The sequence below is a fragment of the Pipistrellus kuhlii genome, unplaced genomic scaffold, assembly GCF_014108245.1.
Source record: "Pipistrellus kuhlii isolate mPipKuh1 unplaced genomic scaffold, mPipKuh1.p scaffold_m20_p_5, whole genome shotgun sequence".
Classification (NCBI taxonomy): Eukaryota; Metazoa; Chordata; class Mammalia; order Chiroptera; family Vespertilionidae; genus Pipistrellus; species Pipistrellus kuhlii.
The window spans coordinates 6,989,213-7,132,052 of NW_023425551.1; the positions used below are offsets into that span (position 1 = coordinate 6,989,213).

The following is a 142,840-nucleotide window of genomic DNA, read 5'->3' on the forward strand; positions in this document are numbered from 1 at the left end:
TCTACTTCAATTGATCCTGACTTTCTAGAAAATCTAGATGATTTTGAAATTAGAGATGATGATGTCTTCATAATTACATATCCCAAATCTGGTAAGTTTGAGGAGTGAACTCCCTGTTACCAGTTTTCACTCTGGTTTGGTAATACGTGTGTACAAATGGGTCCTTTTCCAGATGTTAACAGTAGCCCAGCCTATATTTAGAGCACCCTTACGATTTTTAATAAATCTCAAAATTTTCACATATAAGATCAATTAAAATGCATATATCGTTATTTTTTAAAGCACCTATGAAGAAACCAAATACTGAGCCAAAGCAGATACTAGGTCAATGCTGACCTGTTGTTCTTTCTGTGAGAATGGAAGAAAATATATTAAAAAAAAGACACAGAGGATTTTGGTTAGCATCATCTCTCAGTCAGAATTAATTTTCATTATGCTTTTCCATTACACTAATTGCTTTTATTTCCCTATCATAATGAAATAATTTTGAACTAATGCAAATTGTTCTCAAATCTTACAATTCCCTAAAAAGCTTATTTTTTATATGTGCTTCTTAGAACACAGGGTGTTTGGTGTTCTTGAATCAATGTTGTACAAAGTGGTTAATATTGCCCAAAAATACACTGGAGTCAAAGTCAATACAAAAAATAATCATTCCTGATTTTCATGAAAATGCTCCATTCCCTTCCTTTTACTATTGACATTGAAATTCAGGATTATGTTTACTTTCCCCAAATTAGTAACACAATGCCTTTTCCCTGGATTTTTCTACTCAGCAGAATGTGTTGGCACATTTGATATCAGGTGTTTTTTATTTTCCTCCATTTGATGTTGGTGTTCCTCATTTTGCTTAGTTTTAGGTTAAGCAGCCCATAAGAATTTTTCCTTTGCCCTTAACCCAGCCTAAGTATTTGGCACACCACACACCAGCCCTTAGTCCAACCTGCTGGGGTCTTACTCATCTTACAGGGGAGGTGAATGACTCTCCAGGGTTCACCATAAATTTTATCAAACCTATTGTATCTATTAAATCTACTCAATTGAGTAGCAATGATTGGAAGATTATTGACACCTCACATTCTTTTAGAACATTGATTATATATTCATAAACATAGGTGCAAAAATCCTACACCAAATAAACATAAGCAAAACAAATCTAGCAATGTAAAATAGATAAATAAATAAATAGATAAATAAATAAATAAATAAATCCTACTGTAACCAAGGTGGCTTTATTTCAAGATTGGCTTAAAAATATATTAATGCAGCTCTAACCTATTTTGCCCAGTGGATAGAGCATTGACCTGTGGACTGAAAGGTCGCAGGTTCAATTCTGGTCAAGGGCATGTACCTTGGTGGTGGGCACATCCCCATTGGGGAGTGTGCAGGAGGCAGCTGAATCAATGTTTCTTTCTCATCAATGTTTCTAACTCTCTATCCCTCTCCTTTCCTCTCTGTAAAAAATCAATAAAATATATTTAAAAACATATATATTAATGCAGTTCACACACATTATTAAAGTATAGAAGAAAGCCTGAATTATCATCTCAACAGGTGCAGAACAAGCATTTAATAAATTCAGTGTACATTCCTAAGGCAGACTATTAGCAAACTAGGAAGAAAGTGAACTTCTTTAACCTCATGAATAGAATCTACCAAAAACTACCACAGACATCAAATGCAATGGTGAAACATTTAAAAACAAGTATGAGACAAGAATGCCTATCAGTACTTTCACTTAGCACTGTATTGGGAGACCTACTATACAACGTTAACAAGAAAAGTTGAAAGGGGTGTTGAGTTCTTAAACTGTCTATATTCCCAAAAGGTAAAGTTTTAAGCAAGATTAAGGAAGGCGGAACAGAGAGAGCCACAGAAAATCACATGAATTACAGGGAAGAACCGAGCTGAAGGGTTGAACTAATCACTACCGTCACAACTCTTTTTTAGTAAAAAGCGAACTTAGAACACCTTATTTTATCTTTACTAGTTTGAATGTAAAATACATAGAAAATAAGTTGGGCCCATTTCCTTGGCATATTTAGAGTGGTTAAAAAGAAAGAAAAAGCTCCAAATAGTTTTGCAATAGGTGGCATAATTATTGACATTGTTAATAAAAAATTAATTCAGTGTTGAAAATGAAATTATTTGTTTTTACAGGAACCATCTGGACTCAGCAGATACTAAGCTTGATTTATTTTGAGGGACATCGTAATAGAACTGAAAATTTGTCAACACTAGATAGAGTCCCCTTCTTGGAATACAATGTACGCAAAACAGACTTTCTCAAGAGACCATCTCCTCGCCTATTCTGTTCCCACCTCCCGTATTATTTAGTACCCAAAGGTCTAAAGCGCAAGAAAGCTAAAGTAAGTCATATAAAGTGCTTATGGACCTTTAGCACAAACAAAAATACTGTCTTCAAATATTTTCCTCTCGCCCCACTCATTCATAGTCTTTCAAATGTGATAATTATAATATTTTATACTGTTTGACACCTTAATATATATGGAATTATAAGTGTACATATAAATTGGGTCATCACACACATTGCTTGTAGTGTGATCATATAGTATATAACAACATTTCTTTGATGACAGCACATAAAATTCTATTCTTTTTTTAATGGTTTAGTAGGATTTTTGTATGGCTCTACAATGTTTAGTGTATTGATAGACAGGTTAGTTGCAGCAAATGTGTATATTATATCGCAATACACATTCTTTTTTCTTCTTTATAATCCTCATCTGAGGATATTTTCCATTGATTTTTAGGGAGAGTGGAAGAGAGAGGGAAGACATAGAGAGATACTGATGTGATAGAAACACATGGATTGGTTGCCTCCTGCATGAGTCTGCATTAGGGTCCAGGCCTGGAGGGGCCTGCAACCTAGGTACTCGCCTTGACCAGAATCAAACCTGGGTTCCTTTGGTCCACATTCTCATGCTTTATCCATTGATCTAAACAGACTATGGCCAAACTTTTTAGTTTTTAATATCAATTATAATATGATATCTCAAGCTATTATATCTAGTAATAATTAATGTCGTTTTCTAATACTTTTTTAAATCTAATTTATTTAAACAATACAACAAAATTTAATCAACAATATAGTTGCCATTGTTTTCTACTACTTGTGCCCAACTCTCAGGAAGCATTTTAATCCCTCTGTTGTAAAATTCTTGTGATTTTGATGCAAAAAAGTCGGTCAATGCATTTTTGAGGCATTCTTCATTATTAAATTTTTTTTCCAAGAAGAAAGTTTTGCAAAGAACGAAACAAATGGTAATCGGAAGGGGCAATATCAGGAAAATATGCAGGTTGAGGGAGAACTTCCCATTCCAACTGGCGCAGTTTTTCAGCAGTGATTCTTGCAGTATGCGGTCGTGCGTTATCGTGGTGAAGAATTACGCCCTTCCGATTAATCAGCGCGGGTTCTTTTTCTCTTAAAGCTTGGGTTAACCTTTCCAATTGGGCACTATACACTGCACTTGTAATGGTTTGGTTAGATGGTAAAAGTTCATAATGAAGAATTCCTTTAAAATTCCACCAAACACACAACATCACTTTTTTCGCATGCAAGTCAGGTTTTGGCGTGGGCTGCGGAGCCTCATTTTTGTCCAACCATTGAGGCCGCCTTTTCAAATTAACATACAGCACCCATTCTTCATTTCCAGTAACAATTTGCTCTAAAAACGGCAAACGGTTTTGACGAGAGAGGAGCGAACTACAAATTGTGACTCTTTGATTACGGTTGTTGTCTGTCAACTCATGAGGAACCCATTTTCCAAACTTTTGGACTTTTCCAAGTGCACGCAATTGATTGGAAATTGTTTTCTGTGAACAATTTAAAGTTGTCGCAAGCTCTTGTTGGGTAATTTGAGGATTTTGCACCAAAAGATCTTGAAGAGCTTCTTGATCAAAATTGGACACACGGCCTCGACCACTCTTGTCATCTAATGAAAAATTTCCTTTGCGAAACTTCTCAAACCAACGCTGGCATTTTCTGGCGCTAACTGCATCTTGACCAAGAGCACTACAGATGTTTTTTGCAGCCTCACTTGCTTTTCTTCCTAATTGGAACTCGTAAAGCATGCAGTGCCGAATATGCTCTTCATCCGCCATCTTCTTAACCCTAGTTTTGCAACAAAAACCAAACCACACACAAACTTTTTCAAGCAAAACTTGTTAATTGCACTTCACACGTTCTGTAGATACCACGTGTTTAAAGGTTATGTCAATACAAGTCAACACCAAGCAAGATTTTAAACGAATGTTTTAAAATGACATTAATTATTACTAGACCCGATAATCTGAGTTTGCATTTTCCTAATCAGTAATGAGATTAAGCACTTTTTGATATGTTTATTGGCCATAGTTATTTCTTATTTTGTGACATTATGATTTTTGACCAATTTTTAAATTTCATTGTCTTTTTCTTAATGATTTGTTTTATACATATTCTGGATTCTATTAAATTATTGGTTATTTGTGTTGCTTTTCTCATACGTTGTTGCTTTTTTAACCTCATGCTATGTATTTTGATTTATAGCATTCATTAAAACTTAATATAATTTGCCGAGACTGGTTTGGCTCAATGGATAGAGCGTCGGCTTGGGGACTGAGGGACCCGGGTCCGATTCCGGTCAAGGGCATGTACCTTGGCTGCGGGCATATCCCCGGTAGGGGGTGTGCAAGAGGCAGCTGATCGATGACTCTCTCTCATCGGTGTTTCTGGCTCTCTGTCTCTCTCCCTTCTACTCTGTACAAGATCAATAAAATATATTTGAAGAAAAGAAAAAAAAATTAAAACTTAATATAATTTAATTAATCAATTTTTATTTTACCAAAATTTTTTTCTTTTTTTCTTCTTTTTTTTTAATAAGTTTTTATTGTTCATATTATTACAAATGTTCCTTTTTCCCCCCCCCCCACCATTGCTCTCCTCCACCAGGTTCCCACCCCACCCTCTGCCCTTTCCCCTCTCCCCATTGTCCTCATCCATAGATGCACAGTTTATGTTCAGTCTCTTCCCATGCCCCCCTCTCCCCTTTTCCCCAAGAATCGTCAGTTCACTCCCCTTCCATACCTCTGATTCTATTATATTCAACAGTTAATATTGTTAATCAGATTTTTTTTAATTTTCTTGGTTTTTAGATTCACTTGTTGATAGTTACATATTTGTTGTTCATAATTTTTACCTTTGTTTACTTTCTCTTCTGAAAGAACCCCCTTCAGCAATTCATATAATTCTGGTTTGGCGGTGATGAACTCCTTTAGCTTTTTTTTTTATTAGTGAAGCTCTTTATCTGGCCTTTGATTCTGAGTGATAGCTTTGCTGGGTAGATTATTTTTGGCTGTAGGTTCTTGCTATTCATCACCTTGAATATTTCTTGCCATTCCCTTCTGGCCTGCATGGTTTCTGTTGAGAAGTCAGCTGACAATCGTATAGGTGCTCCTTTATAGGTTACTACCTTCTTTGCTCTTGCTTCTTTTAATATTCTCTCTTTGTCTTTTGCTCTTGGAATTTTAATAATGATGTGTCTCGGTGTGGTCCTCTTTGGATTCCTTTTGTTTGGAGTTCTGTGTGCTTCCTGGACTTGTAAGTCTAATTCTTTCACCAGGTGGGGGAAGTTTTCTGTCACTATTTCTTTCAGTATGTTTTCGATATCTTGCTCTCTCTCATCTTCTGGGACCCCCATAATTCTGATGTTGGTTCGCTTGAAGTTGTCCCAGAGGTTTCTTACATTATCTTCAATTTTCTGGATTCTCTTGCCTTCTAGCTTCTGTGGAGGAGTGTCTTCTGGCTCTTTATGTTCCAAATCTTTGACTTGATTCTTACGATCTTCCCTTCTGTTTTTAGGACTCTGTAAAATATTTTTTATTTCAGACAATGTATTCTTTATTTCTTGTTGATCCCTTATCATTTCTTGTTGATCCCTTATCATTTCTTGTTGACTCCTTATTAATTCTAGTTGATCTCTTTTCATGTCCTCATAGGTCTTATCCATCTTTTCCAGGAAATTCTTGAAAAACCTTATAAGCGTAGATTTGAACTCTATATCCAGACGCTTTTTGTCCTCCATTTCTTTCGTTTGTGATCTATTTTGTTGTTGCATTTCGCAGTTACAGATGGGATGGGGTTTCAGGGTGGAGCCTGCAGCTTTGGCTTCCGTCAGCCCCGCCCCATGCGGGTCCTTCAGTGCTCGCTGCCGGTGCCTCTGAGAGAAAGGTGCCCTCGATTTTCGCCTGCTGCCAAACAGTCTATGGCTATGCTCTCCCACAATGAGCCCGGTATTGGGGTTCAGTTCAGTTGGTAGTGGGATTGGAGGTGGCGTTCAGAGCAGTCTGGAGCCCCAGTCTCCTTCCCATCAGGGCAATCCCGCGGCACAGCCGGCCGGCCCTTCTCTGCGCTCAGTGTGCGCGCCGCTGGGACCTCCTTTCACCGCTCCCCGGGGTTCCACCTTACAGCCCGGCTCCCTATGGCTGAGCTCGAGTCCCCGGGGTCTGGCCTAGAACTGGGGTTCAGAGCAGTCGGGGGCCCAGCATAGTCGGAGTTTTATCTCCTTTCCGCTTGGGAACGACCGCCAGGCACTCGGCCTCCACCTCCTCTCCAGCTCCGTCCTCTCCGTGCGCCGTGTCTCCGTACCTTGGACTTTTCGAGCTCCTCCGCGCCTCCTTCTGGTTTTCTCCTTGCTTCTCGCTGTAGAATTTCCAGTCAGTCAACCTTCCTGTAGTTCTGGGCAATGTCCATTTTATATTTTAGTTGTATTTTATTGAAATTGTTGTGTGCGGCTGCGGCTAGGTGTTCACCTGGGCGCAGCCATCTTGGATCTCTATCTATTTTACCAAAATTTTTTTCTGTTTAGGAAATATTTTTTTCTCTGAAACCAGAAATATATTTTTTATTTTTAAAATGTCAAAAATGCTTTCATATTTAAATACTTAATCCATTTGTAAATGATTTTTTTTTTTTTTTTGGTCTGCTATGAGGTATGAAGTAGAATTTCAGTTTTATACTATATGGACAACTTTTTGTTTCAATATCATCTCTTAAGTAGTTTTTCCTTTTAGAAATGCTCTCCAGTGTTTTCTGGTTTTTGTTTTTGTTTTAATCAAATGTCACTTAACGCTTACAGAGGGTGCATTGAAACAGTTTCTATGCAGGGTAATTTGTAGTATTAACCAACTTTACAAATAAATAATTTTATTTTTGGATGTTATTCCCATATGCTTGTACATGTGAAATGTCCTATGAATAAAGTTGATTACTTCAACAGTCTTTGTAATAGCAAAAAAATGGCTATAACCTAAATTTCCATGACAAGTAGGCTGGATGAAACAAATTATTATGCATTGACATAGTGAAATATGTTGAGCAACAAAAAAGGAGCAACAAAAATAACAACGACCTGTAAGGACAACCAACAATTGTTAAAATTATTTTATTTTACTATCCCCCCTGCAGATTGTTTATGTCTACAGAAACCCAAAAGATGTTATGACTTCATACTTTCATTTCTCAAATGTGGTGGTCACACTTGAAGCTGGGAATGATATGGAATATTTTATGAAAAGGTTTCTAGATGGGAATGGTAACTATGAATTTATGCATTCAACTTGTTCATAAGGTCATGATGCCATCTAGCCAAATTCTCAAACTTGGGGAACATATTTGAAGGAAATAAAGACGAGGAATGATAGAAGCTGGACGCACACAAGTGGCTACTACACTGTTAACTTAATTTGCCACCCAATGGCTTTTCGGTTCTCACCAGAACCACTTTGGGAACTGTTATGGTTGCAAAGGCATATTGTTTAAGAAAGAGTTTGAACAGATCATAAAAGAACCCCAATGGTGCACCAATTGAAAGTGGATGCAGTGTTTGTGTTCTGTTGTGGACCTGTGGTAGGCCTTACATGGCAGCGGTGGAATATTCATTTCAACACTGAGGAGGATAGATTGATGTCAGAGGCTTGTGGGATGTGGAATTGGGGCTCTCACTTATTTAGATAATAAAAGGAGAAATAAAGACAGCTTTTCAGGTGGGAGAAGTAAGAAAGTAAGGAGCTCACCCTAAATCTTCACAATCAGTTGTTTGGGCTTCTTATTTTCTTCACTACTGCTTTTCCTACAGACATAGGAAAGGCAGGCTTCCACTGAAATCAGATGATTGTTTCCCAAAGCACCATTTTACCAGGTAACACAGATGTCTAGTGGTGGGGGCTCTCCTTTTCTTCCGGAGGATGCCAGAAGAGAAAAGAAAGACTCTATTTGCTGTGTGGTAAGTGCACCATCTTTCCATTGTCATTGACTGATTTCCCCCCAGTGGTTGGAAGCCGTTGGTTTGATCACGTCAGAGGCTGGTATGAGCACAGACATGACTTCAATATTCTGTTCATGATGTATGAGGAAATGAAAAAGGTAAGAAGCAAAGGTTATTTTTTAAAATTATTTCTTTGAACCCCTTTTTTATTTTAGTTTTAATGAAACACATTTTCCTCATTTTCTTGGGACCTACCTATTTCTCATGCTTTTTCAGAGATTTCTAACTGCCTGCCTCTCCCTTAATTATTGGCTTCCTCAGGGCTCTCCTCTCACTGTACAAAATCATCTCCTGTGGTTCCTTTCCATGCCCCCATCTGTGTCAATAAGGGCAAACTCACAAGACTAGTGATTGCAAAAAGGGTAAAGGCACTTTGAAATGCTGGGACCAAGCCTGGCCGGTGTGACTAGTTGGTTAGGTGTCTTCCTATGCACTGAAGGGTTGCTGGTTCTATTCCCAGGAGGGCCTGGGTTGCAGACTTGATCCCTGGTAGGAGACACGATAGAAGGCTCTAACAAAGTTGACAACCAGAGCACTCATTTTCATAGAAGGAATAGGAAAGTAATATATCTTTGTCAAAGTTTAGACTTACAGCTAGTCCAGTCATCTTCAGTTTTCCAAAATGTGATCAAGATGTTGCGATATAACTCATGCATTCTTTGTAAGCTGAATAGTTTCTCATACCCACAATTCTTTCAGGATCTCAGAAGTTCTGTGCTTAAAATCAGCCGTTTTCTTGAGAAAGAACTGAGTGAAGCAGATGTGGAAGCTACTGTGAAACAGGCTACATTTCAGAACATGAAGTCTGATCCAAAAGCAAATTATGATGAGATTCTAAAACATGAAGTTGGGACAAGAACAGATGAGGGACGTTTTCTGCGCAAAGGTGATGCTCAAGGGGTTTTAGAAGCAAAAGTGTTGAGAGTTCCGCGATTGGTTGGTCCCTACACTAATTAAGGGGTGTTTACCAATCTTTCTAAGTACTGCCATTGGGACCTGGAGAGAATCAAAGATCTTAACTGCAAATGGCCCTGAGAAGTATCCCAGGACACTAACAATTTTGTAGTACAAGTCTAACACTCGAACCTAATTAATCAATATTACATTCCTTCCTTTTAGCCTACATGTCCCTACTCTTAAATATTGGTTAGCAACTGCCAAAACCAGTTTGGCTCAGTGGATAGAGCTTCAGCCTGTGGACTGGAAGGTCCCAGATTCGATTTCAGTCAAGGGTCTGTGCCTTGGTTGGGGGCACATCCCCAGTAGATGTGCAGGAGGCAGCTGATAGATATTTCTCTCTCATTGATGTTTCTAGCTCCCTATCCCTCTTGCTTCCTCTCTGTAAAAAATCAATAAGATGTATTTTTTTTTTTAAAAAAGGCGAGATATTTAATAAATAAATAAATAAATACATACATACATACATACATACATACATAAATAAAGTTGGTTAGCAAGTCTTACCTGAAGTTGATGTATAAATGTGACCAAGACAGCTCCAATTATTGGTTTTCTTTTTTTCTCCTAGAACATTCCAGAAGTAAACCCAACATGTATTTTATTGTGGGAATGGGAATTTGAGTTAATAGTTATTTCCTCATGTATCAGATTTCTGCAGTGTAAAAAGTAGGTTAATACTTCATGAAACCCATATGCTATGAATTCAAGTACTTAATAACAACATGCAATTAATTTTTATTGTGCTTTTATAACATGCCAGGAATTAAGAATGAATGTTTTTCCCCCCTGATACTTCATAATTTCAATTAAAAAATTTTTTGATCTTTTAAAATACATTTTTCTAGAACATAATTTGTACTTGTTTTATTCATATTTTATTCACTAATTTATCCACAACCTAGCATTTTGATGATGGATATTTATTCTTAATTAATGAAGATCTTGAAATTCCTCTTGATATTGCTATTTTTAAAAAAGTGTTTCTTTTGTCCCATTTACTATCAGCTTTTAAGTCTCATTGTTTGATTATATAAAATACAAAGTAATTCTCATGCTCATAAATAGCTTGCTAACAGTTCCAAATGCCAATGATAATCTTACCTAATAATAGAGAAACATGTAAATAGACTACCTTTGCTATGCCCACAGCCAATCAGAGTGAACATGCAAATTAACCACATAAAGATGGCAGTTAATTTGCATAATCCCAGCCTGCCAGCAGGTAGAGGCTTTAGGCTTGGGGAGGTGTTGGAGGGGAATCCCTTCCCAAGCCTAAAGCCTGGGGTGGAGGTATTAGGTTTGGGAAGGGGCTGAGCTTGGGATCAAAGGGAAGGGAAAAATCTCAATGGAAACAAATTCTCAGGTGAGGATAAAAAGAAAAATAAAGAAACAAATGTCATATCCTATAAAAGACACATCTTGAAAATACTTAAAGAAAGTTGTCATTTTTTTATGGTGAAGGGACTAGACTCCATGTTGATGAAAATACCTTGGTAGCTTCAGTGACTGGCAGTGGCTGCAGCAGCAGGGTAATGGAGCTGGCACCTTCCCCTGATCAGCCTGATAACCTCTGGCAAAGGGAGGCCAGACTGTGGCTTAGGTCTGCTCCCAATGGGAAGCGGGCTTAAGCCATCCATAGGATATCCCCTGAGGGCTCCCAGTAAGTGACAGGGGGCAGGCTGGGCTGAGGAACCCCTCCCCCAGTGCACAGATTTCCTGTACCGGGCACCTAATGTTTAAAAAAGAAAATCTGATAGTGGAAGATACCCAATAATCTTCATTAAAAAATTGGCTTAATGACAGTTTCTAACCTCCTTCAAGTAAAACTGAAGCAATGATAGCTCTGAACACCCTCTGTGACCTTGATTTCATTACTTGAAAATCTTTGGGTTTCATTTTTTTTTTTAATTTTAAGAATGTTTTTATTGATTTCACAGAGGAGGAGAGATGGAGGGAGAGATAGAAACATTAATGATGAGAGAGAGTCATTGGTTGGTTGCCTCCTGCACACCACACACTGGGGAGTCAGATTGTGACCTGACCAGGAATCAAACTGTGACCTGCTGGTTCTTAGGTCAACACTCAACAACTGAGTCCTGCTGGCTGGTCTTTTTTTTTCAATTTCATTTATTTTATCTTTAGCTTTTTATTTCTTTATTTTTACTTTTTAAATTATAGTTGAGATTCAGGATTATTTTATATTAGTTTCAGCTATGCAGCATAGCAGTTAGACATTTATATAATTTATGAAGTGTTTCCCCCAATAATTAGAGTACCCACTTGGCACAATCCATAGTTATTACAATATTATTGTCCATATTCCCTATACTATATTTTACATCCCATGACTATTTTGTAATTACCAGGCTATACTTCTTAATCCCTTCAGTATATTCAATTTTAAAAATGAAGAAATGCTTATATTGTGGAGTTGTGTTAAGAATTATATTAGATGATACAAATTGTTTGTCAAGTATGGTTCCCAGCATTTATTTTCTTTTTATTTTATTCTTTCCCCATCCCCATTTATCTCTCCTATCCCATCTTTCACCTCTAGCCATCTCTCTCCCTCCCACAATCACCACACTGTTGTCCATGTCCATGAGTTCTTTCTGTTTTCCCCCCTCCATCTCTGCACCCCACACTCCAAATAGTTACCCCATACCAGAGTTGTCTGATTGCTCTCTAGGAATTTATTTTGCATGTTAGTTCAGTTTGTTCATTAAATTCCACATATGAGTGAAATGATATGGTACTTGTATTTCTTTGGTGCCTGGTTTTCAGTAAAATATATTAAGAATCTCTAGTCTAGTCATCTATTTTACTCTTGTTATACCATCGCAATAAAGGCTATAATTGAATGGTAGTGGTTGGTGAAAGCATAGTAGCTGAGGAGAGTGAACTTTATAAGTGTTTTTAAGTTTGTTTCTTAGTTCATTTCTGTGTAAGGAAACATGAAGTATCAAACCCATGGAGAACGGACAGGTACTTAGTGTGGCTGGCAGAGGAGATTGAAGTGGGTGGGAAGAAACTCCTGTCCGGATAGTGCCACTTATTCACCCAGGTGCCATCGTGTGTTCATTTCTAGGTACTGTTGGAGACTGGAAACATCACTTCACAGTGGAGCAAAATGAGAGATTTGACAAAATATTCCAAAGGAACATGAAAGATTTTCCTTTGAAGATCATCTGGGATTTAAATGAGGAGTAAAGTCATGTAAAAGAATTCCAAAAAAATCTACTAACTAGAGAGGCTATTTTAATAGACACATTAATTTGTGCTTCTTATAAAAATGTTAACTATAAAACTTTAGTAATGAAAAATGAGTAAACTGCGCTTAGATTAGTGGCCAGGAGTTGGATAAACATTTGAAATTAAATGATTTAGGAGATAGTCTACATTGATATCCTGTATTATAAATTGAAAAACAGGAAGCACTTAATAGGAATTATAAATGTTCTGAGTTTTCAGTAGTGTGTATTTTTTCTTTATCTACAATTAAATTTAGTATTAATGAAACATTAAAATGTATTTTATTATTATAATTAAATATTAATTCTTTGATTTATAATAATTGTGAATGTTGAAATAGAGAACTCTTATGAAAGCACATGGATCTATTTAATACTTTACCAGATCACTAAAATTTCTTTTATATATTGATTTTGAGAGTATAAGGGACTGTCTAAAAATAAAAGTTGACTCAAAGAACAAGGAATCGTCTGCAAATAGCAGAGAATTTTAAACAGTAATTTTACAAACTAGAGACCCACATGATTTCCATATTCTCAGGTGAATTTCATAGAGTATTCTCTATGCTTATGTATAAACTAAAGGATTTGTTTCCTAGAAGCCACCTCCTAGCACTGATTCAAATTCAAGCCGAGGTTTTAACTATACTGTCTTAATTCTCTTACTATCCAGTAAAAGGATGATATTAATGCTCAGCAGTTTGCGGGTGAAAAGATTATTTTCTATTATCTATAAACAATCTCATCTTATTCTCAAATCCTCCTTCTTATCATAAAAATAATTTAAGCCTGTAAATTAAAGATCACATGTCTCTTGCAATTACACTTCAAGAATATTAAGTGATAGTTATATTAAAAAAAATAATGTTGAAGTAAATACGATTTTCCTTCTTTTTCTCATTCCATATTTTTATATGCAAAATTAAGCATATGCCCAAAGCTTGTGTTGTGGCTGTGAATGGAAGAAATGAGATTTATATGAATTTTATTCTGAATTACCATATAATACAAATACATTTTTTCCATTTAATAAGAATTTTTTGTTCCTATGGAGTTAGTCTATTTTGCTAAAGACAGGGTATATTTCATAGATTGCTTTTTCTAATGAGTCATATATAATAAAAGGCCAATATGCAAATCAATTTGCAGAATGACCAGTCACTATGATGTGCACTGACCACCGGGGGCAGATGCTCAATGCAGGATCTGCCCCTTGGTGGTCAGTGCACTCCCACAGGGGAGTGCCACTCACACAAAGCCTAGCTCACAGCTGGCAAGCACAGTAGTGGTGATGGGAGCTTCTTCTGCCTCCATGGCATCACTAAGGACTCTGGGGTATGTCTGCCTGCTGGCTTACCAGGGAGGGGGCCTAAGCTGGCAGTCAGACATCCCTCCAGGACTCTCACCCTTTGAGGGTGTGCAAGGCAGGCTGAAGGCCCACCCTCAGTGCATGAATATCGTATACCAGGCCTCTAGTAACTAAGTAGTATTAAATTTCTATACCTCTTTTAATCATGAAAAGGACACTATTGCCATTTTATCAACAGAATTCAGTAAATTGTCTTTAAAATGTACTTACGACTGCCATCTAGTGGTTACATACTCTATTGCATTTTTAGCTGCCACATGTTCTGTAGCTGAGCCCAACTCCAGAGACAAAGAGGGCAAAAGAAAACAAACAAAACAGAAAAACTCACCTCCCATCCTGGCCACCGCCTCCAATTTTGTCTCCCCTCTACAAACGCCTGCCTTTGTTTACTCTTGGTGTCAGCTAGTTGTGGGGTTGCTTGTTGTTGTTTTCATGTTGATCCAGACTTTCTAGATGTTTCCAAAAATGCCAGGACTTCAGTGCCAGAGTTTGGATTTTGCTGTGGCAGGCAGCAGAATCTGGATTTTCAGTTACAATTTCTGGCAACTCTTCTGGGACCATGTGGACCTTGGTAGGCCCGAGGATCTGGGCTGAGGGTCCAGCGGCTCCTCAGCGGCTCCTCCATGACAGGGACTACAGTGATTTCCCAGCAGCAGTTGAGAGTTGTTTATCTCAGTGCTCTCCCTGCTCTTCCTCTCAAGGCATCAGGGGCCTGGAACACTTAGCTGGTGGAAGGGAACAAGTCCCTGTGGAGTCTGTGGACTCCAAGTCTGACTGGAAGTCAAACTGGGGTACACAGGAGGGGTCTTCTATCACCGCTGTCTGGTCTTTTTGGCCATCTAGGACACAGCAAAGAGTCACCTGAGGTCACGTTTTGGCAGGGGAGCAGACTCTATGACTGAAGCCCAGTTCCTCCGGGGGAGGGCAGCAAGCTGCTGTCTGAGAAATCTGGCTTGTCTGGTCTAAGTGCTCTCTGAGAGCCCTCACCTGTCTGAAATGAAACTTTGGTTACACTTGTTCTTTGTTTGTTTTCTTCTCTTTTGGGGACTTGCTTTGATCATTGCTGTTTTGTAACTCATCTGTTTTGAGCTTGTCTTTCTTTGCATTTTTTTTTTTTCTTTTCTATTTTGAAATAAGAGATTTGGTCTTGGTTCCATCAGAGAGCCCATTAGGTTGAATTTTAGCTAACTGGTCGATTCAAGTCAATGACAAATCAGTATTGTTTTGCCAAAGGTCTGGTACATTGGCTAAGATCTCTTATGTGTAGGATTTCATATTGTTCCATGATGAAAATTCTACTATGAAGGAATCTACATTGATGGTTCAAAGAGTTGTGTGGAAAGGTCTCACTTCCAATCCACAACAGTAAAACTCAAAATCATTAAAATAAAGAATTAAATGGTGGTTTCTGTGGGTCTGGGAAGTGGAGAAAATGGGGAGATGTTGGTCAAGGGGTACAAACTTTCAGTTATGCAAGGGGAAGTTCTGACTATTTATTACACAGCATGGTTACTATAGCTAATACTGTATTGTATACTTGAAATTTGCTAAGAAAGTATATCTTAAGTCTTCTCACCATAAAACAAGAAAGTCTTCTCACCATAACACATATGCAGGGGGAAAAACAGTTAATAAAAACTGACCCAGTACCTATTAAAAATACATTGGAAGGTCTCCAGAGAAAATTTGATCTGGCAGAAGAAATCATTAGGGAATGTATAGGTAACTTAATCAAGATAACGCAGTCTTAAGAAAAGAAAGACAGAAGAATAAATAAAAGAAAAAAGAAAAACTGAACATATCTTCAAAGACCTGTGGGAAAAGGAGAAATACTCTACTTCTAGCAGAACAGAATCTAGACAAGTTCCAATACCCAGGTTTCAACAAAATGTGCCAAATGCCAAGAAACAGTGTCTGAGTTTATCCAGAGACAGTTTCTGTTAACTGCTCTGTTTTTGGCATGTCACACTCCCCTGTTCCTCCTGCTTTGCTTTGCTGTGTTTAATTGTTTGTTTCAGTGAGTTCCTAGAATTAATTATATGGAAGAGTCTGTTTTCCCAGATACATGCAGTCTTTGGCATCTCCACTAAGTTTTGTGTTTTTTTTGTTTTGTTTTGTTTTTAGTTTTATATTTAAGTGTGAGCCACCATAGCTCAGTGGTTCAGTCAATTATAGGACTAATATTTATATGCTTAAGTATTTTAAGTGGATAAATTTTCTACATTTTCTCTGTTTACAGTTGACATAAAATTTAAAAGTTCAACAACCGTAAGTTTCCATTTACTTTCCTCAAGCTATTTATTTTCATTATTGACTCACATTATTATTTTTTTAATCTTCAATATTTTTCTATTGATTGTATGGTGAGTGGAAGAGAGAGGGAAAGGAAAGAGAGAGAAATGTCAATGTGAGAGAAATACATCAATTGGTTCTGCCTGCATGTGCTGTGACCAGGGCCCAGGCCAGGGAGAAGCCTGCAAGGGAGGTACTGCCCTTGACAGGATCTGAACCCTCAATCCTTCAGTCCACAGGCCTACACTCTATCCACTGAGCAAAACAGGCTAGAGCCTCACATCATTCTTTATAATCATTAACATACTGTGTCTTCATTAAATGGGCTCTTTCTTTATTTGACATTTATAAATCACTGTGAGAAAAAGGCAGTCTGAATACTTGCAAGGTCATATTTCTGTCACATTGAACCCTTATTTTTTCAGCAGTAAACCTTTCTCCAATTAAAGAGATTGAAGTCTTCTTTTGGGTCAAATGTTTATTCAGTGAAAAGTGACAATAGAAAAGATGAAACTATAAACTCCAAGCTACTAACTGCAGTTCTAAGAAATACGAGCTGACTTTGCCTGGTGTAGTGCCTGCAGAATAGGGGTGAGGGAACCTGTGCTAGGAAGAACTTGAGTTGTGTTCCAGATCAGATAGTGTGTCTCCTATCATGTCAACAGAGGCAAAAGAGTCATTATTTATCTTAGGATATGCCAAGAAATACTTGTTATTCAGGAATCTGTAACAGAAGAGGAGCAGCAGTTAAGGTCAACAAGCCAAGTGAATAAGAGGGTATTTGAACAGTTTATAGGATATTCATCTTTTGCGGTCATTCTATTTAGAAGACAAACTGACTGGATAGATTGTTTGCCTATGAAAAAGATGACACACTACCTCAGGGATATAGTGGCATAGAGACCTTTCCAGCATTTGCCCAATGAGGGTTATAATGGCTGATACGTGGTGATTGGCAGTTAAATGGGTATTACATTTGTGTCAAGAATATTGTAGAATTTGGGAAAACACCTAATCCTTCAAAGTTAATCCATTTACTATTTACAGATATGGCCTTTTCTGCTCATCTTCTCAGTTCTTCACACTACATTTTCTCTCAATTCTGTTTCATAAGAAACAACACAAAAATCTAAAGGCCCCAAGAGTAGTGCTATTGAAGTAAAAACAGCTCAGTTCATTGTAATGATGACGTGTGGGCATAAGAGAGTCATGAGTGGGACAACAGTAAGCAGAAACATCTGTTTTCTGGAGTTATTCCAAAGCAAGAACTTTGAACCCTAACCGGCAACCCTGAGTATCTTTGAACCATTTATTAGTTGTGGTCAACCAGTCTATTGTGAGGCCATTATGTTAGCCGAACCCCTCCTCTTGGGAGAATTATTGATTCTGAGAGCACTGCTAATTGGTTAACCATTAATGTTGACTAGTTAGGCTTTACCTGTATCTTTCTCCATTGGTAGCAACACCAAGCACATCAGACTCCCAGCTGGCAGGCCACATGCTTTGTTAGCCTGGAGTTTGACATGTTTGACTTACTCATGTTCAGAGCCAAGTTCAAATGGGAAACTTCCAGTCAGGGATGTAGGGCAAGTATGATGACACTCTGGGTGTTTTGCATTTCATCTATTGGGATTTATAAATTGTTTTCAATGTTTAATACACCATCTGCAATAAGCCATGTGCACATGTTTCCCTTTATATACAAACTAGAGGCCCCATGCAGGAAATTTGTACAAGGGGCTTGGCCCTCTTAGCCCCTGGCTTCATCTGGAAGGTCGTCCAAATGGTTGTTCTGCTGTTTGGTCTAATTAGCATATTAGCTCTTCATTATATAGGATTGTTTCTTATACTAAAAGGTTGCTATCTCAGAATGTCATATCCTATTGGAAAGCAAAAATTTTATCAACTGCATTTTAAGCAAATCCATAAGCATACCACTTTTGAATTTTGTCATATTAGACAGCCATTGCTTTACTCTAAATTGCAGGCTGCTAACCAGGTCATATCTTTGAAATAAAGAGGGTTCATAGATGCCAAAACCGGTTTGGCTCAGTGGATAGAGTGTCAGCCTGGGGACTGAAAGGTCCCGGGTTCAATTCTGGTCAAGGGCATGTACCTTGACCAGTAGGGGGTGTCCAAGAGCAATTGATCAATGATTCTCTCTCGTTGATGTTTCTAACTCTCTATCCCTCTCTCTTCCTCTCTGTAAAAAAAAAATAAATAAAAATAAATAAAAATATATATATATTAAAATAAAATAAAATAATAAAATAAAATAAAAGAGTGTTTGTAGAACTTCAGGGAATTATTAATTAGAACTAATAACAAAAATGTAAAATAGAAGGTGGTACCCCTTCCCAGCATACCTACGTGAAAGCTTAAGAAAGGGAAATTGAAAAACCTCAAGTCAGGTTTAATATGAGCATGCTGTCTCTCTATGAGAGATCAAATATTGAATGAGGATTTGGAAGACCTCAATGTATTTGTCAGGGTGTTTGGAGAACTTTTCTAAAATTACTTTTAATTAGTCTTATATCCCAGGGTGAGAAGAGGATCTGGGGTAAAGTATGACCAGATCCTATATCTACCTCAGGGCAGGCTAAGGTCTGCTCAGGCCTGGGCGAGGATGTGGCCTCCACCTGTTCCTCTGGTGGATCCTGAGTTGTTATTGCCAGGAGCAAGGGATTGACTTTACAGATCCTGCCTGTCTTTGGCTTGTCCTCTGGAGTAAAGGAAGTCTGGGCATATGGGACTGATAACCATTTTTCTTCCTTCCTGTAGAAAAGATCCAATTGTAGAACGGAGTTATACTTGAGGCTTCCTTCTGAGCGCAACTCCCCTTGTATTGAGGCCAAACCCAAGGGGGGGGGGGGGGGGGGAAGCAGGCACTATTTTGTTGTTGTTTAGGTTTGTGGGTCAGAATTATTCCAATTTTTTAAAAAGATATATATATATTTCATTGATTTTTTTACAGAGAAGAAGGGAAAGAGATAGAGAGTTAGAAACATCGATGACAGAAAAACATTGATCAGCTGCCTCCTGCACACTCCCTACTGGGGATGTGCCTGCAACCAAGGTACATGCCCTTGACTTGAATCAAACCCAGGATCTTTTGGTCTGCAGGCTGACTCTCTATCCACTGAGCCAAACCGGTTTTGGTTATTCCAATTTTTATGTAGTGTGGCTGATGCACTATGCACCTGAAAGGAAAAAAAATGCACAAGGATGTCTCCTTTTCCCCTTGTCCTTCACCCTGTATCCACTGTGACTATCCTGGGCAGTGGGGCGTCCCCTCACCTGGCCAAAGCTGGAGGGAGTCCACACTTTCACACGAGGAGTGAGGGTTACCTTGCCCACGTATGGTCATAAATGAGGCTGCCGGGTGGACTAACCACACTTACCACCACGGAGATGACCCGAGTTCACGCAGAAGCCGCCTCTGGCCTCCCTAACCTGTGGGGGAGGCGTGCATAACCTGTGTCTGCTCTCAGGCTCTGTGTCTGTGATTAAAAGTGCCTGAGGCACCCATTAGTGTGTTTGAAGTACTCACTGAACTGGCTGGTGAAGAACCTACTGAACTTAATTCCAATTCCCGAGGGGCTTGCTCTAGGATGTGGACAGAAGAGAGTTCACACAGCACCTGGAACTCTGGTTCGGCCAGTGTCCAGGGAGCCGAGGAGAGTACAAACAGCCCTGTTCCCACCCCTTGTATGCCCTTGGCGTGAAGGGTTCATTCTCACCTCCCAATCCCTGAGAAACCACTTTACAATTCTAGGACACTTATGTAATACCTTAATCAATAAAGAAAAGAAAAAAATATATATATACACACACCCACACACACACACATATCTATATCTATATCTATATCTATATCTATATCTATATCTATATCTATATCGAGAGAGAGAGAGAGAGAGAGAGAGAAAATATGCAAATTATCCAGGATGCCATATTGTCATGACCACTCAGGAGGGCTGAGAGTCCAGGTGGGCAGAAGGAGGCTGTGTTTGAGGTGAGGCAAGCCACAGATGCCACAGCGGCTTGAGCAGGCCCAGAGCGAAGACAGGCTGGGGGGCCTGCCAGCCACCATGCACCAGCAGTCCCACCTCTGTGTGTGAGCTGCAGAAGAAACACCTTTCCTGACCACTCACTGGCTAAGCTCCTGGTATCCCATTCACAGTGTTCTTGGTAACTCAGGTAATAAGAATCCAAGAAGGTGATCCAGGGTTTTCCCACCTCACTCCTGGAGGAAAAAACGAAGGTCCACTGCTGAAGGTGCTAAGAAATGTCATATCTTGCCCTAGCCAGTTTTGCTCAGTGGATAGAGCCTTGGCCTGTGAACTGCAGGGTCTGGGTTCGATTCTGACCAAGGGCATGTACCTAGGCTGCAGGCTCCTCCCTGGCCTGGGCCCACGTCAGGGCTCATGCAGGAGGCAACCAATCAAAGTGTCCCTCTCACATTGATGTTTCTCTCTGTCTTTCCCTCTCTCTTCCATGCTCTCTAAAACTAAAAAAAAAAATAAAAAAAAAATATTTACGTAATAAAGTATTATGTAATTTATTTATTCAAACTTGACTCCCTAGAGCACTAATCATTGGCCAAAATACACTTATAGGGAGTATTTATTTCTCAGCAGCACACATTTCCCTGTCATCCGTGCAGTTATCTCAGAGGTGGATTTTGCTTCATCAGTTGACGTGCAACAGTGAGTAGTGAAAACGTAGACATAGAGCCTCTTTCAAGTCTTACCCTCTCTTCAGCATACAATGACTTTATTTCTTTCTCCTCAAATTTCTGTTTTTCTTCCTTTTGTTTTGGACTCGGGGCAAGAATAAGGAAAACACATGACATTTTTTTCTTTGTACAAATACTTTCTCCCATATTCATTAAGGAGATACAAACAATACATGACTCACCAGTCCCAAGATCCTATATAAAAATGCATCTCACACTCTACTCTTTCCTCCTGGTTTCTGTGACAAAACAGCTTGTTCTCTCTTAAGACTGTGCAAGACATACTAAATGTAATAAGTAGTTAAAAGGAGTGATTTTAGAATGTTTTTGTGAACTGCCTGACACTCTCTCCTCTTTTCTCTGAATTAAGAATTCCTGCAATTGGTGCTTTCTGTTGTGTGTATCCATGTCATAGAGTATAAATTCTTCCTCACCACACTCCAGTGGTTAAGTTATCCATGTTTTTGTTTTTGTTTTTTCTGGAAAATTCCATAACAGCACAGTCAGAACAGCACTCCATCTATCTCTTGAAAGCATTCTTTGTGATTTATCAGCCAGTCTCCTCAGTCTTCCCTTCTCAGTAGTTGAGGTTGCCTGGACTTCACCTTGAGTCAGGAAAGCTCTAGTAACTTAGTATGGACTTAATAAGACCTTTTCATTGGAGATCAAATATCGCACAAAGCCTTCTCTGGAGGTTGGGATAAACATTCATTTGAAACAGTATTTTGGTTCCCCCAACTCCTATTTTTTTTTTGAAGTATGATCCGAAGGATTAAAACCTATATTTCTAGAAACTATAATCCTACCAGTCTGTTAAAAGGCTTAGAATATGAACATTTACCAAAACCCAGGTAATTCTAATGCAAGTGATGTTTCTACTCTTACTCAGCAAAATTCTAACCTCTGACCTTCCTCTATCAGTCAGATGATTTAGATTGTAAAAGAATTAAATGTTGTTTTTTGCCATGCAATTTAAACAAAGCCATATTTACAACTATAACAAATTCATTTTCAAGGTGTATACAGAATTTCTTTTAAAAGTACACAGCTAACATATGTGTTGGCTCTACACCTAGTGTTATTAGTACTTCTGGGATTTCCTCATCTATTTAACATTCAAGAGTAGATTTCTCACCCAGTTGGGTGGCTCAGTGTTTGAGCGTCAATCTATGAACCAGGGATCAGTTTGATTACTGGTCAGGGAACATGCCTGGATAGTGGGCTCAATTCCCAGAAGGGGGAGAGCAGAAGGCAGCTGATCAATGATTCTCTTCATCATTGATGTTTCTTTCTCTCTTACTTCTAATTTCTCTTTGAAATCAATCTATATATTGGAGTTAATAAACAAATGCCTAGCTGGCCTAATTTTTGAACATGTAATTCTTTAGACTGTGTGCCATATATATATATATATATATATATATATATATATATATATATATATAGACTTTCTTATATTTAGATTTATTTAGGATATCTGATAAAAGTTCAATTGGAAAATGTAATAAAAGCCATACAATATCTTGCAACTATATGAGGGTGACATTTCCAACGTAAAACAGTTGGTGTTACTCACACAGAGTAAATTCCACAATTTATTTGAAATGGCAGACAGATCCCAAAGCCTCAGAAGCTTCTTTCAGGGGCAACAGATTATTTCTGTTCAAAAAAAGCACATTATTTTGGAGATTTTCTTATTTCTATAATAATAAAAATATGAAATACTAAGAAATTGTATTAGTAAAGTGATTGAAGGCATGGGCTTTGTGGTCAAACAGTCTGACATCAAATCCTGCCAGGTCTGCCAGGTGGGCAAACTTAGACCTCCTTTTCCTTATTTTCCTAGGTTCTATGTTTGGAATCATGATAATACCTCCCTCCTGGGGTTTTAGGAAAAGCTGTTTATCCTTTTAGTATCATAGTTTCTTCCTCTTTAAAATAGTGATAAAACCTCTAGGAATGTTTGGTTGCTGTTAAGAGTAAATTTTTATATATGCACTAGAGCAGTGATCGGCAAACTGTGGCTCTCGAGCCGCATGCAGCTCTTTGGCCCCTTGAGTGTGTCTTTTCCACAAAAACCACAGCCTTGGCAAGTCTATTTTGAAGCAGTGACGTTAGAAGAAGTTTAAGTTTTAAAAATGTGGCTCTCAAAAGAAATTACAATCGTACTGTTGATATTTGGCTCTGTTGACTAATAATTTTGCCAACCACTGCACTAGAGGCCTGGTGCACAGATTGGTGCACTGAGAGAGGGGGGTAGAGGGTCCTCAGCCTGGCCTTCACCCTCTCCTCTCCCAGTCTGGGACTCTTCAGGGATCTCTGCCTGCCAGGGCGATCAGGCCTAAGGTGGCAGGCAGACATCCCTCTCGCAGGGGCTCTCACAGTCTAGGACCCCTCACTCCGCACCACCCACCTGTGGTGGAGGCAGGAGAGGCTCCTGCCATCGCTGCTGCACTCACCAGCGTTGAACCCACTTTTTGCTGAGCAGAGCTCTCCCAGTGGGAGACCCTGACCCCCAGGGAGCAGCTCCTGCATGAGCATCTGCCCCTTTGTGGTCATTTCGCATCATAGTGACCTGTGCTTTTGTAGTTCAGTTTATGTGCATATTAGGGTGTTATCATATAGGGGTGAGACACATGACATTTAAGTGGTGCTTGGCATATATTGAACACTCAGCAAGTGTTAGTAATTACTATAAAATACTAAGAGATTGAAAAGAATTTTATTTGTTTTTACTTGTAGGTGAATAAGTATGGAGAAAGACACATATTTGCTGAACTATAAAGGCTATAATTTTGAATCTCCCTTAGTTGATGTTGACATCCTAGAAAATCTAGATGATTTTGAAATTAGAGATGATGATGTCTTCCTAATTACATATCCAAAATCTGGTAAGTTTGAGGAGTGGACTCCCTGTTACCAGTTTTCACTCTGGTTTGGTAATACGTGTGTACAAATGGGTCCTTTTCCAGACGTTAACATAGGGGTGTCGAACTCAATCAGAGAAGGGGCCAAAATCTAAAATCCAGCCTAAATCGCGGGCCAAATGGTTTACTGAACAGTCATAAACTGTCATTGTGATGGAAACGCAGCAGAGTGCAGTGATGACAGCGCGGTGCGGGCCACATTGCAAGGCCTGGTGGGACGGATTTGGCCCGCGGGCCTTGTGTTTGACACATGTGCATTAACAGTAGCCCAGCCTACATTTAGAGCACCACTTACTATTTTTAATAAAGTTAAATAAACCTCAAAATGTTCATATATAAGATCTCTTAAAATGCATATATCGTCATTTTTTAAAGCACCTATGAAGAAACCAAATACTGAGCCAATGCAGATACTAGGTCAATGCTGACCTGATGGCTTTCTCTGATAATGGAAGAAAATATATTTAAAAACAACAACAACACAGCAGGATTTTGGTTAGTGGCATCTCTCAGTCAGAACTAATTCCTAACATGCTTTTCAATTACTCTAATTTTTTTTATTTCCCTATCATAATTAAATAATTTTAAACTAAAATAAGTTGTCCGAAAATCTTACATTCCCCTTAAAAGCTAATTTAAAATATATATATATAAAGTTAAATAAATATATTATTGATTTTGTACAGAGAGGAAGGGAGAGAGATAGAAAGCTAGAAACACCGATGAGAGAGAGTCATCGATCAGCTGCCTCTTGCACACCCCCTACTGGGGATATGCCCACAACCAACGTACATGCCCTTGACAGGAATCGAACCCCGGTCCTGTCAGTCCCCAAGCCGATGCTCTATCCACTGAGCCAAACCGGTCTCGGCAAAAGCTAATTTTTTATATGTGTTTCTTAGAACACAGGGTGATTGGTGTTCTTGAATCAATGTTGTACAAAGTGGTTAATATTGCCCAAAAATACATTGGAGTCAAAAATCAATACAAAAACAATCATTCCTGATTTTCATGAAAATGCTCCAGTCACTCTCTTTTGCCACTGATTGAAATTCAAAACTCTGTTTACTTTCCCCAAATTAGTAACACAATGCCTTTTCCCTGGATTTTTCTACTCTGCAGAATGTGTCGGCACATTTGATATCAGATGTTTTTTTTATTTTCCTCCCTTAGCTGTTGGTGTTCCTCAGTTTGCTTAGTTTTAGGTTAAGCAGCCCATAAGAATTTTCCTTTGCCCTTAACCCAGCCTAAGTATTTGGTACAGCACACACCAGCCCTTAGTCCAACCTGCTGGGGTCTTACTCATCTTACAGGGGAGGTGAATGATTCACCATAAATTTAATCAAACCTACTGTATCTATTAAATCTACTCAATTGAGTAGCAATGATTGGAAGATTATTGACACCTCACATTCTTTTAGAACATTGATGATATATTCATGAACATATGTGCAAAACTCCTAAACCAAATAAACATAAGCAAAACAAATATAGCAATGTAAAAAAAGAAAAAAGAAAAGAAAGAAACCACTGTGACCAAGGTGGCTTTATTTCAATGTGGTTAAAAAATATATTAATGCAGTTCAGCCACATTACTAGAATATAGAAGAAAGCCTGAATTATCATCTCAACAGGTGCAGAACAAGCATTTAATAAATTCAGTGTACATTCCTAAGGCAGACTATTAGCAAACTAGGGAGAAAGCGAACTACTTTAACCCCATGAATAGAATCTACCAAAAACTACCACAGACATCAAATGCAATAGTGAGGCATTGAAAATCAGGTATGAGACAAGAATGCCTATCAGTACTTTCACTTAGCACTGTATTGGGAGACCTACTATACAACGTTAACAAGAAAAGTTGAAATGTGTCTTGAGCTCTCAAATTGTCTATATTTTCAAAAGGTAAAGCTTTAAGCAAGACTAAGGAAGGAGGAACAGAGAGAGCCACAGAAAATCACATGAGCAGAACACACATGAATTACAGGGAACAACCAAGTTGAAGGATTGAACTAATCACTAAGGTCACAACTCTTTTTCAGTAAAAAGGAAACTTAGAACACCTAATTTTATCTTTACTAGTTTTAATGTAAAATACATAGAAAAAAAGTTGAACATATTTCCTTGGCATATTTAGAGTGGTTAAAAAGAAAGAAAAAGCTCTAAATAGTTTTTCAATAGATGGCATAATTATTGGCATTGTTAATAAAAAATTAATTCAGTGTCAAAAATGAAGTTATTTATTTTTACAGGAACCATCTGGACTCAGCAGATACTAAGCTTGATTTATTTTGAGGGACATCGTAATAGAACTGATGACTTGGCAACGATTGATAGAGTCCCCTTCTTGGAATACAATATACGCAAAATCGACTTTCTCAAGAGACCATCTCCTCGTTTCTTCTCTTCCCACCTCCCGTATTATTTAGTACCCAAAGGTCTCAAGCGCAAGAAAGCTAAAGTAAGTCATATAATATTTGATGCTGTTTGACACCTTAAATAATGTGGAATTATAAGTATATACATAAATTGGGTCATCCCACACATTGCGTGTAGTGTATTTATAGCATTCAGCAACATTTCTTTGATGACAGCACATGAAATTCTATTCTTTTTAATAGTTTAGTAGAGTTCATTGTATGGCTCTGCAATGTTTAGTGTATTGATGGACAGGTAAGTTGCAGCAAATGTATATATTATATCGCAATATACATTCTTTTTTTTGAATCCTCACCTGAGGATATTTTCTATTGATTTTTAGGGAGAGTGGAAGGGAGAGGGAAGACAGAGAAAATAACAATGTGAGAAAAATGCATTGATTGGTTGCCTCCTGCATGGGCCCCCACCAAGGTCCAGGCCAGGATGAGCTTGCAGCCTAGGTACCTGCCCTTGACCAGAATGGAACCTGGGACCCTTTGGTCCACACTCCCATGATCTATCCACTGAGCCAATCCCGCTATGGCCAAACATTTTAGTTTATATGTAAATTATAAAATGATATCTCAAACTAATCTGAGTATGCATTTTCCTAGTCAACAATGAGATTAAGCACTTTTTGATATGTTTATTGGTTGGTCAGCCTCTGGTTGTTACTGGTCAATTATTTGTTTCAACATCACTTGTTAAGTAGGTTTTCCTTTTTTAGCTTAGATTTTTATCAAATGTCACTTAACACTTACAGATGGTACAATGCAACAGTTCCTTAATATATATATATATATATATATATTTTTTTTTTTTTTTTTTTACAGAGAGAAAGGGAGAGGCACAGTTAGAAACCGATCAGCTGCCTCCTGCACAACCCCTACTGGGGATGTGCCTGCAACCAAGGTACATGACTTTGACCGGAATCAAACCCGGGACCCTTCAGTCTGCAGGCTGATGCTCTCTACACTGAGCCAAACTACTTAGGGCTGAAATAGTTTCCATGCAGAGTAATTTGTAATATTAACCAACCTTACAAGTAAATAATTTTACTTTTAGAAATTATTCCTATATGCTTGCGCATATGAAATATTATGTGAGTAAAGTTGATTACTTCAACAGGCTTTGTAATAGCAAAAAAAAAAAAAAATGAATATAACCTAAATTTCCATGGGTAGTAGGCTGGATGAAAAAAAAATTATTATGCATTCATATAGTAACATATGTAGGTGTGAAAAAAACAACAACAAAAATAACAGCAACCTCTAAGGACAACCAAGAATTGTTAAAATTGTTTTATTATCCCCCCTGCAGATTGTTTACGTTTACAGAAACCCCAAGGATGTTATGACTTCATACTTCCATTTCTCAAATATCCTGGTCACACTTGAAGCTGGTAATAATATGGAACACTTCATGGAAAGGTTTCTAGATGGAAAAGGTAACTATGAATTTATGCATTCAACTTCTTCATGACACCATGTTGCCAATAGCCAAATTCTCCAATATGGGGGACATATTTGAAGGAAATAAAGAAGAGTAATGATGGAAGCTGGATGCACACAAGTGGCTACTACTCTGGTAACTTAATTTGCCACCCAATGGCTTTTCTGTTCTCATCAGCACCACTTTGGGAACTGTTATGGTTGCAAAGGCATATTGTTTGAGAAATACTTTAACCAGATCATAAAAGAACCACAATGGTTACCAGTTCAAAGTGGATGCAGTGTTTGTGTTCTGTCATGGACCTGTGGTAGGCCTTATATGGCAGCGGTGGAATATTCATTTCAACACTGAGGAGGATAGATTGATGTCAGAGGCTTGTGGGATGTGGAATTGGGGCTCGCACTTAATAGAAGATTAGATTCAGGTTCTGTCCTATAGATATCTGAAGTTGCTACCCAGAGATCTTAAAAATAGATAATAAAAAGAGAAATAAAGAACATTTTTTTCAGATGGGAGAAGTAAGAAAGTAAGGAGCTCACCCTAAATCTTCACAATCAGTTGTTTGGGCTTCTTATTTTCTTCACTGCTGCTTTTCCTACAGACATAGGAAAGGCAGGCTTCCACTGAAATCAGGTGATTGTTTCCCAAAGCACCATTTTACCAGGTAACACAGATGTCTAGTGCTGGGGGCTTTCCTTTCCTTCCGGAGGATGCCAGAACAGAAAAGAAAGATTCTATTTGCTGTTTGGGAAGTGCACCATTGTCACTGACTGATTTTCCCCCAGTGGTCGGAAGCCGTTGGTTTGATCACGTCAGAGGCTGGTATGAGCACAGACATGACTTCAATATTCTGTTCATGATGTTTGAGGAAATGAAAAAGGTAAGAGGCAAAGGTTATTTTTAACAATTATTTCTTTGAACCCCTTTTAATTTTGGTTTTAATGAAACACATTTTCCTAGTTTTCTTGGGACTTACCTATTTCTCATGCTTTTTCAGGGATTTCTAACTGCCTGCCCCTCCCTTAATTATTGGCTTCCTTAGGGCTCTCCTCTCACTGTACACAGTCATCTCCTGTGGTTCCTTTCCATGCCCCCATCTGTGTCAATATGGCAAACTCACAAGACTAGTGATTGAAAAAAGAGCAAAGGCACTTTGAAATGCTGGGGCCAGCCCTGGCCAGTGTGACTAGTTGGTTAGGTGTCTTCCTGTGTACTGAAGGGTTGATTATTCTATTCCCAGGCAGGAATATAGCAAATGATAGGATTAGTATCTTTAGAATGTAATTCCCTCTAAAGAGTTTAAAAGTGATAATAATGGAGGGGGGGGCAATGGTAAGATATGTACACAGATAAGAATTTAATTTTAAAAATTAAAAAAATAAAATAAAAGTGATAATAATAAAAACAGGCAAACTAGTTAGAGACCAATTTGCTAAACCACTGTTCATTGTTAGTGTAAATAAATGCAAATGATTTGGGGAATGCTGGTTTTGTATCCTACCTACAACTTCACTGAGTTTGATTAATAGTTCCAACACGGATTTTTTTTTTTTTTTTTTTTTTTTTTTTTTGTAGATCTTTAGTGTTTTCTATGTATTGGGTCGGCAACTAAGTACTTGCGGAATTTTTAAAGAAAATCAAAGACAATTTTTTCATGGAACTAAATAACTTTATTCTGTAATGTATTGCCCATTTTGATCAATGACCTTTTACCATCTTTCAGGCAGCATCGTAATTCCACGTTCAAAAAACTTCTGGTTTTTATTAGCAAAAAACTGAATCAGGTACGATTTGACATCATCATCATTATTGAAATTTTTACCATTCAAGGAGTTTTGTAAAGATCGAAACAAAAAGTAATCAGATGGTGCAAGGTCAGGACTATATGGTGGATGTGGCAAAACATCCCAACCAAGCTCCATTCATTTTTGCCGAGTGACCAAAGATGTGTGTGGCCTTGCATTGTCATGATGGAATACAACACCTTTTCGATTTGTCAATTCGGGCCGCTTTTCTTCAACTGCATTGTTTAATTTCGTTAGTTGTTCAATGTAGACATCAGAATTGATCGTTCGGTTGGGTGGTAAGTGTTCAAAGTAGACAATTCCTTTGTAATCCCACCAAACTGATAACAAAACCTTCTTTTGATGAATATCAGCTTTTGATGTTGTTTGAGTTGGTTCACCTGGCCTGCTCCACGATCTTTTCCGCTTGATATTGTTGTAAACAACCCATTTTTCATAGCCAGTTATCAGTCGTTTTAAAAATGGATCATTTTCATTACGTTTCTTTAGCAAATCGCAGCTGCTAATGCGTTGCGTTAACTGTGATTCTTTCAGTTCGTGAGGAACCCATGTATTGAGTTTTTGAACATAGCCAAGTCGTTTTAAGTGATTTTCAATGCATGTATGTGATACATGAAGCTTCTCTGCAATCTCACGTGTTGTACTGTGACAGTCGAATTGATTATTGCTTTGATTAGGGCGTCATCAACTTCAACTGGACGACCAGAGCGTTTTTCATCTTTGCGTGAAAAATCACCAGAACGAAATTTGGCAAACCAATTTTGACACTGCCGTTCTTTTAAGGCTTCGTCACCATAAACAGCACATAACTTTTTATGAGCTTGCGATGCGTTTTTCCCTTGTGGAAATAAAAAAGCAAAATATGACGAAAATGTTCCTTTTGATTTTCCATTTTTCAACGAACGCCAAACGAAAACTACAAAACAGATCAAAAAACTTTTTTCACTGATTAACAGCTGAATAGCCAACTACCAAATAACAAAATGTGTTTTACATTTGTACTACGTCTGCAAACCTAAAAATTCAACTGAAGCCATATGTGTGTGAAACCCGCAATTACTTAGCTGCCGACCCAATATATAATAATGTCATATGTGAACATATAATTTTATATCTTTCTTTAAATTTGGATGCCTTTTTCTTGTCTGTTTACTCTGGCTAGGACTTCCAGTAGTAGGCTGAATATAAATGGTGAGAACTGTCATCCTTGCCTTGCTCCTTATCTTTTGTTGTTGTTGTAGTTGTTAGTCCTCACTGGAAGATATTTTTCCATTGGCTTTTAGGGAGAGTGAAAGACAGAGAAAGGAAAAGACAGAGAGAAATACTGATGTAAGAAATATTGATTGGTTATCTACTGCATGTCCCCAGACTAGGGCCGGGGTCGGGGAGGGTCCTGTAATCATGGTACATGCCCTTGACTGGAATCAAACCTGGACCTTTCAGTCTGTATGTAGGCTGAGGCTCTATCCACTGAGCCAAACCAACTAGGGCTGTTCATCTTTGCATTCCAGGAGTAAATCACACTTGTTCGTAGTGGATAGTCCTTTTAATACATTACTGAATTTGTTTTGCTAGTAATTTGTTGTGGGTTTTTGTATTGGTTTTTATTTTTATTTTCTTGTAGTGTTCTCATTTGGCTTTGGTATCAGGGTGATGCTGATCTTATAGAATGAGTTTGGGAGTATTTCCTCCTCTTTGATTTTTGTTTGAAGAGCTTGAGGATTGGTGTTAATTCTTCTTTAATTTGTGTTTGGTAGAAATAACCAGTGAAACCACCAAACTTGGACTTTCTTTTTTTGTAGCCATTGTATTTCATTCCTTGCTTTACTCTTTCTCTCATGAAACTGTAAACTCTTAATAAGCACGAATAAGCATATCATTATTCCCTTAAACTTCTCCAGCACTTATCACAGTTTCTGAAACACAAGATTCCTAAAAGTGCTAGTTGAATGAGTGAATGGGTGAATGAAGGTGAGCTGTCCTTATAAAATCACACAGTAGAAAGCTCTAACAAAGCTGACAACCAGAGCACTCATTTTCATAGAAGGAATAGGAAAGTCAAACTTTAGACTTACAGTAAGTCCAATCATCTTCAGTTTTCCAAAATGTGATCAAAATGTTGGGATGCAACTCATGCATTCTTTGTAAGCTGAATAGTTTCTCATACCCACAATTCTTTCAGGATCTCAGAAGTTCTGTGCTTAAAATCAGCCGTTTTCTTGAGAAAGAACTGAGTGAAGCGGATGTGGAAGCTATTGTGAAACAGGCTACATTTCAGAACATGAAGTCTGATCCAAAAGCAAATTATGAAGATATTATAAAACATGAAATTGGGAGAAGAACAGATGAGGGACGTTTTCTGCGCAAAGGTGATGCTCAAGGGGTTTTAGAAGCAAGTGTTGAGAGTTCCGTGATTGGTTGGGCCCTACACTAATTAAGGGGTGTTTACCGATCTTTCTAAGTACTGCCATTGGGACCTGGAGAGGATCAAAGACCTTAACTGCAAATGGCCCCGAAAAGTATCCCAGGACACTAACAATTTTGTAGTACATAGTCTAACACTCGAACCTAATTAATCAATATTACATTCCTTTCTTTTAGTCTCCATGTCCCTACTCTTTAAAATTGGTTAGCAAGTCTTACCTGAAGATGATGTATAAATGAGACCAGAACAGCTCCAATTATTGGTTTCCTTTATTTCTCTTAGAACATTCTAGAAGTAAACCCAACAGGTATTTTGTTGTGGGAATGGGAATTTGAGTTAATAGTTATTTCCTCATGTATCAGATTTCTTCAGTGTAAAAAATAGTTTAATACTTCATGAAACCAATATGCTATGAATTCAAGTATTCAATAACAGCATGCAATTAACTTTTAAAAAATATATTTTTTTGATTTTTTACAGAGAGTAAGGGAGAGAGATAGAGAGTTAGAAACATCAATGAGAGAGAAACATCGATCAGCTGCCTCCTGCATATCTCCCACTGAGGATGTAGCCTTGACCAGAATCGAACCTGGGACTTTTCAGTCCACAGGCCAATGCTCTATCCACTGAGCCAAACTGGTTTTGGCTGCAATTAATTTTTATTGTGCTTCTATGACATGTCAGGAATTAAGAATCAATATGTCTTCCCCCTGGTACTTCTTAATTTCAATTAGAATTTTTTTGATCTCTTAATGTACATTTTTCTAGAACATGATTTGTACTTTTTTAATTCATATTTTATCCACTAATTTATCCATAACTTAGCATTTTGATGATGGATATTTATTCTTAATTAATGAAGATCTTGAAATTGCTCTTGATGTTGCTATTTTTTTAAAAGTGTTTCTTTTTTGTTTCATTTATTTTAAGCTTTTAAGTCTCATTGCTTAACTAGGTCGAATACAAAGTAATTCTCATGCCCATAAATAGCTTGCTAACTGTTCCAAATGCCAATAATAATGTTGAAATAAGAAAATTTGATAGTGGAAAATGTCCAATAATCTTCATTAAAAAATTGGCTTAATGACAGTTTCTAACTTCCATCAAGTAAAGCTGAAGCAATGACAGCTCTGAACACCCTCTGTGACCTTGATTTCATTACTTGAAAATCTTTGGGTTTCTTTTTTTTTTATTTTAAAGTATATTTTTATTGATTTCAGAGAAGAAAGGAGATGGAGGGAGAGATAGAAACATCAATGATGAGAGAGAATCATTGCTTGGTTTCCTTCTGCACATCTCACACTGGGGAGTCAGCCCACATATGACCTGACCAGGAATCAAACTGTGACCTCTTGGTTTATATGTGGACACTCAACCACTGAGCCCTGCTGGTCGGGCCCTCTTTTCAATTTTATTTATTTTATCTTTAGCTTTTTATTTCTTTATTTTTACTTTTTAAATTATAGTAAATATAAGATTATTTTATATTAGTTTCAGCTATGTAGCATAGCAGTTAGACATTTATATAATTTATGAAGTGATCCCCCAATAATTAGAGTACCCACCTGGCACCATCCATAGTTGTTACAACATTATTGACCATATTCCCTATATTGTATTTTATATCCCATGAGTATTTTGTAATTACAGCTTATACTTCTTAATCCCTTCAGTTTTTTCAATTTTAAAAATGAAATGCTGATATTGTGGAGTTGTGTTATGAATTATATTAGATGACAGTTATAGTTTGTCAAGTATGGTGCCCGGCATTTATTTTTTATTTATTTTTAGATATATATTGTCTCTTTATTTTATTCTTTCCCCATCCACAATTATCTCCCCTATCCCATCTTTCACTTCTAGCCATCTCTCTCCCTCGCACAATCACCACACTGTTGTCCATGTCCAGAGTTCTTTCTGATTTTTGTTTTTTTCCCCCTCGATCTCTGCACCCCACACTCCCAATAGTTACCTCATACCAGAGTTGTCTGATTGCTGTCTAGCAATCTATTTTGCTTGTTAGTTCAGTTTGTTCATTAAATTCCACATATGAGTGAAATGATATGGTACTTGTATTTCTTTGCTGCCTGGTATTCAGTAAAATATATGAAAAATCTCTAACCTAGTCATCTATTTTACTCTTGTTATACCATCGCAATAAAGGCTATAATTGAATGGTAGTGGTTGATGACAGCATGCTAGCTGAGGAGAGTGAACTTTATAAGTGTTTTTAAGTTTGTTTCTTAGTTCATTTCTGTGTAAGGAAACATGAAGTATCAAACCCATGGAGAACGAACAGGTACTTAGTGTGGCTGGCAGCGGAGATTGAAGTGGGTGGGAAGAAACTCCTGCCCGGATAGTGCCACTTACTCACCCAGGTGCCATCGTGTGCTCATTTCTAGGTACCGTTGGAGACTGGAAACATCACTTCACAGTGGAGCAAAATGAGAGATTTGACAAAATATTCCAAAGGAACATGAAAGATTTGCCTTTGAAGTTCATCTGGGATTTAAATGAGGAGTAAAGTCATGTAAAAGAATCCCAAAAAATCTACTAACTAGAGAGGCTATTTTACAATAATATACACATTAATTTGTGCTTCTTATACAAATGTTAACTATAAAACTTTAGTAATGAAAAATGAGTAAACTGTGCTTAGATTAGTGGCCAGGAGTTTGATAAACACTTGGAAATTTCAAAAATTAAAATGATTTAGGAGATAATCTGCATTGATATCCTGTATTATAAATTGAAAAACAGGAGGCATGTCCTACAATTAAGTTTAGTATTAATGAGACATTAAAAAGTATTTTATTATTGTAATTAAATATTATTTCTTTGATTTAAAATAATTGTGAATGTTGAAATAGAGAACTCTTATGAAAGCACATGGATCTATTTAATATTTTAACAGATCACTAAAATTTCTTTTAATATATTGATTTTGAGAGAGAGACAGAGACAGAGAGAGAAACATGGATTTGTTGTTCCACTTTTTTATGCATTCATTTGTTGATTCTTGTGTGTGCCCTGATGGAGATATCACCCACAGCCTTCGCGTATCGGGAGACTTTTGAGAGATGTTAGGGAGAAGAGACTTCACATTATAAAATACTGTATTAATAAAGTAATATATAATTTAAATTTAAATACTTGTAGGGAGAATTATCTTGTTTTATTTTTACATTCTGTAGTAAAGTTATCTAAGAAACATTCAGTTTACTAAAAGCAACGGGCTCACTGCTAGGCTCTTTGTAGGTAAGAAAATTTTGAAGAAATAGTTACTTCCACAGAGAAGTTTATGTTCTAGTTTGGATAGCAAGATAATACCAAATACAAGAGAATACATTCACAACATAGAACTTGCTGGTTGAATTTAAAACACACACCTAAATTAGGTTAAATTTAATTAAGTGGCATAATGACTATAGTTAGGTGATACATTTAAAGATGAATTGTGTTCTACTAAAAAGTGTTAACCTAAAAAAAACCATTCAAACCTGTAAAGAATTTTTTGTGAGTTTATTTGAGCCAACTATCAACATTTGCCAGGAAGCAGAACCTCAACAAAGTGAGATAATGCAGGGTCATCTCTATTTTTATACATTGCAATCAATGGAGGGACAGGTGGGTTACATGAAATCCATTGGTGATAGACTAGAGAGGCAGGAGAAAGCAAAGCAGGAAAACCTCTAGGATTGTAGGAAAGGTAAAATGCTAGTCACATACTTAGGTGGATGCAGGAACAATGAACTTGATAACAATGAAGAATTTGTGGTATCTGTCCTGGTGCCCAGGCACATTAGTTGTGCCCCAAGGGGTCTAGAAAAAGGGAAGTTACAAGTTACCCAGACATTTCAAGGGTATGCTATCATAGGTTCAAAAAGACAGATGGGCTCAGTTCAGGTAAAGGTTGACCTTGTCAGTGAAGATACCGGCCTAGGATGTAATTATGCACCACAACTGCTTTCAGTTAAAGTTTAATTTCAGACCATCCTTTGTAGTGACTTTAGGTCTCTGAGTTTGCAAGACCGCCATGCAGGCCTTCCCTGAGCTTGTCAAGTCAGCATGTGCCTCTTTCATCCACAGAAGGAACAGATTAGTACGACGTAATTAGCACAGAAAAGGGAAAAATCATACATTTGTTTGGTGAAGAATCAGGAAGCAGAGGCTGTAGCTCGGCTCCAAACTCTAATAGGTGTTGAGAGAGAATATAGAGGTTTCCAATCAACCTGCCATTGAGTAGAAACCCCTTCTGCAATAGCCTGACAGAAGACCTGCTTCTGAACTAGCCCTAGTATTGCAAAGGGTACCCCCCCCACCCCCCCGAAAGGCATCCAGTTCAATGTCCAGGTGGTACAACTTGCAGGAGAGCTGTTATCTATACAACAAGCCTCAAAGTTTCTTGGAGGGCAACTGCTATAAGCAAGGCAGCTTGCATTCTTAATTCAGTAAGCATTCACAGTCTTACACAGTGCATGTCACAATGTCCATTTTATAGAAGGAATTAGTGAAATAGCAATTTTTAGGGGTGAAATAGGCGGGTTTAGGGCATTTTTAAAATTAAGGGGATCCACAAAAACACACACAGGGTTACAGAGTTGCAAAAGGTTACATTTCCATGAGACAGGGGAGTTGGAAGAGGCAGCAGTTACACTTCCATAAGACAAGGGAACTGGGAGTAGCTAAATGTCCATATTTACAAAATGAAGAAGGAGGAAGAAAGCCCAGAGGGAATAGGAGAATAGTGAGGGAGGAGGGCCTCACAGTCGAATGTGAGGTTTGACCTTTGAGCTCAGGAGTTTCTACAGTAACTCAATCAAAGAGGAATACCCACCAACCAGAGAGGATATGGAGGCACAAAAAAATAAAAATAAAAATAAAAACAAAACTAAAAATAAAAAATAACACAAAAAACCTGCAGCCTTTATAAACCATGGAAACAGGAACTAGGTGGGACTCTTTCCCCTCCCCACTGGGAGTCTGTGCTTGTTCTTCACTTCCTGCCTTTGCCATCCCATCTTCTGCCTGTGGTTTCATTCTTGGACTCGGATGGACAAAGAGCCCCAGGAAACCACCATGTCCAGGGAAACATGGCCTGTTCCAGTCCCCAAACCCCAGACCAGAAGCAGAGCCAGGATCTCACTCAGGTTTGCTTCCATTGGAGGCTGATCAGATTAGCTACAGGTGCTTCACGTTAGAGTAACAGAAGAGGATTTAGACCAGAATGATGTGATTATGAACTTTCAGAGGAAATGGAAATCCTATGAAATGGAATGAAATCTAATAAATCCAATCTAATCTATTCCATCTAAATTTAACCATCAAAAAGTCTGGGAATTAACTAGAAGCGGCCTAAGAATGTAACAAATAGGACCAATAGGATTGGTCATCAAACTAAAGGATTGCATGATAAAAGAGGGATCCCATAAAAAACAAGCTGTCTCCAGAAGCAGTGATCAGACTCTCAAACCTCAGAGGGAAGGTAGGGGAGGGTGGGTGTAAAGGGCAGAAATCAACCAAAGGACTTGTGTGCATGCATATGGGCCTAGCCAGTGGTTACAGACAACAGGGCGGTGAGGGCATACGTGGGGAGGGGTTTGGGATGGGAAGGGGGGGATGAGGACAATTACGTGATTCCATAATCAATAAATCTATAAAAAAATCATAAAAAAAGAAAGGCATTGGACAGGTCTCTAAAACAAAACAAAACAAAACAAAACAAAACAAAACAAAACAAAAACAAGCTATCTCCCATCAGGAGTTAATGAGGGGTGGGGGGGAAGGAGTAGGAGAATGAGTTGCTGAGAAAATCCCCCGCGTGGTCCCAGAGCCGTTGGGGGCCGGGTGGCGGTGTGTGTCAGCTGGGACCCAGACACCTCTGCCCGCTGTGCGGCTGCGGGCTCCCACCCGCTCTGTGGGCCATGGTGCCCGCTCGCCCCAACGTGCCTGCTGCTGGGACCCCCAGAAGCAAAGTGAAATACTCAGCGCTCCCCAGCTCTGAGGATGGGCGCGTGGACCCTCAGGAGGAAACGCCACCGGCTGAAGGTTGCTGTCCACCCCAAAGATGCCCAGGTGCTGCGGGACCGCGGTGGATGGAGTTGCAGGAAAGCCCTGCCAAGGCCCCTTACAGGGCGCTGGCCTGCTTCACGCTGCAGTTTCTGGTGGGCGCTTTCCTGGCCACCGCCGGCTGCCTGCTGCTGGCCGGCTACCTCAGCCCCGTAGGGCCCCGCCGGGCCGTGGCCGTGCTCATCGTGGGCATCCTGGTGCTGCTGCCCGGGCTCTACCACCTGCTCTTCGCTTGCAAAGCCCACCGAGGCTGCCAGGGCTACTCCTACCGGGACCTTCCCGACTGCGGGGACTAGCGGAGCTGGAATCCATGGCGAAGGATTAAGGAGTTCTCCCATTTTGCAGCTGCTGGCAGAACGATGGCCAGATTTTGTAAATACCTACCCAGAATGTTGATGAATTTATAATGAGATAAACATGAGGCCAGGGGTGCTCTATGTTTATTTTCCTGGCCCGGGCTAACACCCCTGACAGAGTTTTCCTGTGAACATGAATCTTAGTTTTATGGGAAAGTAAGAAGAAGTTGTACTGTGGGACAAAATGTTTCCTCCAACACCCTATGGAGAGCTGCAGTAGACCCAGTATGTTCTCAGTCAGTCATATACTATGTGATTGCATTTATTTAACATTCTTGAAATAAAATTGAAGAGATAGAGAACAGATTACTAGTTGCCAGAATTGCGGTTGTGATTACTATATACGGTATGTGATAAAATTTGCATTAACTACACACACACACACACACACACACACACACACACACATGAGTGCTTGTAAAACTGGTGAAGTCTGAATAAGCTCTGGGAACTGAATCAATGTCACCTTCCTGATATGGATTATGTATTGTAGTTACCCAAAATGTTACCTTGAGGAAGGGAGAGGGAGAGAGAAACATCAATGATGAGAGAGAATCATCTGTTGGCTGCCTCCTACTGAGGATTGATCCTGGAACCTAGGCATGTGCCCTGAGTGGGAATTGAACCATGAACTCCTGGTTCATAGGTCAATCAATGCTCAGCCACTGAACCACACAGGCCGGGCTAGTGCAAGGATTTTTAAGAATATTCTCAGTTCCCCTCTTTTGTCTCTTATTACATTACTGTCATCATTTAACGTCATCATAAGCTACATTCATCCAATACATTGTAATTCTAGTTTATCTTTTGTTTTTTGAAGAATTTTAAGAGTTCTAATCTGGGCAATCTGACTTCAGCAGACATAACATGCAACATCTTGCCTGTATGCACCCATGTGTATTTTGGGTAAAGGTCCACAGTTTTTATGAATTATTGAAGGGTTCTGTGCTTCTCACACTCAGTTGGGTGTGAGGGGAGATAAGTAGTATATTCTTCCATGAAGTTAGAATTTATGACCAACATGCTGCTAATTGGAAATCATATCAACGTAGTATCAAATACCAAGTGTTAATTGGTTTATTTTTTTAAATGAGATACAGTACAAATTAACATTAGAGTATTTAATTCATTGACAGTTTATAGTCAACACCAGATATGATCCAATCCTATGTACCTTCTTCATGTTGGAGTTTGAATAACATGAGTTCATAGCCATAGTCATGACCTTAAATATTGCAAAATTATGAGTTCACATTTATATTCTAAATAAGGATTATACTACCAAATGTAGCATTAAGGTTAATTTGGATTTCCATTATGACAAAACAGGTAACCCATGAACGTTCTTATTTATAGAGGGTCACCTTCTGCATTGCCTTCTCCTTGAAGGTAACATCTGCCTATTCATCTGCAGATTCCATATGAAGGGAAAGAGCAAAAGTGAGATTTCTTTGTTTTTTCTCCAAAAATTTTCCTGGGCTTGGTTGTTTGGTTCGCACGATGAGACACCTTTGCCTTCTAAGTGTTAGTCTTCGGCTCTCCTGATCTGTACACTGGAGTCTCACAGTCACCTGCCCCTCAAGATTCTCTCTCTTGCCAAAACCGGTTTGGCTCAGTGGTAGAGCGTCAGTCTGCGGACTGAAAGGTCCCAGGTTCGATTACCGTCAAGGACATGTACCTTGGTTGCGGGCACATCCCCAGTAGGGAGTGTGCAAGAGGCAGCTGGTCGATGTTTCTCTCTCATTGACGTTTCTAGCTCTCTATCACTCTCTCCTCCTCTCTGTAAAAACTCAATAATATATATATATATATTTAAAAAAAAGATTCTCTCTCTTTCTCTCTCTCTTTCCCTCTCTCTCTCTTTCTTCCTCTCTCTTCTTCCTTTCTCTCTCTTTCTCCCTCTTTCTTCTTCCTTTCTCTCTCTCTCTCTCTCTCTCTCTCTCTCTCTCTCTCTCTCTCACACACACACACACACACACACACACGCTCTGTAAAGCTCTGTAAATGCATTGTCCCTCTACTAAGGAACAACTCGCCCCTCTCTGCGCTCCTGGAATCAATCTGTCAGATTTAAAGGAAATCCTCTGCGCTGGGTCGTGCCTCCCCCTCCTCCGTGCTCAGGGCCCTGTCTCGGGTTTCCAACCGCAACTGGGTCGACTGCAGGTCGGATTGGCTGAGCGAGGAAGAGGAGCAGAGGCTCCGCCAAATCACAGATCGAGGATTTCCACCTTCCTTGATCCATTCCCCAGAATCATGGCAACAGGTGCGCTCCATTGCTTTCCCCCCCCCCCCGCGGAACCCCGCCCGGGGTTGCTATGGAGACAGGACGCTGCAACTTGCAGAGCCAGCAGGACTCAGAAATCGCTCCGCAGACCTCAGCAAAGCAACAGTACTGTGCTGACTCCTTCCACATCCGCACAATCCCTTTCAGCCAGAAGTTATTTGTTTGTTTATTTGTTTGTTTTTTTCTTGATTCCTTCTATGGAAGACTCCACTGCCCTGGAGCAAGAAGAAGAAAACCAGGAATCTGGGGAAGAAGGGAGGCCATGGGACGACAGGACAGCAGCTTCTGCCCAAGATCCTCTGCCTGGATTATCTGAATCCCCGGAGTCAGAGCGGGGGCCTGACCCTGGACCCCAGCCCGGGAGCAGCCCACCTCGGAGCCCGCCTGTGGGTGACCTCGCGGGCCCAGGTGCACCTCCGCCTCCGCCTCCTCCGGAGCCCTCCTCCCCTCCTCCGGCTCTGGCGGGACCGCACCTCGCTGCACCAGGGCAGTCAGACCAGACCTCCAGTGGGATTCCGGAAGCCGGGACACCTCGCCCTGAGCACTTGCAACAACAATCATCTGATAAAGGAGCATCAACTCCTCATCAAACGTGCCCGTCCAAGGGGAACGCCTTTCAACAGTTTCAGCAAACCCCGGGGCACCTGTGTGAGCCCAGGGGCGCGAACGGTGACACCTCTAAACAAGGCCCGAGGGCTAGCATTTTCCGGGAGGAGGACTCAGAGAGCAAACACCAGCTGGATGGGGCCGAGCCTGAGCTACCCTCTGAGCCCGAAGCGGCCCCCAGCATGCTGGAGATGGCCGTTCAGAGTGCCAAGGCTTACCTACTGAAGACCAGCAGCGCGTCAGGCTTAAATCTGTAAGTCCTGGAGGGAAAAAGAGAGATAGGTACGGCCAAGTAAAGGGGGCATGAGTATCTCTGGGTGGCAGTGTGTTTCTACGGGGAAATATATTTGAAGAGTCTGTATCAGTATGAGTTAATGGCTTCATAACTCTTTGCATCACAGGGCTCAATCAAAATAGGTCACTGGTGGGGATTCTTCTAGCTTCTTCAAAGACCCTAGCACGGAGAAACAAAACCTAGGCACTGTGGAATCCTGGGTTTGAAAGAGACCAAAGAGATAGCGAAGACCCAGCGTCTCCCCAGAAGCTTGTAGAAGTAGCTTTCTGCCGTGATCGGGAGCACCTGAGTGCTCCACGGCCGGCTTTGAGTTCTCACCAGGCCAGACCTCGGTGACCAGTTATCTGTTTTTCTGGAATTATCCTGATGTGAGCGCTAAAAGCTCTGCTTTTTAAGAAACTCCTATTCTGGGCAAACGGGGGGACTTAGTCACCATAATTTTAAGGTCAAAAGAATAAAAAGCGTTAATATTTAATGTGTGCAATCTTTCACAAAACTCAAATTGGCAGTTTAAAATGTTATGTACAAATTACTGTCTTAAACTATAATTTGCTTAAGCTTTAGGGATGTGATCTGCTGCTCAGTAGTGGATTCTACTTGAATCTCTCACATAAACTGTCATCATAATGCCCTGGGTTAAATAACAAGCAGACTTGGTTAAAAGTCCAAAAGAGCTCATTCTACTCGAGATCTCACTAACTATTTAAAACCTAATGCAAAAACGCAAAAATGGGGAAGCTTTCTTTCCTGTTTTGTTGTTGTTGTTGTTTGTTTGTTTGTTTTTATAGTGGCCATTGCTTAAGAATCTATAATAACTTTTATTTCATTTTCAAATGTTCAGTCTCTCAAGGTAATAAATGAATATCTTAATATTCATTGTTTTCTTCTAAGCACTTGAGAGCCAGTCGTTAAAAACTCCTCCCTAAAAATAAACTCCCTCTCCTGTATGCAGACCCTATTTGACCTATATTGAGATAACAACAAACAAAAACAAAGCCCTAATTTTTGACGATGTAAGAACCAAACGCAGTTGCTGAATGGGAATTCTGTCATTTACACAAACACACAGCAGCGTATCTGTGATCTCAGAAAGGCCCACCCTACACTGAGGAAGAATGGTTTTCAGGGCGACCTGAAGACAAAGTGGTTGCAAAAAATTTCTTGAAAGAAATGATACAAATGGGACACAGCAAGCAAAGGCTGTCTGGGAGGACTTAGCATTATATTGAAGTGATCTGAAGTAGATTTACCTCCCTGGGGCAGAAATTATCATTGAAGAAATTATTAGAAATGAAATAGGAGAGATAAATGCTTAAGTGTCAGAGAGAAATTTTATGCAAGTTTCCTTATTGGTCAGAGGAGTTTCTATCTAACTTGAGAGCACATTGACAGACAATTCAGGTTTAAATTCACATTGTAACTCTGGGATTTGAAAAGACACACTTTCACCATTTTGTATAAAATGTAATGAATTAATGGGAGGTTAGAGGCAGCTTCACTAATACAATTATGAAATAAAAAGCTAGGACAGTGTTTTTAATAGAAGAAAAATACTGTATTAGGTGTGTTACATTTTAATAAAGGTGAATAATATTTTATGACACTTCCCTTTCAGTTGCATTTGGGCAGGGGTTGCAATATGAAATGTATTTATAATAGGTTTACAGTACACTGAAGAAGATAATTGGCTTAGGAAATGAAACAGAAGAGAACATATCTTTTTAAGAAAGCAAATAGGATTTAAAAATCAAATTGGATTTGGCAAGGATGGGGAAAGGGATAGAAAAGACGTTAAGGTAAAAAAAAAATATTGATCACTTTAAAACATCTAAGAGATTTCTGTTGTGGGGTGGAACCCTGGGTTCAAAATAAGATCACTGGAGGCTGATGATTTATTAAAATAAAATAAAAAGCAGGCAAGAATTTATTGAAATATCTGGCCAGGGCAGCCGCAAGAGCACCACACGCAGGCGGACTCCAAACAACTGCGAGGCTTTAGGGGCAGGTAGTTCTTTTTAAAGGTTCTGAGAAGAAAAATCCCCATTCCAAACAACAAACTGTTGTTTGGAATTTTCTGCTGTTCTTCCCAGATAAAATCTTGCTTTCTAGTCTGCTTTAGCCTGTTTGAAGAATAATGAAGATAAACTTAGCTGTCTGACCTTGTAGGCCAGAGACCAGATATGCCCACAATCTCAATATCATGCCAGGTGCATTTTCTTTTTTCTTTTTATTGGATAGAACTGTATTGTTTTCGAGGCTAGCATCGAGATAATCACTAAGTGTACATAGGGCTGGCTCTTTAATAAGAAAAGAAAGTTCTGCCTGTAACCTTGCCCAGAACCCGAACTCATCCTCCCTAAGCCCATCACGCGATGAACAAAGCAAGTCTCTTCAAATTCTCCCCCTGCAAATTCTCCCCCTGCACCATCCAACTGCTTGAGAACTCTGCAACAGTTCAAACCACAGGAATTTTCCTTTGTTCTGAATTCTAAATCCTAAAGACTATATTCTAAAAACTGGGGTCAGCACGCAGGGTCGTTTCCAGTCACATCCTGCTGGACATTGGAATGTGGCCCTATCTTGCAGACGCAGAACTCTGTAGTTAATCTCCAAAGGTTATGATCCTAGGCACAGGAAAATTGCCTTAGCAGGTTTTAAAAATTCAAACAGCAGTTTTTACCTGAGTTGTATATTCTTAATTTCTTATTTCAATCTCAAAATGTGCAATGTTCCTGATATAAAACATGCATTTTTCTATAATATGTTTTTCTTTAATATTTTAAATAAATATTCATATCATATTGGAGGTATTTTTTAAGGAAAATTCTAGAGCAGGTTTTTCTGGCAGTGGAAGTTACCATGTTTATTCACTTAAAATTTCTGAAGGTTTTGAACTGTTGAAGTTTCCTAAACACCAGCTCCCTGAGTCTGCACGAAATGCTTCTTCAAACGCTTTTGATGTGGGTAATACCTACAATTTTCTCTTTTCGGATGGATATGACTATCTTTCTTATATGCTTTTGATGTGGGTAATACCTGGGATTTTCTCTTTTCGGATAGATATGACCATCTTTCTAACATGCTGACCAGAATCTTAGATGAGCGCCCTGAAAATGCTGTGGACATCATTGAAAATATTAGCCAGGATGTGAAGATGGCACATTTTAGTAAAAAATTAGATACACTCCAGAACGAGAATGAGATGCTTCCCACATATGAAATAGCAGAGAAGCAAAAGGCTCTTTTTCTCCAGGGAAATTTGGAAGGAGCTGACCAAGAACTGGAAGACGAAATGGTAAGTCACTATTTTCCGGCGTATAAGACGACCCCCTAATTTTACAGTTAAAACGTAGGTTTAGGCCTATATTCGCTGTATAAGACTACCCCCCACTTCAAAGGAAAGACTTACTTTGCCGTCAAGATCTGCAGGTAATTTTTGTGCAATTTTGGTCTTTTGCCCCCGATTTTTGGTTGACTTTTTTTCGGTTCAAAAGTCGTCTTATACGCCGGAAAATACGGGTACTGTAAATCGGAATAGTTCAAACCTAAGGTTTGATTTGAGGTGAGTGGGTGTGGCTTTAAATTCACATCAATAGTCTCTTCTGGCTAGCTAAATAGCATTTTCAACCTCATTTCACATCACTCATTTCCTCCTTTAGAGTTTATTTTTTTCACACTTGTGGTTTAGTATTTCACAGGCTTAGCTATTACATATTTGTGGGGCTGAGGTATTCATGTCAGAGAAAATAGTTTCTTCATCTTTTAAATTCCAAAGTGCCCGGTACGGACTTGGGCCTACAGCTGTTTCTTATTAACTACTTGTTGAATGAATGAATTACTGTGAGATCATTTAAAATTAGGCTTTATATCAATATGCACATTTCTCTTTTGCTTATTAGAAAAAGTGGAAATACTTCTAATGTCATTTTCATTCTCTTCAAGGCAACTTCCTCATATTATGCTAATGAGCTATAATATAAGAGGAGAAAGATAAAATGTCTTTTAACCCCCAGAGACCAATTGTTGAAAATATTTACAGAGAAGGTTGGTGACAGAGTTAAAACACTATCATTAGAGAATAAAATCTGTTATATCACAGAAATTCTAGCTGCAAATATTTCAAAAGAGTATCCAGCATAGTGTTTCCTAAATGCCTACATGACTGTAACTTATACCACCAAGTCATTTATACACTCACTGAGCTTTCGTGTCTTGTTACCACTAGACTATTTAAAAGCCTGTCTATATATTTGCAAATTAGATGTGTAGAGTGAGAGAATTTCAGAAAAGGACAAAGAGTTTGATTAGGGAAAAGATAGGAGGGTTGAGAATCTGGACCCAGGTTGCTTGGCAACCTTGGTGGGGAGACCCAACTTGACACAGTGGGCCCAGGGTACCCAGAGGGAACAAGTGATAGGTGTTAAGGAACTGACATCAGCTCTTCTTTCCTGAAAATATCTTACGCCAACCATTTATGGCCACATCCAGAGAAGACAAGTCTAGAGGCAAACATTATTTAGGGATCAAGCAGAAGGCAGATACTATCATGGAGGGATTTATCAAAGGTCAGACTCCAGTATAAGAATGGGACATTAGGGTATTTATAGGCACAGCACTGTCAATTAGGGATCTGCATCCTAAATTAGGATAAGGAGCTGTTTGATTCTGGAACCTGAGCCTCTTTTCAGATTCCATAAATTCTTCCTCAATTATGTCTTCAAATGTAGTCATGTTTGAGTACTTCAAAATTCCTTTTATTTACCCTATATATTACTATATACACACTGAGTGGCCTGATTATTATGATCTCTGAATGCATAATAATCTCTCCACTCAGTGTATATCCTATAGAATAAAAGGCTAATATGCAAATTGTCCCCTTGACCAGGAGTACAACCAGCAGGCAGGCCAGCCAACTGCCCATGTCCTCTCCCCCTGGCCAGGCTGGCTGGACTCTACCTACTCATGAATTCATGCACTGGGCCTCTAATATATAGAGATATCATAATAATCTGGCCATTCAGTGTATATACATATATATATATGTGTGTGTGTGTGTATTTTATAAACAATAAATAATTATTATATACATATGATAATATATGGAGTAAATAAAAATCAATATAGTACCATATGGTTTTTTAAAAAATTTATTCCATATATTATCATATGTATATAATAATTATTTGTTGTTTATAAAATATATTTAGAGGCTCAGTGCACAACATTTGTGCATGGGGAGGGATGTGTGTGTCTCTCAGCCCAGCCTTCACCCTCTCCAATTTGGGACCCTTCTCAAAATCCAGGATTACTGGCTCCCAACTACTCACCTGCCTGCCTGCCTGATTTTCCCTAACCACTTCTGCCTGCCAGCCTGATCAACGCCTAAACACTCCCCTGCCAGCCTGATTGATACCTAACTGCTCCCCTGCTGGCCCAATTGCCCCTATCTGCCCTCCCCTGCTGACCTGGTTGCCTCCAATTGTCCTCTCCTGCACATCTGGTCCCCCCAACTGCCCTCCCCTGCAGGCTATCTTGTGTTGGAGTGATGGTCAATTTGCATAGTACTCTTTTATTAAATAGGATGGTAATATATAAAAACATATACAGTATACCTCAGAGATATTGTAGGTTTGGTTCCAGACCACTGCAATAAAGTTATTATTGCAATAAAGCAAATCACACAAATCTTCTGTTTTCTCTTTGCTCATAAAAGTTATGTTTACACTATACTATACTCCATTAAAAGTACAATAGCATTATATCCAAAACACAATGTACAATAGTAACATCAAGAAGCGCTGATCACCATCTATCCTATATAATTAAAGCGTAGTATGAAAATTATCCCCTCGATCAGGAGTTTGTGTGGGAGTTTGACCAGGGGACAGAGCTGGCTGGGGGAAGTTTTCGAATTTCATGCACTGGGACTCTAGAATATATATAAAAGGCTAATATGCTGTGTCTGACCAGTTGCAATGATGCGCACTGAACACCAGGGGGCAGATGCTCACTCAGTGTAGGAGCTGTGGTGACGTGCACTGGCCATTTACAAAGAAATGGCACCACAAACCTGGTGCTCACAAAGCAATACTCGGCTTCCCCCAGGTGGGACACAGGCCCTGTACCACTCCCGAGCAATAGCCCACCAAATCGCAGGTGATGCTGCCAAGACCCCATGGCACAAAATGTGAGCCCACAGCCCAGCCCAGCCCAGAGGTGGTGGCTGTGAGTGTGGGGTAATGGTGTCACAGAGCAATGCTCGGATTCCTCTTCCTAGTGACTAGCCTTCTTGCAGTTTCTTCAGTCCAGGAACATGACTTGCTTTATAGTCAGATGCAAACATTTAACCAAATGTCTGTGAAGCTTTTCCCTGTGCCTCATCCCATTTGATCCTCACTGAAGTCCAGGAGTAGGTAGATAGGAGACTCGGTGGAATCCTATTGTCTTTTAATTAGCTGGAAAATGGAGATTTAGAAAGCTTAGAAACTTGGCCCAACTGAAAAGAATTGATGGACCTCGAAAATGACTTAAGGTTTTGTCACTGCACAGAATATACTAAAACAGTGCTGCAGTTAAATATTTACCCTTTATTCTCCCCGTGTGATTTACAGTAATAATTTGCTTTGTGTTAATATTAACTGCTGTGTTGTTGACAATTACCTTAAGTTGGGGTGCTTCACTGGGCTGGAAAGAGTTTAGCTAAATCAAAAAGCAGGTCTAATTAAGCACATTTATTCTATATCTATAAAAGAATAAGTTGACTGGCACATGCGCGATACATATAAAGCTCTTGCTGGCACCAATCGCATGCATTTTGCTCTGTCATTGCCGATTGTGAATTTGGTTGACACTTCTATTATAGAGAAAGGGTGAATAATGATATTAAAATATTTCTCCTAATTAATTTCCTTTCAATGTGCACAAATTTGTGTACCAGGCCACTAGTAAAAATATAATAATGAAAAAGTTTGGCCGAAACTTGTTTGGCTCAGTGGTAGAGCGTCGGTCTGCAGACTGAAGGGTCCCAGGTTCAATTCCGGTCAAGGGCATGTACCTTGGTTGCGGGCACATCCCCGGTAGGGGGTGTACAAGAGGCAGCTGGTCGATGTTACTCTCTCATCGACGTTTTTAGCTCTCTATCTCTCTCCCTTCCTCTCTGTAAAAAATCAATAAAATATATATTAAAAAAAAGAAAAAGTTTGAATATTGTTAGAATTACCAAAATATGACAGAGAGATGAACTGAGCAACAGCTGTTGATTAGTAAAATATGCGGTATCTACAGAGCACAATAAAGCAAAGCACAATAAAATGAGATATACCTGTATAAATATATACATTTGCATAGGTAAACATTTTCTAAAAACATGTGTGTAGATTGGTTATAGTATATTTTACTATTTCAAGAGAGTAAAGGGGCCACTTAAACATTTTTTATAAACAGGGGATGTTGAATATTTATTTTTTCATAATGATCATTAAATTTTCTCTGCCTAAGATATATACATGCAATAAGATTATTATAACGATGAGTGTAAAACACAATGGCAGAAGCTAATTTATATGTGAGATGAATGAAATTTGCAAATTAATGAAGTGATCTAAATCTTGAAAGACATGTCAAAGACATGGTGTAGACAGAGAGTAGAGCTGATATCAAGATGTTTAAGAGGGAAACAGGAAGCAAGCAGGTCTCTTACAGATAACACGTTAACCACAGCATTCGTATTCCCAGGCAGAGCCCTCTCTCCCAAATGTGATGGAGTCAGCATTTTATTTCGAACAAGCTGGAGTTGGTTTGGGCTCAGATGAGATTTATCGAATCTTTCTTGCCCTCAAGCAGCTTACGGACACCCACCCAATCCAAAGATGCCGTTTCTGGGGCAAGATCTTGGGTCGGGAGATGAATTACATTGTAGCTGAAGTGGAGTTTCACGAGGGAGAAGATGAAGAGGTGGAAGAGGAAGACGTAACCGAAGAGAAGGACAATGGAGAGAGTGAAGGTGAAGAAGATGACGAGGAGGAATTACCCAGGTCCCTTTACAAGGCCCCACAGCCCATACCAAGAGAAGAAAGCAGAACAGGTGCCAACAAATATGTTTATTTTGTTTGCAACGAGCCAGGAAGACCATGGGTGAAGTTGCCATCAGTTACACCTGCACAGATTGTTGCCGCAAGAAAAATCAAGAAGTTTTTCACTGGGCGATTGGATTCTCCCATCATAAGCTACCCACCTTTCCCAGGAAATGAGAGTAATTACCTGAGAGCACAGATTGCCAGAATTTCAGCAGGGACTCACGTCAGCCCTTTAGGATTCTATCAGTTTGGTGAAGAGGAAGGAGAGGAGGAGGAAGAAGTAGAAAGTGGGCGAGATAACTTTGAAGAAAACCCTGATTTTGAAGGCATCCAAGTGGTTGATCTAGTGGAATCCCTATCCAATTGGGTTCATCATGTACAACATATTCTCCCTCAGGTAGGGGCTTTGCAGTTCTTAATTTATCAGCCAATCAGCACATATTTATTAAATTCAGTTTATAATGCATACATGTATTCAGGCTCTAGACAAAGAGGCCATTAAAAATCAAGCAAAAGCAGGAAGTACTTAATAATTGCCATGTGATATAGAACTGGGATCTTCAAACAGATTTTTATTTCCAAGCAGAAATAAGATAATTATTTCTATGGAGTACTGGACAAGTGTTTTAAGGATTAAGGCTTATGTATGTTGTGAAACTAATTTTGGGAACTGCTTTTTAAAAATTCTATTTTTATAATACATGGAGATTTTATGCTAAGAACAATAAAAAATATAATAAAAATAAAAACAAGCCAACAGTGCCAAATTGCAATTATATAGCATATATTCTGCTAGGTGCTCTTAATAGCTTTTTATATGCATTACCTCATTTCATAATCATAACTGTATAAAAAGTATCAGACAATAGTGGGGTGAAGACCTGAGGGTGGGTGTGGAGTGGCAGGGATCAATAGGAATAAAAGGGGGACATCTGTAATACTTTCCACAATAAAGATAAATTTAAAAAAATAATATTGTCCTTATTATACAGATGAGGAAATTGAGGCAGAATTTAGGAAATATAAAAGAATATGGCTAATAAGCAACAGGGTCAGATATGAGTAGGCATAATGGATCCATAGTCTAGCCTTTTAATTACTCTGCTATACTATTAATACCTCATCTGCAGGTAGAAAATCTTTTATACTTGGACCCACATATGAGATATTTTTATATCTATAGATAAGAGTTAATGAGATCAGAAATTATAACCCCAAACCTTCATACCTAATCTTATGTAATTTTTATTATTATACTATCTCTTTCTTATATGTTGTTTATTACAAATAAGTAAATGCACTATTGCTTTTTTTTTTTTAAACTAAGGCACTGCTAATTTTAAAATATACCTGTTCTGTAACTTCAAGTAATTGGCAGAATCTTGAAATATATATTATAGTACAATCTTTTGCTTGAAAAAAATCCTAGATCATAATAGCACTTGTTGAATGAATGAATGATTAAATTCCCACACAGTGAAACCTTATGCAGATACTTTCACCAATCCAAATGAATACTCTGGCATTTTAAGATCCTCATTTTGCAATATTCATACTCAGGGTCGCTGTAATTGGTTTAACCCCATACAAAAAAGGGAAGAGGAAGAGGAAGATGATGACGAAGAAAAAGAAGAAAAAGAAGAGTCTGACTACATAGAACAGGAAGTGGGGCCACCTCTCTTGACACCAATCTCTGAAGATTTAGGTAATTTTATATAAACTTTGCTGTTACTATGTATATTATACTATATACTCGAGGCCTGATGCACGAAATTTGTACAAGGGTAGGCCTTCCTACCCGGCACCTGGCACCCAGGCTTCCCTTTGGCTGCCGGCATATATATATTATACATATGCTATATGTGTAATACTATATGTACGTACACTATGTAATATTGTATTACCAGTATAGATAGTATTATACTAGAACATAGTATATATAGTGTACTATATGTTTTATATATAGTATATGTGTATATATCCTATCTATACTAATAGCCTAGGTGGTTGTCATTCCCTGACGCTGTAATGACCTCACACCATCACAAGATGGCTGTGGGTGCAGTGGAGGCCTGTCCCAGCATCTCTGCCTCCTCGCAAGGAGGAGGCGAGTCCTAGTGTCTGCTCTGCATGGCTTCTGCCTGGGTTCCCACAGCCCTACATGCACGGAGAGGCAGAGAGGCGGACCCCTGGCTCTCGCCTACCTCTTTGGGACAATCCATTGAGGAACCCCAGATAGGAGGGTGCGGCCTACATCATTTGGGCAATCGATCACAGGGCTCCAGCACTGTGAGAGGGCACAGGTCAGGCTTGCAAATTTCGTGCACTGGGCCACTAGTGTGTATATAATATACTGTATCTACATGTCTACACACACACACACACATACACTATAGTATATGTGTGGAATAAAGAATGTAGCTGGCCAAACCACCAACGTTCTCTGACAGAAATTGAAGAAGTGCCACCCAGGGAGGAAATAAGTTGGCTGTAGCTCTTACTGAAATGCTGAGTTATCTTATGTATTTTTCTTGTCTTGCATTCTGCACACCATAGACAGATGACCATAAGCACTTGACATTATTATATAGTGTATAAATACTCAAATTTCATTGTTCCACAATGTTCATAAAATTCCCTCCTGGTTTTATGTTAAGTTGCTGATGTTTAACTTCTCTTTCTATGTCAAATGTGTTTGTGTTTTGTGATTTACAAAAGTAGCTTCTCTGTTATACAGTATATCCTTGTCTATGTGGGCATTAAGCTTTTGATTTTCTCATTGACTTACAGAGATCCAGGATACACCACCTTGGACAACACGACTATCTTCAAATCTCATTCCTCAGTATGCTATTGCTGTTCTCAGATCCAACCTTTGGCTAGGAGCATATGCCTTTTGCAATGGCAAGTAAGTGTCTGACAACTTTCCAAGTTATTTATTGTAAATTCTGGAAAGTATAAGTTACCCCATGGAATCTTAGGCTATTATAATTTTAACTAATTTTTAGCAAGATCTATTCAAACTTCTGTATTATACAGTAAAGCATCAAATTTAGATTAATCTAGACTTCTGCCTTTTCTGAATTATTTAATGAAGCTAAAATATGCCTTTTCTTCTATAATTATTAGATAATTGAGATTCACTTAATTGAAATCGTTCTAAGCAGTGTTTAAATTAGTTTAAATCTATCATTTTTTTGTTGAGTACCTTGATAAAAGATACTTAAAAATATGTATTAGTTAGGCTATCATTTTCAAGAGAATTAGGATGAAGAGGATACTAAATTAGTACCTCACTTCCTTGTGTGTTATGCTTCCATTTCTTACCCAATAATCCAGTGTTAAATGCTGAGCTGGAGAGCTGAGCTGCTAAAAGTCAGATAGTTGTTAACGTAACAACCCAAAAATGAAAAAGAGAGGAAGCACTCTGACAGTATAAGAGAAAGCACTGGTTTCCTCCCCCACCTCCAGCCTCTGTTCCATTTTCCCCCACAGAATGGCACACTGGTGGAAGGTGAGGTGGGACAACACAGATGTGGGTGTCATCTCATTGCCAGGGGAGTTCCTGCCATACAGCTCTTGCAGCTTTATGGATGAGGGGGCCAAGGGGAAGTGGGGGAGAGCTAGGGAAAAGTAGTGGATACTGAGAGTGGGGAAAAGTGTTTTTAAGGGTTTCCCCTTCTCTCCCCTAATATCCCCCCCGCCCCCACCCCGCAAGGAGGCCTTAGCAGAGGTATCCTTAGAGCTCTACTGAAGGTCTTTATAGAGACCTAGGAGTGACAGCATCTGAGCTAGGAATGGAAATATGTGAAGAGCATGACAGGCTAGAGGGGCCAGAGTCCTTGGCTGCCAGTCCCGAGACTGCGCTGACTGCACCAAATCTGGAGCAGAGAGAGCAACTGTCCCGTGAGGCACGCCGGGAAAAGCCTTTGTGCTTGCCCATGATTGGGCGGGGAAATCACATTAGGTCTTCAAATACAATCTCACTCCTCCCCTAGCCAAGTGTTTGCTAGGTTGGGAACTTTTTATTTATTTTTTAAAATATATTTTATTGATATTTTTACAGAGAGGAAGAGAAGGATAGAGAGTTAGAAACATTGATCAGCTGCCTCCTGCACACCCCCTACTGGGGATGTGCCCGCAACCAAGGCACATGCCCTTGATCAGAATTGAACTTGGGACCTTTTGGTCCGCAGGCCGAAGCTCTATCCACAGAGCCAAACTCGTTTTGGCTAGGTTGGAAACTTAAAAAAAAAAAAGTATTTTCTTTTATTGATTTCATAGAGGAAGAGAGAGAGAGAAACATCAATAAGAGGGAATCATTGATCAGCTGCCTCCTGCACGCCCCCTACTGGGGACCAAGCCCACAACCAGTGCATGTGCCTTGACCAGACTAGGTTGGAAACTTTTAAATTCTTCCTAACTCTATGAAAGTGGTAACTTCCCTGCCCCCCCCCCCCCCCCAAATAATTAAATGATCAAAGGCTGTGGTTTGGGTGTAGGGTACCTTCTGACAGGGTCAGGCCCCATGGTTTTCTTAACCAGCTTAACCAGTTCGGAGCATAGAAATGCCTTGTGCTGGAAGAATCATAGGGGTAATTCATCTCTAATGCATTTTAAATATATTGTTTTGAAATTGTGGGACCATGACATTTTAAGTACTTTATCATTACAGGAGAGGAAGGTCAACTTCTCTTACTTAAAAAAAAAAAAAAAAAAAAAAAAAAAAAAGAATGACCATCTACATTTTTTTTTAACTTATAGAAAGTTTGAAAATCTCTACATAGGCTGGGGTCATAAATATAGTCCAGACAGCTATGCACCTCCAGTCCCACCACCAGTTAGTCAAGAATACCCCAGCGGACCAGACATTACGGAATCGGATGACCCCAGCGTGGAAGAGGAGAAGGCCTTCAGGGAAGCACAGGAAGCCGCTGCGCTTGCAGCCGAGGAAAACGAAGAAAGCGAGGAAGATGAAGATGATTATGACTAACGAAAATAAAACTGGGTGCTCACTTCAGCAGCATACATGCTAAATAAAACGGACCCCATTTTATGAGGCTGATGCATATATACTACTTATGTGGTTCTAATTATATATATTCATGTGCAAAATGCCATTCCCTGAAATTATCAAATTTGGAATTTTATGTTTGGAATTATTATTATGAACTTATAGAAAGATGCTCAGTGGATTCTGCAGAGGCTAAATGACATGTTCTACATCACTGTTCTGATAGCCACAACCAATGGAATATGTGCTGCTTTTATTTTTTTTCAAATCTCAGGTTTAATTTCTAATATGGCAAACAAGAAAATATATAACCCACAAAAGCTTCTTGGGCTCTTCAATATATTTTTGGGCATCAAGGGAAAAAATATTAAGTTTATAATCCCATCACTTGCTCAAAGCCTCTGGGAACTCAAATTTTAACCTTTTTACCTGTTACTTTTTTTTTTTTGGTTTAAAGTATTACCTGTCTCCTTCTTCCCCCAATTAACCCCACCACCACTCCACTTCCCCCTAGGATACTTGTTACTTCATAAAGAACTTGCTCAGTGTTTTTCATCTAATAGAAATTGGTTTGCAGAGATGGCTTGCTGGGAGATTCAGAGTCGTCAGAGTAATGCTTTCTATCACTTCTCTCAAACTGTGTTTTCATTCACTAAAAATGTATTTTTAAGTCCTGTATGTGCTAGGCACCGTGAGGCTACTGACTGGCAGTCTGCATATTACTGAGCTATAGACACTGCTTATCAAATACTTCGAAGGTGCATTTATTCAGACTTGTGCAGTTCAGGAAGCACTTCCAAGAGGTGGAGAACAAAGGTAGGACGGTCCTAGGCAGCACCAACTATATTTTGGTGAAGGACTCGGGCTAAAAGGAGTGGTACTTGGAGAGTGGTGAGAGATGAGCCTGGAGAAGCAAGCAGGGTCCAGGTTACCAATGTGTCCTAGTTACCAATGGATTCTGTGAGCTTCTCCGACCATCTCTCAATGGATTTCCTTCTGCTTCAGTTGGCCAGAGTAGGATTCTTAAGTAAAATTACAATTTTGAATTTAAGAAATTAGAAAGAAACGTTTTAAAATCCAAGCCATAAAAAAATTAAATTCCAGATAAAGACTTAAAATTTTCTCCTCTGCAGTAAGAAGGCCCTCTACAGCCACTATCTGTACTGCTTATGCTTTAAATTTCCCACAAATTTAAACAAAATTTTGTGGGATGTTCGGATTTTGTACAGGAACAGGGAAAAGGACCCAACTAGAAGTGACAGAATCGTAGCTGTAAGGAACATTTGGCTTCTGTGTAGATGGATGACAGAGACTCAAGGGAGTCCAGTTAGCAGGTTATCTAGGTAAGAAGTAATGATGGCATGAAAAAGAATACCTGCATAGGGATATGAGGGAGAAACCTGATCACTAGTCTGAAGGACAAAAATATTAGAAAGGGTTATTTCTAGATATTTTTGGCAATATTATTCATTCTTGGAATGCAACTTTTAGTATTCAGTGGTGTAGTGAATATTTATAAAACTTCATCAAGTAGATTCTTGTTCATTTTTCATGGTATGACAGGCAGTTGTTGTTTAATATCCATTTCCTCAACTACCCCGATTTCCTTTTGAGAAAATTGCCTCTGTCCAAGGCACACACCATGGCATCAGATTCCTCTTGGGAATCTGAATTGTGAGCAGAGACATTCTACCTCGGCTCTTGCTATGAATCAGACCACAGTCGAGGAGTTGCCTTGGTTCCAGCAAAGTGCCCTAGTTACCAATGGATTCTGTGAGCTTCTCCGACCATCTCTCAATGGATTTCCTTCTGCTTCAGTTGGCCAGAGTAGGATTCTTTTCTGCAACCTTACACAGCACAGCCAACGTGAATCTGAAAGTTTCTTTCCTACAGGACACATTACACACAAGACTCTAAATCTCAGTTGTATAGGTACGAGTGTGAATATCGAACAAAAGCAAATCCCTCTTTTCAGAGTGACACCTGTTAAATATTAAGTTATTTCTAGGAGGTAAGGAGGAAATTTCATTAAATGTTTTACAACAGGAGAAAATAATGCTTTTAATTAAATTTATTGGGGTGACACTGATTAATATGATATAGATTTCAAGTGCAATTTCTATGATATTATACATGATCTGTATATTACATTGTGTGCCCAATACCCAAACATTGGTAAGAATTTGAAAGTGAGACAGCCTGAGATTATGAAAAATTTCCAGGCAAATTACTAATCTTGCAGTTTCAATTTCCTCACACACTAATAATAACACTTGTCTCACAGAACTAGTTTGAAGATTAAACTAATTAATACATGGAAAATACTAAGCACACTTAACATAAGAACCTAATAAATACTAAATATGACTATAATACAAAATCAGTTTCTGAAACACAGGTAAGAAATACAAAACCCACAATGCAAACAAGATATTTTTCTAAATAATTTCTAAACAGTGAATCACTAATGATATATTTAGACATTTTAGAAACTAAAAGTTGAGTATTTAGAGAATTCACAGATTGATAAGTTGCATTAAGGATTTAATATCTGAATTTGGGACATTAAGTTCCACACTCACTGAAATGCTTAATTCTTCAAGGAATCTTCTCGGCTGTAAACACTTGAGATGCTTGTCTCCTGGCCTTGAAACAAAATTTTTAAAAAATTGTTAATTGTAAGCAGAAATCAATTAGTCAGACTACATATTCTGATATTTTAAAAGATCTAAAAATAATTTTAAGATAATGAAAATTTCTTTTTTTAAAAATATATTTTATTGATTTTGTACAGAGAGGAAGGGAGAGAGATAGAGAGTTAGAAACATCAATGAGAGAGAGTCATCGATCAGCTGCCTCTTGCACACCCCCTACTGGGGATATGCCTGCAACCAAGGTACATGCCCTTGACCGGAATCGAACCCGGGACCCTTCAGTCCCCAAGCCGACGCTCTATCCATTGAGCCAAACCAGTCTCGGCTGAAAATTTCTTAAGTAAAATTACAATTTTGAATTTAAGAAATTAGAAAGAAACGTTTTAAAATCCAAGCCATAAAAAAATTAAATTCCAGATAAAGACTTACAATTTTCTCCTCTGCAGTTAGAAGGCCCTCTACAGCCACTATCTGGTACTGCTTATGCTTTAAATTTCCCACAAATTTCCTAAGTTGCTTGAGACTGTTAGCCTCCATGTCTTGCTTCAATAGTTTCTGCATTTCTCGAGAAGGACATCCAGGATCAAATATTAGTAAACACAACGTTCGGTTTTTTCTTTCTTCAATTCCAACAACTGTTCGACTATGACCTATCAAAAAATAAAATAACAGCTATATGTGTAGGATTTACTTAAAGCCATACGTATAGATATAAGTAACTATGTAGATATACACACACTGAATACTCTTTCTGAGTATATGGAGTGTGTGCAAGGGTGTTTTGACTATAAATATAGTTAATCCCTCTGACATAGAGTTATCTGACCTCTCTCATTCCTAAGACACAAGCATTCGGTTCTACTTCCCAGCTTTCAGGTCACCTTTGTTTAATTTTCGTTCTCTAAGGCTTCATTATAAACAATTTTCTACTGCGTCACACATTTTAGTTTTTCTTTCCAAATCCCTTGATCGTTCCTATTCAAAGGTCTCATTGAAAGGATTTGAAAATTACCTACCATAAAACAAAACTTTAGTGGTTCTAAAAGGTAAACAAAAATAAATGTATACTATATACTAGAATTTCAAAAGTTAAGCTGTAAAGCTTGTATTCCTAATCGACGAAATTCCTAACAGTTACTTTTCCTCATTCCTGTCCATCTAGACCACCCATTCAACATTTGTCAAACAGGCCTGTGGCAGGCACTAGTCCAGGAATCAGTGATACAGAGCGAGCAAATCAAACATTCCTGCCTTTAGGAACTCACATTACAATAGGAAGAAATACTCCATAAGCAAGATAAGAAAGGAAAGTATCTATTATACTATATCTAAAAAAATAAAGCAGGAAAAGGAGTAAGAAATGCCTTGGTGGGTTCCTGGAATAATGAGATGAACTTTTAGAGAAGGTGGTTAGGGAAGGCCTCGCTGAAGTGACACGTGGGTAGAGACCTGAAAAGAATAAGGGGTAAACAATAAAGGAAGAGTGATCCAGCAGCCCTGAAGATACCAGGGGTCTCATCTTTCTTTACCCAGGAATAGACGGAAATGAAGATGTAGCTATGAAAATCAGACAAGCTACTGTCACCATACTCCCCACAACCAGACTTTTAACCTGTCCTAAAGCAAAAGCTAACTCTCTGTCGTATAAAGATATGCCTGTAAGTTCGAGTTAGGATCTCTGAGTTGCACTAACCTTGATGTTGCAGATAGATGGGAGGTTTAGAGGTACACACTACTTTTGGACCCCCTTCCCTCTCGGTAGAGTAATAGTTCAGTATCCATTCAAACAGGCGGGGGTGCGTACCCAAAGGCCCGGTTGACTTGTGAAAATCCACAATGCGGCACCTAGAAAAAATGGACGGAAGAAATTATTTAGAGAATATTCTAAAAATCATTTTCATCAGTGGAGTTAATAATACAAAATCATTCTTAGTTTAAAACTAATCCTATCTTATTCTCCTAAGAAGTAAACAAATGCAAATTTTATTGTTTATATAAAAAACTCACTTTATGAGGAAATAAATAACTTCATAATAAAGTTGATGACTGATAATTAAAGTTAAAAAGATTTTCTGATATGTAAAATCTCCATGAATAAATGGGATTTTTAAAAATCACCTACATAAAACCTGAGACACAGCTTTTATTCTAAAGCCTCTGAGCCTCATAATCAATTGGAAGCAAACTTTTAATTTTAATTCCTCGACAACCATTCACATTTATCAAAAATATTCATTCACATTTATAAAAAATATCCTGAGTATTTTCCTGTCAGCTCTCTCAAATTCCAATAATAAATAAGAGAAGAATACCTGTAAAAGTCAGAAAAACCTGTGTACCCCATCTATACACCTATCTATCGATCTCCTATTGGGCACCAGACTCCAGTTGTGGTATTGGCTCCTCAAGAGAAAGTCAACCTTGAATAAACAAAATTATTTTAACTAGTGTGTACACTTTCCAACTATTTTAAAAAGTCAGGTATAAACAAAAGCACTTTATATACTTTATTTTTATTTTAAAGTATAGCATAGATATCCTGTCCTTGTGTCTGTTGGCAATAAAATTTCCAAACTGTAATGGTTGTCATTTTAACTTCAGGTGGTTAGAGAAGGCCTCACTGAAGTGACTCGTGGGTAGAGACCTGAAAAGAATAAGGGTTAAACAATAAAGGAAGAGTGAACCAGCAGCCCTGTTATCTGACCTCTCTCATTCCTAGGACATAAGCGTTCAGTTCTACTTCCTAACTTTTCAGTTCTCCTTTGTTCAGTTTTAGTTCTCCAAAGGCTTAATTACAAAGTTTCATATTGGTAACTTTCAAACTGATTAGTACTGAGTTTTAAATGTTGAAATCAAGTTTTGGATAGTTGTTAAAAAGTAGAAACGACTTTTGGGTTAGCAGTTGACTGCATGTTTATATTTAAGAATGTAAATAGAACCCAACAGAGTATAATTCATGGAGTGCAAAAGGAAGAAGTTTAAATAACTAGCAAATAAATCCAGGCTCATTAATAAAAAGGTTTTATTCAAAGAAAGACTAAACTATTTCAGGTACCAAGAAAAAGTTGGATATACCATGTATTTTAGATGAAAAATTTTTTCTTAAAACTTTTATAAAAGCTCAAACATGATGTAGTACATGTAATATGAATGTGTGAACAGGTTGGCATAAAGAAAAAAAGAGAAAATTTAGAGGATAAAACTAGTCCCTTCAATTTAAATCACTTAAGTTATACACACATTCGTTATTTAAAAATTTTTAAATATTTTTAGCAATAAATCTACCAACTAATAAGGTAGAAATAGTGTAAAACACTTGATAAATTACCTAGGAACAAACATAAAAGAAACTATGGAGTCATGAAGCTTAAGGCAAATTTTCCATTAAAGATGATCAAAGGCACTTATCTGTTTCCTCTTGAAAGCCCAACAACAAAATACTGAAGAAGAAAATGACTTAAACACCCAAGGACAGAGAGAATGGGAACAGGTAAGAACCGGTCACATAATTCTGAAAAATGGAAAACTGAAAGCTTAGAGGCCAAGGTATTGGGGAGAGTAGTAATGGGGACGACAATATGAGATTAATTGGAAGTTTGCATAAAGAAGGCAAATCACTTTTCACTTCCCCCAACACATACACACACACACACACACACACACACAGGAGCTGTAGCAGAAAAGTGGAGGACTCTTCTCTGAATGGCCTCTGAGAAAAGATGTTGCTCTATACTGATATTTAAGAGTTCCCCAACCAAATAGCAAGTTTCCACCTAAGACTCCTTAAATGAAGTTTGTTACTATGCAAACCTCATGCAATCCCACAAAACCTCATTCCTTACTCTAGGAATAGACAGTTAAGTATTTACAAACGGTAGAATGTCTTCAAAATGGAAAAGACTAAAATAAATAGATATGGAAAAAAATTAACATGGAGGAAACAAAAGTTTAAGGAACAGAAAGATACAAAGTGTTGGGGGGGAAAAATTTGCAACCATATAAGAATAGTATGAGTCTATGAAACTTTATCCCTTAGAATTAAAAACATGATTGCTAAAGTAACATTTCAATAGAGTATTTGGGAGATAAAGTTGAGTGAATCTAAACAGTGAAACAGCCCTAACTGGTTTGGCTCAGTGGATAGAGCGTCGGCCTGTGGACTGAAGGGTCCTGGGTTTGATTCCGGTCAAGGCATGTACTTGGGTTGCAGGCACATCCCCAGTAGGAGATGTGCAGGAGGCAGCTGATCAATGTTTCTCTCTCATCGATGTTTCTAACTCTCTATCCCTCTCCCTTCCTTTCTGTAAAAAAATAAAAATATATTAAAAAAATAAACAGTAAAACAAAAAGCAAATATTAAAAGAAAAAATACACGACCAATAAACTTCCAGTTAACCTCTGAGCTCTTACTACATTCCAATAACAGTTCCAAGCACTTTATTATTATCTCATTTAATTATCACTATAACTCCATAAAGGAGTTACTATTTATATGTCCCTTTATCAATGGTAGAACTAGGATAGAAATACTCTGTAAATAAGATAAATAAGGGGGCAGACAAATGAAATCACAGAGCAGATAGATAGGAAAGCTGGAAGCAATTACAGGCATCTGACTCCAAAGTCCAAGCTTTTAAACACCATACTGAGATCTTACAATTCACCATAACAGATTAGAAAGGAAAAACAAATCTCCACACAATGTATCCAAATCCCACAGTCCAGGTGAAATCTCATAATATCAGGGCTAACACAAGATGCAAAAAACTTCCAAATAAAATAAAATCAGCAATATAATATAGTCTTAATGTAAACTCTAACTTTAACTTAATAAAAGCTGAGATTTAACCATGTTAGAAGGATTGAGAGTGAACAGGTGGGAAATGTAAGGGGAATGCGGTAGACAATGTCTAAAACTGAAAAAAAGCCACGAAAGCATATTATTTAAAAATGGGAATGACAGCTGCTTCCAATAAAGACTAGATAATAGAAAGGAGCATGAGATAGGAAATGAATTTAATATTTCATATAAACCTTTTAGTGCTACTTAAATTTTAATTTTTAACTACTGCTTTGATAGAAAAACAAAAAACAACTCAGAAAAAGTAAGACCTCCCAGATGTGACAATAATATCAACTTGGCTTTTTAGGTACATACTTTACCCTGAGGGAGGTCAGAAGTGTATATATTTCACATGCTCCGATCCAGGCCTTTGTTCCCTGGAGCCTGTCATTCAGTTGAGTGGCACCCTGAGGATCGAAACCTTCTCTCCACGCATCTTCAATCAGAGACTGGATTTTTGGAATACAAGGAACTGCTACACCTAAAATCGACAAGCAAACCTGTTCCATGGCAGTTACTAAAGCGCGGAATAATATCATTTAGCAGTACACCACTTACTCTAGAGGAGTCTAAGACAGTTATTGCTGACATCTTTTATTTATCAGTTTCGCTTCCTCCAACCAGAATTCAGGTTTTTAATGTAAATATCCCAAAGTATTTCTTCCTCAAAGCCATTAAGTGTCCCTACTATACATTATTTCATGTGCAGCGTGTACTCCAGAGGAGCCTACAGCAGTTTCTAAGAGGGTTATTCTTGACATTTTCTATTGTATCAGTTTCTCTAAATGTAAATATCCAAAATACTTCTTCATTAAAGCTATTAACTTTGCCCACTGTATTTTAATTCATCCCGTATCCTATAAGATGACGAATTCAAAGTACTGTACTTCACCTACCTTTCAAGCAATCGTGGTAAGGATCATTTTGTAATAATGACGACAGTAGCATTTGGAAATTTCTGTACCCACAGCCCCAGCCTTTGTCACCGGAAGAGGAGTGAAAGTGGTCCACTGCTGCGGAGAGCCACACCTGCCGGACCTCCGGGGCAGCATTCTGGTAATGCTGGTGGAGGGCTTCCATAATCCCTACGGCAGGAGAGAGGTTGAGAAGGTTTAGAAGAATCAGTTACTTCCTATGGCTGCCCAATATATTTCTATTATCAATCTGTCCCTCAAGCGCCACATCTACATTTTGTCAATCCACCTCTTTTTTTCTTTAACCTTAGTTATATAACCTTAGTTCATGTCCTGCTTTGCCATTAAATCAATCACTTCTAAACTTCAAGACAGCTTATCAAAAGGACATAGTACATTTTAGGGTTGTGTTCTGTAATCTTTTACATTTATATTTATTTTAAATTACATATAAATTAGTGGTTCTTTAGTAACTTAAATATATGAACACTTAGAAATTAAAGAATGACACAAATGAAAAAATAGACGTTTTTAATATTTTCTTACTGTATATCCAATGAGTCATATTACATATTTCCTAGGATCTCCTACTTCACATAGAAACCTTTTTACATGGAGACCCTTACAGAGAAGTATAAGGAAAGAAAGTACAGATTCATCAAATGGTACTAAGATAATAAGCAAAAGGAAATTAAAGTATTGTTATAAAGGGAAAATATTTGATCCATACCTTTTCTTTCTCTTCTCCCTTTTTCTCTCTCACATACACATATGTACAAATAAATTCCAAGTGGATTAAAATAAAAATATGAAAAGCAATTTTTCATGAAATATATAAATAAATAAAAAACATGATCTCAAAGACGGGGGAGTTTCTTAAAAATGACTCTTTTATTTTGAAAGGATATATGTAAGATATGGAAGCAACGCAAGTGCCCATCAACAGATCAGTGGATAAAAAGATGTGGTACAAATATGCAATGGAGTATTATGCAGCCATAAAAAAAGAATGAAATCTTACTACTTGTGATAACATGAATGGGCCTGGAGGGTATTATGCTAAGTGAAATAAGTCAGTCAGAGAAAGACAAATACCGTGTGATTTCACTTGTATGTGGAATCTAAAGAGCAAAATAAATGAACAAAATTGACACAAACCCATGGATATAGAGAACAGACTAATGATAGAGCGAAAAGGAGTTAGACTCAGTGAAAAGTTGAAGGGATTGAGAAGTACAAATTTTAGTTATAAAACAGTCATGGGAATGTAAAGTACATCATAGTGAATATATCAGTAGTCAATAATATTAGAATAGGTAGATACTTCAAATATTTGGAAGACCACTTTGTAAAGTATGATTGTCTGTCCGCTATGCTATAAAGTTAAAACTAATACAAAGTAACATTAAGTATAAACTGTAACTGAAAAAGAAAATTTAAAAAATAAACATACCACATATGAAATTTAAAGGTAAAATTATAGACTTGAAGAAGACATTTCTACCTCATAAAATCAACAAAGAATTAGAATCCTGATGTGCTTGAAGGACTTGCACAAATAAGAAAAACAATCCAACAGAGAAAAGGATAAATGAATGAAATAGGTTATTTCTTGAAGAAACTACTTCAGGAATAAACAAAGAAATGCAAATTATATCATTTCATGCCCTAAAGGCCAAAATTTTATAGTGCTACCATACAAAGTGTGAGTGAGAATACAGATGTAAATGTGGATTTTGACCACTTTGGCAAACAATTCCATAATAACTGTATCAAAATTAAAAAGTTCATTTTCCAAAAAGAGTAAATTAACACAATATAAAAGTGAATTATTTTAGGTGAACTATTTACTGTAAGAACAGAAGTTTAGAAATTTTAAAACAACACATTTAAAAAAATTATTTGAACACAGTCTCACCTAAACCTATATAAATTGTGGATTATGAAAATGAGGCAAAATTCAAGAAATTTTGATTATTACTTCGGTGATACATAGAATATTAAAACCATGATTTTGATGTTTAAGAACTCACCAGAAGTTTTTGTTTTCCCATCATCAATACCAATAGCTAGTGATTCCATCATATCAGCTTTTCTTCTGTGAAATTCAGATGGATGCATTCTTCCACTATTTACTTCTCTCTCCATACTTCGTAGTAGCTGCTGTTTGTACCCTCCAGAATTATCTAAACCATATTGTCGCTATTGAATATAAAACAAATAACTTAATTTTTATGTCCCTTTGCCTCAGTGAGGAAGGAAAGGTACCATAATTTCATTTATCTGGAAATGCATTTTGAAACATTTTGGTTTACAGACTTTTATAAAAATCAATTTAAAGATTTTTGTGAAAAATAAATCATGCATACAAAATCCCTGAATTAGTAAAAGCCTTCTCTGTAAACAACCATCATGGCAAAAGACTTGCTTTTCTTGTGGTAGAGAAGCCTGTTTTCCTACTAAAAGTACAAGGCAGATGAGTTCTGAACATACTGATGATTTTTGCAAGGAAACCTGTCAGTACTTGTTATTTGGTTCCCAAGCTAGTCTTCAAAGGCCTACTTAATTCATAATTCATTCAGGCATTCATTCTACATAGTAAATGAACTGTTTATGCACAAAGAACAGAGAATCTCAAAATATGTATAAAACAGCATTCTTGGAAAAAGTTTCTGAGATCTAAACAACTACTTTGCAAAGGGAATAACAAATTCCCTTTAATATTGGAAGCTTTTTGGATTTATAATGTGCAAAATTATATAAGGCAAGAAGAGTTGTGAAAAACCAATTATCTTTTCTCTTCTGAATCCTGGTGGGAAAATAGTTTGCAAGTAAATGAATCACCAATAAGAAAAATAGGCAAAATTAGATATTCTAAGGTGAGAATTAAATTTTCTCTCATATTGCCATTTCTGAGATGCCTGAGAAAAAAGTCAGAGGTCAAATAAGTTTGGGAAAATTATGACCCTATCTAAAAGAGGGAATATGCTAATTGACTCTCACGCTGTCACAAAGATAGTGGTACCCACAGCCAATAAGGAGGGAATATGCTAATTGACTGCCACACCCTAAAAGTGGCGCTCACAACCACAAGATGGTGGCACCCAGTTCCCTCAGCCCCACTGGGGTAACGCCTGCTCCTCCTCCTCTCCCTCCTCCCCCGGATTCCCACAGTCCCCTCAGCCCCTCAACCCACAGGGCCGGCCCAAGGTGCATGTAAGCCTCGGATGGCGGCTGCCCAGCCACCCAGGGCCGCCTGAGGCTCAGGTAACCAGGGCTGACAGAGGCTTGCGCTGCTGGCAGTGGCAGCAGCAGAGGTGTGATGGGGCATTGCCTTTCCCTGATCGCTGGGTTGCCTCCGGCCCCTGAGAGCTCCTGGACTGGGAGAGGGGGCAGGCTAGGCTGAGGGACTCCCCTCCAATAAATGAATTTTCATACACTGGGCCTCTAGTATGCACAATAAAAGGATTTGATATGTACTGAAGTATTAACCAGTTCTTTTCTTTTTCAATTGCAGCTTACATTAAATATTATTCTGTATCAGTTTCAGGTGTACAACACAGTGGTTAGACAACATATACTTTACAAAGTGTTCCCCCTGATATTTTAAGCATCCACATGGTACCATATATTATGAGCCTTGGTTTCTTAATTTGCCCATCAACTTAACCATGGGTTTGAATCCAAGCTTTTCATTTAATACTGCCTGATCCTGAGCAAGTTAAGCTACTAAGCACTATTTGTCTTCATTTGTTAAGAAAAAAGAAAAAAAAGAAAGAAAAAAAAAAGAGGTTTAATATAATTTCTCCAGAGAATTGAGTTGTTGTGAAGAGTTTGGATATGATATGTGAGGTGCTTACCCTAGTACATAACCAGAATGAGTACTTATAAATGGTAGCTGTTAGGAACTATAAAATACATGTTAAAAAATATTTAGTATAATAATGAGGACAAAAGCAATAGGCTGAAGTCTTGACAGCATATCTGAAAAGTAAGAATTCTACCAAACCAGAATATTAAAATTTAATAGTTATAATAATTTATGTACCTGTAACTTCTGAAATTCTTCCCTTTCTTGTCTTGATTCTTCAGCTCTCCTTCTGTCTTCTTCTTCTTGAAGGTGGTGAGCCAATTCCAGGTCTCTAGAATATTGGACTCTATCCGTGCCTATCAGATATTTTAGTGTTTAGAATAAAATAACTACTGAAATCAAAGATCATTTATTACTTGTTAATATATATATTTTAAAAAGGAGCAAATGCTATTATTTTGCCATTTGTTCATACCTATGATGTTACATAAATTGAAAGTTCAAAGTTAGCAGAACTTAAACTACTTCTGTAAGAGTATAGTTTCCAGCCTTAGCTGGTTTGGCTCAGCATTGACCTGTGGACTCAAGGGTCCCAGGTTCGATTCCAGTCAAGGGCACATGCTCTGGTTGCGGGTTCAATTCCCAGTGTGGGACATGCAGGAGGCAGCCAATCAACGATTCTCTTTCATCATTGATGTTTCTATCTTTCTTTCCACCTCCTTTCCTCTCTGAAATCAATAAAAATATTAAAAAAAAAAAAAAAAGCCAAAACCGGTTTGGATCAGTGGATAGTGCGTTGGCCTGCAGACTGAAAGGTCCCAGGTTTGATCCCGGTCAAGGGCATGTACCTTGGTTGCGGGCACATCTCCAGTAGCGGGTGTGCAAGAGGCAGGTGATCAATGATTCTCTCTCATCGATGTTTCTAACTCTCTATCCCTCTTCTTTCTCTCTTTAAATAATCAATAAAACATATTTAAAAAAAAAAGAGTATAGCCTCCATTTAAATAACTAACATCACTGAGTGTTTAGGTTGAGACAAGAACTTTCCATTTATTATCTCATTTGGGACCTTATAACAACCTTAGGAAGACAGGTACTATTATCTTGTGAAGAAACCCAAACTTAGAGAAATTAAGCCACATCTTTCATTGGTGTTCCTTATTAACACAAATCAGATAGATTGGTTTAAAAAAAAATCTGGGAAGGAAATAATAAAGAGCATAAAAATATGTTTGCAAAATACAAGTATGAGGTCATACAGGTATTAATTATACAATAGTACAGCATCTTGCCCTGTTTCCCCTCTATCCAGTGATCCACAGATCCACTAGCTAGTGGCTTCTGGCCAGTATCTTATCTTCCAGATTCTCCAAATTGGTGGTTTAATAATGTATTTTACTATTTTTTCTTTCCTTCCCAATTTCTCAAGCCTCCACTATCTCTTTCCTATTTGGTCCCCACTTCTTTTTTTTATTTATTTAATATATTTTTATTGATTTTTTTACAGAGAGGAAGGGGGAGAGAGAGTTAGAAACATCGATGAGAGAGAGTCATCGATCAGCTGCCTCTTGCACACCCCCTACTGGGGATATGCCTGCAACCAAGGTACATGCCCTTGACTGGAATCGAACCCGGGACCCTTCAGTCCCCAAGCCGATGCTCTATCCATTGAGCCAAACTGGTCTTGGCTGGTCCCCACTTCTATTGTTGGAGATATGCAACTTACAACAGACTTGTGGTGTAATTCTGAGGTTATCTACAGTGATACTAGTATATTCATACCATATCTTTCTCTCATTACCCATTACAGGCTTACAGAATAATTTATGCACCAATACAAAGCATATCCATAAACAAAGTAAGAATTATTTGGTACTCAGCTCCAGAGATTCTTCTTCCACAACAGTTAGTCAAGAACAGAGTAGAACACTGTTCCATCTTTTCTACACTAATTCTCATCTTGGGAATAGTCTTGAGTGAGCAGGTAAAGCTGTCTGTCTATGGAGATAACTGACTGGTACTAGGATCAATGACACTGGACATGGATACCCTGCATTAACAAGTGGTATCTATGTACCTTAAGAAATTAAAATTTATTAAAATACAATTAGTTTCTCTTAGAGTTTATGTTATATTTTGTCTCAGTAGGACTGTACAACTCATATAGGGTATTTCCACTTCTAAGTCACCATAGTGATTACTAAGTAATATCATATTAAAAAAAATAGGGCACAGAGGAAAATTTTCATGTCACTTAAAAATTAGTAAGTGGTGATGTAAAAAGTTGGGCTAGCCACTAGAAAGGAAAGCTTTTTAGTCACATAGTTCAAATTCTTTTTAAAAATTGTGCTATATGGCAGCATCCTAGTTCACCAACAATTCTGACGGACCCAGTGTTAAATTCAGTTACTTCTAGCTGCTGAAAAAATGGCTTCAACTTACAAATCAAATTGATTTTGAAAACTGCCTAATATTTAATTGTCTTCTAAATATTAGTACTCTGCTGAAACCGGTTTGGCTCAGTGGATAGAGTGTCGGTCTGCGGACTGAAGGGTACCAGGTTCGATTCCGGTCAAGGGCATGTACATTGGTTGCGGGCACATCCCTGGTAGGGGGTGTGCAGAAGGCAGCTGGTCGATGATTCTCTCTCATCGATGTTTTTAGCTATCTATCCCTCTCCCTTCCTCTCTGTGAAAAATCAATAAAATATGTTTAAAAAGATAAATAAATAAATAAATAAATAAATAAATAAAAAATATTAGTACTCTGGGGCAAAACCCTGGATGCACACCTATAGTTCAGTTGTTGGTCATAACAGTTTATTCTTCACAATTTTTCTACCAAAAAACAAAACAAAACACTTTTTAGCCCAGCCAGCATGGCTCAGTGGTTGAGCATTGACCTATAAACGAGGAGCTCACACTTCGATACCTGGTTAGGGTACATGCCCAGGTTGTGGGCTCAGTCCCCTGGGTGGGGTGTGCAAAAGGCAGACAATCAATGATTCTTTCTCATCGTTGATGTTTCTATCTCTCCTCCTTCTCCCTTCCTCTCCGAAATCAATAAAGATATATTAAAAACGAACAAAAAAACCACCCCAACTTCTTTTAAAAAGTTGGAACTAGATTTGAATTCTTTAAAGGGACAGCCTTATTTTTGACCAGTATGATTTTTTTCTCTATAGATCACTAATCTGAAAATTAGATGTGTCCTAGGAAGTGGAAATTAAATAATGACATTCTTATTTTTAAACATATAAACATACCTTGTCTAAAGCTGCTTTCTTCCAAATGCAAGTCAACATGTTCCTGGAGAATATGGTAATTTGTACAGATGAGCCCACACATAGGGCAGTCATACAATGGTTGGTCACAGTCTGTATTAAAGATATAATTCAATTGGTTTTATTTAGAAAACTTTTAGATTTTCACCCGAAGTCAAATGCTGTTTGGTTTCTTGCCAAAAAATTTCTTCAAGTGTTTAAATGTTCCTCCTATGTGAGGGTTTGAAGCCACACTTTAAATGATATAAATTTACAGACATGCTTCAGCATACTCTCTTTTCCTACTTCTATTTTCTTTTAACCAGCACATAAGAGGAAATTTAAAAACAAAAAGGAAAAATTTGATGTAGGATATGCATACTCAGTTTAGGAAAGAATCAGTATGATAATAATAATAAAGCTATAGAGCCTGCTAAGATAAGCTAGAACACTAAGTATTTTTCTTTCAGTTTTGAGTTATAACTGACATACAGTGCTGTATAAGTTCAGGGTATACAGCATAATGACCTGAGTTACACATGTTGTGAAATGATTACCAAAATAAGTTTAGTTAGTATCCGTATCATATAGAAATGAGAAAACTGTTCCCCCATGTGATGAGAACTTTCATGACTTACTCTTACACTTTAGCAACTTTTAAATACGCCACGCAGCAGTGTTCGCTCTAATCATATTGTATATCACATCCTCAGAGCTCATTAAATATCATATAACTGAAAGCTTGTACCAATTTCCCCACCATTTACCTCTGCCGCTAGTAATCACAAATTGAATATCTTTTTCTGAGTTTGGTGTTTTATTTTTTAGATTCCATGTATAAGTGAGACTATACAGTATTTGTTTTTTTATGTCTGATTTATTTCATTTACAATAACACCACCAAGGTCCACCCAGATAGATACAAACGGCAGGATTTCCTTTTCAATGGCTAATATCCTACTGTATATATAAGGTGTCCATAAAAAATGTACACACACACTTTGAATAATTATAAAGGCAGTGTTAAAATACAACTCATGCCCTAGCCGAGCTGGCTCAGTAGCTGCAGCGTCAGCCCTCAGATTTAAGGGTCCTGGGTTCAATTACGATCAAGGACAGGTACAGGCTTGATCCTCGGTCAGAGAGCACATGTGGAGGTAACCAATCGATGTGTCTCTCACATACTTGTTTCTTTCTCTCTGTCTCTCCCCCTCCCTTCTACTCTCTAAAAATCAATGGAGAAATATCCTCAGGTGAGGATTAACAGTAAAAGATGCTCATCACACTTTACTAGGGACTTACAAATTAAAAAAAGATACTACTACACACATTAGCATGGCCAAAATCTGGAACATGGAAAACAAACATCAAATGCTGGCAAGAACTGAAACCATAGTATGTTTTCTGATCACAATTAAATCAAACTAGAGCTCAATAACAAAAAATCAGTCTGAAACAGTCCAGATGCCATTCAGTTGATGTTGTCTTTCTCTTCAAAAAGGTAATAAAATGACTCTCAGTGGAGCCAAAACATTTATTATCTTCATCTATATTCTTTCCCATTATTGAATTGTATTGTACTTCAACGATTGCAAATAAACAATGCTATAGATACAGACTGATTTTTGAAACACAGTTGTAAGTAATCTGAATACAAATTGACTTTTAGGGCACCACATGTTAACTGGAACTAACATTAGTTGTTACTATATAAAATGAACACTTTACCTTTTACCGGAGTGTCTAAAAGATTGGCATGATTTGTTTTCACATGAGTTTCCATATCTTGAGTACAATCTTCTATTTCCCCACAGAATGGACATTCAGGAGGACTATACACTGTGCCATAAATTGGTCCTTTTATTTTGGGTAGGTCACTCTGTTTTTCCTTACTTCCCGGGAATTTTCTAGATTCAGTCAAGTTCTCTGAAAAAAAGGCTTGATGTTCTAAAGTGCCATCCTTTGGCTGGCTTTGAGCTGAAATGTTTGGGTGGTTAGATGCACAGGGAGAATGAATACTTGCATGAACTTCCATTCTACTCTGCTGGGCGCTGTCCCTCCTGTTATCTGAAGTTCCATAGAGTATGGGATTGATCCTCTCAAAGTTTCTTCCTAATTCGTTCTGTTCAAAATGAGCGGTTTCAATATGGAAACACATTTCATCATAATTCACACCTGACAGTTTGCAAAATGGACATATAACTTCATTTTCCATGTGAGCAATGAGGAGGTGAGCCTGCATGTCTGGTTCTGAGGTTACGGTTTCACCACAAATATCACAAGAAAGCATGGTACACTCGGCAGCTAGAAAAGAACACAATGTTATTTTAAGTTAGAGAATAGGAGTTGGAAACAAAAATGCATTTTATAAAATGATTTGGAACAATTCAGTGTATCTAAAACTGGACTATTTAGGTGAAGATATTTTCAGTGTACTTACTGGTCCTCAAATATACAAACTTATTAATATAAATCTCAACCAAAATTTTCTTGTGTTTCTATTTAACGAGTCTAATAAAACAAAGGCAATAATAATAATGAAAATTAAAATAATTTTTCAGCTATTTCAAAAAGTTTGGTCTGTGGTAGAGAGAAAATAACATTTTAAAAATTGTCCAGGGAAGCCCTAACTGGTTTGGTTCAGTGGATGGAATGTTGGCCTGCAGACTGAAGAGTCCTAGGTTCGATTCAGGTCAAGGGCATGTACCTTGGTTTCGGCACATCCCCAATAGGGGGCGTGCAGGAGGAGGCTGATCAATGTTTCTCTTTGATGTTTCTAACTCTATCATTCTCCCTTCCTCTCTGTAAAAAATCAATAAAATATATATTTTTAAAAAATTGTCCGGGAAGATAAATCAGGTAAGAGAAAACAAGGAAGCCTCATCAAGATGTATCTGAATACAGAAACTTAAAGTTGTTAACCATGGGGAGGGTAAATAAACACATCTTAACAACGGCGGGTGACAGTTAAAAAGCTTAATGTATTTCAACGCTGGTTTAAGTATCACTATTATTCTACATGGAGTAAACCCGAGCTCAGCTATGTCACCACACCAGGAAACGGTTAGCCTGAGTGCTAACCCAGTCAGGCTCCAGGGCTGCACCCTCAATCTGAACAACAGAAGCCGACTGCGCAGAGCAGAAACGAGACTGACTCCAGAGTCTAGAGAACTGGATTATAATCTCTGGTTTCATAATTGCAGGGAAAACATCTCACCTCTTGGAGATTCGGTTTATAATCTGCACTACATCAGCAGTCCCTTTTGAGTTCTGGGGGCTAATCAAGCACTAGCTACCGACAAGTGGTGCTTTTGTTAAGAAGTAACTTTTTGAAAAGCAGTCACCGCCACCACCTTCCTCCTACAGGCTATTATTCAGCTACGAACTATTTAAATGAAAACAGGAAAAGAAAAATAAGGAAACGATGCTGTCATTTTTCTCATTTCCCTCCAGACAAGTGAAAACAGTTCCTAGTTTTAGAAGGAATCTAACCCCCCGGGGGGAGAAAGTCACACCCCGAGTTTCTCTCCCGTGGCCGGGACCCGGCCGCACACGACGGCGCCGAACGCCCTTCAGCATGAAGACGCGCTTGGGGGGCAGAGCTGGGGCGGCCGGGGCCGCGTCTGCCGGGGTTCGCGCCCACGTCCCGCGCCGGGATCGGCCACTCGGACACTGACCGGCCCGCGCTCTGCGCCTGGGAAATGGAAGCTGGGACCTCGGTACCTACCGCCGGCGAGGCGCCCCGGCCCCGGCCACACCGCCCCGGGCTGGCCTTCCACTTCGGGTCCCGCAGGTGGGACCGGCCGCCCGCAGAGGAGCGGGCCCGGCGTCGATTCCCTTTCCCGGCCCCAGAGACGCAGGCAGGTGGCTCTCCCCGCCCAGCGATCCGCAGGGAACCGAGGAAAAGACCTGCGGCCCCAGAAGCTTTCAGTTTCCAGCATCACATTCAAAAAAGCTTGCCTCCGGCCCCCGGAAGGAGAGGACTCCCAGAATGCACCGCTCCTCGCCCGGCTGAGGTGCAGTGCATTCTGGAAGTTGTAGTCTTTCCGCCCCCCCTCCACGCAGCATCAGGACACCTAACGAAATGGGAGAGACTAGCATTTTCGGTTTTTATAAGTGTATTTCTAGTAGCACATGATCTCAGGCATCTAGGGGAAATGATGAACAACATAGACTGATGAAGGAGAACAGACCCGTAGACAAGGAAGCATCCATCAGACCTCAGAGGGAAGGTAGGGGAGCGTGGGGGTAAGGGGGAAGAGATCAACCAAAGGACTTATGTGCATGCATGTGAATGAGCCTAACCAGTGGTCACAGGCAACAGGGGGGTGAGGGCATGCGTGGGGAGGGGTTTGGGATGGGAATGGGGGATGAGGACAAATATGTGATAGCTTAATCAATAAAGAAATCAAAATATCCTTAAAAAAATGGGAGAGACTAGGCTCTGACATCTTTCTGAATGAAAGGGCGGGCCCTAGAGCACTGCAGGAGTCCACAGAGTGAGCATTAAAATGCTACCAGATGTCACACTCCAAACTGCGCTCTGCAGATAGAAGGTGTCTGAGACAAGTTCTTGCCTCAAGGTTACAAGAACGCATGTATCAAAAAAAAAAAAAAAAAAAAAAGGTTTGGAATTAAGAAAAAAAATTACAATAGCAGGAACAGAGCACTGGAGGATTACCTGGAAAACAAGAGCTTCTTAGGGGTAGGAATTGTGTATGTGTGTGTGTGTTTAAAACTTGTATATTCCGTGCCTGGTATTGGGTCTGGAAAAGTCTGTTTTCAATACTGTTTGTTGAAAGGCAGGATGGTTTACCAGGCTATTCAAAATGTGTTATATTAATTTAGAGTACTTTACCTGGAGTTATTTCATATAACAGTGACTACTGTGTGTGTGTGTGTGTGTGTGTGTGTGTGTGTGTAAAAAAATCCAGCGATGTTATAGAATCCAAAAGTTTATTAAAAAAAATACATTTTATTGATTTTTGCAGAGAGGAAGGGAGAGGGATAAAGAGTTAGAAACATCCATGAGAGAGAACCATCAATCAGCCGCCTCCTGCACACCCCCTAGTGGGGATGTACCCGCAACCAAGGTACATGCCCTTGACCTGAATTGAACCTGGGACCCTTCAGGTCAACGCCTTATCCACTGAGCAACACCAGTTAGGGCAGAATCCAAAAGTTTACATGGCAAGTTGAAAAGCTTTAAACAAAGGGGAGCATACAGGAATACTAACGTTAATGCCGCTGCAGAAGGAAAGACCCTCTGTGATGCTCCATGAGGTTATCATTTTTATCCGCGGAGCATACTGTGGCCGCTCCAATATCTAAAACAGTGCCTAGCACCCAGGAGCCGTCACGAACACTGCTTTGTGGGATAGATGGGGGCGGGGATGGATGGGAGGGGGAGGGATAAGAAGGAGGGATGGGGAGGAGGGAGGAGGAGAAAGGATGGGGAGGAGGATGGATGGATGGATGGGGGGGATGGATGGATGGGGGGAGGGGATGGACAGGCGAACACATGAGTGAATGATCCCCTGAGAACGCGAACGGAGCACCTGGGCAGTAGGATCCGCTCTGGCCACAGGGACCAGTGGGTTTAAAACCCCGAAGTCGGAGCACACCCGGCTGGTCCCCCGGAGCGGCGGCGGGCGCTCCTCCTGCCCCGCTGCGGACCCCGTGCCGCCCGCCGCTGCAAGGGCTTCTGGGAGCCGGGCCGCGGGCGGGGAGGGGGCGCAGGGCGCCGCCATCTTGCGCTGCGGACCCGGCCGCTCCGCTCGACGCCGGGGGCGGAGGGGCGACCCGGCTGTCAGCGCAGCCGCCGCCGCCGGGGCCGAGGAGCCGGGGAGCCGGGCGCGGGCAGAGCGCCGTCCATGGGTGAGTCACCGACACCGCCGGGGCCTGGGCCCTGGGATCGGCCCGCTGGGAGCCCTGCTGCCCGCCCCTTTTCCCGGCGGAGGTTCGGACCCGGGCCGCGCCGGGGGCCTCGCCGGTCCCGCGGAGGCGGCGGCGGGGGCGTGGCGGCCGGACAGGCCCGGCGGCTGCGACCCTCCCAGGCCTGTCCCCGGAGCGAGCGCCGGGGCCCGACCCCCCTCCCGCCGCGCGGCCCGGTCCCGGAGGTTCTGGCGCGGCCCCGGGTCCGCCCGGCTCGGCGGGGTCTGCCCGGGGCCGCGGCCGATGGCAGACACCGCGGGGGCCCGGGCTGACGGCTCGCCCCGCCGGGGCCGGGGAGCGGGGGTCCGTTGGCGGCGGCGGGGCGAGGATGCTCGGCCCGCAGCGCCCGGCGCGGACCTCGGAGGGTGTCTTCTAATGCGTCCGCGGAGACGGGACCCCAAAGCCGAGAGACGGGACGGTGATGCCTCCAAAGAAAATGACGTTGGCACTTACTCTTGAACTTTTTGAACACGTTAAACACACACACACACACACACACACACACACACACACACACACACTTCCAACTTGATGTCTCCATGACAACGCTGAATGACTCCCATTCTGCGGGGAAAGTCACTTACTTCCTGGTCAATCAGAGGCGGTTCCTTCCTGTAGGATCTTTAAGTCCCGCTTGTTGGGTGTAGGGCTGTGGCCGGCTCACTTGCCCGCTTTGTGCCCATCCTGTGATTTTACTCGCAGGCACCCAAACCCATAGAGATGGAGGTATAGGGTACAAAACATGCCGTTGAATAGATGTTAGGAACATTTTAGGTGCCAGTTATTTGCCCAAACTCGACAGAGGTTTTCAAAAGAGCCGGATCAAAAAGAAGCTTGAAAGAAATTCCTCCGTTTTGCAACTTCGGAGTGTCTGAAGAGCATTTCTTCTGTTTGAAATAACTTGTAGGAGACAGCAGCCTCGAAAGCATAGGATTCGAAATCATTTTCCAGAGAAAAAGACAATCCTACAGAAGGAGGGACCTTTAGAGGTTACCGTATTCTGTTTAGACTTTACGACCTCTTTTAAACTGCTGTGTAGACTCAGGCAGCAGGTTAGTACCGTAGAAGAAAAGGGAACCAAGGATATGTCAGTGCTGGAGCTAGATTTTATTTGGTTAACATATTTATGTGAAACAGTTTTAATGTAGTTTCCTAGATTAATGGTCTGTTGTATGTGTTTAGGAGGCATAAGTGATTCAGTTAGATGTGAAGAGAAAATGTTAGAAATTCCATTAGTTTACCTTTTAAAACTATTACCTTAAAGTTGTTTTCTATTTGTGAATTCTGTAATGGGGTAGTTTATTAGGCTAATAATACATGTTTACAAATAAATATACTGAGGATGAATGTACAAATATGGGGAGGGCAAAGTAGGTTTATAGTTGCTTCTATGGAAAATAATACAATAATTAATAATAATACAAGAATAAACTGTTTTTGTACTCACAACTGTAAACCTACAGACGTGATAATCAGGTCACTGGTAAAGATAGTGGTGGAGCTAGAGGTAGAGCAGAATGGGCTGAGGATGCTAGAATGATTTAAAAAGTACATTGTGTATTTGAATTTAACTCATGTATTATGGCAATTAAGGTACATTTATAATCCACCCACACCCCTCTTTATATACTTAATGAATTGATTTCAGAAATAGTGTGTGCACCAACACATATTTGTCATTAGAAACAACTTATTGTTATTAATAACAATATTTAGCATTGTTCTTTATTTCATATATAAAAATTCTGTGTCATTAATAAGAACGTAGTCTCTTGGAGGGAAAAAATGGAGATCAGAGTTCATTACTGATCTTCAGCAAGAGTTATTGAATTATGTATTCTTTACATTCACTAGGCCTCTAATTATTGAATCAATTTCCGGCTTACAGGAACCATGTGCTCTTACCTACCTTCCTAGCTTTATCTCCTGCTCCTTCTTCCTTATGTTCTCTTATTCAGGTACACTCATTTTTTTACTGTTTTGTGTTTATGCCAGGCTTCTTGAAGAACTGTCAGTACAGATACTCCCTCTGTTTGAAATGCTTATTCCTTTCCTTTTATCTTTTCATCTCCTTCCCTGGGAAATTCTTGTTCATTCTGTAAGAGAGGATAACTGAGTACTTTCAGAGCTCTGCAAGGCACAGTTTGTTGCTATGTCTTCTATGTTCTCACAGGGTTTTAATGCAGATGTTTTAGTGTTTTTTACCTCTTACAATATATTTTGCCAGTTGAATAGTCTATTTCTTCCAGGGATGGCAGATAAATGTCAGGGATGGTAGATAAATGTCAACTTTTTCTTCTCTGTGCTTACTTCGTAAGTGCTAATTGATCACAACATTCTCTTTGGTTGGACATGGGTATATTACTAAAATTTATCAGACTAACGTTAGAAACACATTACTTATCTCATGTTAAATTCAAGTTGAAACCCCGCATTAGACTCATTTTAATGTGTAATTCCAGGATAGGTTATAATATCAGTAATTTAGTATTTATTTCAGATATCAAAATATCAATGTAATTCTATTGTATTATTAAAAAGTATTTATAATGATTTTCCTAAAAGTAAAACTATTATATATATTTCAATTATAAAATTTCATATTTATATAAATTAAATGTTTTTAATATGCTTATAAAATGTTTATTAAATGTTAATGTTTAAAATACATTTGTAATAAGACTAATTTCCAAGAAAAATATACAAACATTTCAGTATTTAAAAAGAACAAACTATACTTGTAGCAATGAAATCTGGTATTGTAGTCATGACTCAAGTCATGCCAGTGTGGCCTTAGTTCGTAAGCAGTGGCTAAAGTAAGTGGAAGAAGCCAGACTGCAGTAAGTATTTGTGGTGTGCTTATTGCAGCCTAATGCCATGTTCCATTGGAAATAAGACACCTCACTGTTGGCCATTTCTTAATCTTACCAGAAACTGTAATTTAGAAGTTTTTTACCCAACTATTTCATGATTATTTCCTGGCCGAAGTGGTTTTAAAATGTATTCCACTTCAGAAAGGTTGAAATGCCAGGAATGGGATATGCGCCTGAGAATCAGTGAACTTAGGGTAATGACTTTGTGTTTAGGCCAGAATCTATTATTTGTTTGATGGTTTAGTGCTAAAATATTAAGTCCTTTTCCTCAAATTTGATCTGGAATGTGTTCTTTGTACATAATTTTCAGAATGGGTTTTATTGGACTATTTAATTTGTGAACCTGAATTTAGTTGCCATAGGGTAACATCTCATGTTTGAGAATTATCAGTATCCATTTTTTTCTCTCCTAACTTTAAGATGCCATGGCTTATTCGGGGAAAGATAACTATAGAATGAAAAGTTATAAGAATAAAGCCCTAAATCCCCAAGAGATGCGTAGACGAAGAGAAGAAGAAGGAATACAGCTACGAAAACAAAAAAGGGAAGAACAGGTAGGTGTTTTAAAACAATTAATTATGCTTAACACAAAACCATTATATGCAGATTTTAGAAGTTGTATTATATTGCTAATTTTTAGATAATTTTAAATGAAAAGTGTTTTAGGAAATTGAATTTAGATAAATCTAGTCTTTAATTTACTGGTCTTTAGAAATAGTATTAGCAAATTCATGAGTCAGAATCCTGTGCTATTTTTAATCACTGATAAGCATAGCTTTTCTGTTTTGTTGATAAATATATCACTAGTGCTAAAGAAATTTTTACTTTTGAGTCTATTTAGATCACTTCCATTTGTCATTGTAAAATTTGCCTCCTAAAAAAAATTAATTATATTAATTTGTTGCTTTTGTGGTTTTGTGGTTGCCCCTAAGTTAATTATAGTCTTTTTCCGAAGCTAATCATACTATTCCTCCTGTAGTTTCATTATCCAAATCTCTTGGACTTCTCAGTTTGAACTTTGTCTGTATCACATAAAGAATTGAAATTTTTTTTAAAAGAGTACATCTCAACATTTTTCATTCTAAGACATACTTAAATTTAGAAGTATCTATAATAATAAAAATGTAACATGCTAATTAGTCCAGATGTCCTGGACTTCCTTCCAGACAGCCTTCCAGATGCAGCCACGGTGGGCAGGGGCTGAGGCAGAGGCAGCCTTGGCAGAGGTAGGGGCCAAGGCAGGGGCTGAGCCCCTTGCATGAGTTTCGTGCATCGGCCTCTAGTTTATCAATAATGAGGATGTGGATTTTGAATACATGAATTAAAACAAACGTGTGAAGCCCTAGCCTGTTTGGCTTAGTGGATAGAGCGCTGACCTGCAGACTGAAGGGTCTAGGGTTAAGGTCCCCATCAAGGGCATGTGCCTTGGTTGCAGGCTCGACTCCTGATCCCAGTAGGGACATGTGCGGGAGACAACCAATCCATGTGTTTCTCTCACATCCATGTTTCTCTCTCTCTGTTTCTCCCCCTCCCTTTTACTCTTTCTAAAAATCAATGAAAATATATCCTTAGGTGAGGATTAACAAAACTAATACTTGAAAAGGACTAACAATGAAGAAAATAGAGAAAAAGGCCTATTTTAGAAATATGATTATGTGTTGACATCTCCCTATGTATAGTATCTAGCACAGTCCCTTCTGTATTATAATAGGTATTAAAAAAGAACTCTGTTGAATAAATTATTTGAAAGGGAACTATACAGATTGAAGAAAAGCAGTGTTTATTTAGCTATTAAAAAATAACAATTTTGATTTAGGAAATGTACCTTTATTTATTTAAAAAATGTTTTTACAAGTCATTTGGTATCTTAAATGACAATTAATGAACCAGGATTAAATAGTAAAGGAACATTATCATGGCGATTTATATCAGTCATTCTTTAAATACCAAAAACATCTGTTATATAAAATCCTATCTAATAAAGAGGGAATATGCTAATTGACCATCACACTTTCATAAAGATGGCAGTGCCCACAGCCAATAAGGAGGGAATATGCTAATTGATTGTCATGCCCTCAAATATGGCGGTGCCCACAGCCACAAGATGGCGACACCTAGTCCCCTCAGCTGTGCTGGGATGGCACTCACGCAGCACGCGGGTCCAATTGCTCTGTGTGCCTGCCTCCAGAGTCCCCCAGTTCCCTTAGCTTCCCAGTCGCCCAAGGCTGGCCCAAGGCCCAGGCAAGCCTCGTATGGTGGCTGCCCAGTCGATGTCTGAGTCACAGGCAGGGCTGAGGGACCCCCTGAGGGCTTCTAGACTTTGAGAGGAGGCAGGCTGGGCTGAGGGACCCCCCTCCAGTGCATGAATTTTCATGCACCAGGCCTCTGCTGTTACTGTAAAAGTCAATGCAAGATAGGTTAGAAAGTGAATTCCATCTATTATACCTAAGTGGCCTGTCACATTTCCTTCAGCATGTTAGGGCTTTCAAAACAGACTATTCCTACAGTATCATAAAGTCATAGGTTTTTATCCTAGTTCAGTCTTCACTTGCAGATAAGAAAATTGTAGAGAAATCAAGTGTTGTATTTTCCCCAAGATCACAGAATACTAAAGGCAGATCTTAGAACCAGAATCTAGAATTGTCCTGTCCCAGATCCAGTGGTTTTAATGTTCAAAAGGCTCCCAAGGACCTTTATCTTTTCTGGCTTTGCATTGGTCTTTGGGGACCAGATGCACATGTGAGTAGATGAGTTGCAAATTCCAAAAGGGACAATTCTAGAGCTCTGGAGAGATGGGGACTAAATGTTCAGTATGTTATTCAAGTGATTGCATGCTCCAGTTATTTCCCAAAATAGTTTCAAATACAAATTTTAAATGCTTTATTTTAAAGAGGCATTAACAAAGTAAGGAAATAGAAAGTTCATTTATAATAATAAAAGTGTAATACGCAAATTGATCGAATGGCTGAACAGCAGAACAACCATCCAGATGACCATGCTATGATACGCACTGGTGCCAGGCCAGCCAAGGGGGGTGCGATGCAATTGGTGGTGGTGGTGGTGGGGGGTGTCCCCATTGCCTCACGATTGCCCTGCAGAGAGAGGTATAGGCCACTGGCTGGCAGGGCAGTCAGTCAGGAGGGCTCTGCAATCAATTAGGGAAGAGCCTTTGCTATTGATCGCCCTGTAGAGGGAGGCCCTGCCCACCCACTGCAGCGCAGTACTGATTGTGGAGCCCCGGCCAGGTGGGTGGGGCCTACCTCTTTGGGATGATCAATCATGGGGCTCCTGGACTGCAAGAGGGCACTGGCTGGACTGAAGGATACCCCTTCCCCAGTGCACAAATTTCGTGCACCGGGCCTCTAGTTTTTTCATGTTTAGAAAGAAGAATGGAAATACTGTATTTAGGATGACTTTTCTGTTCAGTCGTCCACTTCCTAGCTATTCTTCCAATAACACTGTAATGCAGAGCACCATCAACAAAGTCATTTCTGTGTCATATGTGTCCCATATGTATACATATAATTTTTGTTATGTTTCATACACAGATGTTCCTAATTGGTCTTGTTTTGCCCTGACTCTACCAGAAATGGACAGGAGCAGAGAGAAACAACATTGGGACTTTTTGCAAGAGTTGTCTCTTTACAAAAACCAGTATTACTTCTCTTTTGCTCTTTTCCCATGGAAGGTGTTTCTTGCTGCCTTGGCTGCTAGCACTCTGCCCCTCATAGGCTCAATTATTAGGACTAAGGGAGATAATTGCTAAGTGGAAGAACCAGAAATGACTGAAGTTCCATTGCAGCCCAGATATTCTACATATCCTAGTTTATAATTTATAAATACAACCTTCCTATATGCTTCTTTGAAATTATAGCCCTGCTGATTCACACCACTAAAGCAGGGACAGTTTGATCAAGGAGATCTTTCCTCAGCTAGCCCATGTCAGTCTGGTTTTGACTTTCAAACAGAAGAATATAGTAAAAGAGGGCAAGAGAGGGATGAAGAGAAATGAAAGGGAAAGGAAGTGAAAGAGTGAGAAATGGAGAGTGGAGTGAGGAAGAGGAGGAAGAGGAGAAGGAAGGAAGGAAGGAAGGAAGGAAGGAAGGAAGGAAGGAAGGAAGGGAGGGAGGGAGGGAGGGAGGGAGGGGAAAAAAGTGTTCAAGAGAAGGAGAGACAGTAGAAGAAAAGGAGAGCATCGAATAAGGCACTATAATATTTGGGATGGCACAGCATGAAGTTGGTGTGCTGGGATAAAAAGAACGAAGATTTTGGAGCCTGAGTAAATGGCTTTTATGTTCAGCTCGACCTTTATTTGATGTTGAACAAACTATAATGTTGAACAAACTAGAGAAATCTGTTGTCTCTCAACTTCTTCACCTGACAGAGAAGAATAAAACACTGCCTATATTATTTTGTAGGGTTCTTATATGATGAGGTGACCCGTGAAATGTACCTTTAAATTTTCTTTACTCACCTCATCATGTTTCATTCCTTCTCTTTTTTTCTTAATTTTTAACCTGAGTTAATAAGCATAGGGCCATCTTTTGTTAGAGGAGTTCTCTATTCCTTGTTAATCTGATATACTAACTATTAATATACCACATTATCTCACCTATGTAATATTTACTTTTTAGTTAAGATATTCTTGGAAAAGTTCTTAGGCATCTCATAATCTAGGATGGTCATAATGTGCTTTCGCAAATGCTTTAAATTATAAATGTGTATTCTACTCATGAGACTCGCCTTTGATAAGACCTGAGATTGACTAAACACACAGTTTCTAGGACAAGAACTAACCTAGGCCAGAAAGTGTTTAACTTCTCAGAGACAATTTAGGTCTTCATGATATAATGATAGGGAAATACTAAAATATTCAGAATTTTAAATAAGATAAAATTATTAGCTTGTTTGTTCACGTATACAAAAAATATAATTCCATGGGAATTTACTGTTCTATGGAAAACTCAGCATGAGAGTGATTTCTTTTTATTACAGCTGTTCAAACGCAGAAATGTCTCTTTGCCCAGAAGTGATGAATGTATGCCAGAAAGTCCTATCCAGGATCCAGATATCAGTTCCACTGTACCTATTCCAGAGGTAGATATTACAAAAATCTATTTCAAATTATACTTCAGCAGTATTTTGGGTATTATCCACGTAAAGTATTTAAATGAAATTAATTATATTTTCTTTTCTGTGTTTTAGGACGATGTTATTACTGCAGATATGTTTCAGATGATTTTTTCTAATAATGCTGATCAACAACTAACAGCGACACAGAAATTCAGAAAGCTGCTTTCTAAAGGCAAGAATTGTTTTCAGAGCCGAAACCGGTTTGGCTCAGTGGTAGAGCATTGGTCTGTGGACTGAAAGGTCCCGGGTTCGATTCTGGTCAGGGGCATGTATGTTGGTTGCGGGCACATCCCTGGTAGGGGGTGTGCAAGAGGCAGCTGGTCGATGTTTCTCTCTCATCGACATTTCTAGCTCTCTGTCTCTCTCCCTTCCTCTCTGTAAAAATCAATAAAATATATTAAAAAAAAAAAAAGAATTGTTTTCAGTATGCTTATTTGATATTACAACATTCTGTAGTACTGTTTTTATTTATGAGGTATTTTTTGAAGTACTTTTCTTTGCTAGAAGAGTCTTGTTCTAAAAAATGTATTTTTAAATAAAATCAATTTTTAAACATATTATCAAAGTAACCCATGTTGATTATAGAATATTTGTAAATATAAATAAAAAAATTACAGAAGCAAATATAGAAATCATTATTCCCACTGCTAATTTCAACTCCCATCTTTAGTTTGTACAAGTATTCCTTTCACTATATTCTTAACAGCATAATTATAAAAAAGAAAAAAAATGGGCATGGTCTCTTTCTGTCCCTATTTCTGCCCCCTCTGCCCACTCCTATCTACCCTCATCTCCCTTTTTCTAAATTTTCTTGTTATTAGTTACTGAAAAAGAATTTGCTTTGCAGTAAACATTGCAATTATAAGAATTTTTTTTCCTTCAATTATATCCAGCTAGAATTTTAAACTTGGTCAGTGAAAGCTAAGAAAGAGTTATTTTGTGTGCCTGTTAATTGACACAGACACCAGATCATTGTGCCTTTTTGCCTATGTAAAACTTAAATTTTTTTTTTTTAATTTTTAGAACCTAATCCACCAATTGATCAAGTTATACAGAAACCAGGAGTTGTACAGAGATTTGTGAAATTTCTTGAAAGAAATGAAAATTATACTTTACAAGTAAGTTTCATCGTTTTTGTTCTTAATTGCTTTCTAGAAATGACATGATGAAAGTTTCTAGTGAAAGCAGCTTCTGCAATACTGAACGTATTGGCCGCGAAAGGAAAAGGTGGTGGCACTTGTCTCGCCATAGTCATGATTGTCTTCTAGGAACTGTTAGTAATTTTGGGAAAAGTTTATAAAGTCACTCCTAATAACTTAATTGTTACTCCTTAGTTTGCCTGTGGATTTGCAGGCCACTTAATTTTTTGTTTGGGAGACACAGATTGAATTTTCTCAGTTGCTTTTGTTATAAACCCGTCACATGTAAGTATATACAGATTCTAAGTGAATTGATTTAACTGACTTCTCAGAGGCTCTGCTGCTTAAAGAGTTCCACCAGTCCTGCTTGAGGCCCTGCTAATAGTGAGCTCTTTACTGGAACATTCACCTAAATCGCTGGACTTCTAGTTATCTTATTTCGTAAGTGAGGAGGTTGGAACGAGATGATCACTAGGGAAACAAAACTACCTTTTATAGTTCCAAGCTTTCATAAATATACTAGAGGCCGGTGCATGAAATTCGTGCGTGGGTACGGTCCCTAGGCCTGTCCCGCGATCGGGGTCATCTTCCCCTGCTGCCGCAGCTGAACGTGCCCCCTGCCGCCACCCACCCCCAGTTCCCTGTTTTCATTTGGGCGATCTGAGCCTGCGGCTGGGTAAGGGACTGAGAGGTAGTCAGTGCCTCATAGTGACTGGTTAAGTGGTGGTTATGGTTGTTCTGCCATTAGGGTCAATTTGCATATTACCCTTTTATTATATAGGATTTTTCTATTAAGTAGTGTGACATTAAATTGCTTGCTTTAGAACATCTGGCTCTCTAATAGACATTAAGAATTTTGTGAATTATAAATTCAAGTGTGTTCACCTTTAGCTCATTAGTTGTAAATTTTTATTATATTCTTCTCAGTTCTTATTTTCCTAGATTGAGAGTTCATTTTTTAAAATTAAGGTTTATTTTCTTTCTGTGAAATCTGATGTCAAATTTAATCTTATTAAATGTAAGGCTGTCCATATCTCAGACTTGACCCACTAAGTCTTTACTTCCACTCTTCTTCCATTCTTTCTTTTTTTGACATTTCTTTGGTGCTTTCATTTACTCTATTTTATTTTTCTGTAGTTTGAGGCTGCATGGGCATTAACTAATATAGCGTCTGGAACTTTTCTGCATACCAAGGTAGTGATTGAAACAGGGGCTGTTCCAATTTTTATCAAACTTCTAAATTCAGAGCATGAAGATGTTCAAGAACAGGTAAGTTTCTATTTGAACTGTTATATTTATTAGATTTTTAATTTTCTCATGGAAATTCCACAGCTGATTATGATTTGAAATTTATTTTTACTAAATTTCCTGTGTATTGCATTTGTTAAAATACAATTATTTTCCATCATGTCAAATTGGAAAGAAAAATTAACTGTCTCAGGCATCATCCTGATTATTTATAAATGTGATCTCAGCTATAAGGAAGTACCATGCCCATTTATAAAAGAGCATACTGAGACCCAGAAACTTAGTAATTTACCCAAAGTTACGGTGAATGGCTGAACCAAATTTTAAACCTGCGCTGTTCTGATTCCTTATTCTTTGCAAGAACATATATTATTTTGTTGTTTCTTTTTAAAAAATAAATGTTTTATGTAATTTTTAGAGAGAGAGTAAGGGAGAGGAATTGTCTGCCATCTACACACCCCTTACTAGGGATTGAGCCTGAAACTTGACTGGGAACTGAACCCTTGACCTCTTGGCTCCTGGGTCAATGCTCAAGCACTGAGCCACACCGGTCAAGCTTGTTGTTTCTTTTTAAAAATATTACATGAGTTAGAATAGAACCATTTTAAAATAAACTTTATGAATATTATTCTCATAGTTGTTGTACGAGGAAAATTTTAAACATAAAATGTGTACCATCCAAACAGAATAAAATGTCTTGGTATTTTAAATCCTTTTAATGCAAATTGATCACATATATATTTATATTTTCAAACTTAACACTAATATTGGGAGCTTATTCTTATGGAATTAATTATATTCAAAGAAAATTTTACTGATTCATTCAAGTGTGTATCATAATTTACCTATTTTTCAATTATACGTTGGAGTTATTTCTAGTTTATTGGTGTTAATATTGTGATAACATCATTAAGTATTAGTTTTTATGTGCCTCATAATTATTTTATTTGGGAAAAATGACTTTACCCTGTCAATAGAAAACTTTTTAGAGTTTTTATTTCATATTTCAAAGTTGACCTCCAAAAAAGTTATACCAATTGATATCCTCACCAACAGAATATTAGACTTCACAGAGGAAAAATGTCATTATTTTAAAAGAGTTTTCTTAAAAACATATACAAACTTAGGTCTAAAGATATTAAATCATGCTTTTAAACCTTAACTATAAAATTTTCCCAATTGAAAAAGTAACTTATGTCTACTTTTGTGCTTATATGAAGAATTTGAAATGAAAATATAATAAAACTAGAGGCCCATGTACAACATTCCCACCACCGCTGCTGCCCTCGCCAGCTCTGAGCCCAGCTTCTGGCTGAGAGGCGCTCCCCCTGTGGGAGTGTGAGATTATAATAAAATGATAATTCACATTTGCATAATGTCTCATCTAATGGAAGTTTAATAAATGAAGAATTTGATCTCTTACTATCATTTATTTAAAAAATATATTGAACCTGGACTGATTCTATACTTACATCAAGGATCAGTCCAAGCTATTTCTCTTATTAGTTTTACCTAACTTTCTATGCTTTAACTTTCCCTTCTTTTACAAATTCCTTGTAATAGGAGCAAATTTCTAGAATACATAATTGGAAAATTCACTAAGTAGATATGTTTTGTCTCTTCTTGAAGATTTGGTATTTCTTTAGTATAAATGTTTCAGTAGTACGTAAGAAAAAATTTAAAAATGTACTGTCCTTTAGTTTGATTAAATAACACTTTTAAAGGTTTTCTTATTGTCCTATTAGCATTTAAAAAATTTTTTTGTTAATCCTCACCCAAGGATATTTTTCCATGGATTTTTGTTTTTTAGAGAGAGTGCAAGGGAAGAGGAGAGACAGAGAGAGAAAAACATCAATGTGAGACATTTTGATTGGTTGCCTTCTGCACAGGTGATCAAGCCTGCAACCCAGGTATGCGCCCTGGACTGGAATGGAACCCCGGACTCTTCAGTCTGAGGGCTGAAACTCTATTCACTGAGCCAAACCAGCTAGGGCACTAGCATTTTTTTTTAACATCTGGAAAACTTTGTTCCTTCTGTACTAAAACCTCATGTTAAGAGGGAGCATCTTATTTAAGATATTGCTAAAACGGAATATTTTTCTTTTTTTGAGGCTGTTTGGGCACTTGGTAATATTGCTGGTGACAATGCAGAATGCAGAGATTTTGTTTTGAACTGTGAAATACTTCCACCTCTTTTAGAGTAAGTACTTTAAATTAGTCACAATTGAAGTAATACTACTTTTGGAAAAGAAACTATAATTACATTTTTATGTACTTGCAATTAACTTTTTAAGTAATGTTTTTAAATTTGACTGTGTTTAGCCATGCCTGTAATAGCTTCAAAGCATTAGAAAAAGTTTTTCAGTTGTATCATATGTCTTTTACTAGTATGTTTTCTTAATCCATACTTCACAATTACATACTTGATGCTTACTGTGTTAAATAATTGCTCTACAAAAAAAAGGATATGTAGTAGTATTTTTATTTTATTTTGTTTATGTTTTTTCTTTTATTGTTTAAAGTATTACATATGTCTCCCTTTTCTCCGATTTGCCTCCTCCCCACCACTCCTTGCCCCCCAGGACAAGCATCCCACTGCCCCAGGGTCTGTGACCATTAGTTATGTTAATTAATATCTCTTACCCCACTGCCCTGCCTTCTCGCTGAGGTTGGATGTTCTGTTCAGTGTTTCTTAGTCTCTGGATCTATTTTTGTTCTACAGTTTATGTTGTTCATTATATCCCACATATGAGTGAGATCATGTGATATTTATCTTTCTCTGACTGGCTTATTTTGCTTAGCATAATGCTCTCCAGGTCCATCTATGTTGTTGCAAATGGTAAAAGTTCCTTCTTTTTATAGCAGCATAGTATTCCATTGTGTAGATGTAACATAGTTTTGTTTTGTTTTTAATATTTTTTTTATTGATTTTAGAGAGAGAGGAAGTGAGAGGGAAGGAGAGGGAAATATCATGATGATAGAGAATCATTGATCGGTTGCCTCTGGTATGCCTCCCACTGGGAATCCAGCCCACAACCCGGGTATGTGCTCCAACCGGGAACTGAATCTTGACCTCCTGGTTCATAGGTTGATGCTCCACAAGAGAACCTAAAAATCAAGTGAATTAAAAATCTGAGGAACAGAATAATCTGGTGAATATAATAGAATCAGGGGCATAGAAAGGGAGTGGACTGATAATTCTCAGGGGAGAAAGGGTATGGGGCGTGCAGGAAGAGACTAGACAAAAATTGTACACCTATGGGTGAGAAAAGGAGGGGGAAGGTAAGGGCAAAGGGTGGGGAGGGGAACCAAGTGGAGGGGAGCTATGGGGGAAAAAAGGAGAAACAATTGTAATAATCTGAACAATAAAGATTTATTAAATAAATAAATAAAAAAAGCAGAGCTGTTTTGGATTTCCCAGAGGAGCCAATGGCTGTCTAGGAGAATGACTGGCATAGAAACCGACCAATTAGAACCAAATCTGGGTGAACTGCGAGGAGCCAATGGCTGCTTAGGAGGCAGAGCTTTTGACACTGACTGGCATAGAAATTGACCAATCAGAACCTAATCTGGGTGAACTGTGAAGGTAGAACCTAAGTTGGGGGCTGAGGAGGAGTTTAGGGGCAACAGCTGTTTGGTGTAAAGTGTAAGAAAGCGGTTCAATTTTTTAATAACCAGTTTGGCAGTATAGTGCATATGGCTGGTTATCAGTTCAGATATAGGGGCTATGTATTTTTGTCTGGCAAGAACATTTTCTCCTGCTGAAAAAGTCTCCCCCCCTATTTAAGCAAGCCTATCCTATATAATCTATCTATACTAATAAAAGGGTAATATGCTAATTAGATTGAGTTGATCAGCCATCTTCCGGATGTCTGACTTCCTTCCAGACAAAGCCATGGTGGTGAGGGCTGAGGCAGAGGCAGTTAGGGGCAATCAAGCTGGCAGGGGAAGGCAGTTTGGGGCAACTGGGTTAGCAGGGGAGGATAGTTGGGAGTGACCAGGTTGTCAGGGGAGGGCAGTTGGGGGCATTAGGCAGGCAGGCTGGCAGTCTGGCAGGTGAGTGGTTAGAAGCCAGAGGTTCTGATTGTGAAAGTGATCCTGGATTGAAGAGGGTTCAGGCTGGCTGAGGGACCCCCCCCCATGCACGAATTTTGTGCACCGGGCCTCTAGTATTATATAAAAATTCCCATACATTTCTGTCCTACCTCCTTTAAGTTGTCACAAATTACATTATTATAAATTGTGTTCCATTAATATAGATTTATAATTATTGCTTTATGTATTTATCTTTAATTTAAATAGAAATAAAGAAAATTTACAAACCAAAAATACAATAATATATCCTTTTATATTTATGTAATTATTTTTAGCAGTGTTCTTTATTTCTACTTATGGTTTTGAGTTATTGTTTATTGTCCTTTTATTTCAACCTATATAACTTCTTTTACTCTTGCAAAGCAGATTTATTAATGATGAATTTCTTCAGCTTTTGTTTTTCTGGGTATAGCAATTCTTGGTTGACAGTTTTTTTCTTTTAATATTTTAAATATTTAATTGTATTGCCTCTGACCTCTGTGGTTTTGGTTTTATAATATATTTTTACTGATTTCAGAGAGGAAGGGAGAGGAAAGGAGATAGGAATATCAATGATGAGAGAGATCAATGATTATGATCTCTCTCATCATTGATATGATGAGAGAGATCAATGATCAGTTAATATCAATGATTAATCAGCTGTCTCCTGCATGTCCCACACTGGGGATTGAGCTGATGTCACTGCAGAATAGGAATTACAAAAATAGAATATACATAGGTCGACACTCAACCACTGAGCCACGTTGGCCAGGCTGACCTCTATGTTTTTTTATGAGAAATTAGCTGTTGATCTTAAGGAGAGAGTACCCAATTAGTCAAAGGCAAGTATCTTTCATTAGTTATTCAGGAAGCACAATTCCTTGAAAACAAATTATCCATAACTCCTTTTGGAACCAGGAACTCATAGTGGGAATTGTTTCCAGATTTTGTTTCCAAGGCTGCTGCCAGATTGGGGAGAAGATTGGGCAAGGGTAAATTATTCTGCTAGAAAGCTCTCCTGCTACATCTCAGCTCTTTCCTGGTTAAAAGTTTTCTTGGTTATTGTAAACTTCTGACTGCCTTTGAGAGTTAGGATAAAGTTGATTTGACAGGATTTGTAAGTTTTTTTTTTTTTTTTCATATTTCTGGGAAGTACTGACCCCAGAGTTCCCTTCTCCACCATTTTTGCTGATGTCACTGCAGAGTAGGGATTTTTTTTTTTTTTTTTTTAAAGAAACATACTTCTAGCAGCTGGGAAATAAAAAATAGTAAGAAGGACAATTTGTTAAAACATATACACACACTCAATATCTCTTCTCAATACCTTATCTTCATTCAGTTTGACCCCACATTCCTTGGTTATTGAATTTGAATAATGTATATTCATAGTTTAAGAAAAGTAATCTAATACTCTTTGTAAAGTATAAAGAGACAAGTAAATTAATTTCCTGTGGCTCCATTTATTTTGGACATGTTTTATGTCTTGTAAGAATCCACTTAGATCATAGCTTCAAAATTTAAAAATAGAGCAATGCTATTTTTGTTTACTTTTGTTTCTGGAAATATAATGAATTTAAAAAACTACCTTTTCCTATTTTACCAGCTCATTTTGAAGTCCTTATAAAGTACTAGAGGCCCGCTGCATGAAGAGATGCATGCAATAGGCCTTCCTTCCCTTGGCTTCTAGCACTGGTTTTCCTCTGGCACCCGGGACCCAGGCCTTTGCTCCTGCTGGAGTCTGCCACCTTTGCTGCACAGACTCCGGCCAGAGTCTGCTGTCTTCCCTGCAGACTGTGACCAGAGTCTGCCATCTGTGTCTTCCCTGCAGACTCTGGCTAGAGTCTGCCTCTGCCGTCTTTGTCTTTGCTGTAGACTCCATCTGGAGTCTGCTATCTTTGCTGCAGACTCCTGAGTCTACAGTCTTCAACTTTGCCGTGGTCGGAGTACCACTCCTGTAGATCCCTTCACCTCGCCTCCCTGCCCTCCCTTCCTCCCTCTCATAGCAGGTGTCCTGCCCCAGCTGGCCACTTCACACCTGGAGCAGCTGGGCGGCCACCATCTTTGTCCTTCTAATTTGCATATCCCCTCCTGTTTGGCTAGTGGGTGTAGTGGAGTGATGGTCAATTTGCATGTTTCTCTTTTATTAGTGTAGATATTGAGAATTTTTATGTTATGATAGAAAATGGCTAAAGTGGAAAAATGAAAGTAAAGTGACAATTCCTTTTTTTTTTTTTTCCACCTTGGCAGGTTATTAAAAAATTCAAACAGACTTACAACAACCAGAAATGCTGTATGGGCCCTCTCAAATTTATGTAGAGGCAAAAACCCTCCTCCAAACTTTAGTAAGGTATGAGTAAAATACACAAATTAAGGAATCTGTCTATATAAACTTTTAATTCTCCTTTTCATAGGTTTTTAGAGATTGAATGGAAATTATTTTTATTTTAATAGTTTCCTTATTAGACAATGTTTGCACATACACAAAATCAAGAGCTATAGTAAAAAGGAAGTTTTCTTTTCTACCCTACCATACCCATGATTGCTCTCCTCAGGCAACCACTGTCACTGATGTTTACATATCTTAGAGTTGACTTTAGAAACCTTTTAGTCTACTTTTTGTCATTTAGGAAATTGGAGCCCCACGTAAGATTAAGGTAATTCATTCAGGTCCACTGTTATAAAATTAAAGTAACTAGCCCAGAGTGGCTTGTGCTTTCACATTGTACTGTTTATGTGTTAGAATATCTTTTCTCCATCTATAATACTAATATTTTGTTAAAATAATAGGTTATTTGTAAATTCCCAATCTCAGTTGTATTGTCTTCAGTAGGATATTGTTAGAAAGGTAGAATGTGGGTAAATTTTTGGGATACCATCTTACTCCTTTTGAATTCCACATTTCATCTAAAAAAAGTAGATTAAACAATTAGCTTTGATTATATGTTTTTTCTTTTTTAAATTTATCTTTATGTTGAAAATATTGCAGATGTCCCCTGTTATCTCCCCATTGACTCCCTCCTCCCTGCTCTCACTCCTGCCTCAGGCCTTCACCACACTGTTGTCTGTGCCCATGGACTATGCATATATGCATGTAAATTCTTTGGTTAATCTCTTCCTGCCCACCCCTCCCTTTGAGATTCATCAACCCATTGTCTGCTTCCTTGTCTGGTTCTATTTTGCTCATCAGTTTCTTGTGTTCCTTAGATTCCACATATAAGTGAGATCCTGTGGCATTGTCTTTCTCTGACTGGCTTATTTACCTTAGCAAAATTGTACAACCACTATAAAAAACAGTGTGGTGTTTCCTCAAAAAATAAAAAATGAAACTTGCCATTTGACTTAGTGATCCCACTTCTAGGATTAGATTCTAAGAATCCTGAAACACCAACCACAAGGAATATATGCACTCCTATGTTCATAGCAGTGTTTTCTACAATAGCTAAGATCTGGAAGTAGTCCAAGTGCTCATCAGAAGATGAGTGGATATTTTTTCCATTGATTTTTAGAGTGGAAGGGAGGGAGGAAGGGGGAGGGAGGGAAGAAGGGAGAGAGAAAGAGAAACATGGATGTGAGAGAGACATATTGATTGGTTGCATTCTGCAGGCTTCCTGACCAGGGTTGGGGATAGAACATGCAAGCCAGGTACATGCCCTTGATCTCAGAATCCAATAAGTGATCCTTTGGTGTGAGGGCTGATGCTCTAACCACTAAGCAACACACCTAGGGCACCTTTCCCTCTTTTAACTGCATGTATGGAGATGAAAAATACAAAGATCTGTGGTACATTTTGTACCACTGCCTTGATTTGTGCTAAGGTGCTGATAGTTTTACCCACCATTGCTTTTGTACTTTTTATGCAAATATTAATAAAATGAAAAAAAACACAGTTATGTGTTAGTGTAACTGTGAAAAAAATTTGCATAAAAGACCCCCAAATGTTTCAAGAATCCTTCAGGGGTTCATGGACTCCACTTTAAGACCCTCTGGCCTACAACATTATGTAGTATCTACTTGACTAATTCCCTGTATTTCTCTATCTCCTTGTTTGTGAGAAGATGGTGGAGCAGAAATGTATTTATTTTGCTCTCTTAAAATAGAAATCTGTAGCACTTCATTGTTTTTTACATAAGTAAAAAGATATATCAGTAACACTAGTTGTTTTAATTTAAAAGTTTACAGTTGCTTTTAAGAACTGATTCTCACATTTCTTTGTTCAAGGAAGAGGAGGTGGTTGGCAAGGGTGAAGGCATGATTGTTGGGGTAGGATCCAGTTGTGCAGATTCTATTTCCTAACTTACAGATGAACATGTCTGTTTTGTAAGTGAACTGATTTCTGTTCCTGGGCTAGGGTCATATTTATAGGAAGGTCCCAGTAGGGAAGATAAGTGTTTTCAGATGATTATAGTGAATGTACTCGCAATCTTTAAAATAGAGGTGAAGAAAACATCAACCTACACTATTTTTTTAAAATATATTTTATTGATTTTTTACAGAGAGGAAGGGAGGGAGACAGAGAGCTAGAAACATCGATGAGAGAGAGTCATCGATCAGCTGCCTCTTGCACACCCCCCACCGGGGATATGCCCGCAACCAAGGCACATGCCCTTGACTGGAATCGAACCCGGGACCCTTCAGTCCCCAAGCCGACGCTCTAGCCACTGAGCCAAACTGGTTTCGACTCAACCTATACTATTAGAATGTGAAAAAGCTGTCATCACTTTTTATTTGTGGCATTTGACATAGAACTCTTATCTGAGAAGAGAGACTAGGAGATAGATGTGAGGTTACTGATTTAAAAAAACACCCCAAAACTTCCAAGGAATATAAAATCAATACCGAGGATGGCAATAAAAAACCCCAACATCTCAGTGCTTACTATATGCCAGACATTGTTCTAAGATGCTATATGCATTCTTACTAATTTAAAGATATTGTATTATCCTGGTTTATAAGTGAAGAATTGGGGGTTTAGAGATATTGGGTTATTTGCCAATAGTTACACAACTAGGGAATAGTGTTTGAACCTAGTTCTCTCTAATGTGAGAGGAAGGATCATAGAATTTATCTAATTCAGCCTCTTTGTTTCATAGATTTGAAAACTGAGTCTCAGAGAGATGAAGTGACTTGCTCACCTCGCAACTAGTTAGTTTTAGTTTTATGCTAGCAGGATTAAAAATCTCTATTATGTATTCTTTTAATTGAAGATTTAGGGTTACAATACATTAAGAAATATAGTTTATTAGTGACTTCCATTAAAAAACCCTACAGACCTCTTTTTGTACTTTTTACACTTTTACTTTTTAACTGATTATTATACATCCAATAATGTATATGTTGAAAGTAAAGTGGGATTCATTTAAGTTGGATCATATTCCATGATCATTATGTTAAAAACTTAACGGGAATAGTTTTACTTCTCTCAGTTTTAATGTGCCATTTTTGGGGTGTGTTTGTGTATGACTTAGACATAGACAGAGGATCCCAAATACGTATTTCATTATTTTTAAAAACTTTAAATATTATTCAGTATCAGATTGATAGGGGTCACAATCAGTATCATGTTTATATCTGATCATAATTTTAAAACAATAGAACGTTTAATTTCTCTATTATTAAACATTAGTTTTAAAACAAATTTCTATATTTTCCTAAAGAAACTTGGTTTTAGGTAGAGAAAAATGTTAAACATTGCCTCTTTCTTCCCAAACAGGTTTCACCTTCCTTAAATGTCCTGTCACGATTGTTGTTTAGCAGTGACTCAGATGTATTAGCAGATGTGTGTTGGGCCCTTTCTTATCTCTCTGATGGACCCAATGACAAAATTCAAGCAGTCATCGATTCTGGAGTCTGTCGAAGATTGGTGGAACTTTTGATGTAACTATAATTTATAATTAATGATTACATGATTGTGAGTTTAGCAGTTAGAGTAATGGCCTCTTAAACATCTTAAGAATCATCTATGGGAAGGGCTGAAAAAGTACTATAATCCTACTTTGGAGAATAGCTGTAATATTGAAAAGTTGACCCTTAAACTTGGGTCTTATATCCTCTAGTTGAGACTATTCATTTTGTTAATGAATTTCATTAGTCTTAAGCTCTTAGTGAATGAGAGCTACTTAATTCAACAAGTATGTATAAAATGCCTGTTACCTGCTAGAGTAAGATACTGAGTATAGAATGTAGTTCCTGCTCTTCCAGAATGAATAATTTAGTTAATTGTTCATTACAATTATTAGTCTGTAAAAGGTCATGTAGTGAAAATTATTTGGCATTTCACTTGTATTAAAGATAACATGTTTCTCTGTGATGAGCTATTATCACTACCTTCTTTAAAAAGAGCATATTTTAAATTATTATAAAAGGAAAAAGTAATGTCAAAAAGGAGAAATATAGTAGACACCATCTTAATTAAGCAAGGAGAGTGCCACTATAATGGAGAAAACAGATACCATATGCTATCCAAAACTATGTAATAAAAAGACTGTAGCATTTGTGTTATCCCAGCCAAAGTATATAACTTGTGTCATGAGGAAACATTGGACAAAACCAAATAACTGACTTGTTTTCATAAAAAAGGTCAAGATAAAGAAAATCAAGGAAAAATTAAATTATTGTTTTTAATTAAAGGAGGTTAACAGCTGAGTATACTACATGATCCTGGATAAGATTCTTTATTATGGAGATAATTATGGGATAATTAGTGAAAACTTGAATGGATTCTCTGGGTAAAGAGTATATGAGATTTTGGGGGGTACTATTTTTACAAATTCCTGTAAGTTTTAAATTCTGTGTAGTGTGTAAGTTAATGTTTTTATTATTTTAGGCACAATGATTATAAAGTTGTATCACCTGCATTAAGAGCAGTTGGTAATATTGTGACTGGTGATGATATTCAAACACAGGTGAGTTCAGACTTTTTAATAGGATAAACTAACAATTATATAGACGTTTATAATGTAAGCATATTCTTGATAATAAGTGACCAGACTCAAATATATCTATGTGAAAGTACTATCCTAGAGCTTATCAGTATGAAGGAGTGCATGATAGGAGTTAGGCTCTTGAGGAATTTGCAATTCAGTTGGAGAAAAAAAAAAATATTAAAACAACATAAATTACCCCCAAGGTAGTATATGTTTTCTAAGAGCTGATTGGTCAGTAAATGCTATAAAAGTTTAAAGAAGAAATCAGTGTACTAAGAAATCATAGATTCCACAGAGTTGGAATAAAAGCTAGCTCTTAAAAGTAGAGGACAGCCAAAACTGGTTTGGCTCAATGGATAGAGCGTCAGCCTGCGGACTGAAGGGTCCCAGGTTCAATTCTGGTCAAGGGCATGTACCTTGGTTGCGGGACACATCCTCAGTGGGGGTGTGTGCAAGAGGCAGCTGATCAATGATTCTCATCGATGTTTCTAACTCTCTATCCCTCTCTCTTCTCTGTAAAAAGTCAATAAAAATACATACTAAAAAAAAAAAAAGTAGAGGACATAGCAGACTAGAAGAGATTTATGTGCCAGGTATGTATGAAAGTATGTTTAAGAGGCATTAAACTTGACTGGAGAAGAAACTGTTAGTGAGAGGATGATTGATTATAAATAATCAATATACTGACTAGAGGCCTGGTGCACGAAATTTGTGCATGGGTAGGGTCTCTAGGCCTGATCAGCGATCAGGGCCTATTGGGGCCTTCCAGCTGCCGGCTGGGGGCTTCCCTTGTTTCATGCTGCCCCTTGGTGGTCAGCGCATGTCATAGCCAGCAGTCAAACTCCCGACCTGTTGAATTCCTGAGGGAACAATTTGCATATCAGCCTTTTATTATGTAGGATTGAAGACCTAGATTATGAGAATGAAAGGAAAGACTGGAAGGAAACACTTTCTGAATTGGTAACTATGTGTGTGATATTAAGATTGACGTCAGATCTTGTATAGATAGTTTTTCTAGAAACTTCAACTCTGTAACACATTATTCTATTTTGTTTGCCACCATATAGTAAACTTTTTATTCTAATCTATGTCTTTTGTTTTCATTTTAATCTTTAAAAGTTCTATTTATATACCTTAATTATGAAATAATTGATCCTTAGTAATTGATAGTTACTAAGGAATGCAAAAAAACAAAGCAGAACCAAAACCGGTGTGGCTCAGTGGATAGAGCGTCGGCCTGCGGACTGAAGGGTTCCGGGTTCAATTCCGGTCAAGGGCATGTACCTTGGTTGCGGGCACATCCCCGGTGGGGGGTGTGCAAGAGGCAACTGATCGATGATTCTCTCTCATGGATGTTTCTAAGTCTCTGTCCCTCTCTCTTCCTCTCTTTAAAAAATCAATAAAAATATATATTTAAAAAAACAAAACAAAAACAAAGCAGAATATACTTCTTTACAAAAGAAAAGTGCAAAATTTTAAAAACATTTTTATTGATTTCAGAAAGGGAGAGGGAGAAAGAAACATCAATGATGAGAGAGAATCATTGATCTGCTGCCTCCTGCATGCATGCCCCCTTCTGGGGATTGAGCCTGCAACCCAGGTATGTGCCCTTGATGGAAATCGAACCCGGGACCCTTTAGTCTGTGGGCTGACGCTCTATCCACTGAGCCACACTGGCTAGGGCTGCTTATTTATTTTAGAGAGAGGTGAAAGGAGAGAGAGAGAAATATCGATGTAGCCGAGACCAGTTTGGCTCAATGGATAGAGCGTCGGCTTGGGGACTGAAGGATCCCGGGTTCGATTCCCGTCAAGGGCATGTACCTTGGTTGCAGGCATATCTCCAGTAGGGGGTGTGCAAGAGGCAGCTGATCGATGACTCTCCCTCATTGATGTTTCTAACTCTCTATCTCTCTCCCTTCCTCTCTGTAAAAAATCAATAAAATATATTAAAAAAAAAAAAGAAAAGAAATCGATATCAGAGAGAACATTGATTGGTTGCCTTCTATACATGTCCTGATCGGGAATCGAACCTAAAACCTTTCAGTATACAGAACGATGCTCCAACCAAGTCACACTGGCCAGGATGGAATAGTAAAATTTTTAATGAAACTAATAGACTTATTTTGATATTCTAAGTTTCTTAAAAGTTATGGAATTAGTTACTTTCAAGCTGTTTGGTCTGTGTCTGTTGTGTTTTCTCCATCAATTCATTTGGCAAAACTAGAGGCTGGATCCTGACTAGTCACTATATTGTCTTCAAATAGTTATTTCAGTTGAACTCTGAGTGCATTTATAAATTTGAAGGACATAACTCTGAGTGTCTTGCTTATTTTCATTTTAATATATTGAAAATAGGGCATTTCACTACACCAACAATAGAAAGGTTTTGGCAAAGTGGGACAGTAGAAGACACCAAGTGCCTAAGTTTTACTTTGAGAAGGATTTTTTTCTTAATTTTTCAGAATGGTGTTGGTATTTCTAAATAATTTATGAGTATATTTTTGTTTAGTTTTTTATTTTCTGTAAAACTGTTTCCATTTCTAACTTTTGTTTTAGGTGATTTTGAATTGCTCTGCATTACCCTGTCTCTTACACTTACTGAGTAGCCCAAAGGAATCAATCAGAAAAGAAGCCTGTTGGACTGTTTCTAACATTACTGCTGGAAATAGAGGTCAGATTCAGGTAAATGCCTGTCAGGTATGAGAAAACAGGAAGATCTCAGAAGTTAGATTGGAAAAATGTCAACATTTTATCAGTGATGTGTTTTATTGAGTTACTGAAAAAGATTATTGAAAACTATTTAAAAATTACTTTAAAGAACATAGCCTCTCCTCCTCTAAAATAATTACTTGTATTCTAATGAGAAATAGCAATTATATGTGTATACACACACACACACACACACACACACACATACACACTAGAGGCCTGGTGCACAAAATTCATGCACGGGGCCGAAACCAGTTTGGCTCAATGGATAGAGCATCGGCTTGGGGACTGAAAGGTCCTGGGTTTGATTCCGGTCAAGGGCATGTACCTTGGTTGCAGGCATATCCCCAGTAGGGCATGTGCAAGAGGCAGCTGATCGATGACTCTCTCTCATCGATGTTTCTAACTCTCTCTCTCTCTCTTCCTCTCTGTACAAAATCAATAAAATATATTAAAAAAAAGAAAAAAAAGAAAAAAGAAATTCATGCACGGGGGGAGGAGGTGCCCCTCACCCCAGCCTGCACCCTCTCAAATCTGGGACCCCTTGAGAGAGGTCTGACTGCCCAGAATTGGGCCTAAAAAGAAGGTTGGACATCCCTCTCATGAATCAGGACTGCTGGCTCCCAACTGCCCTCCCCTACAGACCTGGTCCCCCCGCAACTACCCTCCCCTGCAGTCCCAGTCCTCCCCAATTGCCCTCCCCTGCTGACCTGGGTCCACCCCCAAATGCCCTCCCCTGCATGCCTTGTCCCCTCTCCCCAACTGCCCTCCCTTGCTGGCCTGATCTCCCCCAACTGCCCTCCCCTTCAGGCCATCTTGTGGTGGCCATCTTGTGTCCACATGAGGGCAGGCATCTTGGACCACATGGGAGCAGCCATCTTATGTCTTGGGATGATGGTCAATTTGCATATTACTCTTTTATTAGGCTATTAGATAGGATTAGTTAGGATATACATATGTATAAATTGCATATAACATTATGTATAAATGTGGTTGTCTCCCACATGTGCCTGATATAATGGTTAGGCTTTAAAAAGGGATTGATTTTTGTAAATTTTTAAAAAGTTAGACAATGATCTCAAAACTATTAAATAATGATCTGTTAGGACCCTATTAAATTTTTGAGTCAGTAATTAACCTGATCCATCATCTGCCTTATGTTTTATCATCTTTAAAATTTAAATTCTGCTAATATATTCTCCAGTCTTTTTTCTTTTTTCTATTAATTCTCACCCGAGGATATTTTTTCATTGATTTTTAGCAAGAGTGGAAGGCAGGAGGAGGGACAGAGAGAAACACTGATGTGAGAGAGACACATCAATTGGTTGTCTCCCACATGTGCCCAACCAAGGCCAGGAATGAGCCTGCAACTGAGATACATGCTCTTGAACTGAAATCAAACCTGGGATCCTTCAGCTTGAGGGCTGATGCTCTCACTGAGCCAAACCAGCTAGGGCTATATTCTCCAGTCTTAAAAAGAAAGTATGTGAACTTTTGTTGAAAGATTAGAAATAAAATATTTCCAAAAAGCCTGCCATTTTAAAGCCATTGAGTTTCAAGGTTCATTTTCTTACTAATATATTTAAAACGATATTTGCATTGATTTTGTTCTATCAATTTTTTCTCTTCAGTCAGTTATAGATGCAAATATTTTTCCTGTTTTGATTGAGATTCTTCAGAAAGCAGAGTTTCGCACCAGAAAAGAAGCAGCTTGGGCCATAACTAATGCAACATCAGGAGGCACCTCAGAACAAATAAAGTATGATACAGATTTTAAAAATTATTTTTAAATGTATATGAGATATTTACAAATTTAAAAAATACATACTTTTTCTTTGTTTGTAAAACTAAAACATTTCTGTCTAATAAGAATTTCTAATGTGAAATTATGTAGTTATTTATTTACAGTGGTTTTAATTTTTCATATAAAGTATGATTAACATCATTTTCCTTGGTGGACTATGAAAAATCAGAATTTAAGAAGCTGAAAAAAATAGTTTATGTTAATTTGCAAAATATACTGTCATTGCATTATATTTATCTTAGATCATTAAAGTCATATACATTTAACTTTATTATATAGAAATGACTAATAAATTCAAATATCTACTTATTTAAAATATAATTGAAATAGGAAATAGACATTTGTTTATATAATAGTGCTCTTCCAATCACTGTTAGCTTTATCTGTAGATTGGGTCTTTTATTTTTCTATAGTAGTTTTCTTTTAACCCACCCCTTTTATTGTTTATTTGCTTCTTTCTTTTGCTAACAACACAAATAGTCGGTACATGGGCTTTGAAATCAGTCTGCCTCCAAATCCTGCTTCTTCAGAAAAGTTGTGACCTTGACAAAGTCATTTGACTTCTCTGATCCAGTTTCTTCATTTTTAAAATGGATGTAATAATGGATAGTACTATATGTTAAAATTAGTTGCTATTATTATTTGTATTAATCATAACTTTTATTATATTGATTTCTAAGTCTCTTTTCATCCCGTGCTTTCATCCCCCCCCCTCGCACTCCCCCCTCCACCCAATAGCAAAGTTTCACTTTGCACTTCTATACTTCTATGAAAGCCTGACTTCTTATAGATTCTTCTCGTTCTGAGGATCCTCCAAGAAACTCAGGACTTTTTAAGTTTGCGAAGTGACTGTTTAGAAAGAATATTCCAATGAGTATTTGATTTGTTTCTTAATTTATAAAAGAAGTCAGGCTACTATGCTATTTTACAAATCACAGGATTTTGAAGTCTACCTATTGTGAGATCATTGTTTATTATTGCCTTCTCTCCTGCTCTCTCAGATTCATATTTGTAAGTTAATGACATTCTTCTCTGCTTTTTATTTTCCATTCCACCTATTTGCTTTAAATCAATATTTTTACTTCATTTGTATCATGAATATAAGCAGTAATAAAACAAGACCTTTCTTTTGATCTGAAGTATTTTTTTAAATGCTAATGTGATTTTTATCTGCTTTGAGACCCAAAGTTAGTTTGTTTACCTCAAAGTTGTATTTTTAAAATATATTTTTACTATTGTTTATTATTTTTTAAATTTATTAGTATGAATCAAATATCTAAATGGAGATTATTATTTTTCTAACCATTTCACCATTTCTTTAGTCTACATATACGGGAAGAGGTCTCTTGATCTCAGGTTAGGTTTAGTGTGCATACTGCTAATATTATGGAGTGTTTAATGTTGCCAGTTGTGTTCAGTCACTTCAGTTATTGAGCACCAGATGCTTTCATGTCTTTCATCTCCTTTTACTTCATAATTCTGTGAGATGGTTATTCACTCAGCAAATATATTTGATGGGTTATAATATAGTTTATGGCAACTGAGTGCTTCGGTAAAGGTATGCATGTTTAAAAAAAAAGGATGGAAACTAACTTTTATTGAATGCCTACCGCATTTCATAGCAACTCTCTGAGTTTGGTACTATTATTATTATCCCCATTTTAAGATGGGGAAACTGAGGCACAGAGCATTTAGTCAAAGTCACACATATGGAGAGAAATTGGGATTTGAGATCATGCAGTCTGACTTCAGAGCATGTTTATTTACTTTTTTTTACCTTTGTGTTTAAATGGACTATTTGTCAAGTGAACAAATCAGTTACTTTCTTTACATTATAGAAAACAGAAAAAGCTAATAAGAACTAGAAAAGAACAAAGTATTTAAAAATGAATAATTTTCGTGGACAGTATTTATTAAAATTATTCACAACACGGTCTGTTTTGCTCCTAGAAGGCTTCTATGCTTCTGAAACAAAACATACGTTTCCGAACATTAGCTATGATTATTTTTGTGGGAAACTTCCTGAAATTTTATTTAGATGCCCCTCCTCCCTCTCATTTCTACCCACCAGCTCATATGACCCTTTAAAGACATAGGCCCACCCTCAAAAACAAACAAGCCTCTGACCCACTTAGTGTTGATGTGCCAGATTATGTATATTTTTGTAATATTTGTAATACTCTTTATTGCTAATTATGAGAACAGCAGAGTAAAAACATGTTTTCAGATTTCTATGTAAGTGAATATTTAATTGTTTATATAACATTTCACTAAAGAATATTTTCATGTTGTTGCATAAATAATACTTAAGTCTTTTTCAATGTTATTTCTCCCCACTTTTTTTTTTTTTTTTTAATTACTCTGAAGGTATTTGGTAGCTTTAGGCTGCATTAAACCACTTTGTGACCTATTGACTGTTATGGACTCTAAGATAGTCCAAGTGGCTTTAAATGGACTTGAAAATATTTTACGTCTTGGAGAACAAGAATCTAAGCAGAATGGGATGGGTATTAATCCATACTGTGCTCTGATTGAAGAAGCATATGGTAAGCAGTCAGTTAAAAACATAATTACATTGATGTAATTGCAGTGCACATGTAGATTTGTGTTTCACGTTTTAACATTTTGGAGAAATCTTACATTTCTACATAATATAACTTTTAATAACCACATAATGTTATGTTGAGTGAAGATTGCAGGTTGCTTTAGCCATATTGAGTGCAGTTTTAGCTATATTCTTGCGGTTGATCCCTAGTTCGTTTCCATTTTCTTTACCACTTTACATATGCTAACATAACCATCTTACTGAATATAATTTTTTCTGTTGAAGTAATATTTTGGGATAATTTTTAAGGATGCTATTGCTGAGTTCTACACATAGACCTCTTTTTAAGCTTTGGTATGTTTTCTATTTTGCTTCCCAAAGGCATGCTATGTGTTGGTGCTACTGGCATTGTATGAATCTACTTTACAACCTCTTGTTTTGTTGATTTTGCTGATTTAGCAGATGTAGAATGGTATCAAAAAGTTACTGTTCTGTGTCTCGTTTTATTTCATGTATAAGCTGGTGTGTATTTTCCATATATTGATGTATTTATCCAAATTACATGTTTATTTTACTTTGTCCAATTACTCATATGTCTCTCCTTTGCTAAAAATTTGAATTAATTTTATTTTACAGTTGTTTACTTTAATATGACTCCAGCTTTTTACCTTTTTATTTTAATAAGACAAATCATGTTAATTTATATTTAATAAATGACTCAATCTAATCTTCTATTCCTTCAAAATTTACAAAATCATTGCCCCTATAGAGATTTGGTGAACTTTTTTTAATTGACTAAATATTTCTTTTTTTTAAATTGATTTTTAGAGGGAGAGGGTGAGTGAGAGAAACATTGATGTGAGAGCAAAACATCAATGTGAGAACAAAGCAATGATCAGCTGTCTCCTGCACACTGCTTATCTGGGATGGAGCTCATAACCTCAGGCATGTACCCTGACTAGGAATGGAACCAGCAACCTTTTGGTCTACACAGGATAGCATCCAAGCAACTGATCCATACCTTCCAGGGCTTGGCTAGATATTTCTGATTGGTCTCATTTAACTTAACATTTAACTTAACTCACATGGGATATATTTTAGGATAAGGAATAAATCTAAGTTGATTATTTTCCTTTTAATATATTTCTATTAAATATTCACTTCTGTCTTAATTATTGTATGGTGATTATATTATATGGTGATTCAAGCTTTTATTTATTCATTTATTTTTTATCCTCACCTGAGGATATTTTTCCAGAGAGTGGAAGAGAGAGAGAAAGAAGAAACATTGATGTGATTGGTTGGTTGTCTCCTGCACACACCCCTACCAGAGCCCAGGCTGGAGAGAAGCCTGCAACCAAGGCAGGTGCCCTTGACTGAAATCAGACCTGGGGCCCTTTGGTCCTCAGACTGACACTCTATCCACTGAGCCAAACTCACTAGGGTTTAGCTTTTCTTTATAATGACCAGAGGCCCAGTGCATGGATTTGTGCAACGATGGGGTGGGTCCCTTGGCCTGGCTTGCGAGGATCAGGCCAAAACTGGTTTCTGACATCCCCTGAGGGGTCCCGGGTTACGAGAGAGTGCAGGCCAGTCCAAGAGACCCCATGGTATATGATTAGGCCTGAGAGGGATCACGGGAGGGCTTCAGGGTGTGTCTGCCTCGTCTCGCCCAGTTCCCATCTGCTGGACCTCAGCAGCAAGCTAACCTCCCGGTCAGTGTCTGCCCCTGGTAGTTTGTCTAAATAAAAAATATTGTCAGCATTACCTAGACCTACGTGTAGATTTCTTTTTCTTGTGAGCTATAGATTCTCTTATTAAAATGGCCTTTTTCAGTTTCATTTATTTAAGTTGTAAATTATACAGTAGCTACATTGGATTTACAATAGTACTCTTTTATTATATATTGATACTCTGGTTCATTTTTTGAGAGAATTGTGTTTGCACACATTTTACTTTTTTTGTTTTGTTGCTTTTATTTTTATGCTTTCTCAATTAAGATTGAGAAACTAAAGTAGAGAGTAACTAAACTTATTTGGACAAAATCACAAAGCTAGCAGGATGGAGTCAGTGATCTTCTTCCCTCAGGCCTGTGGTACTTTCTCTTAGCACTACCCCATGCTCTCATTTTTGAAATAAAAAGCATAGTGTTGGCTATCAGTAAGTGCAAAAATTAGATAAAAATAAGTCTTATTACCACTTATTTGATTGGTTATTTTGGTTGAAATATATGTTGAAACTTGAGTAACAGTATTATGTATATATGCTTTGACTAACAGGTCTAGATAAAATTGAATTTCTACAAAGCCATGAAAATCAAGAAATTTACCAAAAAGCTTTTGATCTGATTGAACATTACTTTGGTGAAGACGACGACAACCCCGCCATTGTACCCCAGGTGGATGAAAACCAACAGCAGTTTGTATTTCAGCAGCAGGAAGCACCATTGGAAGGGTTTCAGCTTTAACTCGGAAGAGGAGAGAACTCACGGCTAAAAAGGGTAGCTTCCGCTAACTCCTCTTTGTTACCGCGTCAGTAGGAATGTTTGAGATGTTCTTAGGTAGAACAGAAAAGGAGTTGAAGCACTTTTAAAAGCAAACAAAAGTTTCCAGTCAGCTGCAACCTCTCAGTATAGTTTTTTTTTTTATTTTGATGTGCCTGTATATATGTCTTTTATTATTTTATCTGTTCCTTAATCTATTCATGAGCAATTAAATACATTATGAAGTTATTTAATAACTTAAGCTTGGAAAGGAGAACTTTGGTAAGGTATTACATATGGTTCTATATTTTTTTTCTAGCATCGTAGAAAACTGCATATTAGCAGTCCAGGAAGTTAGAATTACATTGTGGCAGCAAGTCTGACAGGCCCAATCTCTACTAAATCTACCTCTGTGTTAAAGCAAAAACACTTCAGAAGCATCAGTATAAAAGCTAAATTAAAATGTGAAAATAATCTATTACCTTAAATTATAAATCACTGTGCTGGAGGTTATACTTTACAAAAATAAATTACAACAGAAAAAGCTGTAACGTTTATTTATAAAACACAGAAGAAATATTGATAATTTAAATGTGGCAATTGTGAAGAGAGAAGCTGTTCTTTATGTTGAGCACATTAAAATGATTACATATTAAATATTTGTGTTCTTAACATATAAATGTTATTGTATTAGCATATTTTATATTTTGACCAAACATGCTACCAGTTTTGAAATAGTGTTTTATAATTTTTCACTCTTTATCTTAAAAAAGCATAATTTTAAGGGATTCCAGCATCAGTCTAAAGTAGTGCTGCATAGCAAAAATAATACTGTATGTAATTCCTTCTCTGATTTTTCAGAGCAGTAATTGAAGCTTTATTTTCTGTGTATTAATGAATTTAGGTACTTGAATGGCGAAATTATCCTGAAGAAGTCACCTTGATATGAGCTAGTTAATACACTTAATATTTGGACATGAAAAGATGATATTTATGAAAATTGATAAGGATTCTTTAGTTGAAATCTGCATTAGGATTTTTTAAATATTGTTTCATACTATATTTCAATCGCTGTATTACATTACATTTATGTCAGATTGGTCAATATAATGTATGTGTTTTATGTATTAAAGTCAAAACCTCTTCAAACTGAAACTTTTTAAAAAGTTTCAATAGAAAAGTTATATATATTTATGTGTGGATAAATATGTGTCTGTGTGTTATTCTCACAGTAGTGTACTTGGTAAAGTTTTCTAAGCAGACATGGTACTGTTGAACTCAGCTTTTCATTTATAGTTATATGCAGGCTATTTACATTTCCAATTATATAACTAAAATACTTATTTAAAAATTAGCTTACAACTGTTTTAAGATGGGAACGGAAGCATTTTTTATATGAATTCATAGTCTATTCTGTAAAGAAAGATTTCATTTATGATAGCATTTATAATGTTTCTGCTGGAAATCAGAGGCATGTTACAAGAAGAAAATGTATACATGAATACTTTTAAATAGTATGAAACTTTATAAATTATGTATCATGAAACTAAGCTTTTGGCAAGAGACTTAAGCCTACAACTATAAAGTACAGATTTAAACGGTGTTTAAATGCTGACTGTGTCTGCCAAACTTTTTATATTAAGCAGGAGATTGTATTTGTGTCCTTTTTATTGTAGTGGAAGTTATGAAGTTTAGTATGAAAAGTTTCTTTTGCATTATGTATCCTTAAAAGAACAGGGTAGTTATATTAAAGATTAGCAAATTGATGGTGAATTTATCAGATAAACACTTTTTTGTGGTATAGATGATTCTAAGTATAAGGAGACAGGGTATTCCACTCTTTCTATTCAATTGAACTTAATAATATAGCATAATTCATAAACTAGCCAGCTGTGCCTGCTTTTATTTTGAGGACCCTTTAATAACATTAATAAATCTCTAAGCCAAGCCTTTCAAATAAATAGTTCTTATAGAAGGAAAAATTATATATATATGCTTGTGCCCATGAACACACATATAGAATGATGTGAGGAGGATTTTAAATTTTTTGCCATGAAAATAAACATATCTCTAAATACAGATGTGACCATATTTTAAGCATTCAAATACAAAATTATATTTAATTTCATGGCCCTGTTATGTGGGTAATTAGACTTTATTGAACCAAAACTAGCAAAGACTTTGTCCATAAATTTATTTTTCAATACTACTACTTTTTTCAAATGTACTATTTAAAGTGCTCCAAAATGCATTTTCATTCATCTTCACTGACCAATAGGAGGGAAATGTTTTAACTTTTTCTCTTAAGATTCATTATATTTAAATCCTAGAGAAACTGTTTCTACCCCCTTCCCCCCCAAAAAAAACAATTAAAACACGTAAAGGGGAACACATGCAGAATTAAGGCAGAAATTAACATAATACTTGAAAGAGTCCTTTACATTTATTGTAGTAAATTTGGTGTTTTGTTTTGTCTGAATTTGAATTTTTAATAGTTAATCTATGCAATTGTGCTTACTGTTTTATCTTTGTAAGTACTTGAGTCATTGGACTGTTTTTTTTTGTGTGTGTTTTTTTTTAATTAGTGTCATTTTATTCTTTTACTGGTAGTACCAGAGCAAGAAAGCAAGAAAGAAAAACAAAAAAAAACAAAACAAACAAAAAAACACCTATAATAATAAAAGTGTAATATGCTAATTAGACTGGACAGCTGAAAGACCTTCCAGATGAAGCAGGAGCTGCGGGGGTTGAGCCCCTGCATGAATTTTGTGCATCGGGCCTCCAGTAATAATAAGAAAATAAAACCTGCTGGCATAGAAATAACATATCATTTGGTAACTATAAAACCCATTTGCAGTTAAAGCTTGATTTGTTTGATAAAGGTCTAAATGAAGCATTACCTTTGCCTTCATATTTTTCTTCTCTTAAGGAACATTATGGAAAAAATATAACATAAAAGTCTTGGTGGATTTTGGTTGCTGTTCTAAATTCAGCAATCTGCTGGCTGCGTTGTGAAACTGAAGTCCAAATATTGTTAACCTTTATTAATTTTAGTTCATAGCATTGTTTTATGTAATGTGATGTATTAGGAGCCATTATGCTAGGCTCTAAAAGGATAATACATCTTTAAGTTCTGATTGGGGAGTGGGATGAGGCAGGGATATTGTTGCCTAACTAAATAAAACAACATTTGCTCAGTATGCAATATTATGAAATGTTACAGCACTCTATTAAAAATAATACTATTTTACAATTGCATTTATATATGTCTATTTCATTTGCTCTTAGATTATATGTGTATTCATAGCACAGCAAAAACAGATGCCCTCATTGATTAAAATTCTATCCGCTTTCCAAAACCTCTAAGACTTGTTTGTTGTATATCTGATTGAAGCTGTGTTGCTTTTATTTTAGAATGTACAAATTTTGCTCTAATAAGGAAAACATCTAATATATATTTGTACCTCAAGCCATGGCAATTACTGGACATTCACAGGTTTAATTGAGATTTTCCCTTTTCTGTTATTTAATGCAATACAATGTGTTTATCTAAGGAATAACGTTTTAAACCTAATAAATAGGAATCGGAGGGTATAACTGTCTTAATGTGCTCTGGAACATAAGGTCACACAGCAGCCAAGCCGAGGCCCTCCTAACCTAATGCTTTTATCTTCTTTCACCACCATGTTTTTTCATTGCCTGGCTTCTTTCCTTCAGTATTTGAAACTATGTTGACCACAGAGTAGTGAAAGTAATAGGATCAGTTATTTTTAGGATATGTTGTTCCCAATAAGGCAGACTGCAGCTTTAGTGGCAAAGGAGTTACTGAAAATGTATGAAGGAACAATGTGCAGATCAAAAAACAGACTTCAGTGTGCAGTGGCGTTCTACTGGTCCCGTTAAAAGGAGGGGGGAGAAAGTAAAAAAATTGTTTTCCTTTCACCTTTTTCACCCATTTCCCTTCTGGCAACCATCAGTTTGTTCTCTGTTTCTATTTTGGTTTGGTTTTGTTTGTTCGTTTTTGTATTTTTAGATCCCACATAAAAGCGAAATAATATAGTACTTGCCTTTCTCTGAATTACTTCACTTAACATTATATTCCTTTCCTAAGTCCATCCTTGTTGTCACAAATGGCAAGATTTTATATTGCTGAGTAATATTCTACTATATATACAGGATGGGGCAAAAGTAGGTTTACAGTTGTGAGTACACAATACAAAGTTTATTGTATTATTAATTATTGTATTATTTTCCATATGAATAATAGTAAACCTACTTTTGCCACACCCTGTATTTTTAGATATTTTTATTCAATTATTTTTTTTTAATTGATTTCAGAGAGGAAGGGAGATGGAGAGATAGAAACATCAATGATGAGAGAGAATAATTGGCTGCCTCTTGCATGCCCCTTACTGAGGATCAAGCCCACAACCTGGGCATGTGCCCTTAACTGGAATTGAACTCTGGGACCCTTAAGCCCACAGGCTAATGCTCTATCCACTGAGCAAAACCTGCTAGAGCTTTATTCATCTATTTATAGACGCCTACCTTGCTTCCATATTTTGGCATTATAAATAGTGCTGTTAATAATGCTGCAGTGACATAAGGGGCATGTATCTTTTCAAATTAGTGTTCTCACTTTCTTTGTCCAGCAGTAGAATTGCAGGGTCATTTGGTAGTTCTATTTCTAATTTCTTAAAGAACTTCCATACTGTTTCCCATAGAGGCTGTACCAATTTACAATCTCACCAACAGTGAGCGAAGGTTGTTTTCCCCCCACATACTCGCCAACACTTGTCACCACAAAACCTCCACAAAACCTAAATATTTTGTCAAATATTCCATTTTAACTTTTATTGTTGCTCATAATAGTGACGATATTCTTATGAACACTTCATCACTTGGAGTATCATTTAGCCTTAGCCTGGGCAGCCAGCGCAGCTTCTTCACGCCACTTGGCTTTCTTTGCCAGGTTCCAGCTTGTTAAAGATTCGTGTCTTTCTACAGCCTGAAAAAAAAAGCAAAGCATTGTGTCTGGGAAGAACTTGTATGTTAGATATATAGAAGAGGTTTTGTGAAAAGGACACAAGTGAAGTAAAACATCTGTCACAATGTCAGAAACATGCCCCATCGTCTCTTGGTAAGCACATATATTTTGGATAAAAAGCAACAAAAATATTATTGGGTCGGCAACTAAGTACTTGCGGATTTTTTAAAGAAAATCAAAGACAATTTTTTCATGGAACTAAATAACTTTATTCTGTAATGTATTGCCCATTTTGATCAATGACCTTTTACCATCTTTCAGGCAGCATCATAATCCCACGTTCAAAAAACTTCTGGTTTTTATTAGCAAAAAACTGAATCAGGTACGATTTGACATCATCATCATTATTGAAATTTTTACCATTCAAGGAGTTTTGTAAAGATCAAAACAAAAAGTAATCAGATGGTGCAAGGTCAGGACTATATGGTGGATGTGGCAAAACATCCCAACCAAGCTCCATTAATTTTTGCCGAGTGACCAAAGATGTGTGTGGCCTTGCATTGTCATGATGGAATACAACACCTTTTCGATTTGTCAATTCGGGCCACTTTTCTTCAACTGCATTGTTTAATTTCGTTAGTTGTTCAATGTAGACATCAGAATTGATCGTTCGGTTGGGTGGTAAGAGTTCAAAGTAGACAATTCCTTTGTAATCCCACCAAACTGATAACAAAACCTTCTTTTGATGAATATCAGCTTTTGATGTTGTTTGAGTTGGTTCACCTGGCCTGCTCCACGATCTTTTCTGCTTGATATTGTTGTAAACAACCCATTTTTCATCGCCAGTTATCAGTCGTTTTAAAAATGGATCATTTTCATTACGTTTCTTTAGCAAATCGCAGCTGCTAATGCGTTGTGTTAACTGTGATTCTTTCAGTTCGTGAGGAACCCATGTATCGAGTTTTTGAACATAGCCAAGTTGTTTTAAGTGATTTTCAATGCATGTATGTGATACATGAAGCTTCTCTGCAATCTCACGTGTTGTACTGTGACAGTCTGAATTGATTATTGCTTTGATTAGGGCGTCATCAACTTCAACTGGACGACCAGAGCGTTTTTCATCTTTGAGTGAAAAATCACCAGAACGAAATTTGGCAAACCAATTTTGACACTGCCGTTCTTTTAAGGCTTCGTCACCATAAACAGCACATAACTTTTTATGAGCTTGCAATGCGTTTTTCCCTTGTGGAAATAAAAAAGCAAAATATGACGAAAATGTTCCTTTTGATTTTCCATTTTTCAACGAACGCCAAACGAAAACTACGAAACAGATCAAAAAACTTTTTTCACTGATTAACAGCTGAATAGCCAACTACCAAATAACAAAATGTGTTTTACATTTGTACTACGTCTGCAAACCTAAAAATTCAACTGAAGCCATATGTGTGTGAAACCCGCAATTACTTAGCTGCCGACCCAATAGTTCAAAATAAAGAGAAATTAAATGAACTCAAAAGGCATGAACTGGTGAGAAACGAGAAGGCTTGAAAACAGGATAGAAGGAAATGGTTTCATTGTGGGGGTCATTAGGAAAAAATACTGGCTTCAAAAGCTGTGGGCTTGGAGTTTAACCTCTGTACCAACAGGCAAGTCCTGGATTTGGATTTTGGCATAGAGTTGAGCTAACAATAAACAGTTGGAGTTATTAGGAAAAAGGTATCCCTATGAAATTACTAAAACATCTCTTATCAGCCCTGACCAGTTTGGCTCAGTAGGTAAAGCATCAGCCTGGGAACTGAAGGTTCCCATGTTCAATTCTGGTCAAGAGCACGTGCCCTGGTTGCAGGCTCCATCCCCAGTAGGGGGCGTGCAGAAAGCAACCAACCAATGACTCTCATCATTGATGTTTCTATTCCTCCCACTCTCTTCCTTTCTGAAGTCAATAAAAAAATAAATAAAAGTAAATAAAACAGCTCTCACCAGCCAGAGAAATTGGCAAAGAAAGCAGACATTTATCTACTTGGCGAAAACTTAGGGGGGTGTATCACCTGTGAAAAGGTAATCAGCATCATAATTAGGAAGTCAGAACTCTAGCTAGAAAATAAATCTGAGGAAATAATTGTCTAAATGCAGCACAGAGATAAAGATACAAAACAAAACAAAACACAACATAATAAAAAAAAAAAAGAAGAGACACGGAGAATAGAATTAGAAGTTCCAACATACATTCATAATAGGTGGATTGAAAATAGATACACTGAGGGTAGGGGCTAAATTTGAAGTTATGACAGCTTTTTCAGAAGTGAGAAAAGCTATAGGTCCTCAGATAATGAGCATACAATGTTCTTAGCTGAATAAATAACAGTTTGACATTGGTGGATGTCTAAGATGATCTCACAGTTAATATATCCAAAACAGGCCTGCCAGGCCTGCCAGTTCTTTCCCCGGTCTTACACATCTCAGCAATGCAGCAGCACCTAGTTCAAGGCAGAAACCTGGGCTTTCTTCTATTTTCTCTCTTCTCTGAATTGACCAGAAAATTCTTTCTTTGTACCTCCTCAAATATATTTCAAACTATGGGCTCAGTGCATGAAATTCATGCACAGGAGATGAGTTCCTCAGCCTGACCTGCACCCTCTCCAATCTGGGAACCCCAGAGGAGCCCTCTCCAATCCGGGAGTTTCTGTCTGTCTTTGCAATAATATAAGCGAATTGTCCGAGACCCCAACCCAGTTTGGTTTGGTGCTCACAGAATAATAGAGGTCTTTTTTATTTCTTTGCTCCATTGATGGAGATTTCCTAGAAGTTGCAGGATATCTTCCTTTTAATTTTTCCTCGACATTCTGACTTTACTTATGTCTCTCACCTTTGCTTTCCCTCCATCCTCCACTTGCAACTGTAACTGGCTCCAGGCTTACTTTGCTCTAGTGTCTAGGAGATCCTGTAACATGTCTGCCACCAGAACTACGATTCCCAGTATTCCTGGTGCTCCCTGCATTCTTGGTTTTCGCTTCTGGTCCAGGGGCTGCAGAAACCAAAAGGACTGGGAAGTTCAGCTGCCCCTAGGCTGGGCTGACAGGACTGGACACTCCAGTGGCGTCCCCGGGACCCTGGCTGCTCAGTGCCTGCTTGGGTGCATGCTGCTGCCCACAGGCCTGCCATCTTTGTTGGGTTAATTTGCATACTCACTCCTGATTGGCAGTGGGCATTGTGGAGGTATGGTCAATTTACATACTTTTCCATTATTAGTATAGATTGCTAACCCTTTTTCCATCTGCCACAATCTTAGTTAAGGTACTAGCATTAATGACTAAAACTGAAAGCTGAATTAAAGCAAGGCAAAAGAAATAGCTGCGAGACCATTTTAGAAAATATTGCAATCAACTAGGCCATTGGTTGGCAAACTGCGGCTTGTGAGCCACATGCAGCTCTTTGGCCCCTTGAGTGTGGCTCTTCCACAAAATAACATGTGTGGACGAGCACGTACAGTGTGATTGAAACTTCGTGGCCCATGCGCAGAAGTCGGTTTTCGGCCTGGGTGAATCTATTTTGAAGAAGTTTTCATGTACCGGGCCTCTAGTAGACAGATAAATGTGGATGGCTCAAAGTGTCTAAGACCAAGTTATTTTTACATCGAAAGAATAGCAATAATCCCTAAATTGAGAACAAAGCCCATAAAATACCTTAAAATTTGCAGTCTATTTTTTCCCCGTAGTCCGAAGTGAAAACTTGTGGTATTTCTGCCTTTCTTTTATGTTAAAGTCTCCCTTAACTTAAAGAGGTACTCACCCTTTTGGCTGATGCTATCACTGCAAAGCAGGCGATGATTGTGAGTCCGATCATTATGTAACAGGCTTTCACTCGAGCTTTGTTTCTTGCGGCATCTATCATTTCTCGCCTGCATTAAGGTAAGTATTCTGTTAATTATATGAAAGCAATATGATTTTCTGATGGGCGTCATAGACAATGCTTTGTAATGTAAACATTCCAAAAGACTTCCCTGAATGCAAATCTAGATGTGAAAGACTTCCTAATGTTATGTCACTGTCTTACCAATTTTAAATTAACAGGTATTTATTTAGGTTTTAACTAATGTTAGCCACTAGAAGCCAAAATGTAATATTTCATTCCTAATGGCTCAAAATATAACTACCAGAGATTGTGGTCTGACTCACCATCCTTTTATTTTTTCCAGTGGTGGTGGTGGTGGTGGTGTGTGTGTGGGGGGGAGGGGGGCGTCTGGGGGGGGGGGGAGGAGGGGGGCAGGGAGGCAGTAAAGGTAAGAATTAAAGTGTCTGTATGCCTGAGTCGTGTTCTTTTGGTCCTTGTGTGATTAAGTGGTGTTTGTTTTCAATTTTAAACAGACTTTTTAAAAATTCATTTTCATAATTTTTTTTCCTCTTGATGAGATCTCCCAATCTCTTCTTGCCACCTCCCATCCTAACCCAATTTAAGAGACTACAGTACATTTTGTGAGGATGACTGTTCTAATGTTATATTTTATGTTATTAGATTGTATTATATTATATTTGTTGTTGCCTGTTGTCCAGATGGAACCTAATAGATCTGATCTTTTTCATCCATTCATCTGGCTTTCATCTACTACGCCAAATTAGTTTAACGCTGAAGGAACAAGAAAAAGTACAGCTATTATTAAATATTGTTAGTGTCTGGTACAAACGTGGTAATTATATGTTCCTTAAGAGCATACAAAGTGAAAGCTGTTTACACTATAAGACTAACAGTTAGCAGAGGTGTATGCCTCCTAAGTAACAATACTTTTAAAAAACTATAGAAAATAGTAAAATGAAAACAATTTAAACATGTTCATGTTTCCAACCCAAAACTATACTTTTCATAGGCATCTTATTCAAACTAAAAACTAAAATTTGCCTGTTTATAATACTACTTTTAACTGTCATCTGGGGAAATAAGATTATTTCTGTAAAATAGGACTCTTTACACCAACAACTATGTTAATGCAATGCTGAGCCTAGAGTCTCTTTAGGAGCACTAATTTATAATAACACCGGTTTTTTACATTCTTGATCACTTGTTGCTGCACTACAACTCAAAATCCAACAAATAAACAAATAAACAAACTAATAAATAAATAAACAAACTAATAAATAAATAATAGGGTAATGTTTTAGATTTGCTGAAGCTAAATTATGCTTTGGGCTGTATGCAGTTTGGAGTATATAAATCTCAAAGAAAAGAAAAGGTGTCTTATATATATAAAAAAAAGTCTCTGTGGAAAAGTAAATACTTAACACATTTCAAATTCTATGTTATTTCAAATTCCAAGTCCATTCCTCATTAAATAACTTGACCCAAGCAAGGAATCTTTGAGAATTCATTATTGAGTGAACATATCCCAATACGTTTTATTTTTTCATTTGATTATGATGCTTTTGGTAACTAGTAAATTAACAAGCAATAAGAGTGCGGGTAATTTGTGCAGAACAAGATGTAGGCCCAGGTTTCATTCTTTATTCTAACAGGCATTCGCCATCTTCCATAACGATAATATACAGAACATCTAAAGTCCTTATTTGACATTATATTAGTAGTTCTAGTCTACCTTTCAAATCAGTTAAAAACTATTAGATTGATTGTATTCTTAGTTTCCTTCTTTCCCTTTTACCCACTCCCTTGCAAAAATGCTGGGAAGTGTTTTGGGCTTTGCAGGGAGAATATTCTGTACAGCCCTGGCTGGTTTGGCCGGGTGGACAGAGCGGGAGCCTGCGGACCCAAGGGTCCCGAGTTGATTCCAGTCAAGGGCACATGCGGGGATTGTATACTTAACGAGGCGCTAAGACAGACCAGGAAACAAAAAATGAGCACTAAGCACTAAGTTAGGTATGCAATTTTACCTATATGTTCCCCAAAATTCTAGTTTAGCACTTCTTAGTTGGGATTCAGGAATCTGTGTTTTAACAACTCCACCAGGTGATTCTCATCATGAGAGAAGTTTGGGAAACACTGGTGTAAAGCTCTGCGCACTGCAATCGTCTCCGCCCGGTGCGCCCAGGCCGGAGCGGACGGACCCGGGGGCCCAGGCCGGAGCGGACGGACCCGGGGGCCCAGGCCGGAGCGGACGGAACCGCACCCCCAGGCCGGAGCGGACGGACCCGCACCCCCAGGCCTGGCCGGACGGCTCCCCCGTCGCGCGGGACACGGACCCGCGGGGACCCGCGGCGCCGGGCGCACTCACGGGATCAGAGGCGGGATGTCCTCCATGGCCTTGAAGCGCCCGGTCCACAGCAGGATCTTCTTGTCGAACTGGGAGGGCCTGTGCTCGGCGGGGACCCTGTGCACCTTCCCGGCTGCGGGAGAGAGAGCGGCACCGGTCAGCGCCCGCACCCTCCCGGCTCCCCGCCCGCCCCGCGCAGCCCGCTCCCTTCCCGGCCACCCCATCCCACTGCCCCGCACCCGCCCGCTCCCTCCCGGCCACCCCATCCCGCTCCCCCGCACCCGCCCGCTCCCTCCCGGCCACCCCATCCCGCTCCCCCGCACCCGCCCGCTCCCTCCCGGCCACCCCATCCCGCTCCCCCGCACCCGCCCGCTCCCTCCCGGCCACCCCATCCCGCTCCCCCGCACCCGCCCGCTCCCTCCCCGGCCACCCCATCCCACTGCCCCGCACCCGCCCGCTCCCTCCCCGGCCACCCCATCCCGCTCCCCCGCACCCGCCCGCTCCCTCCCCGGCCACCCCATCCCGCTCCCCCGCACCCGCCCGCTCCCTCCCGGCCACCCCATCCCGCTCCCCCGCACCCGCCCGCTCCCTCCCCGGCCACCCCATCCCGCTCCCCCGCACCCGCCCGCTCCCTCCCCGGCCACCCCGTCCCACTGCCCCGCACCGGCCCGCTCCCTCCCCGGCCACCCCATCCCGCTCCCCCGCACCCGCCCGCTCCCTCCCCGGCCACCCCATCCCGCTCCCCCGCACCCGCCCGCTCCCTCCCGGCCACCCCATCCCGCTCCCCCGCACCCCGGGGCCCGGGGCCGGCGGGGGCCCCGCCGCTGGAAAGCCGGGGGAGACCCTGCGGCCGGAGGAGCGCCGAGGGCCGTCGGGCGGCTTCCCGGGGCGGCCCCGGGGCACAGCGGAGGACGCGGCCGGGGCGGAGGCGCAGGAGGCTCCCGGCGGCGGCCAGCATCTTGCCCTGCTCCCGCCTGCAGCCCGGGTCTGGCCTGAGCGCCGGCTCCCGCCCCGGTTCCCGTCCCCCCGACAACCGCCCCACTGCCCCCTCCCCACGGCCCCCGCCGGCGCCCCGGGGGAGCGGGGCGCAGCCGCAGCCTCTGAGCTCCCCTCGGCTCAGTCCCCGCCCCGGCGGTGCGGCCCGAAGCGCACGTTCCCGCTGCGGACGCCCCAGGGAATTTCCACCCGTTTTTCACCCTTTGGTTCCAAGAGAATAAAACTACCCTCCTCCCCCCTTCAAATGCAGGACCTTCCAAATGTTTATCAAGTTAGTGTAAGGACATCCAGGACTTCTGACAGTTGCTCACCTCACGCTCCACCCCAGGCTTTTCCTTTTCCTAGGCAAGACAACTGGGGTTTTCTCCGCCTCTTCATTTCTTAGTAAGACCACAGACTCTCCAAACTGTTCAAAACGAGTCTTTCTTTTACCTTCCACCATCTCCTCTCTGCAAAAAGCAGGGAGCATGGAAGGTTCTCCCGGGCCCAAATGGGAGCAGGGACCCCCAAAAGCGCTGTGGGAGAGCGCTGCCCTCTGGAGGCATTTACGCCCATTCCAGGGACAGCAGCCCCAGCCCCTCCGCAGACCAGGCCCTGGCCTGCTCGCCCTCCTCTTGGCCAGGCTCGGGTTCCTTCCATACCTACACATTGCCTTACCCTTTCACTTGCATCTCCGGATTTTTTTTCCTCTTGGTAACTAGATTGTCAGGCTGTTGAAGGCAAGATCTCCACCTCCAAGTGTCTTTCCCATAATAGCATTTAACAAAAGAAGACAGAGTCATATTTCTGTGAAGAAACAGGCATTTAGAGGAATCGTTGTTGAAAGAACAGGGGCTTTGCCCAGCCGGCCTGACTCAGTGGTTGAGCATCAACCTATGAACCAGGAGGTCATGGTTTGATTCCCGGTCAGGGCATAAGCCCAGGCTGTGGGCTCCAGGGCAGGCAGGAAGTAGTGATCAGTGACTCTCTCATCATTGATGTTTGTATCTCCCTCTCCCTCTCCTTTCCTCTCTGATATACATACTGCGTGGCCAGATTATTATGGTCTCTGAACGCATAATAATCTGGCCACTCAGTGTATATCCTATATAATAAAAGGCTAATATGCAAATTGTCCTCTCGACCAGGAGTTCGACCAGCAGGCAGGTGGGCCAACTGTCCATGTCCCCTCCCCCTGACCAGGCTGGCAGGACCCCACCCATGCACAAATTCATGCACCAGGTCTCTAATATACATACTGTATACACTGAGTGGCCAGATTATTATGCATTCAGAGATCATAATAATCTGGCCACTCAGTGTGTGTGTGTGTGTGTGTGTGTGTGTGTGTGTGTGTATCTACCTATCTATCTATCTATCTATCTAGATAGATAGATAGATATAGATATAGATATAGATATAGATATATAGATATATAGATATATAATTTTAAAAAAATATATTTTATTGATATTTTACAGAGAGGAAGGGAGAGGGATAGAGGGTTAGAAACATCAATGGGAGAGAAACATAGATCAGCTGCCTCCTGCACATGTCCTACTGGGGATGTGCCTGCAACAAGGTACATGCTCTTGACTGGAATTGAACCTGAGACCCTTCAGTCCGCAGGCCGAGGCTCTATTCACTTAGCCAAACCGGTTAGGGCCTCAGTATATATTTTAAAAGAATATGGGCTTTGTCTTCATACCAACGTTTAAAACCCTGATTTTTGAGTTAAGAGTTATATTATCATGTACAAATCATTTAAAGTCATTACTCTTGGTCTCATGTGTAAAACAGGGATTTCTATCTCTGGAGTTCATTTTGCTATGATTACAAAAAACCTGCTCTACCTGGCCACCTCTGAGAGCTGGATAGAACAGTGAACAGTGTCGAGTAGGGACCAGTAGGAAGGAAAGAAAAAGCAGGATTGAAAAAGAAAAGGAAGCAGGGGTGAGGTGGGAGCTACATAGAAAGGATGATTAGGGATACCCCTTTAACATGTGCCTGGCACAAAATAGCACTTCAAAAAAACGTTGTGATTTCTTTCCCTTCGCATTTTTTAACTAGTACCACAGCAAAAAAGGCATTTTATTGATTGATTGATTGATTGATTGATTTTTTATTGATTTTTTACAGAGAGGAAGGGAGAGAAAGGGATAGAGAGTTATAAACCTCGATGAGAGAGAAACATCGATCAGCTGCCTCTTGCATACCCCCTACTAGGGATGTGCCTGCAACCAAAGTACATGCCCTTGACCAGAATCAAACCCGGGACCTCTCAATCCACAGGCCAATGCTCTATCCACTGAGCCAAACTAGTTTCGGCTAAAAAGGCATTTTTAATTCATAAACTCTCCTATAGGGATTCTGTCTTATTCACCACTTTGTCCTCAGGAGATAGCTGAAAACTTGACATTTGGTAGATACTAAATAAGTATTTATTGAATAAATGGATTCATGCATGCAAGTCTTCAGGAGCCTCCATCTGGGTTAGTTTAAGGAAAGACTGAAATGTGTGACGTGCTTCATACGAACTGAGTGAACGCGTGAACAGAGTGAATTCCCGCCTGGCGAACGCTGCCGTACGTTAACATTTGATTGTCTCAGGAGTATGCTACTTGATAATACTCCCCTCATTCAATTGTGTTTTTTCTTTTAATATTTTTTTGTCATGTCATTGAAAAGTAATAGCCATAGAGCTAGAGAAAAACATGTCTGCCAAACCACCAATCATGGATAGTTCACCAAGGAATATGAAATTAGCTAAATAAGCTTATTTCCCTGGAGAGAACAGAATGTCAGGCATCCACACACAATTTCTATCTCAAGTTTCCTAGCATTGCAGGACAGGCAAGAGAATGAGGGCTTATGTCATGAGAGAAAGAACAATTTCCACTCTACTCTCTATTCCTGATGGGATTAAATGTCACTATTTGGCAGTGTTCCGCATAAAAAAATGACTTCCAGATGCATGAGAGATGTTTTCTTTGGTTCTAGAACTGGAACAAATAATAATAATAAGAAAGACTCAAATCAACTTCTAATACAAAAAAAAAGCTAATCCCCTCCCTCCCTCCTTCTTTCTCTCCCTTCTTCCCTTCCTTCCTTGATAGCCTTGAGTGTCCCCTCTGTGCTGGGCTACTGTTCTAGGCTCTGAGGTTACACCAGGTAAACACACAAAAATCTTTGCCCCTCACAAGGTTTATTAATCCACGGTATTTTCAGTTTAACCATTCGGTACTGTATTGTTTTTCGGCCCTAGGGCTCATCTGACTTGTATATGATATTTTTAGTTTTGTCCCTTCAAGCTTTGTTTTTGATTACCAGTAGTATGGTTTATGCTTCAATTTTTTATAGTTAATTAGTTACTTTCTAAGATATACTGTTATAACTAGAAATGTGTTTTAAATGAAGTCATTATGTAGGCTGAGTGGAAAGTGTGGATCATTTTCAAGCTATTCCTATTTTTTTTTATTTTTAAAAGCTGCTGTGCTCTGGGCAGGAAATGCAAAGATTGCTACGGAGTCTCACTGGGATATTCCCTCGTCAGGAAATGCCTGCTCCTAAAGGAGGGGCTGGGGAGACCTTAACTAACTTGTTTCCCGAACCCCGAGTAGTCTCTCCCGAGGGAAAGTTTTAAAATGACAGTTTACCTGCAGACACAGTTCACAGTGGTCTCCGTCGCTTCAGGCAACCTTATCAGTGGGTGGTCCACGTGAGGCCAATTACTCGCTAGGTGCCACGCATAGGCTTTGTACACCAGCAGGAGCTCAACATGACATATCAAAAGCCATGAGTGAGCTCCTACATCAGTTTTTCATGCTATTCTCTTAATTACCATTTTCATTGCTGTAGTTCACTCTTTTATTTTCTCTCAACCATCTATATATATAAAACCCTAATTTGCAAATAGACTGAACAGCAAGAACAATCGAACAACTTGTCGCTATGACGTGTGCTGACCACCAGAGGGTGCGTGCAGAACATAGCAGCATTGGCAGCAGGCAGCAGAGCACAGAACATGGTGACATTGGCAGTGGCAGGATGGTGGAGCAGGTAAGTGGGGGTGCCAGAACAAGGCAGGGCGCCAGTTGCTGTCATTGGAGTGAGCCTCTGGTGGTTACTGAAAATTCTTTGCTCCTGAATGCTGTGATCCCCCCCCCCCCACCCCACCCCCCTCCCGAGTGCTTGCGCCTGCTGCTGGTACTGGAGCCGCCACTGGCACCCACGGCTTCTGCGGGCCCCAATCGCTCTGTGATGTGAGCATGTGTGAGTGGTGGCTGCTGGCCCCAATTGTCCCTCTAAGAATGTATCTTCGCATGTCTGTTTTTAATTTTCTTATGTTTGGTAAGCTAGTAAAATATATATTTTAGTTTAATGCCTGTATTCATCGGTCTTGGACTAAATAAAAACATCAATATTGGTGTTTATCATGAAATTTTGCTACAAGTGTTCCTTGAGAGTCTTAGTTCCAGTTATACAGGGTGGGCAAAGTATGTTTGTAGTTGAAATACAATAATTCATGAATAATAACACAAGAATACAATGTGTTCCACCTACTCACAACTGTAAGCCTGCTTTTGCTCATGCCTGTATTATCTAGAAGCAAAAAAGTAAAAGTGTCATTGCCCACCAGGTGGCAGTAGTATTTCAAATTGCTCTACAAATTCCTGACAGAATAGGGGTATTCTCTACCAAATTTATGGAAAATGAAGGGGATGAATTCTGTCCTTGCCCTCAATTAACCCACAGTCTGTAATTTGGATTCTCAGACACATGTACTTTTTCTCTCTCTTTTTTTTTTCTTTTGGTAGCGAAAAATTCTAAGTATAGGCTATTCTTATGTGTCAGAAGAAAAGGTGAAACTACTATGGCTATTTAGCCTGAGCTACTAATTGGTTATGTGACGTACCTGAAATCAAATTATGTGCTTAGTGTCATATCCACCACCCCCTCAAAAGTAAATCTAATAGACATTCTATAATAATCTTTTCACTAAAAATAGATTTGGTTTCAGGCATCGAATTTTTATTTCTCAATCTCCAGGCAGTTGAAGCTGGCATTTATTTATTAGAAAACAATTGTGCTTTTATGGCATCCAGTTCACATTGATCACATTCACTTTATACTGTACTTTCACCCTCATTAGTAGCAATAGAGTTGCAAGGTGAGGGAACACTCTTCTCAATGTACTCCATTAGGTTACTTAAATAAACATTGTTAAAAGAACATTAAAAGTAACATAAAATTATTCTATATTCATATATCCTGAAAACAACTATTTTTTATTTCTCTATAGATTCTTTATGCACATTTGTATAGAATTGTAATTAGAGTACTCATAACATTTAAAATTTTTCACTTTTTAGTTCATAAACCATTTCTATTTGTGGCCTAATCTTATATATATCTTTTTAAGTAGCATTTTAATATTTAGTTATAAAGATATATTATATTTTATTTCATTTCTATGGTGGACACAGAGTGTTTCTATTATCTACATCATTCCTTGTCATGCTGTTTTAGAATATTCTTTGCCTTTTTTTCTATTTTTAATTATATAAAACATGATTTTGTTGAGATAACACCAAATCAACAAATGGACTGGTTAAGAAATTATTTTTATTTAAATTTTTATTCTGAAATAAAACTTGCTTATTGTCATGGAAGTTCAAACAATTATGAAACATAGAAAGTGAGTCTACTCAAGCACATACTCTTATTTTGTTGTTAATCCTCACCTGAGGATGTTTTCCCATTGATTTTATTTTTATTTTCTTAGGGATCATGGAAGAGAGGGAGAAGGACAGAGAGAAACATCGATGTGAGAGAACCACATCGATTGGATGCCTCCTGCAGGAGCTCTGGAGAGGGGCCTGCAAATGAGGTTCCTGCCCTGATAGGGATGGAGCCTGTGACCCTACCCACTGAGAAAACCGGTTAGGGCTCAGTCACATGCTCTTGAGGGGGAACCAGTATTTCCAGTTAGATACTTCTTTACAATCCGATATATATATAGAATTCTGCAACTGGTTTCTATCACTCACAATGAATGGAGGCTCTTTTAATATCTAGTCATATAAACTTACCTCATTTTTTCAAATGGTTGAACAGTCTTTTATTGATCAGATGTCCCTTTGTATAGTGGATTCTTTATGAACATTTAAGGTGTTTGAAATTTAAAAAAAAATTAATTATTGTAAAGAGTGTTACAAAGAACATCCTGAAAAACAAAACAAAACACACCAAACATATCTCTGGGGAGTTGACATTTTATTTCTAAGGTCTAAATTCCTAGCAGGGGAATTGCTAAGTCAAAGACTATTCCTTTAATTGTAGTAGATATCAACAAATTGCGCTGCCCCTCCCCCCCCTCTCCAAAGTTGTTTTGAATTATGCTTTCATCTACAGTTCGTAATTCCTATTCCTTGACTGGTAAATTAAAAATTTTTGAAGGTCTGAGAACACAGTATCTGGACTCTTCCCCCTACCTCCCCATATCTGGTTTTGATTGATTCACTGGAAAAGCAGGTTTATGATTCTCACCTGATAGTTTGATTTGGATGTCTGTAAAATTATTAATAAATCTCTTTAAAAGTTTAAACATTTTAGGTCAAAGCATGAAAAGGTGTCCATACACTACTCTGGCAAACACTTCTCTTTCTGATTTCCAGTGTACATGAATTTACATGGTCTAGTAGTAGGTAAGGGTGTCTAAATTCATATCAGCTCTGCCACCAGATAACTATATGACTCAGGCAAGACACAGAACCTTACTGTTCCTTAATTTCCTCCTTAGTAAGAGTTACCTACCTCACAAGACTGTTGTGAAAACAAATAGTAACAGTGATGAGGAGAGTAATAATATTTTGAATAGTGATTTATAGCTTTCAAAGCACTTTAGTGTGCATTATCTCTCTTGATCTTATGGTAGACAGGGCAAGTATTTTTTACCATCTTTTTTTTCCACATAAGGAAACTGTGGCAATAACTTGGAACAATAACAAGGACACACTTACATAAGTGTTCCTGACAAGAAGCTCAGGGGAATACTGTGTGCATACGGCATTTCTTCTTCCACCATCTCTGAGGACCCCTTTCTCTCTGCTTTTCCCACCCAAACTCCTGTGTGCAGTTACAGAAAAAAACTTAATCACCTGGAGCTAGAAATGTGTGTGTGATTTAGAAACATAAGCATTATCTGAATACTGAGATCTATTAAACAGTCTTTGCTTTTATGCACCAATTCACCCACCCAGGCCCAGTGAAAATGGGGTAGTTTTCTCCTCCCCGTCACCACCGAAAGCCTTGGTTGTGCATCTAACTTGTAACTTCTGTTTCCTCAGCGTCCACTAGAACTTCATGACAAGCATTGGCTTGGGTCTTGATAAGCTCATTCTGGGTGAGGTGCACAGCAGGGTTAGGGTTAGCCCCAGCACAGCATGTACGCTGTGTCTTAGAGAGCAGGAAAAGAACTCTCACATGCTCAGTAAAGTGATTTGTTATTTTCTTCCTCAACCCTAGGGTCAAGTAAGGCATATACATTTTTTTGAGACGGGGAGGAGCAGCACTTGAAAGGATAGGAAAGACATCAACAGAAGAAGCATCAGCTAAAGTTCTAACTCTTGGTTTATACTTAAAAAAAAAATCTGATGAAATAAATTCCTGGATTTTTGTCTTGTTTCCCATGAACAGAGATCAAGCAATGTAAAATCTTAAAGTTGGTTATGAATAGAATGCTTACTTTTTCTCTCTAGCTTGTACTATGTCAATAATAAATAACTCTTTTGGTGTGTTATGTTTTCCATGGAATCATGTTTATAGTACAAAGTTTTATTTCTCATTTGGTGATTAAACACATTCAGCAATTTAACTACATTATTTAGCTCTCTTCCCAGAAAAGATCCTATTCTTAAAAAAATATATTTTTATTGATTTCAGAGAGGAAGAGAGAAGGAGAGAGAGATAGAGACAGCAGTGATGAGAGAGAATCATTGATCAGCTGCCGTCTGCATGCCCCCGAATGGACATCAAGCCCACAACCTGTGGCCTTGCCCGGATCTGAACCCAGGACCCTTTAACCAGCAGGCTGACGCTCTATCCTAGGGGTGTCGAACTCAATCAGAGAAGGGGCCAAAATCTAAAATCCAGCCTAAATCTTGGGCCGAATGGTTTACTGAACAGTCATAAACTGTCATTGTGATGGAAACGCAGCGGAGTGCAGTGATGACAGCGCGGTGTGGGCCACATTGCAAGGCCTGGCGGGACGGATTTGGCCCGCGGGCCTTGTGTTTGACACATGTGCTCTATCCACTGAGCCAAACCAGCTAGGGCAGAAAAGGTCCTTTTTTGTGTTTTCTTTTTGCTTAGTTTTATTTTCTTATTTCTTTAAAATATTTAGGTATTGCCTTTATAATGAAAAAGAGGAAACCCTTTATTCCAAAAAAAAAAAGTAAGAAACTCATTGAACTTAGAGTTCAATGGAATTTAGGACTTAATTTCTTATGTTGACCAGCCTTTTTTCCTTCTGGAATAATCGTTGAAAGCTATGTAATTGTAGTAAATCTCACAACTCTTATGAAACAATATTTCTTTTATTGTTCTATTGGCACAACACTGCTGGGATTTCTGTGTCACGTGATCACACCCAGGAATCTGGAAGCTCTCCTACTGCCTTGCTCTCATGTCAATAGGAAAACTGTTTTCCTATCAACAGAGCAACGAGTCAGTGAAATCTCAAACAGATTACTCATTTTTTAAGACATTCATGTACACCAGAATATTTTATACCTCAAACAATTTTATGAGAGACTATCACCATAGTGTGTATGTGATTACATTTAGGCTAAGTAGTAAATTAGGATTAACATCTTCTTTTGTTTTTTAACCTTCAGTTCAAGTAAGACCGTGGAAGGTCTTGCTTAGCAAGGGAGGAGAATTTAACGTTAAGTCTGAAGGCAATAGGAAGTTATTAATTTTTTTTTTTTTTTCTGAATAGAAGGATGATAGTACTGGAGCTAACTAGAGAAAGATTGGTCTGTGATTATATAGTCTTTGTATCGGAAGGGGAATCCTGGAGTCTGTCACTCATTTGGGATCTTCCCACAACAGAGGCATGTGGCATGCAACCCAACAAGCGGTTGGAAAGAGGGGTGGTGGTCAATCAAAACAGTGAAAATAGTGGCAGTGAAGAAACACACAGAACGCATTTGCTTGGAAAGTAAATGCGTATCTTAAATGCAAAGGACCGAGGAACGTTTTATTCTGGGACACGCAACCTCTGAGGACTCATTCATATGCTTGCAATTCGTTTCCGAGGCCGAGTGCTAGGCACCCCCGGATCGTTCTCCGTGACTGCGTGTGCAAACGCTTGTGCCCGGAGCTCTTTGCTCTGGGGCCAGGCTGCAGGCTGGCCCCCAGGGCCGGGGTGGGAGGCTGTGCCTTTGCTGTGGGTGGAGTCCAGGGAAGCATGGCTCGTGGCCAGGCTGCCCGCACTGTGGGAAGAGTAACTGTACACGGTCTGGAGAAAGGCCGATTTCGTGTTAGCATCTTGCTTACAGAGAATCACATAGCATTTGGGGAAGAACGTGCAGCACAGGATCCCGTAGTTGGAAATTAAAATAACGATAATCTCCACGGCTGGCAAGTATTTGCCAGATGTGGTGGCATACACGGGGATGAATGTGACCCAGGCGATGAAGTAGATGAGCATGCCGAAGGTGATGAACTTGGCTTCGTTGTAATTCTCAGGTAACTTCCTGCCTTGGAAGGCGAACAGGAAGCAAACGAAGGCCAGGACGGCAATATAGCCCAGCATTGTGCCAAAGGCCAGGACGGACCCCTCCTCACACTCCAGGATGATGACTCTGGGCAGGGAGACGTTCTCTGCCACCATGGGGGCCGCGAAGACCAGCCAGAGGCTGCAGATGGCCACCTGGATGCCTGTGCAGGTGAGGATGATGGGGACCGGCCTATAGAGGCACTTCAGGAAGCTCTGTAACTTGGGATCAAAGCTGAAGGCGAGCAGGATCTTCAGGGACTTGGTCAGAATGCAGGCGATGCAGAGCGTGAAGCTCACCCCAAACAGCGCCTGCCGGGCCTTACACGTGAAGTCCCGAGGCTCTCCCACGAAGAGGCCGGTGCTGGCAAAGCTGAGGACGTGGCAGAGGAGGATCACGTAGCAGACGGTTAATCCCCCGGAGGATTTCACCACGGGCGTGCCCAGGTTTCTGGTAAATATGATGCCCACAGCCAGGACAAACACGACTCCCAGCAGGGAGAGTGCCAGGAGCAGGATGGCCAGGGCATCGCTCCAGCTGAGGTACTCCACTTCCTTCTCAAAGCACCTGGTGCTCTTCACCGGGGCCCAGTGAGTTTTGTTGTCGCATAAAAGGCAGTGATCCATGTCTGAGAGACAGAGGAGATTCGGTTACATGGCAGACATTTAAACAAGGCGATTATTTTTTTTATTTAAAAAATATATATTTTATTGATTTTTTTTACAGAGAGGAAGGGAGAGGGAGAGAGAGTTAGAAACATCAATGAGAGCCAAACCCGGTTTGGCTCAGTGGTAGAGCATCGGTCTGCGGACTGAAAGGTCCCAGGTTTGATTCCGGTCAAAGGCATGTACCTTGGTTGCGGGCACATCCTCGGTGGGGGGTGTGCAAGAGGCAGCTGGTCGATGTTTCTCGCTCATTGACGTTTCTAGCTCTCTCTCTCTCTCCCTTCCTCTCTGTAAAAAAGTCAATAAAATATATTAAAAAAAGAAAAGAAACATCAATGAGAGAGAAACATCAATCAGCTGCCCCCTGCACACACACTACTGGGGATGTGCTCGCAACCGGTTCAGGCAATAAAATAGGTGATTGTCCAGCATTCTATAAATAGAATTCTTCTCAGCCATAAATTGGACTAGAAAATGGATCTAGATAATAGTCACAATGGTTACTTATTCAAATAAAGCCTGTATAGAACCCAAAGAAAGGGAGAGAGTACAGATGAAGGTGAGGGAAAAGGAAGAAAGGGGGGGGGGGGGTGAAGAAAAAAGAAAGAAAGAAAAGAAAGAGAAAAAAAGCCAGCTAGGCTGTGGGGTTTTAGGAAATTATTATACTCAAGATATATTTTAGTCTGTGGTGGACTTGCTAGTATAGGTGGCTCTTCAGGGGACTCTGTTGAGGATAAAAGCTTTAGAATCAGACAGATCCTCAAGTCTCATTCTCTGTCACCTGTGAGGCCTGTAGGATTGAACAAGCGAATTGAATTCTCCGAGCCTATTTGCAGTTCTCTTCATGAAAACTGGCTCTGCCTCACTGGGCTGCCGCCTCCAGTGAGATTTCAGAGAGGAGGTGCTCGTGTGGACACAGCGTTGGGAACTGCTATTATCACAGAGGCTGCAGGACTTTCAGAAGCAGAGACACTACGGTTGGCTCACCCCAACCAAAGGGAGATAACACAAGATTGTAATCCACGACAGTTGATAAGAGTTAAAGTTTATCTTCCCGGGGGTGGGGGGGGGGGGTGGGGGGGTTAGTGGCTGGAGCCTCCCGCTCGCAGTGATAAGGTTGGAAATGATTTATGTTGATTCTGACCCGCAGGTGCAGCACTGATAGTTGATAGCGTGGAGTGTCTGGGAGTGTGATTGCATTTGCTCCCCATTTCCACCCCCAATGATGGGGTCCCAGCTACTTCTAAAACGCCCTGCTGTGAGCATCCATCTGCTCACACTGCACAGGGCCCGTTCAGCGTTAGACAGCATCTCTCCATTCCTGAACTTCAAAAGCTACTGACCTCACTCCTGTTTCTACTGATAAACTCTATATTCCTGACCTCCTCCTCTGACCAAATCCGATTCCCTCTGCCCTGCCTTTCCTTTCCCATTGCTGCCGGTGTCTGCCATTTTATTCATTCGGCCCACACGTATCGGCCTTGCCTGTGTACAAGGCTATGTGCTGGAGATGTCCAGAGGAACAGGAAATGGCATCCTTTCAGATGAGCCTACATCCTTGCTGTTCCTCCAAAGCTGTGCTCAGGCTTTTATGTTGTTCTTAGAAGCAACTTGCCCTGGTGAGCAAAAGACAACCCAGATTTTGTCCTGAAAGACTCTGTACCTCTGTATGAGATGTCCATGCTTGTACTCTCTCGGTGTTTTTATTTACCCCACTCAGCAAACAGTTGTACAATAGATACTGGTTTGCCTGGAAACACTTTCCCCTTTCCCCCCTTTACCTAGTTATTTATGCAGCACAGCCCATCCCAGTCTGTGAAACAATGACAGAACGTGGATATTGGAATGTTTACATTGGGATGCTTCTCCTCTTGGAGCCAATTGGGAAAAAAAAAAAGAAGAAAAAAAAAAAGAATAAGCATTCGGGAGCTATTCTGGCACTGGGGTTCTCTGCTTTTATAGGACAAATAGGAATGCTACTGTTAACAAGGGAATGTGATGCTTTTATTTATTTTTAAATATATTTTTATTGATTTCAGAGATGAAGGGAAAGGGAGAGAAAGATAGAAACATCAATGATGAAAGAATCACTGATCGGCTGCCTCCTACATGCCCTACACTGGGGATGGAGCCTGCAATCTGGGCATGTGCCCTTGACCGGAATCGAACCTGGACCAGTCAGTCCGCAGGTCGACGCTCTACCCACTGAGCCAAACCGGCGAGGGCAGGAATATGATGCTTTGAAAGCAGGCTTGACTCCAGGGAAAGTGCTGATAGCTCCTTTCAGGGTTTCAAAGGCTACTGACCTCACTCCTGTTCTCTAATATGTGTATATTGCTCTGATGCTGTCAAGTTGTTAACAGGTTTGGCAAATGATCAGTTAGTAGCATCTAATCTCTGTCAATAGTTCACCCCCTTGCCTCACAGAAGGTTCTTTTTCAGGCTTCACTGTTGCCTCTGGTAAGAATAATGAGCTCTCCCGGGTAAGCAAACTTCTGTATATACAAAGATTTCTGTGATGCTAGGCTTAGTTAATTCAGCGTTAGTTATTTATAGCTATTGTGCCCCAACTGCAAGTTGGCATATCAGTGGGGGAGATACATGGATAAAAATGGACAGAGGACTTGCACTGTTTTAAGAAGTGCCTGAGAGGAATCCATTTGAGGGGATGTCATTTTCCCTCGCATGTGAAGTTACTTTCACATTCTTATTAGATATTGGTAGCATGTCTGCTGATATAATCGAGCAGATTCCAAGATAAAATGAAATTTCACAGCTATTTTATCTAGGAGAGAGGCATGAGATGCTTCTTCCCTCCAGCCCCCCAAATGAAAGAATAATCCAAAATGGGATTCATATAAACAAACTAAGACAGTGGTCGGCAAACTCATTAGTCAACGGAGCCAAATATCAACAGTACAACGATTGAAATTTCTTTTGAGAGCCCAAAATTTTAAACTAAACTTCTTCTAACACCACTTCTTCAAAATAGACTTGCCCAGGCCATGGTATTTTGTGGAAGAGCCACACTCAAGGGGCCAAAGAGCCGCACGTGGCTCGCGAGCCGCAGTTTGCCGACCACGGGCCTAAGAGCTATGGTCCAGGTGTGTCACTGCCCCAGTGGCAGTGACTGTAATTACCCGTCTGGTTGCTGTAGTGATTTTCAGGGCAGTTCACACACTCATAGCAGCAGGTGTGCTGACTACTGGTGGTTTTCTTCATCTGCCCTGGACTGCACTCCTTGGAGCATTTGGATTGGATTTTCTGCAAAAGGAAAAGAAATCCCAAAGAGATTGTTTAAAAAGATTTATTGTCACTGACTTGGACTTCATTTAAAGATACATTTAGTAAACAGTATTTTGGTCTTTTAAAACACGGTATCACAGGATTGTGTGATGATCTGGTGGAATGCGAATAAGTCTAAAAAAATGGAAACTAGATAGTAAAACGACCTTTTGGGTGCTTCAGAGCAAACTTTTCATCTGTAGCGCCCACACTCCCAGAGGGTGCTCGGCTACCAGCGCAGGATGAGCTGAGTGTCAACCTCTCTTCCCAGCAACACGGTCCTTTGTCTTCCCCACATAAGAGACAGCGAAGGCATGATAGCTTGGGGATGTCAATAGATTCGGATTATCTGATGTCTTAGACTATGGGTTCTGCTGAGCTACCACAAATACCGATAACCCAACTAGCCTGCATATTGACAAGAGGATCTTGAAATCTGACCTAATTGATCTCAGGTTTTGTTTGTTTTCGCTACCTTCTTGAAATACTTTTGAGTGCTCCTCGAAATATCTGTGGGTGTTTCCATCAGAAAGGCAAACTGGTCTCTCTCTTTTGTTTTTTATTAATCCTCACTGGAAGATATTTTTTCCATTGCTTATTTTAAGAGAGAATAGAAGGGAAGGAGGGAAGGCAAGAACGAGAGAGAGGTGTAAGAGAAATACATCCATTGGCTGCCTCCTAGGGCCTAGGATAGAAGCTGCAGTCCAGGTACATGTCCTTAACTGGGAATCGGCTCTTTGGTGCGTGGGCTGATGCTCTAACCATTGAGCAACTGGCTAGGGCAGATGGTTACATTTTAGGAAAGACAGAAAGAAAATGAACCACACTTTCTGAGAGAGAGAGAGAGAGAGAGAGAGAGAGAGAGAGAGAGAGAGAGAGAGAGAGAGGAATTGAGGGTGTGTACAAGGGACAAAACCACAAGCTGGCTATGGAATTTAAGGATTGAAGTTGGGGACAATAAATAGGCTCACTGAGGCTTTGGTGGGGTCAAGGACTTTTGCTGTTGAGGTGCCAAATAATGTGAGTGCTACAAAGCAACCTTCAACACAATCACCTTAAGATTCCTGAACTCATTTTTTGTTTCCTGGTCTGTGATGATAAAGACATCATTCTTCAAGTCATATTGTGCCATCTTGGTGATAGTCATGTGGCCATTGACCTCCTTCCAGAACACAACATCATATCCAGTATTCATATCCCCATGGGCATCAAAATGAAATGACTTCCCTCCATCCATGAATGTCACATTTTTCAGCACATCTAGTAACTATAAAAAAGAATAGAAACAAATGCCAATAGAAATATTGTAAGTTATCTATTATATCTTCTTGGAAAATAAAAGAACCCAACTTTTGCAGGTCAGAGTAGGAAGTAAAGGTAAAATAACAGCTCTATTATCTTCAGTAACAAAAAGCAATGGGTAGAAATCCAGGTTATTAAAACACTGAAGGTATTGACTAATAAGAGGAATACTAAGAGGATTTCTTATAACTGCAAATTAAAGCAATGAAGGAAATGGAGGAAATTGTGGTAGGGGCATTTTCTTGGGTATGTGAGTTAGTACCTCCCATGGTTGAAAGGCATTGGGGTTCTTGCAGTCTCGAGCTTGGCACAGATCCCGCAGAGCATGAGCAAGGGCAAACACAGCGAGCTGAATACTGTGAACAAGTCCTGGCTCAGTGTACTTCCACAGGAAGTCATTTCTCAGGGAGAAGTTCCTGTCAATAGCCTTGTTAGCCATGTAGGCCAAAGTCCCCTGAGAATGGTTGAAAATGCATTGACTCAGATCACTGTCTTTGACATGAGCACAGGCAGACAAGAGCATGGCATACTCATTTAAGGGTTTGTTATGATCACTGGGAAACATGTGCAGATTTTGAAGAAATGACTGGAAAGAGGACACATCGCCTTTTCCAAAGGTAAACCCTACAACCTTGCCAATCCTTTTAATGTTAGGAATGGTGGTGATCTTGATGGCTGTTGACCAATTATCACTAGCAATCCAGACCTTGTTTATATTCCTTTCGATGGCTTTCCTGAAGAGACTGAAAACATGGAATTGCCCCAGAAATACCACAATGACATTAACGTGGGCTTCCGCTACGATTTTCTCCAGTGTCTGATTGATCCTGTTCTCAATGGTGTCATCAGAGAGGAAGGCTGGGAGGACTTCTTTGAAGGCTATGCACACGTTATTTGCCACGGCCTGAAGCACAAACGTGCTGAGAGCCAGCCGTCCATAGTCATCATCTGTGGTTATGATGCCAATCCAGTTCCATCCAGATTTCTGAATCAGGTGGGCCATGGCTTTCGTTTGGTAGAAGTCACTGGGCACAGTTCGTAAAAATGAAGGAAAGCGAATTTTGTCGCTTAGGATTTCTGCCGTTGATTCATAACTCACCTGGAAATGGACAGAATCTTTTAGTTATGGTGCTGAGGAGCTCCAGACGGCTGTTCCTAGTCCTTGTTGCTTGACTCTGAGTAATGATGCAAGAACTCAGTGCAAGGCTCTCTAAAATCTTGTTTTTCAGGGACCCCTTTCTTACCTCCTGGTTCTTGGTTTGCATTGCAGAGGGAGCTGTAGTTCCACAGCCTGCTCAAAGCTTTCTCATCATACTCAGAACACATGCGAATCATACCACAGTTTACAAGATGCTACATAACCTGGCCTTTGCCTCTTTCCGTTAATGCACTTCCTACCATGCTCCTTTCTGCTCACCTGGTCTAGCCATTTTAGTCTTTGGAGATGTTAACCTTGTACATGATGATTTTTTTCTGTCTAGATACTGTCCTTCCCTCCTCCATCTTCCCTTGGCTGCCCATTCTCATTCAAGTTTTAAGCTAAACATTATCTCTTTGAGAAGTCCTTCTTGACCTCTATTCCCCCTTCCTTCTCACTCTCTTGTTTTTGTTATAGCACCTGACTGATATTATTTCAGAAACGAGGTAGTTGAGGTCCTCAAAGGTTTGTGTCTGGTCCAAATCATGCTGAAAACACTCAGAAACTAGACAGACTGAGAAGTGAGTACTCCCTTTGTGCTTTGTCCGCTATCTGATCCATATAGAAAACATCCTTTCTTGGACTAGAACAGTGGTCGGCAAACTCATTAGTCCACAGAGCCAAATATCAACAGCACAACGATTGAAATTTATTTTGAGAGCCAAATTTTTTAAGCTTAAACTTCTTCTACTGCCACTTCTTTAAAATAGACTCTCCCAGCCGTAGTATTTTGTGGAAGAGCCACACTCAAGGGGCCAAAGAGCTGCATGTGGCTCGAGAGCCACAGTTTGCCGACCATGGGGCTAGGAGAAAGGAAAGTTAAAGTAAAAGCAACTTCCTAACTAGTTTCCCAAATTATTCCAACCTTTCATAATAAAGAGTACAATCAAAACCAATGTAGGGAGGAGGAACAAAACCTACCTGTGGCATGAGCTGTAAACTCAATATCCTGGAGACAGCCATGCTTATTTCTGAGTAGCCAGCCCCTATGACAGCCTTAACCCTTGGCATGTAGCTGGAATAGTTGCACTTAACCTCCACAATTTCTCTGGAGCAGTTGAACTTAGAAAAAAACCTCAGAGCAGCTGCCATTGCCACGGTCACTTCGGTACAAGTATCATAGATTTCGTACCCCAGTTTGACTCCAGATAATAATGTTGAATTATTGATCATCTCGATGCTGTGTATCATAGCAAGAGTTTGAAGAAACATTGATATATCAAACCTGTTGAGAAAGAAGCATTTTTTGAAATCAGAAATTAACTTTTCTACAGACATGATGCTATCTCATTTTATCCACATCTCAGCCTTCTGGATCAATGAAACTTACCTTTTGAAGGGGCTGAACTTTATTTGAAAATAATGTTTGATGGAAACTTCCTGAAAAGATATATAGAAACCCAGCCCATCTAGCGTGGCTCAATGGTTGAACATTGACCTATGAAGCAGGAGGTCACTATTCGATTCCTGGTCAGGGTGCATGCCTAGGTTGCAGGCTAGATCTCCAGTAAGAGGGATAAGGGAGGCAACTGATTGATGATTCTCTCTCATCATTGATATTTCTATCTCTCTCCCCCTCTCCCTTCCTCTCTGAAATCAGTAAGAAAGTATTTCTTTAAAAAAAGGATCTCACAGTTTCTCAAGTGGATTCTGTGGAACAGGATTTAACCTTTTCTTAATGAATTTTGGGATAATTTTGAGCACTCTGTTTAGTATTGTGCAGTATGAAGATGTGTTTGGTTTTTCCTTTTATGAATGTAATGTCAGCACTTTTATTGCTGTCCGAGCACCTGTGTTTTAGATTCACAAGCCTATATTTTAATTTTCTGATTCTAATCTGTGGTGGCAGAAAATCAGATTATTAAGGCTCTTAAAAATAAACTTATGAAACAGTTTCTGAATAAAAGACAAGTAGCCTTCTCCTGGCTAAAGTACACTATTTTGGCTCCAAGGGATAGCTATTTCTTATTTCAGAGGGCCTTTCCAATTGACTTCGAGGTTTGTGATTATTCCAGAGCACTGAGTTGTTTGATTACCTATTTACTATTATGGTTATCTCATCCTTTCCAAATACAAAAGGTTGCAAACAGAGCCTAAATCATAGTGAGGGTTCAATAATGTTCTTAAATGAATAAAGGGGATATTATTGTTCATGGTTTTTCTCTTCTAAAGTCTCCTTTTAATTAATTGAGATATAACAAATTAATTAAAATTATTTGAATAACATTTTTTTGTCCTTGTGGATTATCTAAATGTGAAGCTTGACAAATTTGCATTAAGTTTTTAATTTAAAGAAAGACACAAAGGAGAAAGGTTAAAGCAATGAATTATCTGCCCATTAAAATATAATATTTTTCAGAGTACCCACATGTTAGCTCCATGAGCATCAGAACCTCCCCGGTGAATTCACCCCAGTATACCCAGTGCCTAGAACTGGGTCTCGGTGACATAGCATTTATTAAATAATTGTTTAATGGTGAATGAATATTTCTCTCAAGGAGTGACAATAAGGTGAAAGGATGTTTAATTTAGTGATTTTTTTTTCTGGAATAAGTTTGCTTATTAGATCAAATAATTCTTTAGTGTTTTCCATTCTTAATTATTAGCCTACACTTGTGGGCCTCAAATCTGTAGTCCTTCTTTGGGTACCAATTCAGTGCTCTGAAAAAAATCTTCATTAATTATTTGGAGAATCAACTGTTATGATAACAATAGCTCAACATGCCCAGCTTCTGAGTAGAATTCCAGGAAGGAATCTCAATGTGCTGTGGGATTACATTGAATCTGAAATCATTCTTAGAGGGCTTGGTAGATACTTTTTAAAAAATTTAAGTATAGTTGATATACAATATTAAGTACTTTTTGATAAAGAAAGAAAAAGAAGTGGGAAAATGAGGAGATTAAATTTACACAAAAACATCAAGATTGAGATGTTAGGGTTAAAAGGAAGCATGGGTATCAGATTGCCATAGCTACAAAAGCTTATGCCACCTGCATCCTTAGAGGTTACCCAGGCCCTTACTTTACAGACTTGTGGCCCTGTGCATGAAATTCATGGAGGGAAGTCCCTCAGCCTGGCCTGCACCTGTTCAATCTGGGATCCCTCTTGCAATCCACAACCACTGGCTCCTAAGTACTCACCTGCCTGCCTGCCTAATGCCCCTAACTGCTCCCCTGTTGGCCTGATGGACCTAATTGCTCTCCCCTCCTTGTCTGATCCCACTAACTGCTCTCCCCTCCTTGTCTGATCCCACTAACTGCTCTCCCCTCCTTGTCTGATCCCCCTAACTGTTATCTGCTCTCCCCTCCTGGCCTAAACACCCTTACTGCCTATGTACTCTCCCTTCCTCTCTGCACCTTCAGACCCTGGAGCACAAGTGCTGAGAGCTCTCCACTGAGACCCCACCCCCGTCCCAACGTGTCCTGCCTCCCTGCTCTGGGCAGGGTGCCAAAAGTCTGCCTGTGGGGGGTAAGGAGGAACACTGTAGCTCGTCCTAACGCCCCACTCCCTCTGGGCTGGATGGCACTGCGGGCCAGGGCATGTCTCCGCTGGGGGACCCCCCAGCGGCAGCCTCATGTTCTGCCCCTGTCCCCGCCCACCAGCTCCTGTCTGTTGACCTGTGGTGACTGGAACACCTTTAGGACCAATTAGCATATTACCTCTTTATATATATAGATGAGAACATTGGAAACTGGAACTCAAAGAGTTTAAGTGATTGGCCTTAGTCTACAAAATTAGTTTGCCCCCAAACTGAAATTAGAATTCAAATATCCTGCTCTCCTTAAAGAAAAATCTATTTGTAACACCCTCGACCCCACTTTACTTTTCCATATTAAATTGTGCCCGATGCCTTTTCTACAGTCAAGCTTTCACATGTAAAGTGTTTAACAAGGAAGGAACACTTTGGGTTGAGGAAGGGCCTTAATTTATCATGAACCAATTAGACTAAAAAAAACACAATGACATAAATGCAGTATTGAAAAAAATGTTAATATATAGAAAAATTTTAAATGTAGTCTATTTTAAACTAAGGATTAAATAATAAGTCCATGTTTAAAACAAAAACCATGTTGTGAATGATAGAAATGTAAACATGTGAAGTATATTTGTGATGGACAGACTACAGTGTCTTCTTGGTTTTCTCAACTGACTTCTGGGATTTTCTTTTTCAGGCAAAATATATATAAACTTATTAATAAAAAACATTCATTGCTTCTGCAATTGGAGGCTAGTTACATATGTAGCACTGAAACCCTCTCTCTTTTAAGGAAGCATAGCAAGACTATGACAACTTAAAAATATGAGGGTTTACATTTTATTAAAACAGGTTAGATGTCAATACAAGTGCACATTTACATACCTGGTCTCTCTGTGTAATCTGGAAATTTAATTGTGTTCTTTAAGGCTTTACTCACCCAACACATTTCTGGATTTCTGGTCGTCTGGGATAATCTTCTGAGGACAGCATTTTTTCATGAATGGCGAACAAGCCTCCAATCATGATATGTCCTGGAGAAGAGGCAGCCACAAAGTCATCAGGGGTCCGGCAAGGCTGGGAAGTAGCAAGAATAATCACAAGGCAGGTAATCAGTACAATCAGTAATGCCATGTTTTTAACTCATCTGCTCACTTCATGCAAGTTCTCAGGAAACATGAAGCTCACAGAGCAGAGTGCCAACATCATGTAACTATTTTACCTGTAAACACCATGGAAGGTATAGGTCAGTGTCAAGGGCCAGAAACACTCAGTATTCAGATCCTTGCTGAAAGTCAAAACAGCTCTTCGCCAATAAGAACACATCAGACTTTCTAACACTCCTTTGGGGGAGATGTGTGACAACAGGAGTGCCTGGTAAAGTGGATAAAAACACAGGGACAATTTTGCATTTCCAGGAGTGTTCTATTCAAAGCAAAAAGTGTCAAGGCAATTCATAAACTATTTAAATAGAATCCTGCTTTTATCTTCTTGAAAAAGCTCTATTTAAAAAAATGAAATTCAGTTAAGTTTAGATATTTTCTGCTATTTAAAAACTCTTAAAATTGACAATAACTGTTACTAATCCAAAAATGGTTGTTTTTTGTGTTTTTTTTTTTTTTCTTTTTCATTTTTACCTTAAACAACTGTTTCTGGAAGATAAAAACTCAAAGAAATTTTGAGAGAGACATTTTGGATGGCCTTAGCTTCTCTTGATCTCAAGTGACAATATTTCTTTGTTACTACCTTTATGTGATGAGGTATCTGATTAATATTATTTGAAGGGAGTAGTACAGAAGTTATATCACTTCGAAGTAATTCTTATAAAAACACCATTGCTCTGCTTGACCAGTACAGTATGGGTTTTAATAGCCCAGTAAGGATGCTTGGCCATATCCTTATTACTTTGCAGCACTGGCCATGGGATGACCCTCTTCACCCCCCTCCCCCCCCCCCATAAAGAAAGACTTCAGTGAAGACTAGGCCAGGCTGGGAATGGGACCAGAGGCACAGAATACAGCATCAGCACTCTAGGAAACTTTTAAACCAGGGGGGCTTGCCCCTCATTTTCCTTTCTGGTTTCAGAGTTTCCCACCCATCCTCCCCAACTTCACGCCCCTCTTCCAGACTTCCAGACTTTTTTTTTTTTTTTAACTAATGTTGGCACTACAAAGCTGTTTTCAGTGTAATCTGCATTTTCAATGGGGTTGGAAAGACAGAACCATCTTCAAAATTAAATGAGTCCACTGAAACGATGACATGTCACTTATGTGCAAGAGGTGGTGGGAGAGGTATAGCATGGCAGGGGCCACGCCTCTCTGGCAGCTGACTGCTCTGCCTGACATGGAGCCAGCCAGGCAGAACGGGTCAGAGTGCTGACTCTGAAACTGAAGAAGCAGCCAACATGATGTTTTGATGGTAGGCGCCAACATCTACAGCCTAGGGGGGGAAACAAACAGAGTTTAGGAATGTGCTCTGATCCAGCAGTCCACATTGTCAATTTCCTATAGTTTTCTTTTCTTTTCTTTTCTTTTCTTTTCTTTTCTTTTCTTTTCTTTTCTTTTCTTTTCTTTTCTTTTCTTTTCTTTTCTTTTCTTTTCTGGTCTAGGCTGCACAAACATTTATTTAGCTATAATTGGGTGTATAGCTAAGTAATTTCATTTAGTTGGTTTTCAAATATATCAATAAGATCAGGGTTTGTCCTTTACAATCCTATATAATACAGAGCAATATGCAAATGGTCATCATGCCCTCAGACCATACATAAAGCATAATGGCTCAGATATTCAACACTGGGGAGAGAGAAAAGGGGACCAGCCAGGCACAAAAGAGCTTGCGAGAGAGGAATGGGGACCAGGTAGGTTGTGGCCTGGGAGAGAAACAAGCTGCCCACCCCGTGGTCCTGGGCGCCTGCCCCTGTGGCCTGGGAGAGAGACAAGACAAGCCACCGGCCCCCTGTGGCTGCAGCCCGCCCTGGCTACATTTCTCCAGAACTAAGATGTGTTTGGGGAATTGGTGATACTTGCTTCCCTGTTGATTCATTCTCTGCTCTCTGCTCCTAGTAAGGCGGGATAGTAAGCACCTGGCTGATTGTAGACCCAACAGACTGTTCCCTACCGACTTATTTGTTTTCAACATACTTCATCAGGTTCACAGTTCATGTGAGTGTCACATGTTTGTGTTTTAAAGAGAAATAACTTCTTATATGTGCCACACACGCAGCTCTTAGTAAATGATAAGTAACTGGACAACAGACTCAGAAGCTATGTCATGTGAGCAGGTTATCGGTAAAAAGATTGCAAGATTACTCAGGAATAGGAATTCTTTGCACTTATAGGTTTCATATCAATATAGGCAAAAGTAAGAGGATGGCAAGTTTGAGTAGGAATCAGGACATTGTGTAAGAGACAAGAGGCTGGCAATTTTGGATAGGAATCAGGACATTGTGTAAGAGGCAAGATTTGAGATTCCAGACAATCAACAGGTTTATCCCTCAAACAAAGGCAGACAAATTTGTTTGGACCAGGTAAGTGAATTATTGCAGATCTGGCTGCTTCAGTTGAAAGTTTTTTTTGTTTTGTTTTTCTCAGAGTTTACTTGCAGAAGAGATAATAGACCTATTGAAAACAAATAGATAGAAGAAGACAGTGGAACAGGTAACTAATTTGGAAAGATAACAATTCTATTTATGATTGCCATGTAGAATCCTAGTTGGGTGGTTAGCTTCGGTGGATCAGTAGTTTCATTTAGCTCTTTGAATCTATCAATGTATCCTCAAATACTGCAAAAATAAGTGCATTTAATTCTTTATATCTGTAAAGTAGAAAATAAGAGTTGGAAGCAATTGAACCATAAATATATTTGTGCCTAATGGACTAATATTAAGTTTCCTGAGTTACTATCAAAGGTAAACTGATTGTGTAGCAATCAGTGCTTTGAGGAACTGCAGAGAGAAGG

General features: G+C 39.0%; 8 protein-coding genes across 12 annotated transcripts in view; 5 read left to right on the forward strand and 3 right to left on the reverse strand.

The window, feature by feature from the left end:
* The window catches only part of LOC118705911 (amine sulfotransferase-like), a 33,980-nt gene extending 20,589 nt beyond the window's left edge, over positions 1-13,391 (forward strand). The window contains exons 2-7 of the mRNA XM_045573336.1: positions 1-91; positions 2,161-2,369; positions 7,469-7,595; positions 8,331-8,425; positions 9,027-9,213; positions 12,376-13,391. The exon at positions 1-91 is cut by the window's left edge and continues 61 nt beyond it. Coding sequence (XP_045429292.1) covers positions 1-91; positions 2,161-2,369; positions 7,469-7,595; positions 8,331-8,425; positions 9,027-9,213; positions 12,376-12,497 — 831 coding nt within the window. The 3' untranslated portion in view covers positions 12,498-13,391. The remainder of the gene's footprint in view (positions 92-2,160; positions 2,370-7,468; positions 7,596-8,330; positions 8,426-9,026; positions 9,214-12,375) is intronic.
* A 10,288-nt stretch (positions 13,392-23,679) lies between these two features.
* On the forward strand, positions 23,680-35,317 carry LOC118705278 (amine sulfotransferase-like). The gene is made up of 6 exons (XM_036413792.2): positions 23,680-23,828; positions 26,120-26,328; positions 27,606-27,732; positions 28,523-28,617; positions 31,725-31,911; positions 34,370-35,317. The coding sequence occupies exons 1-6, from the start codon at positions 23,690-23,692 to the stop codon at positions 34,489-34,491; spliced, it is 879 nt and encodes a 292-aa protein (XP_036269685.1). The 5' UTR covers positions 23,680-23,689; the 3' UTR covers positions 34,492-35,317.
* Positions 35,318-37,891: 2,574 nt separating this feature from the next.
* On the forward strand, positions 37,892-38,332 carry LOC118705455 (transmembrane protein 230-like). The gene has a single exon (XM_036414230.1). It carries the CDS (start codon positions 37,892-37,894, stop codon positions 38,330-38,332), a length of 441 nt encoding a protein of 146 aa, XP_036270123.1.
* Positions 38,333-40,369: 2,037 nt separating this feature from the next.
* Positions 40,370-54,659, forward strand: RSPH4A (radial spoke head component 4A). The gene is made up of 6 exons (XM_036413793.2): positions 40,370-41,535; positions 44,638-44,872; positions 49,315-50,052; positions 51,216-51,360; positions 52,446-52,563; positions 54,420-54,659. Exons 1-6 carry the CDS (start codon positions 40,397-40,399, stop codon positions 54,646-54,648), a joined length of 2,604 nt encoding a protein of 867 aa, XP_036269686.2. The 5' UTR covers positions 40,370-40,396; the 3' UTR covers positions 54,649-54,659.
* Positions 54,660-56,236: 1,577 nt separating this feature from the next.
* ZUP1 (zinc finger containing ubiquitin peptidase 1) lies at positions 56,237-74,142 on the reverse strand. 4 transcript variants are annotated; one of them, XM_045572577.1, is made up of 11 exons: positions 73,881-74,142; positions 71,882-72,457; positions 70,157-70,267; positions 67,129-67,247; positions 65,114-65,282; positions 63,063-63,251; positions 62,482-62,647; positions 59,017-59,168; positions 57,753-57,973; positions 57,252-57,315; positions 56,237-56,556 (listed from the first exon to the last, which is right to left on the reverse strand). In XM_045572577.1, the coding sequence occupies exons 1-10, from the start codon at positions 74,092-74,094 to the stop codon at positions 57,268-57,270; spliced, it is 1,965 nt and encodes a 654-aa protein (XP_045428533.1). In that variant the 5' UTR covers positions 74,095-74,142; the 3' UTR covers positions 56,237-56,556; positions 57,252-57,267. The 4 variants fall into 4 exon arrangements, with proteins under 4 accessions (XP_045428533.1, XP_036269681.1, XP_036269679.1 ...); XM_036413788.2 differs by lacking the exon at positions 56,237-56,556 and having other exon boundaries at positions 56,734-57,315; positions 73,881-74,141; XM_036413786.2 differs by lacking the exon at positions 56,237-56,556 and having other exon boundaries at positions 56,734-57,315; positions 62,482-62,641; positions 63,057-63,251; positions 73,881-74,141.
* A 70-nt stretch (positions 74,143-74,212) lies between these two features.
* Positions 74,213-109,374, forward strand: KPNA5 (karyopherin subunit alpha 5). Of its 2 annotated transcripts, none has more exons than XM_036413791.2 (14): positions 74,213-74,385; positions 79,381-79,514; positions 83,956-84,057; positions 84,166-84,265; positions 85,117-85,211; positions 86,370-86,501; positions 88,592-88,680; positions 92,802-92,901; positions 96,265-96,428; positions 97,378-97,456; positions 100,034-100,159; positions 101,818-101,945; positions 104,358-104,536; positions 106,815-109,374. In XM_036413791.2, the coding sequence occupies exons 1-14, from the start codon at positions 74,331-74,333 to the stop codon at positions 107,000-107,002; spliced, it is 1,671 nt and encodes a 556-aa protein (XP_036269684.2). In that variant the 5' UTR covers positions 74,213-74,330; the 3' UTR covers positions 107,003-109,374. The 2 variants fall into 2 exon arrangements, with proteins under 2 accessions (XP_036269684.2, XP_045428535.1); XM_045572579.1 differs by lacking the exon at positions 74,213-74,385 and adding an exon at positions 75,652-76,030.
* A 2,468-nt stretch (positions 109,375-111,842) lies between these two features.
* FAM162B (family with sequence similarity 162 member B) lies at positions 111,843-119,210 on the reverse strand. Its single transcript, XM_036414740.2, has 4 exons — positions 118,987-119,210; positions 118,222-118,333; positions 115,794-115,902; positions 111,843-112,025 (listed from the first exon to the last, which is right to left on the reverse strand). Exons 1-4 carry the CDS (start codon positions 119,156-119,158, stop codon positions 111,927-111,929), a joined length of 492 nt encoding a protein of 163 aa, XP_036270633.1. The 5' UTR covers positions 119,159-119,210; the 3' UTR covers positions 111,843-111,926.
* A 9,105-nt stretch (positions 119,211-128,315) lies between these two features.
* GPRC6A (G protein-coupled receptor class C group 6 member A) lies at positions 128,316-140,115 on the reverse strand. Its single transcript, XM_036414750.2, has 6 exons — positions 139,824-140,115; positions 136,329-136,632; positions 134,472-135,308; positions 133,962-134,174; positions 132,763-132,886; positions 128,316-129,585 (listed from the first exon to the last, which is right to left on the reverse strand). The coding sequence occupies exons 1-6, from the start codon at positions 140,015-140,017 to the stop codon at positions 128,471-128,473; spliced, it is 2,787 nt and encodes a 928-aa protein (XP_036270643.1). The 5' UTR covers positions 140,018-140,115; the 3' UTR covers positions 128,316-128,470.
* Between the last annotated feature and the right edge of the window lie 2,725 nt (positions 140,116-142,840).

What these genes read in the sequence shown, in the direction of transcription:
- FAM162B (XM_036414740.2), bottom strand. Translation starts at nt 119,158, where the DNA reads ATGCTGGCCGCCGCCGGGAGCCTCCTGCGCCTCCGCCCCGGCCGCGTC. An exon ending in CCCCGGGCCCCGGGGTGCGG is followed by an intron (nt 118,334 to 118,986) that starts GGGAGCGGGATG and finishes TCTCTCCCGCAG; the next exon opens with CCGGGAAGGTGCACAGGGTC. An exon ending in GACATCCCGCCTCTGATCCC is followed by an intron (nt 115,903 to 118,221) that starts GTGAGTGCGCCC and finishes ACCTTAATGCAG; the next exon opens with GCGAGAAATGATAGATGCCG.
- RSPH4A (XM_036413793.2), top strand. Translation starts at nt 40,397, where the DNA reads ATGCATTGTCCCTCTACTAAGGAACAACTCGCCCCTCTCTGCGCTCCT. An exon ending in AGCGCGTCAGGCTTAAATCT is followed by an intron (nt 41,536 to 44,637) that starts GTAAGTCCTGGA and finishes CTTTTCGGATAG; the next exon opens with ATATGACCATCTTTCTAACA. An exon ending in AAGAACTGGAAGACGAAATG is followed by an intron (nt 44,873 to 49,314) that starts GTAAGTCACTAT and finishes TCGTATTCCCAG; the next exon opens with GCAGAGCCCTCTCTCCCAAA.
- LOC118705278 (XM_036413792.2), top strand. Translation starts at nt 23,690, where the DNA reads ATGGAGAAAGACACATATTTGCTGAACTATAAAGGCTATAATTTTGAA. An exon ending in AATTACATATCCAAAATCTG is followed by an intron (nt 23,829 to 26,119) that starts GTAAGTTTGAGG and finishes TTATTTTTACAG; the next exon opens with GAACCATCTGGACTCAGCAG. An exon ending in AAGGTTTCTAGATGGAAAAG is followed by an intron (nt 27,733 to 28,522) that starts GTAACTATGAAT and finishes ATTTTCCCCCAG; the next exon opens with TGGTCGGAAGCCGTTGGTTT.
- LOC118705455 (XM_036414230.1), top strand. Translation starts at nt 37,892, where the DNA reads ATGGTGCCCGCTCGCCCCAACGTGCCTGCTGCTGGGACCCCCAGAAGC.
- GPRC6A (XM_036414750.2), bottom strand. Translation starts at nt 140,017, where the DNA reads ATGGCATTACTGATTGTACTGATTACCTGCCTTGTGATTATTCTTGCT. An exon ending in GAAATCCAGAAATGTGTTGG is followed by an intron (nt 136,633 to 139,823) that starts GTGAGTAAAGCC and finishes CTTTCTCAACAG; the next exon opens with GTTTGATATATCAATGTTTC. An exon ending in TCACTACAGCAACCAGACGG is followed by an intron (nt 129,586 to 132,762) that starts GTAATTACAGTC and finishes TCTGTCTCTCAG; the next exon opens with ACATGGATCACTGCCTTTTA.
- KPNA5 (XM_036413791.2), top strand. Translation starts at nt 74,331, where the DNA reads ATGAAGGAGAACAGACCCGTAGACAAGGAAGCATCCATCAGACCTCAG. An exon ending in AGATTGGTGGAACTTTTGAT is followed by an intron (nt 96,429 to 97,377) that starts GTAACTATAATT and finishes TTATTATTTTAG; the next exon opens with GCACAATGATTATAAAGTTG. An exon ending in GAAATAGAGGTCAGATTCAG is followed by an intron (nt 100,160 to 101,817) that starts GTAAATGCCTGT and finishes TTTTCTCTTCAG; the next exon opens with TCAGTTATAGATGCAAATAT.
- ZUP1 (XM_045572577.1), bottom strand. Translation starts at nt 74,094, where the DNA reads ATGCTGGAAACTGAAAGCTTCTGGGGCCGCAGGTCTTTTCCTCGGTTC. An exon ending in AGAAAGCAGCTTTAGACAAG is followed by an intron (nt 67,248 to 70,156) that starts GTATGTTTATAT and finishes AATATCTGATAG; the next exon opens with GCACGGATAGAGTCCAATAT. An exon ending in TGGGAAAACAAAAACTTCTG is followed by an intron (nt 63,252 to 65,113) that starts GTGAGTTCTTAA and finishes CTCCTGCCGTAG; the next exon opens with GGATTATGGAAGCCCTCCAC.